Genomic DNA, 144,179 nt, shown 5'->3' with positions numbered 1-144,179 from the left:
TAATGTTGTGTCTGATAAGTACTTTCCGATTTTTGAGAAAATACCGCCGAAGTTTACCAATAAATCCGTGAGACAAGGTGCCGCTGTTCGTTCATTTTGTTCACTCAGCAGGACTCGATGTCGTTGAAATGCGCTACCTGTTTTTCAGAATAGGCCTTCCGTCAGAAAACTGCCCTCATTGTTGAAATTCATCAGGCAGGCTATCACCATCGGAGACGGCGAGTGCGCTATCAACATTGTCGTGTTGAGCAAGGTGGTGACAAATAGCTTGCAAATAATGTGAGACCTTAACTTTTCACGGCGAATTGAGTGTTCAAATAATTTACGGGTTTGCTGCCGGGTGATGTCGTCGACCACCGCTGTACCACCTAGATTATATGGCCTCCCTGAGGTCCATAAAGAGGCTGTTCCGTTGAGGCCTATTATTTCTAATATTGGTGCTCCGACATATCGTGTAGCTAAACATCTTGCTAGTAGGTAGGTGTGAACATCACATTACGAGCTCTGCAGATATCTTACGTCGATTGCAGGGATTGCGTTTGAGACTCTGATATTTTAGTCAGTTTTGATGTGGTTTCTCTTTTCTCTAGCGTTCCTCTCTCTGATTCGTTGCAGCTAACTGAGGCGAAGTTTGGTGTCGAAGTTAACAAATTTGTTTCGGCATTTGCTGACTTCCACTTACTTTTTATTCAATGGTCAGTGCTACGAACAGACTGATGGAGTTGCAATGGGAAGCCCGTTGTCACCTATTGTGGCCAATTTGTTTATGGAGGACTTTGAGGAACGTGCATTGGTGTCAGTGACCTTGAAACCTGCGTGTTTTTTCAGATATGTAGGCGATACATTCGTTGTTTGGCCTCATGGTAGTGAGAATTTAAACCGGTTTTTGAAACACCTGAATTCAATCCACCCGAATAATCAGTTCACTATGGGGGTGGAAAAGAATGAATGCCTTCCTTCCCTGCGAGCTGATAGTTGTCACCATCCAGTTCAGCGTGAAGGAGTACTTCGTACCTTGGTTCACAGGGCCCACGTTATCTCAGAACCTGAAAGTTTGGCAGCTGAGCTATCACATCTCGAAGGCACCTTTCGTCAGAATGGTTATAGTGAGAGGCAGATCAAACGTGCGTTGCGCTATCAGCCTTCTGTGCAACGGGTGAGTGACGATAGAAACGAAGTGGCACCTAAGTCTACGGCCTTTTTGCCTTACGCAGGAAGCTTTCCAACAGGAGTGGCCGTATTTTGCGGAAATATGACGTGAAATGTGTTTTTCGACCACCTTCTAAGATTAAAAGTCTCTGTTGGCGTGCGTAAAAGATGATATAGCTTTGCATAGGGCTGGTGTCTATCGTATTCCTTGCAGTTGTGGCATGTCATATATTAGTCAGACAATCAGGACTGTGGAAGACCGGTGTATTGAACATAAGCGTCATATACGCTTACAACAGCCGAGCAAATCCGCTATTGCAGAACATTGCCTTGACACCGCTCATCCTATAGAATACAACAACACGGAGATTCTGGCTTGCACGTCCAGCTATTTGGATAGTGTCATTAAGGAAGCTGTTGAAATCAAATTATCGAGCAACCTTATAAACAGAAATGGTGGAATTTGTCTAAATGTTGCTTGGAATCCAGCTCTGTCTCTCATCAAAAAACAGAGGGACAGAATTATGGCTACCCCACCTGTTGATTAATAGTTACTATTGATATTTCTGATGTTGGTTATCTTTGGTTGTATGTTGACTTATCGGTTACTTGTTCTGTGTGTGGTATCTTCCTTGTTTCTCCTCTGTGAACCGGGGTATTAAATCCCCTTGCACATTGCTTCCTCCTTGCAGTTGCGCCTTGAGAATGGCAGGGTGTGCTCCTGTTGAAATATCGGCGGTGGTCGACGACGTCATCCGGCAGCAAACCCGTAAATTATCTGAACAGCCTGCAAACAGACTCTAGGGGAAAACATGTCCAAAAAATAAGAAAAATGTAATAAAAATAAAAATTGCAATTATTATTCAAGAGAAAGTACTTAACAAATTGAGCAAGTCAGTAACTCGTTGGTCTATCTTTCGCCCTTATGGAAGCAGTTATTTGGCTTGACATTGATTGAAGAGTCATCGGATGACCTCCTGGAGATACCGTGCCACGTTCTGACCAATTAGAGTGTAACATTGCCAGAATACCGAGTTGGTTGGAGAGACTTGCTCGTAACGCTCACAAATGTTATTAATTGGGGAGAGATCCGGTGACGCCGATGGCCAAGATAAGGTTTGGCAAGCACGAAGACGACCAGTAGAAACTCTCGCCGTTTGTGGACAGGCATTATATTGCTAAAATGTAAACTCAGGACAGCTTGCCATCAAGGGCAGCAAATCGGGGCGTAGAATATTGTCAACATACCGATCTACTGACGCGGATGAAACCGAAGGAGTCCTGCTCTGAAATGAAATGGCACCCCTGACTGTCGCCCATGTTTGTCGGACAGCGCGGCGGGCGACAGTCAGGTTGGTATCCCACCACTGTCCGTGCGCGTCTGCATACACGTCTTCGGCCTGGAATCTCCCTGACTGGAGCAAAATTGTCTTCAGTGACGAGTCCACTCCGCAATGACCGGCGAAGACTTGCCTGTAGACTAACAGGACGGCGGTGGGATGCCAACCTCACTATTGTTCGCCATACTGCCCGACAAACCGAGTGATGGTTTGATGTGCCATTTCTGTTTTTCTTTCCGCAAAGGAACCCCTTAGGTTGTCATCTGCAGCAGCCTCACAGCACAGCGGTATGGCGACGATATTCTACACCAGATTTTGTCGCCTTCAGGGCAAGCCATCCTGAACGTACATTTCAGCAAGATAACAGCCGCCCTCACACGCTGAGGATTTCGGCTACTCGACTCCGTGCTTGCCAAAGCCTACCTTGGCCAGCAAGGTCGCCAGATCTGTCGCCAGAACGTTTGGAGCATTATGGGCAGGGCACTACAACCAACTTAGGATTTTGACGATCCAAAGCGCCAACTGGGCAGAATTTGGTTCGATATCCCTTAGGAGGACGTCCAACAACTATATCAATCAATGTCGAGCCGAATAACTGCTTGCAAATGACCAGAGGGGGACCAGCGCCTTGTTGACTGTCTGAATTTGTATTCTTTTTCTCTTGAAAAAATAAAGTCATTTTTCTTAAACTGTAATAATTTGTTTCTTTCTACATGTAAATCGTATCTACCGATTTCCGTCCCTCTGAATAATTCCTTAGTGGTGGATTGATTTTTTTTTCCTTAGAGTGCATGTACAGACATTGAAGAGCCAAAGAAATTGGTACACCTGCCTAATATCGTGTAGGGTCCCCGAGAGCACGGAGAGGTGGCACAACACCACGTGGCGTGGACTCAACTGATGTCTGAAGTAGTACTGGAGGGTATTCAAACCATGAATCCTGTAGAGCTGTCCATAAATCCGTAAGACTACGAGGGAGGTCGAGATCTCTTCTGAACAGCGCGTTGCAAGGCATACCATATGTGCTCAATCATGTTCATTGCTGCGGAGTTTGGTGGCCTTAGGACTTGTTTAATCTCAGAAGAGTGTTCCTGGAGCCACTCTGCAGCGATTCTGGAGGTGTGGCGTGTCGCATTGTCCTGCTGGAATTGCCCAAGTCCCTCGGAATACATAATGAAGATGAATGGATGCAGGTGATCACACAGGACTCTTACGTACATGTCACCAATCAGAGTCGTATCTAGACGTGTCAGTGGTCCCATATTACTACAACTGCACACATCCCACACAATTACAGAGCCTCCACCAGCTTGAACAGTCCCCTGCTGACATACAGGGTCCATGAGGTTGTCTCCATAACCGTACATGTCCATCCGCTCGATACAATTTGAAACGAGATTCATTCGACCAGGCATCATGTTTCCAGTCATCAGCCGGCCGTTATGGCCGTGAGGTTCTAGGCGCTTCAGTCCGGAAACGCGCTGCTGCTACGGTCGCAGGTTCGAATCCTGCCTCTGGCATGGATGTGTGTGATGTCCTTAGGTTAGTTAGGTTTAACTAGTTTTAAGTCTACGGGACTGATGGCCTCAGATGTTAAGTACCATAGTGCTTAGAGCCATTTGAACCATTTCCAGTATCAACAGTCGAATATCGGTGTTGACTGGCCCAGGAGAGGGGAAAAACTTTGTGTCGCGCAGTCATCAAGGGTACACGAGTGGGACTTCAGCTCCGAAAGCCCATATCGATGATATCGATTGAATGTTTCACACGCTGACACTTTTTGACCCATCATTGAAATCTGCAGCAACTTGCAGAAGTGTTGCCCTTCTGTCACGCTGAACGATTCTCTTCAGTCGTCGTTGGTCCTCTTCTTGCAAGCGATGTCGGAGATCTGTTGTTTTACCGCCGGCCGCGGTGGTCTCGCGGCTCTAGGCGCGCAGTCCGGAACCGTGCGACTGCTACGGTCGCAGGTTCGAATCCTGCCTCGGGCATGGATGTGTGTAATGTCCTTAGGTTAGTTAGGTTTAAGTAGTTCTAAGTTCTAGGGGACTGATGACCACAGCTGTTAAGTCCCATAGTGCTCAGAGCCATTTGAACCATTTTGTTGTTTTACCGGTTTCCTGATATTCACAGTCCACTCGTTTAATGGGCGTACTGAAAATCCCCACTTCATCTCTACCTCGGAGATGCTGTGACCCATCGCTCGTGCGCCGACTATAACGTCACGTTCAGACGTTGCCAACGACATCGCCATATTCTGCCTGTTTACATATCTCTGTATTTGAATACGTATGCCTATACCATTTTCTTTGATGCTTCTGTGTATCTTACATGACCGCAGAAATCTAGTTTCTCTCTTTTCATGTAACGGCTGATCAGGGTGGAATTGGTGACGCTTTGACGCCTTTGAGGACGATAGAAAACGCTATTGCAGAGTCCGTGTTATTCCGCATAACCCTTTGTGGCGACTACAGAACTACACTTCATGTTTTCGCAGTAGCGAATATGGACAACCATTAGCTGTGGGAATGGATTGGCGACGACGATAATTTGTGCCGGACCAGGACTCGAACTCCGATTTCCCGCTTATCATTTGGGTGACGCTAATGTCCCATGTCGTCAGCCAAACGATTCCAAAGGAACTTTGCATCGTAATTTAGAATATCACAGGTCCAGCAATATCGTATTTATCCGCCGACACTGGGCAAGCGACTTTCGAGTAAAATGTCTCGCCTGTACGGGGGTACACACAATGGATGTGCGAGTACATGTTGTAGACGCATGGTTGATGACATACGGAAGTTTGGGCCTGGCCGTGGTTCGTGCACGGATAGCCAAATGGTAAGGCGACTGCTCGCGATAAGCGGCAAATACGAATTCCAGCCCCGGTCCGGCACAAATTTTCACTGTCGCCATTCCATTCTACAGCTCACAACTGCGAATACATTTAGTGCCTTTGAGGACGGGCCGCGTTGTCGAATACCTGACCACAAGACGCAAGGGGACGAAGGCCACCCGTTTCTCAGAAAACTGTCACATATTGTCCTTACCGTTTCTGCCTGTAACACTTTTATCGTGACTTCGTTTATGTTAATAGGATTTATATATGAAGATGATATCTGCTCTCTTGGACATGTCCGAAAGAACAGATACCATCTTCATATATATATATATATATATATATATATATATATATATATATATATATATATATATATATAGTTAAGGCTCACCGGCCATTTGACCATCTTCTTCTGTGCGAATGCCCAAACAGTGCCCGAACTCTTACGGGAATCGGCAGTAAAGCCGAGAGTAATGAGTATGATGGGCAGAGGCACTATGAATATAGTGCGAGACAATAAGTTCCGAATATGGGTCTTACGGGAGACGTGCCAGAGATAATTCCCTGCAGTCGCACTATCCTCTGCGTCCTCGGTGGATCAGATGGATGCCGGCACAGTAGCTCAGCGTGTTCGGTCAGAGAGGCGGTGGTCCTCTGTAATAAAAAATAAAACTAAAACTGAGTAAAGGAATCAAGGATGGACTTGAACGGATGTCATGTGACGTCCGCCAAAACCAAACGCAACGACCAACACCGAAAAAAAAAAGAAAAAGGTATAGCATCTGCCATGTAAGCAGGAGATCCTGATATCGAGTCCCGGTCGGGGCACACATTTTCAACTGTCTCCGTTGACTTATATCAACGCCTGTATGCAGATAAGAGTATTCATTTAATTGTAATTTAATAGCATTTGATTCAGTTTTTAATTTGCGTTTTTGTGATTTTGCCTGCTTTGATAGGAGGAGAATAAATGTTTAAGTTTAGTGAAAGTAGGTGTATTAGTAGAAATTCAAGTACTTACTCATTTACTGAGATAAAATTTTTATGAAGTTATAATTTTTTAAAGTCATACATTTTTCTTTACGAGCTGCAAAATTAGAGGAAGGCTTTACAAAACAATTTTGAACAGAAAGTGATGGTTTTTGGACTGTGAGTGTACTTCACGTGACGGGAGGATTTTATTTTCTTCGACTTTCGAACCGTATAAAGGAGTTTGACACCACTCCATGTAAATTTAATGAATGACGTTGAAGACAGTGTATTAGAATTTTATCACAGTCGAATCCTTGCTCGACATATCCTGTTAACTCTTCCTTCTCACTTTGTATAAAACCAAATCTACAGATCTACACTGGAAATCAATATTTTCAGCCAGTGAAGAATTTGTTACACAGCAGAGAACAAAGAAGTTTGTTTAATACTTCTTTCGGTCCAAATACTTATGTCGTGTTCAAAAAACTTGGAGGGGATGAAAAGTGTAGTAACTAAAAGAGCTACGGCGTGACATACCACAAGGGGTCAGTTACTTTGCTGGTTCAGTTTCCCACTGGTGTACCAGGAGCCGTGTTGAAAAGCAGTGTATTATGCTCCTTTGCTATGAAGTGGCAGTAGGCGCTACGGAAATGCTTGCAGAAAGAAAATGGCTTGCCTATGGTCGGGCGGCAGTGAAAGTGAGTTCACGCAACGGGTCGCAGAGGTCGAGGCGGCGGAAAGCTGCTCTCGCCCGGCTGCAGGCGGGGGCGTCTCTCGCTCAGCGCCGAGTCGTCTGGAGTGGCTCAGCCCTTCACGTGTGTAGCCCAGACAAGTCACGCTAAACCTGCCCCGAAGTGAGTTGTAGAGTACAACTCCTTACATCAACTTGTTCAGGTTACAAGCAACCATCACAGCCGGTACTGCAATGTTCTTCAATATTACAGGTCGATGAGGAACTCTTTCCGTCACTTTTACTTGAAAGTCTCTACGGACATCACGTACTTACCTGGGTTCACCGAAGATACTCGGAACGCAAAACCATATTTAAGACTATAAGAAAATGAAACGCAAAGAGTCCTCCTTCTCAACTTATTTATTGTGTAGCTACCAGTTTCGGCGCTTCAACACATCATCTTCAGTTTGTTGTTGATGCTGAACGGGTTTCATGATATATATACACTGAAGCACACAAAGAAAATGGTATTGGCATGCATATTGAACTACACAGATATGTAAACAGGCAGAATACGGTGCTGCGGTCGGCAACGCCTATGTAAGACAACAAGTGTCTGGCGTAGTTGTTAGATCGGTTACAGCTGCTACAATGGCAGGGTGTCAAGATTTAAGTGACTTTGAACGTGGTGTTATAGTCGGTGCATGAGCGATGGGACGTAGCATCTCCGAGGTAGTGATGAGGTGGGGATTTTCTCATACATTTTACGACTGTACTCTATCAGGAATCCGATTTCAAGAGTTTACCATGAATTTCGGGAAACCGGTAAAACAAGAAATCTCCGATATCGCTGCGGTTGGAAAAGGGTCCTGCAAGAACATGACCAACGACTACTGAAGAGAATCGATCTACGTAACAGAAGTGAAATCCTTCCGAAAAATGCAGCAGATACCATCAACAAGTGTCAGCGTGCGAACTCTTCAACGAAACAGCCATATGGGCTTTCCGAGACGAAGGCCCACTCGTGTACCCTTGATGACTGCACGAGAAAAAGCTTTACGCCTCGCCTAGGTCCGTCAATACCGACATTCGATTGTTGATGACTGGAAACATGTTGCTAGGTCGGACGGGACTCGTTTCAAATTGAATCGAGCGGATGCATGTGTACGGGTATAGAGACAAACTCGTGAATCCATGGAGCCTGCATGTCAGCAGGAGACTATTCAAGCTGGTGGAGGCTCTGTGTGGGCCGTGTGCAGTTCGAGTGATATGGGACCTCTGCTATGTCTAGATACGACACTGACATTTACATAAGCATCGTATCTGGTCACCTGCATCCATTCACGTCCATTGCGCATTCCAACGGACTTGGGCAGTTCCATCAGTACAATGCGACACCCAACACGTCCAGAACTGCTACAGATTGGCTCCACTTATCTGAATCGAAGCACTTCTGCTGGCCACCAAAGTCCCCAAACATGAACTTTGTTGAGCATATCTGGGATGCCTTGCAGCGTGCTTTTCAGAAGAGATTTCCAATCCCTCGCACACTCATGGATTTATCGACAGCCCTGCAGGATTCATGGTGTCAATTCCCTCCAGCACCAGACATTAGTCGAGTCCATGCCACGTCGTGCTGTGCACTTCTGCGTGCTCGTGGGACCTTGAACGATATTAGGCCGGTGGACCAGTTTCTTTGGCTCTTTAGTGTATACACTGTGTAAATGGTAGTTGATTTTTGGATTGCTGACACCACAGTTACCGATAGTATGCATAAACCAGTTATGCTGGACACTAATGCAGTATATATATATACACTCCTGGAAATTGAAATAAGAACACCGTGAATTCATTGTCACAGGAAGGGGAAACTTTATTGACACATTCCTGGGGTCAGATACATCACATGATCACACTGACAGAACCACAGGCACATAGACACAGGCAACAGAGCATGCACAATGTCGGCACTAGTACAGTGTATATCCACCTTTCGCAGCAATGCAGGCTGCTATTCTCCCATGGAGACGATCGTAGAGATGCTGGATGTAGTCCTGTGGAACGGCTTTCCATGCCATTTCCACCTGGCGCCTCAGTTGGACCAGCGTTCGTGCTGGACGTGCAGACCGCGTGAGACGACGCTTCATCCAGTCCCAAACATGCTCAATGGGGGACAGATCCGGAGATCTTGCTGGCCAGGGTAGTTGACTTACACCTTCTAGAGCACGTTGGGTGGCACGGGATACATGCGGACGTGCATTGTCCTGTTGGAACAGCAAGTTCCCTTGCCGGTCTAGAAATGGTAGAACGATGGGTTCGATGACGGTTTGGATGTACCGTGCACTATTCAGTGTCCCCTCGACGATCACCAGTGGTGTACGGCCAGTGTAGGAGATCGCTCCCCACACCACGATGCCGGGTGTTGGCCCTGTGTGCCTCGGTCGTATGCAGTCCTGATTGTGGCACTCACCTGCACGGCGCCAAACACGCATACGACCATCATTGGCACCAAGGCAGAAGCGACTCTCATCGCTGAAGACGACACGTCTCCATTCGTCCCTCCATTCACGCCTGTCGCGACACCACTGGAGGCGGGCTGCACGATGTTGGGGCGTGAGCGGAAGACGGCCTAACGGTGTGCGGGACCGTAGCCCAGCTTCATGGAGACGGTTGCGAATGGTCCTCGTCGATACCCCAGGAGCAACAGTGTCCCTAACTTGCTGGGAAATGGCGGTGCGGTCCCCTACGGCACTGCGTAGGATCCTACGGTCTTGGCGTGCATTCGTGCGTCGCTGCGGTCCGGCCCCAGGTCGACGGGCACGTGCACCTTCCGCCGACCACTGGCGACAACATCGATGTACTGTGGAGACCTCACGCCCCACGTGTTGAGCAACTCGGCGGTACGTCCACCCGGCCTCCCGCATGCCCACTACACGCCCTCGCTCAAAGTCCGTCAACTGCACATACGGTTCACGTCCACTCTGTCGCGGCATGCTACCAGTGTTAAAGACTGCGATGGAGCTCCGTATGCCACGGCAAACTGCTGACTGACACTGACGGCGGCGGTGCACAAATGCTGCGCAGCTAGCGCCATTCGACGGCCAACACCGCGGTTCCTGGTGTGTCCGCTGTGCCGTGCGTGTGATCATTGCTTGTACAGCCCTCTCGCAGTGTCCGGAGCAAGTATGGTGGGTCTGACACACCGGTGTCAATGTGTTCTTTTTTCCATTTCCAGGAGATTATTTACTGTAAGTTCAGGCTGGCATACACACCCCATACGTGGCCACAGCATAGCGGACCGAAGTCGCTCTCAGAACTGTTATACAAATTCGGACTCGCTTCCCCTAGGCACAAACGCATTACTATTTCTGGTCCAGACCTGCTTGCTTGCTTACTTGTCTACACCCATCTCCAGACTCTGGGATTACAAGAACACATGTACATGGTTATTACAAATGATTGAAGCGATTTCACAGCTCTACAATAACTTTATTATTTGAGATATTTTCACAATGCTTTGCACACACATACAAAAACTCAATAAGTTTTTTTAGGCATTCACAAGTGTTCGATATGCCCCTTTAGTGATTCGGCAGACATCAAGCCGATAATCAAGTTCCTCCCACACTCGGCGCAGCATGTCCCCATCAATGAGTTCGAAAGCATCGTTGATGCGAGCTCGCAGTTCTGTCACGTTTCTTGGTAGAGGAGGTTTAAACACAGAATCTTTCACATAACCCCACAGAAAGAAATCGCATGGGGTTAAGTCGGGAGAGCGTGGAGGCCATGACACGAATTGCTGATCATGATCTCCACCACGATCGATCCATCGGTTTTCCAATCTCCTGTTTAAGAAATGCCGAACATCATGATGGAAGTGCGTTGGAGCACCATCCTGTTGAAAGATGAAGTCGGCGCTGTCGGTCTCCAGTTGTGGCATGAGCCAATTTTCCAGCATGTCCAGGTACACGTGTTCAACTGTTTCTTCGCTCACTGCAGGCCGACCCGTTGATTTCCCCTTACAGAGGCATCCAGAAGCTTTAAACTGCGCATACCATCGCCGAATGGAGTTAGCAGTTGGTGGATCTTTGTTGAACTTCGTCCTGAAGTGTCGTTGCGCTGTTATGACTGACTGATGTGAGTGCATTTCAAGCACGACATACGCTTTCTCGGCTCCTGTCGCCATTTTGTCTCACTGCGCTCTCGAACGCTCTGGCGGCTGAAACCTGAAGTGCGGCTTCAGCCGAACAAAACTTTATGAGTTTTTCTACGTATCTGTAGTGTGTCGTGACCATATGTCAATGAATGGAGCTACAGTGAATTTATGAAATCGCTTCAATCATTTGTAATAGCACTGTATTTTCACATGATTTGCCATAATATTATGCCATTTTCACTGTAGTTTTCGATCTCAAGCACACAGCAGTAGCCCACCCATCACTCACGCTATGTAATTCTGAAGATATACACTGAAACTTATTTCGCTACGAACCTGAAACTGCAAAGACTATTTATTACGTGAGAACTCGAAACAAATAGAGGAAACTGATATTTCCACTCTCGAATACCAATGTCAGTGATGTAACAGATTCTAAATCATCCCTATAATTTACAAGGTCAACTATGGTGTTTCTCATGTCTAGAAAAGTGGCAAACGTGCCTTCCACATGCTAGATGCACACACCACAATCGATCTTCTCTGAACTAAATAAAGAAGCGAAATGTGCAGAAGCAGTCAACCAAACAATTTACATGGGAGGGAACAACGGTCCTAAAGTTAGTGGAGCTTTTATAGTTCATAATTTTTCTCTGTTGGATGGTACAGAATAACGATGAATGGATGTTGGGTTGATAAATGTGAATGGACACGGATCTACTTCAGACTGTAGTATCTGCATCTGGTTTGGAGACGCACGAAAATTAGCGCATTTCCACCGAATGGTCGAAACACAGTCCTGTTGCACTAACTCAGTACCTTTCGTTTCTGCATGGGTTGCAGAACGTGGTGGAGATGGTTTTCTCTGACTTCTGCTCAGTTCTGGCTTCAATTGGAACGATCACCTGCTCAAAGCTGTAGAAATGGGAGCAGTTGCAAGATGCGTAGGGGCTGACTAAAATAAGGTTGGAATTTTACTGTATCAGACAGGTTCGAGAAAGGTGGCTCGTTCGAGATATGAGAGTGCCAGAAATATGATTGAGTAGTGGTTGTAATCATTAAAAGACTTGTCAATAGGATCTAACACAGGTACATGCTTGAATCGAATGACTTGATTCCAAATCATGGACATCATTTCTAAGACATAGCGTAACACTAGAGATCTGAAAAGCTGGTGTACATTTTCTTGTGACCTCAATCAGCACATCATCTACTACTGCTGTTTGTGATCCTTTTCAATCAGTCATCGCCTATGACTCAGTGGATATATCGCAGAACCTCTGAGATGGTTTCGAGACAGAATACGTTACTAGCACTATAGAAATATCTAGCTGGAGAGGCGTGAGGGAGTCGCACATACCACCTACATACCACATTTCTTAGCCAAATCACTTTCGAAATTCAGCGATTTTATGACGATGTTGCATTGTGGGCTATGTGTAACCGGAGTGTTGGTCTGATAATACAAATTCCTACGATCACCGTCTCGGTAATATTCTGGAAAATCCACCTCATTCAGAGGTAATGTCGTACCTCGATTCATAAAGCCAGTATAGCTTTTAACATGGATACTTGTGTGCATCTGTAGAATCAAGACCGCATGTGATAGTAAAATACAGTAATTGTTGGGATTAGGTTTCTTAACATCTGGCCGATTACGTCTCTTTTTTCTAAGTCTCTTGCAAGAAAAACTTATGAGACATGTCCACCCACCACTGATTTTCTCACGGTATTATTTTGTATCGTAGGCATTCAGTTACTGACAAAGTATTATACTTAGTAGTAGGGGATGCATGATCGGTTCACCTTGAGCATCAGGCTTATAAAGTATGTGTTTGTACTCCGACATGTGCAAGGGAGATGACTGTGGAATACTGTGATAAAACAGGGAAGAGTATGTCAGATCATAAGAATGGTACAGATATTTCTATTTCCAGAGCCACAGCTGTCAGCAGGATGTAGTTCCGATACTTCATTGTCGAATGTCATTCACTTGTAAGTACAACGAAAAACATATATGTGATCGGTTTTCTTGGGTGATTCTGTGTATGTGTGGCCTGTGGTGGGAATGATTCACGTTTCCTGTTAACGGTTGAAGCTATCAGAATGGAGAGACGTGATAGATTGTAGGAATGTAGATGAAATAACCGTGTTGTCGTCTAGACAAGCGAATAGCGAAATAATACTTAGTATGTGTTGGACGGCTTTCGTAATCAAGTGGAAATTTGAGAAGATTTAATACGGATCTGTGTTTGCACTGGACTGTTGCTCCCTCCCATGTAAATTGTTTGGGTGACTGCTTCTGCATATTTCACCATTTTATTTAGTTCAGACGAGATCTATTGCAGTGTGTGCATCTAGCATGTGTAAGGCACGTTTGCGAGTTCTCTAGGCGTGAGAAACACCTTCGCTGACCTTATAAATTATAGGCATGATTTGGAATCAGCTACATCACCGACATCGGTATTCGAGAGTGGAAATATCAGTTTCCTCTATTTGTTTCGAGTTCTCATGCGAAGGACCTCGCAGTTGGGATAAGCACTAAAGTTTTGGGTATGTAGCGAAATAATTTCCAGTCTATATCTTTGGAAGTATATTGCGCAAGAGATCAGTAGGCAACTACTGTGTGCTTGAAATCGAAATGTAATGCGAAAATGGCATAATATTATGGCAAACCATGTGAAAATACATGTGTTCTTGTAATCCCAGAGTCTGGAGATGGGTGTAGGAAAGCAAGCAAGCAAGCGAGCAGGTCCGGACCAGTAACGTGTTTGCGCCGAGGGGAAGCGAGCCCGAATTTGTTGTTCAGTTCTGAGTGTGACTTCGGTCTGCTGAGAGTGCTGTGGCCATCCATTGGGCATGGCTGCCCGCCCGACCTCACCGTAAATATCTAGTGCCGTGAGTATACGTACTGGGTTATCAGTCTTCGTGGTATATGTATGAATGATGTAAAAAGGCTGACTTTTAATGGCACTGGATATAATTTGTATGTTTACTACAACGACATGGTACACGGTGATATATTGATGAGTCAGTATCGGTTTCACATTCTAATATTCAAGCTCCTGTCCTCAGTGGGAGAGCAGTATAATTGAGTAAGAGTCTTTCTGTATTTGACGATATGTAGGGTATTTTGTAAGATTTAATTGCTGGTGCAATATGGCGTTCTGTGTAAAATAACTGCAGAAAGTCTGGTCAGAAGAAAGAAAAAAAATCGGTGGATGATGCTTCCACACCTGCATCATCAGTAATTCACGGAGTAAATTCGATAAGAGCCAAGCATAATGCTTGATTCATTCACATATTTTGTGCTGGGATATAGCAGTCTCTACATAGCAGTGGGAACGTTTGTGTTTGTTGAAATAAGGAAGCGTAATACGTGATGAACGGGGTACCACGTTATTACCACACGGAAGACTGCATTCGATGTTATTCTGCCCATTTTCGTCAACAGGTTCTGTTAGGGGAAAAATTTCTCTGCATACAAGCTGAGACATCAAGAAATTGAATGTTAACCCTTTCTGGGGCACTACACAATTTCCGAGAGGTCGCCTCGGTTCTTATTTTTTGCATAGCCATGTGACATCAGCATAAGATTGAGAACCTTGTTAGATGCTTTTGCGATTGTTTGTAGCTACGTGCACACACTTCATGGAGTTTCATCAGACACGCTGGGCAGATAAGTGCTGTTGGACGCAACCTGTATGTTGTGCTAGGAACAGTGCACCCTGTGCTATTCAGTGATGTCAGTATCCTCAGGTATCCCATCAGCAATGGTAAAACACACATGCTGCCCAAAGGTGTCTCACATATGGGATTGGTGTGAGAGCACGTTGGAGTTCTGTGACGTTAACAAAACACTTGGAGAACTCTAACTGTATACTCGAAAATAGAAGCCTCTTTCACCCAGTCGCTGTATGCAGCAATGGTGTGAGAGTCATGACTTGTGTAGGCTTGTGTTGGACGATGGCCCAAAGGTGGCGTCGGCGCACTTTGCAAATAGGTCTTCACTCCCATCCGGTTGCATCAGCAATGGTGCCTAGGTGAAGACGTATTTCGAGAGGAATTTCTCAGTTACCAAGTATGAAAGTCATGTCACAACCTAATGCTTGTGGGACCTGAAAGGGCACCTGTGTGTGGTTTGACAGCTGACAGCTGTGTCACTTCTTGGTGGCTACCGGCAGCCTCCTGTGCAGTCTAGTGGATGGGGGGAGGCAGATGGTGCTTGCGTGCATTGATTGCATGTCTGTTGCATTATTTTGTGAGCAGGTCTGGAGGCTGTGCTGTGTGCTATTTGGACAGTTTGCGAGTTGATTTCGGGTCTCCACATCTGTGTACTGCATTATTTAGGGGGAGATTGCATGTCTGTACTGAAATTATTTCGGTAATTTGGGATTTCTTTGCGTGTCTGCAGAGCATTATTTGGGGGTAGTTTACAGGTCTGTGGCCTGTGTGGCGTATCCCCAAGCATCTCAGAGCGTGTGTTCTGTATCTGTGTGATAAATATACTCCATCCCTAAATAAATTGTTCCAAAATAAATAAAGTACACTCCTTCCTTACTCTCTCCAACAGCCCAGTGCAGGCTGAGTCACTTTCACACCATTTCCCTCCTGCAGACAACCATCTTGGATTAGGTCACAGGAGGGATGACAGTACCCTCTGGTGGCTGTAATATGTCAGTTGGACTCTAGGTCTTGTGATGGAGTCACTGTCTGCAAAATAAAGACGTTTCTAGCACAGGCAGATCACATTTCCTGCCATTTCCCCCACTCCAGACCATCATCTTGAATTATGTAATGGAACAGAGGACTGTGCTCTCTGGTGGTGGTACAGTGTACTAGATCCAGTCCTCATGGTGAACACACTGTTTCCTGCCCTCTTGTATAGCGGTACTTGCCTCATCAGCTGATATGATGGCAGGCATCTAGGATTACATCACTGCTGAGAGCGCCCTCTGGTGGTGGTACTGTGTATTAGGTCAATTGGAGTCTGGACCCTATAGCGACCACACTGTTTCCTGCCATTTCCCCCACCATCTAAGATTATGTCACAGGTGGGATGAGAGCGCTCTCTGGTGGTGGTACTGTGTACTAGGTCAGTTAGAGTTCAGATCCCATGGCGACCACGCTGTTTCCCGCCATTTCCCACCACCACCTTGGATATCTCACAGAAGGGATGACAGCACCGTCTGGTGGTGGTACTGTGTACTAGGTCAGTTGAATTCTCGATCCCTTGGCGACCACACTGGATGGTGGTAGTGCCTCTAATTGTTTAGATGAAGTAGTGCATGCAAAATAATAAAGACTTACATCCAGTGCAGGTGGAGTCCTATGCCCATAGCAGGAGTTGGTGGTCAGGTGACTTAGGTTAGTGGAGGTAGCCCAACTGCCCTTTCTTATCCGCCATTTTCTTAGATTAGTAGACAGAGCCCAAGTGACATTTCTTTACTTACAAAATTCAAACTTGGCTCCAGTTCCTAGGAGGAGATGGTGGTCAGGTGACTTATGTTAGTGGAGGTGACCCAACTGCCCTTTCTTTCCAGCCATTTTCTTTCGTTAATGGAGGATGCATTATCCTGATGGAATTTGGACTTCCCTCCAGTCCCTCGGATGAGGTGGCGGTAGGATGGCTTAGGTTAGTGTAGGTAGCCCAATTGACCTATCTTCCTGCCAAAATTCAAACTTCCCGCCAAAATCAGCGAATCTTGGATGATGTCAGCAGATGCCATCACCGCCGCCATCTTTGATGACGTCACATGCTCTTGCCAAGTCTACATGCCACCATCTTGAATGATGTCATCTGGTAACAATGTAAAGTGGGGTGGTACATAGGTTGTCCCAAAACACGGGTGACAGAAGTGGAAGAGGATGCACTACATCTGCTGGTTGTGCCCTCCTCATACAAAATCTCATGCATTTGTGACAAGGTTGTCAAGACAATGTATGTTATGTTGCTCTGTCTTGATGAAAATATTCATGCAATCGTTCGACATCTGTGAGTTGATCCACAAAGAGGATTAAACAGTTTCCTGACACATGGTTTAGGACTAAGAGTTTGGTGAAAGAATGCGGGCACCAGATACTGCATACTAAACCCCAATCCTGAGATTGTGCATTGGCACTTCAGAGTACTGTTCGGGATTTTCTAAATCGTAACAGTGCACATTCGGTGAGTTACTGACACGTTGAATCTGTCGTTACTTGAAGAAATAAAAAAGTGAGGATACTAAAGTCCTGATTCCTCTTTAGCCAGAAATCACCGGCAGCATATTACAGGCAAAAGTTCGTCTGGATGCTTTAACTAGTGCTCTACATTTGTGAGGATACAGACGCAAGCCGGCCGCGGTGGTCGTGCGGTTCTAGGCGCTCCAGTCCGGAGCCGCGCTGCTGCTACGGTCGCAGGTTCGAATCCTGCCTCGGGCATGGGTGTGTGTGATGTCCTTAGGTTAGTTAGGTTTAAGTAGTTTTAAGTTCTAGGGGACTGATGACCACAGCAGTTGAGTCCCATAGTGCTCAGAGCCATTTGAACCATACAGACGCAAGTCCGTTTACATGATGTTTCGATACTACGCTTAATTCCCACTTGCATGGATAAACGGTGTTGGCATTTGGTCGGATTTTGTTCCAGGCTTTCCTTGACACGAACAATGTTTTCTGGTGTTCGAACTCTTTTCGGATGTTTACGGTTCTTATTCTCTAGACAACCCATCCCGCTCTATTTTGGTGCTACGTTTTGGATGGCAGACTTTGCTGTACCCTTAAACTCTTGTCCAAACGATCACTCACATGTTTTCCACGAATTAGGCTTCGTCTGACACTCGACAACGAATACGTGTTGTTTCATCATGATTACCATTTTATGTTGCATTCTGCTGGTCACTAAACACGCCTGTTCGTCCCACTCTGTCAGACGTAACGACATACCGAAGTACTCATCACAGGGTATAGAGCAGACGTGCATGTGCAGACAAGTGACAGTAATGTATTAGTCCATTTTCTTTGATGGTATACACTAACTCTTTGTCTAGGTAACGTATTTAAATAATTAACATTGTGAAATAACAGGCTAATATAAGAACGGGATTAAGCCATTGCAAATGTTAAATGCTGGTACTTTAATAACCGATGTAATCGCCAGAATGTTGAATGCAAGTATGCAGACGTGCATTCATTGTGTTGTACAGGCGCTTGTTCGCCCGGTTATTGTGTACTGTTCATCTATCTGGGATCCCTATCCGGCAGGACTAATGGAGGTGATAGACAAAATCCAACGAAGAGCGGTTCGTTTCGTCACGAGATCGTTCAGCTGGCGAATGAGCGTTAGTGTGATGCTAAAGAAACTCCATTGACAGTCGCTACAAGAGAGGCGTTGTCCATCACGGGGAGATTTACTATTGAAATTTCGGGGCAGCACTTTCCAGGAGGAGTCAGATAACATATTACTTCCCCCCCACATACATTTCGGGTATTGACCACGAGGAGAAAATTCGAGAAATTAGAACTAATGCAGAGGCTTACCAATAATTATTCTCCCCACGCACTATTCGCGAGTGGAACAAGGTTGGAGGGATCAGATAGTGGTACCCAAAGTACCCTCCGCCACACTCCATTAGGTGGCTTGCGGAGTATGATGTAGATTTCGTTCTCTGGAATGGAGTTCCATGCCTGCTGCACTTGTTCGGTCAGTAATGGGACAGTTATTGCTGTCTGTGAATGACGCTGGGGTTGTCGTCCGATGACGTCCCATTTGTGCTGAATTATAGACAGATCTGGTGATCGAGCAGACCAAGGCAACAGTCGACACCCTGTAGAGTATATTGGGTTACAACAGCGGTAAGTCGGCGAGTGTTATCCTGTTGAAGAACACCGCCTGGCAGGTTGTTCGTGAATGACAGCTAACAGGTCGAATACCCAGATTGACGTACAAATTTGCTCTCAGGGCGCATGGGATAACTATGACATTGCTCCAGCTGTCATACGAAATCGTGTCCCTGACCATTACTCCAGGAATAGGTCTAGCGTGTCTTAGCAAGCAGACAGCACAGCCAACACACAGCCAACAATGACACCGAAGCAGAAACAACTTTTATCAGATAACACAATAGACCTCCATCCTGCCCTCCAATGAGCTCTCGCTTGACACCTCTGAAGTTACAAATGGCGATGATTTGGGATCAGTGGAATGCACGCAACAGGCCGTCTGGTTACCGATTTATAACAGTGGATTTTGTCACGATGGTACCAATTTCTGCTCACATTTCTGCTGCAGATTCAGCACGATGCGCCAGAGCCATCTGCCGAACAAGATGGTCTTCCCTCTCGACAGTGCCACGTGGCCGTCCTCTTGCAAGCGTAAATACTCGTGAACACCGCTGCCAGCAGCTATAGTGGCTACATTCCTGTGTATTTTTGAATATCGCAGAAGAAACATCCAGATTTTCGTAATCCTATCGTACACAGCCTCATTCAAACTCAGTGAGGTGCTGATAATGCCGTCTTTGTCGCCTTAGTCATTCTTGACTAACATCAACCCACTACGTTCACTCTCAAAGGTAACCAACGCAGAAAGCTTATTTAAAGCAGACTTGATTTACATACTCATAGTGGCGCCACTCTTAATTGACTGGCGCAAAATCTGAATAGGAATCATCTTTCAGATGTACAAACACGCCTACCAACTTTTATTTATGTCGCACAACTCCTTCATGCCATTGTGAGTCTTTTACATCAATACATTTTCCGGACCAGTCTTATTTTGTCCACAGGAGAAGATGGAAATATTTTTACTTTAACAAGAGGTGCTAAGTGTAAGAAAAGAGAGGAGATTAGACCTTGAAGAGAGAAAAGTGCTCAAACGACATAGGGAACGTGTGTTCTGGGGTTCAGGAGAAATGAGGCTGTCACTAGAGCATCAGAGGGATAAGTAGTAGAAAACACAAATGTTAGGACACGACAAGCCGACTGTCGAGAATGGTGAGTGAAAGTTCTGACGTATTGATGAAGACGACAGCAAACCATTTCAAGAATTGAAGAGGGTAAACAAACAGTCACTTCAACAATATCTTGGCTTACTAGGCACAAAACAGATAGCAACCAGCATGGCCATTTTCGAAACAACAGAAGGTGCTTGGAATTGAGTTGAATATTCGAAACAAGTGACTTATGTTCAAGATTCCTTCCGCTTTCGGTATTACCTATCTCCGAAATTCTCCGGGTTCTTTAAAACATTGCAGGTGAATGGTGGAGGGTACAGCGTACCAGTGTTATCCATTTTCCTTCGTATTCCTTTAAGTATTCGCAAGGGAAATATTATTGCTTATGTCATTTTGTACGCACCTTGATCTCTCCTATCTTATTCTCTTAATTCCTATGCGAGATACACGATGGTGACACTGTAATGGTCGTATAGTCTTTCTGGAATACAAGTAGTGAACAGGATTTCGCGAGAACTTCGTCGCCTTTCGTCTTTCTTCTTCTGTCCTCCAAGCATTTCTGTTAGACTTTCTTATGTGCTGTATCGACCTGTTAAAATCCAGGTAGCGCGTCACTGAATTTGCGCCTGCTTCAAAAGGACTTCATACACTGGAAAAATACGCTAAACTCGGCTGGGACTCTATAAACTGGAACAGTATGCTAGACTCGGCTGCACTACCACTTTGTAAATGATTTTCTTTACTGTTATATTGCTTTTTCCGTGAATCCTTCCAGCAAATCTTCGTCTTCCATTTTGCTTTCCTTAAAAGTTATTGATTTTAACGTGATAGTCCAATTTAGTGTCTCGCATTAGTGTTACCACTAATTACTTACGCGATGTGACTTACTTAAATTGTTCATCACTAATCTAGTAACCGGATACTGTCTGATTCTTTCTCTTCAATATATTTGTACAACTTAATTTGAAGCTGTAATACGTTATACCAAGTGGAAATTTTGACTAGGTATTTTTGAAGTTTCTTACTACTGTCCAGCGACGATACTTTTTTGTATGCAACAACATCGTCAGTGAACAGTCCTGTATCTCTCTTGATCCCATCTGAGAAACTTTTAGGTGCGTGCTGAAAACACTACATGTTCCTAGGGGTACATCCGATGTCACTTTCCGCTATGTGAAAAATATGCGCTTGCTTCTGCAAACAAGATGTTCTGCATAAATACAATAGCCTGTAAATTATGTTTTACTATAAAGATAAGATAACTTGCGTCGTTTGCAACTGAAATGTATTTTTGAGTACCAGACATGTTCGTCTATTCATAATAGGCAGCTCGGCATCTTCAGTGGTTTGTAATACATAAAAAATTATTTTATATATATTTCGATGTGAGATTTCTAGTGATTGTTTAGCAGTTTTTTTAGATCTGGCTATTTCTATTTACAATTATATGTTCGTGATTTTTATTTACATTCATTTGGTGGTCTGTTAATCCAGCCGTCTGATGTTCTATATGTGCTAAATTCTCATCGTGTGCCATAACAACAAAAGATAGGGAAGGCTCACTACACAGGTAGAATATTTCATGTGGAAAACAATAAATAAAAAATGAAAACACTCCTAGTATCCAAAAGAGCTACAACAGTAGACCAATACTGACACTAATTCACAATCTACCAACAAAATATACACACATTAAAAAAGGTTTTGCATCACCCCGTGCCAAGAACTCCTGCAGATTGACCTTGACTGTTGATATTGTATCACAGACACAGTCCCTTTGACTGTTTAGAGATGTCACTGAACCAACCCAAAGATGTAAAGAACCATGCATGAGCAGCGCCTAATAGACGGAGGGGGTCCAACCGCCGATCAGTTCCAGTCATTCTATCAGGATGGAGGTACACGGCTCGTGTTGTCTGTAGTTCACCCACGCCTAGATGGTCGATACCGCGGTTTGATCGCGTCCGTATTGTTAGGAAGGGCTTGTAATGTTATGTGTGCCTCACTGCTTTTTTTTCTTTAATTAATTTGTGCCTGATTCTGAGATGCTCAGTAATGTATGTAAATACCGTACATGTAAATGTGATTAAAAAAGTACTTGAAGTGAAGTAAAGCGCAGCCGGACAGCAAAAACTCTTTAGCGCGCAATTCCCGCGACGATAGTATTCTGTATCTTGTGGAAAGAGGACGTGTAGCTAGGCCGTCGCTCAGAACGTATTGTTACATTTAATGAAAATTGATATTTTAGTGATAAAACCGAGTAAAGTATGTGTAAGAGTTGCCAAACATTTATGTATACTAATTTTCTGGAAGTGAAGAATAGAAATATCTTGTTTTTGTAAAAGGAGGTGAACATCGTCGTTGCCGTCTATCAATCGACAGAATTGTAAGTGTACAAAGTTAACTAAAATACAGGAAAAGAAATGCATTCTCTATAGTTTTTATTCAATAAGTAACAACATGTCATAATTTCTTAATTACTGTGATTGGATTATGGCCTTGTACAATAGTATGGTTCTGAACTCCACTGACCAATTTTGATGTAGCAAGACGTATAGTTTGAAGGAAGTTTGTGTACTAAGCAATCACCTTTTCTCACGAAAAGCAGATTGCTGTCTGATCTTACTTACTTACAACAGTGGTCCCTTAGGTATGAAAAACTACGAAAACTTGGGCTCAAAGCTAAACGCAATACGGCCAAGTAACTAACAGAGTCGTATTTTAAACCTTAAGGACAATAACTTCCTCCAAATTGTAATACGTCACGTAATGGTTCAGAAGCTGATCATTCAACGAGGCAGCAACCGAAATTCAGTTACCAGTTACGACTTAAGGTAAAAGTTTCAATCAAAAATCAATCTCTCTCTCTCCAAACACATATATAAATATTGATAGTATTTTAAAAAAGTCATTTTATAGGCTCTCAACAAGGGAAGTGTCCAGGCGTCTCGGAGTGAACCAAAGCGATGTTGTCCGGACATGGAAGAGATACAGAGAGACAGGAACTGTGGATGACGTGCCGCTCTCAGGCCGCCCAAGGGCTACTACTGTAGTGCATGACCGCTACCTACGGATTATAGCTCGGAGGAGCCCTGATAGCAACGTCATCATGTTGAATAGTGCTTTTCGTGCAGCCACACGACGTGGGGTTGCGACTGAAACTGTGCGCAATAGGCTGCATGATGCGCAACTTAACTCCAGACGTCCATGGCTAGGTCCATCTTTTGCAACCACGACACCATGCAGCACGGTACAGATGGGGCCAACAACGTGGTGAATGGACCGCTCAGGATTGGCATCACTTTCTCTTCACCGATGAGTGTTGCATATGCCTTCAACCAGACAATCCTCGGAGACGTGTTTGGAGGCAACCCCGTCAGGTTGAACGCCTTAGACGCACTGTCCAGCGAGTGCAGCAAGGTGGAGGTTCCCTGGTGTTTTGGGGTGGCATTATGTGGGGTCGACGTACTCCGCTGGTGGTCAGGGAAGGCGCCGTAACGGCTGTATAATACGTGAATGCCATTCTCCGACCGTTAGTGCATCCATATCGGCAGCATATTGGCGAGGCATTCGTCTTCATGGATGACAATTCACGCCCCCATCGTGCACATTTTGTGAATGACTTCCTTCAGGATAACAACATCGCTCGAACACAGTGGCCAGCGTGTTCTCCAGACATGAACCCTATCGTTCATGCTATTCATTGAAAATGGCTGTTTGTGGACGACGTGACCCACCAATCGCCATTGAGGAGTGAGACAAATTCAAATGGCACTAAGCACTATGTGACTTTACATCTGAGGTCATCAGTCCCCTAGATTTAGAACCACTTAAACCCAACCAACCTAAGGACATCACACGCATCCATGCCCGAGGCAGGATTCGAACCTGCAACCGTAGCAGCAGCGTGGATCCGGACTGAAGCGCCTAGAACCACTCGGTCACAGTGGTCGGCTAGGAGTGAGACAATCTGGACCAACAGTGCCTTGATGAAATTGTGGACAGTATGCCACGACGAATACAGGCATGCATCATATTGTGTTGGCAGAAGAGCCAACAGCGTGCTACTATTGGAGGCCGAAATGCACGCGTTTTAGCTCGCGCAGGCTGGCGTGAGGAGGGAAGAACTATACTGACGTAATCAGTTTGATACTCAACTTTAATCCATTAATGATGAACGTCGATCTTGACAGTACATGACTCACAATTTTATCTGTGCAGAATACATTCTCATACATAGTAACTGAATTTGGCGCCTTGCTAGGTCGTAGCAAATGACGTGGCTGAAGGCTATGGTAAACTGTCGTCTCTGCAAATGAGAGCGTATGTCGTCAGTGAAACATCGCTAGCAAAGTCGGCTGTACAACTGGGGCAAGTGCCAGTGAGTCTCTAGACTAGACCTACCGTGTGGCGGCACTCGGTCTGTAATCACTGATAGCGGACCGCGGCCGATTTAAAGGCTACCACCTAGCAAGTGTGGTGTCTGCCGGTGACACCACACATCAGTGCAAGAGTACGTGCTACTGGGTATTAGAGGTACCGGTGAGTACAGCAATCTGGACCATCACCTCTGAAGGTTTCACTGTATGATGGTAAACATGCAATGTGTGGTTTTCATGAGCAATAAAAAGGGATGAAACGACGTTAATGTTGATCTCTATTCGAATTTTCTGTACAGCTTCCAGAACTCTCACAACCGAGGTGATGCAAAAATTTTTTCATGTGTTTATTTAAAAAATAAAAAAAATAATATAAACAAAGTAAAATAAATAATGAATTAATAATAAATAAATAAATAGAAATGTACACCCAAGGCCCCACCACCCGCACACACACACACTCACACACACACACACACACACACACACACACACATACACACACGCACACACACACTGTGCCCCACCACCCAGACTTCCTGCATCCCTACCCCACCATCCCACCATACTCTTCCAAGACTCCTCAGAGTTCTCACGTTCTTTCAGTCACCTTTACAGCATGTGACCAAGAGGAGTGCACACATGGGAAGTTTTCTGCAGTATAGGTTATGTGCAGAGAAGTATTTACTGGAACAAACCTATAGCATGTGCATTCGGAACAGCAAACGGCTGGATGACAGTTCACAGAATGATGTAAGTAAAAAAAATTAAAAAAATTAAAAAAAAATTGTAAATAGAAATAGCTCGATTTAAAAAAATTGCCAAAGAATCACTAGAAACCTCACATCAAAATGTGTATATTGAAATAATTTTGTTTGTATTATAGAATACTGAAGACGTCTGACACGAGAAGGTGAAATACATGTGGTACATGAGAATAAATTTGAGTTGCAAGAAGACAGAAGTTTGACTGATGACCACAGCTGTTAAGTCCCATAGTGCTCAGAGCCAAGACAGAAGTTTGTTTATCTTTATCATAAAACATAATTTAAGTTATTATTAGCAATTGAGGAAAGTAGTGGTAATTATTAAGAAAATAGGCAGTGTTTCACACGAGAGTTTTTTCCATAATCAGAGTTGATTATCTGAGAGATAATCCTGTAAGAAAGTCATAATGTTTGAGATAAGAAACGCTACAGAATTCTGCAACGTACGTCGTCGATACAGGTCTGTAATTATTCGTCAACGTCTACATCTATATTCCGCAAACCGCTCTATGGCATGTAGCGGACGGTATACTGGTAACACTATCTTTTCTCCTTTCGTGTTCCATTCGTGAATAGCGCGTGGAAAAAGCATCTGCAAATCTGAGCATTAACCGTAATTTCTCTCGCGAGGGATATGTGGAAGGAAATAATGTTATTCGACCTCCCACGTAACGCATTCTCTTGGAATTTCAATAGATGTCTAAAGCTCTCCGTGAAACTCAACACCTCTCTTGGAACGCTTACCATTAGGGTTTGTTGAGCATCTCTGTGAAGCTTTCGCGGCGACAAAACGATCATGTGCCAAACGGGCCACTTAGATCTTCTCAGTCTCTTTTCTACTATCCCAACCTGGTAAGAGTCTGAGATCGATGAATGATAGCCAACAATCGGTCGAACAAGTCTACTACACTGAGGTGACAAAGGTCACGATAAACATCCTAATATTGTGTCAGTTCTCCTGTTGCCCGGAGTAGCTCAGCCTAGCATGCACTCAACAAGCCGTTGGAAGTCTTCTGCAGAAATACTGTGCCATACTGCCTCTATAGCCGTCAATAGCGAAAGTGTTGCCGGTGCTGTATTTTGTGTATGACACGACCTCTCGATTATGTCCCATTAATATTCTATGAGATTCAGGTAGGATGGGACAATCTGGGTAGCCAAACCATTCGTCCTAGTTGGGCAAAATGTTCTTCAGACCAATCGCGAACAGTTGTTGCCCGGCGACATGGCGCATTTTTATCCACTAAAATTCCATCGTTGTTTGGGAATATGAAGCCCATATTTGGCTGGAAATAGTCTCCAAGTAGCCGAACATCCAGAGGACCCAGTTCGTTTCTTGTCAACACAGTCCACGTAATTATGAAGCCGCTACAAGCTTGTACAGTGTCTCGTTGACAACTTGGGTTCAGGGCTCTGAGGGGTCTGCGCCTAGTTCGAACACTATCATCAGCTTTTACCGACTGAAATCTGGACTCATCCGACCAGGCCACGGTTTTTCATTGGCCCAGAGTCAAAATAATATAGTCACGAGCCCAGGAGACACGCTGCAAGAGATGTCGTCCATCGTCTGCTCCCATAGCACATGACCGCCAAATTTCGCTGGACTGTCCTAACGGATAAGTTCGTCTTACGTTCCATATTGATTTCTGCGGTTATTTCACTCATTGTTACTTGTCTCTTAGCACCGGAAACTTTTTGCGAACGCAGCTGCTCTCGGTCGTTATGTGGAGGCCGGTGGCCACAGCTTTATCCTTGTTGGGAGGTAATGCCTGAAATCTGGCATTGTTGGCACACTCCTGACCTTTTGGATCTCGGAATACTGAATTCCCTCATGATTTCCGAGATGGAAAGTCCCATGGGTCTAGCTCCAACTACCATTCCACGTTCAAAGTCTGCTAATTCCTGTCGTGCGGCCATAATCACGTCGGAACCCTTTTCGCGTGTATCCCTGAGTACAAATGACAGCTCCTGCGATGCACTGCCCTTTTATACCTTGCGTACATGATACTACCACCGTCTGTATATGTACCTATCTTTGTCGCATAACTTTTATCATCACTTTGTTGGTAAATCATATTTCCTGAAGATACTTCTAATAAATCTCAGCCTTGCATCAGCTTCTCCTACAATTTGTTTTCTGGGTGATTCCACTTTGGGTCGGACTAGATTGTTACTAGTAAGTAATCGTTGTTGCCTCCTGAGATCTGTTGCCAATACTGTGCATCTGACCTTTTCCTTTTTCGTAAAGAGCAGATGGCCGACGGGGCTTTAACCTACGAAACGACTACTTTGGCTGCCCACCGTTTGTGCTGCAGCAATGATAGATCGATACGGATCTCTGATCCGGAAGAAAGTGGCTGAACGTGTTCCTCACGACTGGTAACACCTGGCGCGTCAGGTGGGATTTCGTTGAGCAACCGGTATGACGGTTCTGATAGGAAGTGATCTCCTGGAATTGGGGAAAAAAGACATTTGGAGTGCAATAAAGACTCGGAATAAATATAAATGATCGTAGTTTGAGCACTCAATAGAAATGGAATGAACCAGTCACATATTCTCTCCAGTACAGTATTTGTTTCAGTTTTGGACTTATATCTTGTATTTTATTAATTTATTAGGTTTCGTGGAACAGTGATAGAGTAACCTACTTGCTCATTTAACGAGGTATCATATACACTCCTGGAAATGGAAAAAAGAACACATTGACACCGGTGTGTCAGACACACCATACTTGCTCCGGACACTGCGAGAGGGCTGTACAAGCAATGATCACACGCACGGCACAGCGGACACACCAGGAACCGCGATGTTGGCCGTCGAATGGCGCTAGCTGCGCAGCATTTGTGCACCGCCGCCGTCAGTGTCAGCCAGTTTGCCGTGGCATACGGAGCTCCATCGCAGTCTTTAACACTGGTAGCATGCCGCGACAGCGTGGACGTGAACCGTATGTGCAGTTGACGGACTTTGAGCGAGGGCGTATAGTGGGCATGCGGGAGGCCGGGTGGACGTACCGCCGAATTGCTCAACACGTGGGACGTGAGGTCTCCACAGTACATCGATGTTGTCGCCAGTGGTCGGCGGAAGGTGCACGTGCCCGTCGACCTGGGACCGGACCGCAGCGACGCACGGATGCACGCCAAGACTGTAGGATCCTACGCAGTGCCGTAGGGGACCGCACCGCCACTTCCCAGCAAGTTAGGGACACTGTTGCTCCTAAGGTATCGGCGAGGACCATTCGCAACCGTCTCCATGAAGCTGGGCTACGGTCCCGCACACCGTTAGGCCGTCTTCCGCTCACGCCCCAACATCGTGCAGCCCGCCTCCAGTGGTGTCGCGACAGGCGTGAATGGAGGGACGAATGGAGACGTGTCGTCTTCAGCGATGAGAGTCGCTTCTGCCTTGGTGCCAATGATGGTCGTATGCGTGTTTGGCGCCGTGCAGGTGAGCGCCACAATCAGGACTGCATACGACCGAGGCACACAGGGCCAACACCCGGCATCATGGTGTGGGGAGCGATCTCCTACACTGGCCGTACACCACTGGTGATCGTCGAGGGGACACTGAATAGCGCACGGTACATCCAAACCGTCATCGAACCCACCGTTCTACCATTCCTAGACCGGCAAGGGAACTTGCTGTTCCAACAGGACAATGCACGTCCGCATGTATCCCGTGCCACCCAACGTGCTCTAGAAGGTGTAAGTCAACTACCCTGGCCAGCAAGATCTCCGGATCTGTCCCCCATTGAGCATGTTTGGGACTGGATGAAGCGTCGTCTCACGCGGTCTGCACGTTCAGCACGAACGCTGGTCCAACTGAGGCGCCAGGTGGAAATGGCATGGCAAGCCGTTCCACAGGACTACATCCAGCATCTCTACGATCGTCTCCATGGGAGAATAGCAGCCTGCATTGCTGCGAAAGGTGGATATACACTGTACTAGTGCCGACATTGTGCATGCTCTGTTGCCTGTGTCTATGTGCCTGTGGTTCTGTCAGTGTGATCATGTGATGTATCTGACCCCAGGAATGTGTCAATAAAGTTTCCCCTTCCTGGGACAATGAATTCACGGTGTTCTTTTTTCAATTTCCAGGAGTGTAGTTTACAGAATGCTAATTAGATAATTTATAAACAAAGGAGCTAAAAAAAATTAAAACACAGAAATAGTTTTGGGAGAGTACACGAGGGACGTTCATTAATTAATGCAACAAATTTTTCTGGGATAATTTCTGTTGAAACAATGCAGATTTTGTTGTGGGTTGGAATATTCCTGCTTCAGCCCGTATAGTTTTATGAAGTTTCGACAGGTTGCTGCGTTATACGTAACCTTCAAAATGGCGTCTAGAACTAAGGTGCGTTGCAAGCAGAGAGCATGACTGATTTTTTTTTGTTTTTTTTTTTTTTTTTTTTTTTTTTTTTTGGTGGAAAACCAGTATATTCGAAGATATTCATAGCCGCTTACACAGTCTTTACAGAGACCTGTCAGTGAACAAAAGCACGCTGAGACTTTATTAGAGGCGCCTGTCATCATCGCCATAATGTTGCGCATACCTGTCCAATCTCCCGCTTGATGACCGGCCGCACACTTCAGTGGCGCCTGTTACGCTGGAACGTGCGGACACTCTCATTCAAGGTGATTGACAGGTTGCACTCAAACACATCACTGCACATTTGGACGTCCCTGTTGCTAGTGCTGATACACTCATCCACCTGCTCACAAAACTTGAATGGATTGTTCTTCCTCATCCACCCTACAGCGCAGATCTCCTCCCTTCCATCTGCTTGGTCCAATGAAGGATGCACTCCTTGGGAAGCGGAACGTGGATGATGGGATGGTTACTGTTGCAACAAGACTTTGGCTCCGACGTCAACCAGTAGAGTGGTACCATGCGGGCCCTCCCAGTAACATGGCGTAAGGTCGTCACATTGAACAGAGATTATGTTGAAAAGTAGGGTTTTGTAGCAAGAGAGTGTGGGATAGTATGGTGTATTAGCGTCCTGACCTGCTTTTAGTGAAAAAAAAAGAATGTTGTATTACTTATTGAACATCCCTCGTACATAAGAAGGTTCTGAACAACTACAAGGTATTCCTGCACAAAGGAGTGCGCTATAAGGAAACATATGAAGTAAAATTGAAGGCATGTGATTTATGAGCGGAAGAATATTGAAAAATGTAACCTGATGAATAAAGCTCACATTTCTTTGAAATGCTTAAGGAATGGTTATCCAATTGCAGATCATTTTTCTGTCAAGTGTAGCAGCTTTTTTCCCATTGTATCAATATTCTCCACAACAAATCCCATGATAAAGTAAATGTACTGGACATGTACAATTCTGACGCACCTCAACAAAACCGATGTTTGCGAACTGATACCGTAAATCTGCCTGGCAGCCTTTTTCTGGGCAGAGAATATTCTTGGCAAGGCAGAGATCAGAATATGATTCTGTATGAGAAAGTAGACTAAAAGTAAAAGAAATAAACTTCGCATTCCAGAGTCAGACAGTAGAGATTGAGTTTCTACACGAGACGTTGAATGTGGTATTTCAGGAATGTATTTTATTTAACCTAATCCCCAAGAATTTAAGATAGACACCATTAGTTATCGTTGGGCTACCTTGGGAAAATAAAATGTGTCTGTTACAAGAGTTTCGTGCTAGAAAGTGTATGCACTGAATTTTGCTGCAATTAAACATTTATCCTGTCTCTGTAAGAATGATCTTTCCGCCAACATTATAAGTTGGGTTATTTATAATAAATTCAGCGTTTTTCACAATAGCCCATATGTCATTCGCAACGAGAAAAAATTTCATCCATCTGTCATGATGGCTGGTCATTGAAATATATCAAGAAAGGCAATGGACTCAGTACAGCACTCTGTGGCACCCCTTCTATGTGACTCAAATCTATGTAATGTTTGAAAGCAATGTTAAGTCATCGTAATATTATTTTTTTCGGGGAAGAACAATTTTTAGTTGTTTTGTGCAATCTTTTGTAATTGTGTGTATATGTAAATCTGGTGTATTGAACGTAATTTTGGCTTTACTCAATCTAGGCGCAGAAACATAGTGCTAATTATCGCCTTTCTTAATTGCATGTAAAGTTGTTAATATTATTTAAAATACTCTCATGATTAGTTGATTCCTGTTTCTTTTCGGTGGTTTCTTCAGATTTTGTTACTTCATTTCTGTTAGAAATCACAGCATCCAATACGTAGTGACAAATTTTGATTCTGAGAAGGTCGACAAAATTAGTAAAAAATGTTATTGAGTTGACTTTGTATAAAATCAAGCTTTATTTAGTTATTTTAATGTAATATTGAGCTTTACGTACCATACATGCTTGTAGTAGTTTCATTTCCAGAATATTTCACTTTTAACACATTTCGTAGATACGAGTAATCACCAAGAGCGAAGATCAGAGACGGAAAGTTCTTCAATATCACCTTTCCTATGGGCTTACTGCAACACTAATACAGTTTAAATGTTTCAATTTGGAAGATCCTTCGGAGAAGATACCATTTAACGTTAGTGAGAGCGCAAGCGTAACTAATGGTTGTAACAGGTGTTCACTGAATACGAATGAGAGGGGTTTAGCAAAGTGTACATCTGTAACTGAGACTCAATGGGGTGTACGTAAAATTCGTAAACATTGTTGAAGGTTTCTTTCTACCAGATAGTTATGTAGCGTGCTAGAGACATTGTCTCCAATTTTTAGTGTTTGATTCGTGCTACAAATGATGTAAAAGCCACCTAATTTCAACAACGTGCAATGCGACGCACCGTTTCCTACACGACTGTGTGCTTATTTGCGATATTTCATTATTTCCTGCCATTAGAGAAGATATCTGTGGAGTATAGAACGCTGTGAGCCCATTTGCAATGCGATTGATTACGATTTATCGAAGAAATACACCCATGGGGCAACATAAAACCCGAACAAAAGCTGTAATAACCTACTTTAGAAGAGGCGCCGAAAGAGAACATTTTGTTAATGTACTATTGTTAAAATTTTCTCATAAGATGCTTGCCTGTGTTAAACGATTGGAATAATCAGGACCATTTGGAGACTACCGTTTGATGCATGTTGCTTCGCTGAAAACCTATCGAAGATTTATGATTTATGTATTGCTAGTCCTGAAATGTCAGTAAAGGATATTCCCGAAAGAGCACGTCAGAAGGATCAGACTAGAAGAAAAGAGTATCTGAAAAATGATAATTGAAGCCAACAGCTGCACTGTAATCGAACGTCGTTTATTCAAAACATTCTCCCAGTTTTGACGCCAAGAATCGTCATCTTCAGGCTCCAAGCGTGATCTGCCATCAGCGTACAAACCACAATGACTAAGATGGAGTTTTGAAATGGAAACAGTACAACTTTTTAAGCATGTTACGTCATAACGTGCACTCGAGTGCGGCAGGACCAAAATCAATTGGTTTCCGTATCTTCGTTTCAGTAATAACTCCACCAATGGTCCAAAGAGAGCTACTTGGAACACCAAATGTATGGTTATGGCTAACATTAAGGCACTTGTTTCTGGCATGAACGCGAATAATATCTTTCTTCTACATTTCCAGTAACTTCCATTTTTCGGTGTAAAAGGAAGATTTCCTGCTGAACCACTGCAGATAAAAAGCTGAAATTTAACCAACTTTGTTTCCATCAGTAACCGTTGTGCGCGGCGACCGTAGACTATAAGGAAGGAGAGACACACAGCAGCCAGTCGCAATCACATTAGCTTCTTTTATTCTTGTAAATCTAGATTGTTTGATAACCGCTTCGTGTCCTCCTGTCTACACTCCTATAAGAACATTTGGTAACATGAACTGCCGCGAGTCTGTTCAAATATAACGAAAATGCACTGAAGCCTGAAGATGGCTGTTTATAGCCGAAATCTAGATTGGCAAGAAGACTGCAACTGACTGCTGTGTTTTTTGGACAACATGGTTGTGGAGATGAAGCAGCGATTACTATGACGGCGTCCTCGCTACACAGAGGGCTCCTGATATACGCTTTATAATCCATGACAACGGCGTCCTCACCACAAGGAGTAGAGGTCGTTGTAGTCCTTCCATATTAGCCGTTTTAGTAAATTGACTCTAATGTTTTCTACGTAAATGTACGAGTAGATATATTATAATACAAGACGACACCAGTTTTTGTGTGCCACAAATTGTTTTTCTTTATATTATGGCACATAATGTAATATGCGTTTACGGATTTTTCGAGTTGACTATGGAACATTTGTTATTATTTATAATTAACACTATAATTGTAACTCTTTTTAAATGGAATGGTTCCATTTTATGTCACTTAAATTTATGTTAAACCAAGGTGACTAGTAATTACATACAATAAACTGTATTAAATACCTTTGATCGCCGCTGGGGGGTGTTGCCGTCTATTCACGTGATCTCAGCACGCTATTTAAGCCCATACGAAGGGTTAGTCTCGCATAGTTTCCTGCCGTTATGTAGACAGGAGTGACACCACCAGCAGTCGACCAATGGGTAACATATTTTAAATTTACGTAATTTCAGCTGTTGTAAAATGGAGTCTTTCTGACGGATATCTTTAATTTCACAGTGTAAACGCCCAGAAGATGATCCCTACGTCAGGTTGAAACCTGTTGGCGGTATAATAATAATAAATGCGATTAACACAGTTTTTGAATAATTGACTGCTGTGTGCCTCTCCTTCCTTAAAGCTGAAATTTGCTACAGACTTTGTACATAGTGGAATACAATCTCTTTCGGTTTATAGTTTTTGAAAAAAGGTTAATGGCAAATTTATTTAAAGTTTTTGAAACGAAAATTGCTTTGTGTCATAGACATAAATAAAAAATTGTTTTGAGAGTTCTAACAAGGGAACCTCCCCATCGCACAGTGGATAGGCCTTGAAAAACTGAACGCAGATCAATCGAGAAAACAGGAAGAAGCTGTGTGGAATTATTACATGAGTAGTTGTAACGTAACTGAAATGAGGGTGGGCTGACAGTAATTTGGAGCCCGCGCGTCGGAAACGGGCGCGCTTGTGTGAGACTGCCAGGGAGTGCACCCTGATGCCATCTATTGGCGAAACTGGGAATTAGCGCTGTCAGACAAAGCACTAAGCTCTCACAGTCAAATGTATTCTTTTTCTTGGTAATTATAAGTTATTACTGTATAATTTAATGTTGTAAAGCGCTAGTAGTAAATCATTATGACTGGTATGAACTCCAGGGTAATAAATATAAATATTCTTAAATACTAAATGATTTCGGTAAAAAGGTGGTAGGGGAACGCCCCTACTCTTGGTGATACGAGCGTAGCTAGGGGTAGCTGGAGACACAGGGACTGAACAAGGGAATGGCCTGGGGAGTGTTGACGTGATCGGACGTGCGTAACTGTGCTCACGCAAAAGTGATTGTGCAACAGCGAAGAGGCGAATATCGTCGCCGTTTGTGGAGTAGAACGCGACGAATGGTTGTCGAAGCCGCCTCTATGCCACTGGGGCTGATTGTAAGAGTTCCTGCGCCCAGAATTTATGGCGGACGTGCAGTAGCTTATACGAGTGCTACAGCTCGTAGTTCCAGCCGCCATTAAGGGCATGAGGCGTGAAGAGCAGCGTTAGCCACATGCATCTCACCACCAGCACCGACACATCTACCCAAGGCAAGACTGCTTGCAATTGTTAAGTCGAACTTTGTATACATGCAAAAGGAGAATACCAGTTTTCTTTTATGCAAGTGCAGAGGACAGAATATAGTAATGAGTAAAATTACGACGCATGTTGTTCATTGTAAAGTGTAGTAACCTCAAACATAGTATAGTGAAATCAGACTGAGGCCACCATCGCCTTTTTCATTTACAATTCTTTTGGTTGTAGAATACTTTAGCGTATAAGAATGTTGAAAAGAGCAATGGTCACACCAGAATGAGTCGCCTATTTATAGTTACTTAAATTTTTCTGAGCAACCTTTCAAGTAAAGTCACTTAACTAATTCTGTATCAATGGTCCAAAGAGTAATATCCAAAATCATTAAATAAGTTGAAGGATAGAATTTTGTTAACTGACGTTGCATAAACTGTCTTGGTAGTAATTACCAAGCCAACTCACAGAAATTGAGAGAGTATTTGCTTTGTAGAATCATCTAGAATGATCAGAAATAGTAATATTCAGAATTAAGTTTAAATTCAACTCAAGCCATTTCACTTTGAAACGAGCCAAAAATTGATTTATACTTTTGCTCCTTCAGAGCTGGCGACCGTAGTTATAAGTATTTTCAGGAGGATTCGATGGTAAGTCTGCTGCTCTCGTCGTGCTGATAGGATTATCCACTGCTGCTAGCAGTGGTGATTGGATACATAAGCTCACTACCAAGTTAAGTGGGTCAGGTAGGCAGTGTTACCGTGTGAACTGTAGGGCACTGTAGGCCGTGGATCAAACCCGTTCAATCATCACAGCTCTTAGGGAAATAGTCCGGTTAGGAGTGTACTAATCATTAGGTAAATACTGGCGAGTAACGGTCAAAAATGTATACGCAAGTGAATTTAGCAAGGTCCACGTAGCGCCTAGTTAATGTGGTGCAAGGGCAAGGGTAGGAGTGTAGTAAAAGTGAGCTGAGCTTGTGGCAGCTGTGCTGGATTCAAATATTAACTACGTGAATTCACTACTGCCTCTTACCATTGGGACTGAGCTATTTACAGTTAAAATACGTAGCAGTAAGCGCAAAGGCGTGACAGCTACAAGTCCGTATTGGTTTTATACATATGGAATTGGGAAGTGGGTCATTCTGTCAGTGGAGGGGGTTAAAACAACTGAGTCAGTTGAGAACATACCCCATTTACTGATGGAAAGATTCAGCGGTTCGGTCGCATGTGGCGACCGTGACAGGACTAACCAAGTTTGTAGAATAATGGCTGCAATAAAAGTGTTTCATATAAACTTGTAGTTTCAAGAAAATTTTAAATTTAAAATTCTGTTGTAGACAAATATACCACAATTGGTAAGTTCAAGACGACAACCTGCAAAGCAGCAAAAGAAAGTCCAATAGTAGGAGTTAAACAAGTAATACTTGGTTTAATAAACATTTCTATTAGGCACGAAATACAGCAGCATAAGATGGAGTCGAATAGTAACAAGCAAGACGAAAACATTACAAGGTCAGACCCAGAATTAGGGACCATAGGTACTGTTGTAGGGTTGGAAAATCTTATAGATGAATCCACACCCATAAGACAGGAGGAACGGGAAGTGAAACCAAAGGTAGTGAAAAGTGAACCCAATGTATCTGTGGATGCAAGTCACAAGGGAGAGGATATGGAATTAACAAGTTTGTTAAATAGGATGATGGCGCAAATTCAAAAAGGGAATGCTAGTTTGAAAGCAGAAATGGCTAGTCATATGTCCCAATTGGATGAAAACCTATCTGGTAAAATAAAAGCCTATTTAGATATTTTGAATACGCAAAGCCAACGTATCACAGAGGTAGACAAATCAGTAAATAGCATTAGGGCTGAAATAACAAATGTTCAGAGAAAAGTCACAGAAATAGAGAAAAGATTTGATACTGAAATTCAGAGAATAGAGAAATCAGTGGAACCTTTAGTTAGTGAAAAATTAGAACCGATAATTGAAAGTAAATTACAGGTGATAGTACCAGTTCTAAAGAAAGAGATTGTTAAAGAAACGGCAGCTGATGTTGAAACACTGCGCAATACCACGTTGAGTTTTGATGCATGTGTGCAGGAGCAGGAAAATACACTATGTAATGAGATAAAATTATTAAGTCAGCAAGTTCAGAATCAGACGTTTCTTAACTGTAGTGGTATCCCATTGGTAATGCAAAAATCGGAAATACTGAGTAGGGAGGAAAAATACGATCCTCAAAAGAAACAAGGTGGATGGCATCCAATGGATTTTATAAAAAATTGTGAACGTGTCTTACCAACAGACATGTCAGATAAAGAAAAAATTAATTTAGTAATAGACGCTTTAGCAGGTCATTCTAAACGTTGGGGATTGAATTTGGATATCGACAATTTGAAGTTTACAGACTTCAAAGAAAAGTTCCTTGAGGAATTCTGGAGCACACAACAGAGAGATAGGTTGTGGAGAGAATTCGTTGTCGCCAGAAAGCCAGAACATGGGCGTGGGCTCATGAAAGAATACTGTGAAGGATGGTTCAAGCGTTTGGAGTATCTTAAAGATCGTAGATCAGAATCGGAGATAGTGTGGGAGTTGTGGAAAAAGCTACCTGACGATTCAAAGCGTTATGTAGGAGGCACTCATCGAACATTCGATGAATTTTTAGAAAAAATCGAGAATGAAGATAGGTGGCGTGAAACTAGAGAGTTTCGAGGTTTCAGAAACCAGAATGGAATAGTAAAAGGTGGTAGGAATGAACCGCAAATTAACATGATGAGAGGAAGAGGTCAAGAAGGTAACTCTCAGCGAGGCAGAGGACACTATCAGGGAAACAGGATGCATTATCAATACCAGGAAAACTAAATACCGCGCAGGTCAAGGGCCTAACGCGCGCGGAAAGAAAGAAATGGCCCAAATATAGGGAAGATCGGAGTAGGCAGTACTATAGTAGGATAGTGCGTCGTTCGCCTGAAGAGCAGTTACATAAACGAAACTTTGCGAAGTATAATGCAGGGATACAAACAGAGGAGAGAGAGCAGGGAGGAATTATTAAGGGAAATGAAGTAGGAAAAGAATATCGGTCGGATGTGAAGGCTCACGTGAATGAAATAAGTACAATTCGCGGTCAGAGTGACGAATTGATGAAGGAAGAGTCAGAGGAGGCGTTGTTTGTCGGTAGGGGTGGCAACTGTGCAGAGAGGCAGGGGCAGGGGAGGAGTGATGTGACTTATGGTAAAAGGTTCGTACGAATAGTCGACGAATCGCATCGAGAAGTAATTAAAGAGGAAAGGGTGGATAAGAAAAAGGGGCATAGTGCAGAGACGCATGCCGATTCAGAAATTACCTCGTATGCAGAATATATACATCAGCTCAAAAGCCAGCCAGCACAATTAGAAAGATCTTCCACTCAAGTGATTAATTTGGACCCGAATATGACAGTGTTAGAGAGCCATACCGATTATGATGTGTACCTAGTGACAGCAAGAGTACATGACTGTGATGAAGATTCTTTTAAAGAAATTAGAGAAGGTGTATCTAACCAAGAGAAAGAGTGTTGTGATCCCTGTAGTACTGAAGCAAATGAGTTGAGTGAGACTGGAATTCCATTAGTAGGGGAAAATAATGAAAGTAAGAGTGGCGAATGCACTATCCAACAAAGGGAAAGTATTGAAATGGATTATAATTTGCGAGAATTATTTGAACCCGAAGAAGGTCATATTTCTAAGGAGGAGGAATTATCGTCAGAATCATCAGAAAGCATCCAGGGAGAAAAAGAAATAGAGGAAGTTTCCGATTCCGCAACCGAGAGTTCAGGCATGACAGATTCGAATGAGAACGCGATGGCATTAAAGAGCCTAGACGAAGGACTATTGGAAAAAGTGGTGAAAGAATTTAGGATGAAAAGGAGAAAGAAACCTCCGGATGGAATGGTCAGTATAAAAACCGGAAAAATAATATGGCAAGACTTGGCGGTGGAAAAGGATTTATTATGGGAAGATAAAGAAAGTATGAAAGAGGACAATAGGATGCAAACAATCCTACCTATTAATGTATGTGGGTACGATTTATATGTATTGTTGGATACGGGTGCTCAAATAAGTCCTATTTCGCACGCATTTTTTGAGATGATCAAAGAGCAACGAGGAGTAGTCATGATGCCAGTAACAGGTGTTAAAGTGATAGGGGCGACAGGGAAATGTAGTAAACCTGTTAAACATCAAGTGATGATGGAATTTAAGATAAAAAACAAGTTATTTTCTAATGCATTTTTAGTAGTTCCAGAGCTCAGTGCCGAGATCATTTTAGGCATTGACTGGTTAATAAAACAAAAAGTGATTATAGATTGTGACAAAGGGATAATAGTTTGTAAAGTTGATAGTGCGGTATTAGAAATACCATTTGAATCATCTAGAGTAATGGAAGAGAACCAGCTGAGATGGGTAGAATTTAGAGATGATCATGATTCAGGAATAGGTCAAAAATTCGATTGGTTTCGGGAGAGGCAGATAGTTGAAGATGGAAATAAGGAGACACTCCTTCGAAATGTAGTGGATAAAACGGAAGGACTATCTGATGCCCAAAGGGAGGATCTATGGCAAATTCTGAAAGAAAATCAGGAGGTATTTTCGGACAAACCGGGACGAGTGATAAATTATGAGTACTGCATGGAGGTAGAGGAGCATGAACCTTTCTTTAAACCGCCATATAATGTACCCTTGTCTAAGAAAGAAGCAGTTCAAAAAGAAATAGATAAAATGGTTTCATGTGGGGTCATTGAACGGAGTTCTAGCCCATATAATAACCCATTGGTGATAGTAGGTAAGAAGGATGGAAGTGTACGAATAGTGATAGATGCTCGTACTCTGAATAAAGTAGTGAAGAGGGAGTTGGATCGTCCAGAGAACATAGATAATTTATTGCAGAAGTTTAATGGTGTAAAGTACATGACTAGTTTAGACCTAAAGGCAGGATACTGGCAAATCCCATTAAGTGAGGAGTCTAGGAAGTACACGGCATTTTTATTCAATGGCAAATGCTACCATTACACAGTGGTACCATTTGGCCTAAATACTTCCGTTTCAGTGTTCATTCGGGCTTTAGACAAAATTTTAGGTAGTGAACTTAGTTCGCTAATCACGGTTTATGTAGATGATCTGTTAATTGCTACAAGGACATGGGAAGAGCACATGGAGTTATGCGACAGGGTGTTCAAAGCTTTAATTAAAGGAGGAATGACCCTGAACCTGAAAAAATGCGAGTTTGTGAAGAAAGAAATAAAGTTTTTAGGTCACATAGTAACACCAGAGGGAATTGAAAAGGATCCCAATAAAGTCAAAGCAATAAGAAATTGTCCGGCTCCCAAGAATAAAAAACAACTAAAGTCGTTTATAGGACTTTGTTCCTTTTATCGTAAGTATGTGGATGATCAGGTGTTCAATAGCCCACATCTGAACAACTTACTTAAGAAGAACAGTGTGTATATATGGACTGAGGAATGTGAAACAGCATTCAACCGGCTAAAAGACAATTTGGCTAAAAACATAAAGTTATGGCTCTCTGACCTGTGTGAACCATTCCACATGGCAACAGATAGTTCAGATTATGGATTGGGAGTATCCATATTTCAGGAGGTAATGATAGATGGGGAAAAAACTCATAGACAAATAGCATTTGCGAGTAGAACCATGTCTAAGTACGAAAGAAACTATACAGTTTCAGAGAAGGAGGCTTTAGCTATAGTATGGGGTTTTAGGAAATTTCAACTTTTCTTATGGGGACATAAGACTGTGGTCCATACAGACCACAAAGCTTTAATATTTTTGAAGGACTGCAGATTGTTACATAACAGGTTGACCAGATGGGCGCTGTTTTTACAACAATTTGACATAGAGATCAAGTATGTTAAAGGCAAAGAACATGCAGTACCAGATGCTTTGTCGAGATTACCGGAAGGATGTGAGACACTAGAAAGTGTAAAGAATAGGGAAGATGTTTTTTAGGTGAATTACTTCAAAAAAGCGGAAGGAAGAGAAAAAATTAGGGAAATATGTCGGAATATGCGAAGATATCAAAGTGATGATGATGCGCTCAAGTCAGTAAAGGTCAAGTTTGACAATCCAGACGCAACTAACATAAGGGCTTCATATAAAATACATAAAGGTGTACTGTATCTTCAAAGATTAAATAATCCAGGGAAGTGGAGAGTATGTTGGCCGGAACAACACACTGAAGTGCTGATAGATTATGTTCACTTGGCATATGGCCATTGTGGTGCACAGAAGTGTACCGATAAGTTAGATGAATGCATTACCTTTAACAACATGGCACGAAGGGTAGCACAGAGGATAAGATCTTGTGATCTATGCCAAAAGGCGAAAGTAACAAATGCAACTAATCAAGGGCCCATGCAATCAATAAAACCTGATGAAGTATTAGAAATAGTAGCAGTAGATATCTTTGGACCATTACCGAAAACCATGGGGGGTTTTGTGTACATATTTGTAGCAGTTGAACTTTTCTCAAAGTATATAAAGCTATATCCCTTGAGAAAAGCTACTGCCAGAGCTGTGTATGATAAAATGGTGTGTGATTATTTTGTGAAAGTAGGGAAGCCAAAGAGAATACTATCAGATAATGGTGTTCAGTTTTGCTCAAAAATGTGGAAGGATGGGATAACTGAGAAACAGGTAGAAGTGGTACATATCTCAGCTTATCACCCATCAAGCAATCCAGCAGAAAGATATATGCGTGAGATAGCTCGGTTATTTAGGACGTACTGCCATAGTAACCACAAGAAGTGGGGCATGTATGTGAGTGAATTCGAAGAAATCATGAATTCATTAACAAACGAGAGCACTGGATTTACTCCAGAAGAAATCCTGAAAAAGACAAGAAGTAAAAGTCTAGTAGAAGACCTACTAGAATTTCCAAATAGAGTTGAATTAGATTATGATAGTAAAAAGAACTTAGTAAAAGACAAGATGAGAAAACAAGCAGATGCGAGAATTCGTCGTCACGACGAAAAAGTAAGGCATCCCAAATTCAAAATAGGTGATTTTGTTCTTGTAAAAACACATGAAAAGTCAAGTGAAATTAATAACGAGATCAGCAAATTTAAATATATATATAATGGACCATTTAAAATAGTGTCCATACCCAATGTGAATGCTTATTACTAAGAGTACCCATTAACAGGCAAACGCCTGGGAGTAAGAAACATAGTGGATCTCAAAAGGTATGAACCACGAATTCTACCAGATTGAAAATAAATATATAAATAAATATTAAAGTAAACCAATATGTAAATAGTTTTGTTTCTTTTGTTCTATGTGAAAGGTAAATGCTCACTAAAATATATTGCAGTATTCTAATGAAACTTAGCCTTAATAGCCTTAATAGATGTGTAAATAAGTGTTGTGGAAGAGGTAGAAAAGTGAGGAGGTAATAGGCGGATAACGTGTGTTTTACTTGCCTGAAATAAAAGAAGTGTATTTAAAAGTTTGTAAAAAAAAAAAAAAAAAAGATGTTTAAAGTGTACTCTGTTTAGAAGTAAGAAACTTGGAAAGAATATATGTAAATCATTTATGTAATGTTTAGCAGGAAAGAGAGAAAGAATTGGTGTTTTATTTTAAATATGTAATATAAGTATCGAGGTGTATCAGTAAGAAAGGGGAAACCCTTGGTAAAAAGCTTATCGAACATTTCAGATTCATTATAGGAGAGACTTCTTATTGAATTATCACTGTAAGATACTTCAATAAGAAGTGGGGCATGTGTAACGGAATTGAAATGAGGGTTGGCTGACAGTAATTTGGAGGCCGCGCGTTGGAAATGGGCGCGCTTGTGTGAGACTGCCAGGGATTGCACCCTGATGCCATCTATTGGCGAAACTGGGAATTAGCGCTGTCAGACAAAGCACTAAGCTCTCAGAGTCAAATGTATTCTTTTTCTTGGTAATTATAAGTTATTACTGTATAATTTAATGTTGTAAAGCGCTAGTAGTAAATCATTATGACTGGTATGAACTCCAGGGTAATAAATATAAATATTCTTAAATACTAAATGATTTCGGTAAAAAGGTGGTAGGGGAACGCCCCTACTCTTGGTGATACGAGCGTAGCTAGGGGTAGCTGGAGACACAGGGACTGAACAAGGGAATGGCCTGGGGAGTGTTGACGTGATCGGACGTGCGTAACTGTGCTCACGCAAAAGTGATTGTGCAACAGCGAAGAGGCGAATATCGTCGCCGTTTGTGGAGTAGAACGCGACGAATGGTTGTCGAAGCCGCCTCTATGCCACTGGGGCTGATTGTAAGAGTTCCTGCGCCCAGAATTTATGGCGGACGTGCAGTAGCTTATACGAGTGCTACAGCTCGTAGTTCCAGCCGCCATTAAGGGCATGAGGCGTGAAGAGCAGCGTTAGCCACATGCATCTCACCACCAGCACCGACACATCTACCCAAGGCAAGACTGCTTGCAATTGTTAAGTCGAACTTTGTATACATGCAAAAGGAGAATACCAGTTTTCTTTTATGCAAGTGCAGAGGACAGAATATAGTAATGAGTAAAATTACGACGCATGTTGTTCATTGTAAAGTGTAGTAACCTCAAACATAGTATAGTGAAATCAGACTGAGGCCACCATCGCCTTTTTCATTTACAATTCTTTTGGTTGTAGAATACTTTAGCGTATAAGAATGTTGAAAAGAGCAATGGTCACACCAGAATGAGTCGCCTATTTATAGTTACTTAAATTTTTCTGAGCAACCTTTCAAGTAAAGTCACTTAACTAATTCTGTATCAATGGTCCAAAGAGTAATATCCAAAATCATTAAATAAGTTGAAGGATAGAATTTTGTTAACTGACGTTGCATAAACTGTCTTGGTAGTAATTACCAAGCCAACTCACAGAAATTGAGAGAGTATTTGCTTTGTAGAATCATCTAGAATGATCAGAAATAGTAATATTCAGAATTAAGTTTAAATTCAACTCAAGCCATTTCACTTTGAAACGAGCCAAAAATTGATTTATTCTTTTGCTCCTTCAGAGCTGGCGACCGTAGTTATAAGTATTTTCAGGAGGATTCGACGGTAAGTCTGCTGCTCTCGTCGTGCTGATAGGATTATCCACTGCTGCTAGCAGTGGTGATTGGATACATAAGCTCACTACCAAGTTAAGTGGGTCAGGTAGGCAGTGTTGCCGTGTGAACTGTAGGGCACTGTAGGCCGTGGATCGAACCCGTTCAATCATCACTGCTCTAGGGAAATAGTCCGGTTAGGAGTGTACTAATCATTAGGTAAATACTGGCGAGTAACGGTCAAAAATGTATACGCAAGTGAATTTAGCAAGGTCCACGTAGCACCTAGTTAATGTGGTGCAAGGGCGAGGGTAGGAGTGGAGTAAAAGTGAGCTGAGCTTGTGGCAGCTGTGCTGGATTCAAATATTAACTACGTGAATTCACTACTGCCTCTTACCATTGGGACTGAGCTATTTACAGTAAAAATACGTAGCAGTAAGCGCAAAGGCGTGACAGCTACAAGTCCGTATTGGTTTTATACATACGGAATTGGGAAGTGGGTCATTCCGTCAGTGGAGGGGGTTAAAACAACTGAGTCAGTTGAGAACATACCCCATTTACTGATGGAAAGATTCAGCGGCTCGGTCGCATAGTCCATGTGCAAGATAGGCAACATCAAGGATGGTGAGAGCTCAGGAGCGCCGTGGTCCCGCGGTTGGCGTGAGCAGCTGCGGAACGAGAGGTCCTTGGTTAAAGTCTTCCCTCGAGTGAAAAGTTTATTTTCTCAATGTTATGATCTGTCCGTTCGTTCATTGACATCTCTGTTCACTGTAATAAGTCCAGTGACTGTGTTCTGCGACCGCACCGCAAAACCGTGCGATTAGTAGACGAAAGCACGTACCTCTCCAATGGGTACCAAAAACACTTGATCGCAAGGTCATAGGTCAACCGATTCCTCCACAGGAAAACACACCGGTGACGGCACATGACAGGAATATGTTGTCGACCCACCTAACTTGCACACTTGGCAAATGGGTAAAAAGATTCTTCTACCTTGCCCGATTTAGGTTTTCTTGTGGATGTGATAATCACTCCCAAAAAAGTGATGAAAACATAAGAGTTTGTCACACAAACTGCAACAAATGAACGCAACAGTTTCACAGTCGCACAGTTTTTAACGTTTTCAAATTTTTCCATGCGTAGACCGTCAAATCCTGCAAATCCTGCAACTCTGAACATGTCCTGGAATTTTGGAGAGCGAAGTTGATTATGTGTGAGCGCCTGAACTTTGATAATTGTCTGAAAATAAAAAATTAAACATTCCACTCGAGGGTAGACTTGAACCAAGGACTTCTCGTTCCGCAGCTGCTCACGCTAACCACGAGACCACGGCGGTACTGAGTTCAGACGACCCTTGATGTTGCCTATCTTGTGCATGGACTACTCAGTTTGTATATTTTGCTTACTTTTTTCATAGTTCCACACAACTTCTTCATGTTTTCTCGATTGATCTGTGTTCAGTTTTTCAAGGCCTGTCCACTGTGCCAACTTATAACTAAATTTGACGGGGGTGCGATGGGGAGGTTCCCTTGTAAGACTGATATTAAAAAACCGGTACACAGACTTATTTATTTAATTTCTAAGAATAAACTTCCACATTTTGAAAGCGTTCGTAAAGCAAAAAATAATTCATTTTATAGTCAATAACAGAATTACAACATGCTCGAAAGTTGTTTCAGTTATTTCTCAAACGATAAGTTACATTAGTTAACATGTAGCTGTGTATTTACTCATAAATCCTCGTTGAAAGTGTCACATTTTACGAGCTACATGAGACGTTGTGGTTAAATGCTAGGTCGTGGCGTGAGCAGTAGTCTCCACGGCGCCTCGGTCTATGGCTGACCGCTCGCAGTGGTGCTGGTGTCTGAGTCCTCCGTGGTGGAGGAGTCGCAGTCGGCGCCGCAGCAGAGGGGCGGCACGGCGTCCGCAAGCAGCTGCCCCTGCAGCTCCGGCGGCGCGTCGCAGTAGCCGCTGGGCACGCCGGCCCACAGCTGGGACGACAGCCACTGCACGGCCGGCTGCAGCGAACAGTTGCACAGCCACGGGTTGCCATAGAGTTGCATCCCCAGGAGGCGCGGCCACCCGGACACCAGCGCCACGTCCAGCGCCTGCAGCGCGTTGTTCTCCACGAACACGTACTCCATCACGGAGCTCCTGCACACAACGCCGCACACAGCTTCAGTCCAACTGTCGTGTTTCCGTAGTGAGAAAATTATAGTGATGTGGCAAAGGTCATGGCATATCTTCTACATCACTGTGGCCGGAAAAAGATCCTGCTAATTGCTGCGCCTTTCAATGCTGGGCCATCAACATGTGTCAGCATGCGAACCATTCAACGAAACATCGTTGATGTGGGCTTTCGGAGTCGAAGACCCACACGTATACCCTTCATACCCTTGATGGGTGGCCGGCCGCGCTGGTCTCGCGGTTCTCGGCGTTCAGTCTGGAACTGCGCGACTGCTACGGTCGCAGGTTCGAATCCTGCCTCAGTCATGGATGTGTGTGATGTCCTTAGGTTAGTTAGGTTTAAGTAGTTGTAAGTTCTAGGGGACTGATGACCACAGATGTTTAGTCCCATAGTGCTCAGAGCCATTTGAACCCTTTGAACCTTGATGGGTGATCAAGACAAAGCTTTACGTCTCGCCTGCACCCGACGACATCATTGGACTATTGATGACTGGAAACATGTTGCTTGGTCGGACGAGTCTCATTTCAAATTGTATCAAGTGGATGGAAGTGTACCGGTATGGAGACAACCTCGTGAATCCGTGGACCCTGTGTGCCAGCAGGGACTGTTCAAGTTGGTGGAGGCTCTGTAATGGTGTAGGGCTTGTGTAGTCTGACTGATATTGGGCCCCTGATACGTCTAGATAAAACTCTGACAGGTGACACGTACGTAAGCATCCTGTTCAATCACCTTCATGCGTCTATTTCCATTGTGCATTCCGAAGAACTTCGGCAATTCCAACAAGACAATGCGAGACGCCACACGTTCGAAATTGCCACAGAGGGACCCCAGCAACACTCTTCAGAGTTTGAACACTTCCGCTGGCCACCAAACTCCACAGATATGAACTATATTGAGCATATTAGGGATGCGTGACAGCTTGCTGTTCACAAGAGATCTCGTCACGCTCGTACTCTTACCGATTTATGGATAGTCCTACAGGATTCATGATGTCCCTGCAGCATTACTTCTGCGTGCTCGTTGGGGGTCTTACACGATATTAGGGAGGTGCCCAATTTCTTTGGCTCTTCAGTAGAACAAAGTGTCGGATCACATAGTACCGCAACTCGCCGTGGCCTGGAATCAACAAGTCGTTGGGAGTCCTAAATATTCAGCCATGCTGCCACTATATCCGTCCATAAATGCGAAAGGGTTGATGGTCCAGGATTACGTGTACGAACTGACGTCTCGATTACGTGCCATAAGTGGACCTCGACAAAGGGATGAAGTAGTGAAGGCAGCAGAGGATCAAGTATGTAAAAATACGAGGGCTAGTAGAAACCCTTGGGTTACAAAAGAAATAATCAATTTAATTGATAAAAGGAGAAAATATAAAAATGCAATAAATGAAGCAGGCAAAAAGGAATACAAATGTCTCAAAAATGAGATCGACAGAAAGTGCAAAATGGCTAAGCAGGGATGGCTAGAGGATAAATGTAAGGATGTAGAGGCTTATCTCACTAGGGGTAAGATAGATACTGCCTACAGGAAAATTAAAGAGACCTTTGGAGAAAAGAGAACCACTTGTATGAATATCAAGAGCTCAGATGAAAAACCAAGTTCTAAACAAAGAAGGGAAAGCAGAAAGGTGGAAGGAGTATATAGAGGGTCTATACAAGGGCGACGTACTTGAGGACAATATTCTGGAAATGGAAGAGGATGTAGATGAAGATGGAATGGGAATACAGGGAAAGATGGAATGGGAGATATCATACTGCGTGAAGAGTTTGACAGAGCACTGAAAGACCTGAGTCGAACCAAGGCCCCTGGAATAGACAACATTCCATTAGAACTACTGACGGCCTTGGGAGAGCCAGTCCTGACAAAACTGTACCATTTTGTGAGCAAGATGTATGAGACAGGCGAAATACCCTCAGACTTCAAGAAGAATATAATAATTCCAATCCCAAAAGATGTGAAAATTACCGACCAATCAGTTTAATAAGCCACAGCTGCAAAATACTAACGCGAATTCTTTACAGACGAATGGAAAAACTAGTAGAAGCCAACCTTGGGGAAGATCAGTTTGGATTCCGTAGAAATGTTGGAACACATGAGACAATATTGATCTTACGACTTATCTTAGAAGAAAGATTTAGGAAAGGCAAACCTACGTTTCTAGCATTTGTAGACTTAGAGAAAGCTTTTGACAATATTGACTCGAATACCCTATTTCAAATTCTAAAGGTGGCAGGGGTAAAGTACAGAGAACGAAAGGCTATTTACAATTATTTGTACAGAAACCAAATGGCAGTTATAAGAGTCGAGGGACATGAAAGGGAAGCAGTGGTTGGGAAGGGAGCGAGGCAGTGTTGTAGCCTGTCCCCGATGTTATTCAAACTGTATATTGAGCAAGCAGTAAAGGAAACAAATGAAAAATTCGGAGTAGGCATTAAAATCGATGGAGAAGAAATATAAACTTTGTGGGTTCGCCGATGACATTGTAATTCTGTCAGAGACAGCAAAGGATTTGAAAGAGCAGTTGAACGGAATGGATAGTGTCTTGAAAGTAGGATATAAGATGAACATCAACAAAAGCAAAACGAGGATAATGGAACGTGGTCGAACTAACTCGGGTGATGCTGAGGGAATTAGACTGGGAAATGAGACACTTAAAGTAGTAAAGGAGTTTTGCTATTTGGGGAGCAAAATAACTGATGATGGTCGAAGTAGAGAGGATATAAAATGTAGACTGGCAATGGCAAGGAAAGCGTTTCTGAAGAAGAGAAATTTGTTAACATCGAGTATAGATTTAAGTGTCAGGAAGTCGTTTCTGAAAGTATTTGTATGGAGTGTAGCCATGTATGGAAGTGAAACATGGACGATAAATAGTGTGGACAAGAAGAGAATAGAAGCTATCGAAATGTGGTGCTACAGAAGAATGCTGAAGATTAGATGGGTAGATCACATAACTAATGAGGAAGTATTGAATAGAATTGGGGAGAAGAGGAGTTTATGGCACAATCTGACAAGAAGAAGGGACCGGTTAGTAGGACATGTTCTGAGGCATCAAGGGATCACAAATTTAGCATTGGAGGGCAGCGTGGAGGGTAAAAATCGTAGAGGGAGACCAAGAGATGAATACGCTAAGCAGATTCAGAAGGATGTAGGTTGCAGGAGGTACTGGGAGATGAAGAAGCTTGCACAGGATAGAGTAGCATGGAGAGCTGCATCAAACCCGTCTCAGGACTGATGACCACAATAAGAACAACAAAGTGCTCGATGGAATTCATGTCGGGTGGTCTGGGGAACCAAATCTTTCGTTCGAACTGTCCAGAACGTTTTTCGTGCAAATCGCGAACAATTGTGGCCCAATGACAAGGCTCATTGTCATCCACAAAATATTGTATATTTGTTTGCGAACATGAGATCTGTGAGTGGCTACAAATGTTGGACCAGAGAATCCAGTCCATTCCATACCATTTTGGAACCACCACCAGTTTTCACAGTGATTTGTTGACAATTTGGGTTCATGGCTTCGTGGGGTTTGCACTACAATCGAACCCTACCATCAGCTGTTACCATCTGAAATCGGACTCATCTGACTAGGCAACGGTTTTCCAGTCGTCTATTGTCCAACCGGTATGGTCACGAGCCCGGAAGAGGTTGTGCTATTAAGAAAGGTACTCGCGTCTGTGGTCTGCTACCATCACCCATTAACGCCAAATTTCGTCGTGCTATTCTAACTGATATGTACATCGTACTTCCCACATTTATTTTTGACCTTATTTCTAACATTTCTGCTTGCCTCTAGGAACCGACTACTAAACACAAAAGCCGCTGCTCTCGGTCGTTGTCCGTTGTGGGAGTTAATGCCTGAAATTTTGTATTCTCAGCCGACCGTTGTGACCCAGTGGTTTTAGGCGCTTCAGTCCGGTACCGCGCTGGTGCTACGGCCGCCGGTTCGAATCCTGACTCTGGCATGGATGTGTGTGATGTCGTTACGTTAGTTAGGTTTACGTAGTTCTAAGTCTAGGGGACTGATGACCTCAGATGTTAAGTCCCGTAGTGCTTAGAGCCATTTGAACCATAGTGTGTGCTTATAAGATTTCTCATTATGTTAGAGGGAGGTGCAAATCTCTGCCACTTTCACTGATCATATCAATGCCATCATCAAATCTCATAAAAGTGAATCTTCATAGCACATATGACATTTGCTTTATTTCTATCTCTCACCCTTTATATATATAGTGACGGTGTGGGTGAAAATCTACATCCCTGTCTGGCCTTCCAAAATCCGAAGTTGTGCTCCTCCCTTAACGACCTTGTCGTCGACGGGACGTTAAAACATGATGATACTTCTCTCAGCTGTTCCTGAGTTTATTTTCATAAGCTCAGTAGAAAAGATGTTTGTCAATTACTTAAGAGAGCACATCGGTCGAGTTGGAGTGCTGTAGATGGCGAATAAGCTGTACCAAATGATCATGTTATCCGCCACTGTTGGCGAAAGTCGTGACAGTTAAGTGTAATTTCTAGTCAGTTGTTTGGAAACGTCCCATTAAGATGGCGCAACCTGAAGACGTGACGGAATGGTCGAAAGAACCTATCATGTTTGGTCGTGCCCAAGACTAGACGGTAAATGAAGTACGGACTGTTGAATGTGTCTACAAGGAATATTTCGTCACTTGGAGCCATGTAACACGGCTTAAGAACATCGGTTGTAAAACGACCTTAACTGGCAGGCACCAGAGAAGACTTGTCATTGACAGTGTTTCGAATATTATAGAAATTCATGCTGTCAGTGAATACAAGTGAATTTCAACCAGTTTCTGAGTGAATATTGTGAAGGAAAACGTATGCAGTGGACATCTGGAGTCGGATACCTCGTGAAAAATCATTGAATCATTGCTGGCATGGGCACATATGCCTGCGGGTCTTCGAATAGTCTACACAACCCACAACGTGACAGTAGCTGACTGGAAGCACATTGTACGGTCCGAACATTCACAATTTTGCAATTTCACAAATGATTCAATGCTTCAAGAGCACCAACGACGGAGTGAGGCGATTGACCAGCAGTGTGTGGAGGGTGTAGTTCAGGCCACATGTGATTTTGTTATGTTTTTTGTGCTTTAATTAGGCCCATTTATTCAGCTTATCTTCAAGATTAATCAGGATTTTTATTTCAAAATTTTCGGAGACCAAGTGTTGCCCTTCTTTCTACATATCACGATGAATACGATTTAGACACGTCCAGCTTCCATGACAACAGCCGCGTTCATAGGGCTGCAAGTACACGTTACTAGTTTGACGCACACTGAGATACACTACCGCACTGCAACTGTCGCGATAAATCGCATGATCTTAGGCCCGTTTCACGCTGGGACACTGGTGACGGTCGCCAGTGATGGTCACCGGTAATTGTGGTGAACACTCCTGGATCACTGGTGTCCGACACCGCAGGTATTGCCAATTGATTAGTTAATGAAATGCGGCCGCTGTGTCCTAGCGGTTCTAGGCGCTTCAGTCTGGAACGGCGCCCGGTATAGTCGCAGGTTCGAATCCTGCCTCGGGCATGGATGTGTATGATGTCCTTAGGTTAGTTAGGTTTACGTAGTTCTAAGTTCTAGCGGACTTATGACCTCAGGTTGTGCTCAGAGCCAGTTAGTGAAATGGACTAGAGCGAGGAGGAATTTTTGTTGGTACCTCTAAGGAGAAGGAGGAGGAGCACGAGAATGAAGAGAAAACGGTTATTACACGTACATACACTGCTAAATGATCGGCTGGAGAAAGGATTGTTTTATACTCTTTATGTCGTTTGAGGGTACGTTAACTATTCAGGGATTGCAGGACATGTCATCTCGTTTAGTCCGTGGAGGAAATATTCCGAACAGTATCAGAGATGACTTTGCAAACTGCTTCGTTAGCCCTGAATGTGAAGTATCTTGGCCGCAGCAAAAAATGTCATTGCTAGAAATGTTACGTGAACATTAATGTGGTTAGGCCACATTGTTCATCTGGCATTGTATTTGTGATGTGCATTGTGCAGTTATTAGTATGTTAACTGTAAGAAGTCACATTATTGTAGTCACCGAACTGATTGGAACTTTCAATTAAAATTATAGTGTGTCAGGAACTTGTACCTCAATAATATTACAATAAATTAATGAAATTTATTATTGTAGCAGCCACATATGCGTAAATAATTGTAATTAAGAATAATATTTTAAATCTGTTTTTAGGACCATAAGGCCGATCGCCTTAAGACGCAGAAGAAAAGGGTGCCAGGGATGCAAATGTGCTTGAAGGTTACTACCCTCCTAGCCACCACTTTCTTGCTATAGTCATCGCTTTTGACGTCCCAAATAGCGGGACGACTTTCTACTTCACTTATAAAATCATCCATGTCAATGAAATCTAAACTCATGGGTACAATGTGTACAGTATAATATACAGGGTGGTCCATTGATACTGACCAGGCCAAATATCTCTTGAAATAAGCTTCAAACGAAAAAACTACAAACAACGAAACTCGTTTAGCTTGAAGGGGAAAACGAGATGGCGCTATGGTTGGCCCGCCAGATGGCGCTGCCATAGGTGAAACGGATATCAACTGCGTTTTGTTAAATAGGAACCCCCATTTTTTATTACATATTCGTGGAGTACGTACCCATTTTTTATTACATATTCGTGGAGTACGTAAAGAAATATGAATGTTTTAGTTGGACCACTTTTTTCCGTTCGTGATAGATGGCGCTGTAATAGTCACAAAGGTATAAGTACGTGGTGTCACGTAACATTCCGCCAGTGCGGACGGTATTTGCTTCGTGATACATTACCCTTGCTAAAATGGAATCCAAGTGTCCGGACCGTTGGCCGGATAGTTACGTTATTGAAGGAAACAGGAAGTGTTCAGCCACATGAGAAACGTCAACCACTACGTGCAACAAATGATGACGCCCCGGTAGGTGTTTTAGCTGCTGTCGCGGCTAATCCACAGATCAGTAGCAGACAAATTGTGCGAGAATCGGAATCTCAAAAACGTCGGTGATGAGAATGCTACATCAACATCGATTGCACCCGTACCATATTTCTATGCACCAGTAATTGCATGGCGACGACTTTGAACGTCGTGTACAGTTCTACCACTGGGCACAAGATAAATTAAGGGACGATGACAGATTTTTTGCACGCGTTCTATTTAGCGACGAAGCGTCATTCACCAACAGCGGTAACGTAAACCGGCATAATATAGACTATTGGGCAACGGAAAATCCAGCATGGCTGCGACAAGTGGAACATCAGCGACCTTGGCGGGTTAATGTATGGTGCAGCATTATGGGAGGAAGGATAATTGGCCCCCATTTTATCGATGGCGATCTAAATGGCGCAATGTATGCTGATTTCCTACGTAATGTTCTACCGATGTTACTACGTGACAGAATGGCGATGTACTTCCAACATGATCGATGTCCGGCACATAGCTCTCGTGCGGTTGAAGCGGTACTGAATAGCATATTTCATGACAGGTGGATTGGTCGTCGAAGCACCATACCATGGCCCGCACGTTCACCTGATCTGACGTCTCCGGATTTCTTTCTGTGGGGAAAGTTGAGGGATATTTGCTATCGTGATCCACCGAGAACGCCTGACAACATGCGTCAGCGCATTGTCAATGCATGTGCTAACATTACAGAAGGCGAACTACTCGCTGTTGAGAGGAATGTCGCTACATGTATTGCCAAATGCATTGACGTTTATGGTCATCATTTTGAGCATTTACTGCATTAATGTGGCATTTACAGGTAATCACGCTGTAACAGCATGCGTTCTCAGAAACGATAAGTTCACAAAGGTACATGTATCACATTGGAACAAGCGAAATAAAATGTTCAATTTTAATTTAAAATTTAAAAAACCTACCTATTACCAACTGTTTGTCTAAAATTGCCATCTATTTGTGGCTATTACAGCGCCATCTATCGCAATGCGAAAAAAGTGGTCCAACTAAAACAATCATATTTCTTTACGTACTCCACGAATATGTAATAAAAAATGGGGGTTCCTATTTAACAAAACGCAGTTGATATCCGTTTGACCTATGGCAGTGCCATATAGCGGGCCAACCATAGCGCCATCTGGTTTTCCCCTTCATGCTAGACAAGTTTTGTTCTCTGTAGTTTTTTTAGTTTGACGCTTATTTCGAGAGATATTTGGCCCGGTATAATGAATGTTTCGCGGCACTGTCTCAGAAATGACTGCCTGTCTGTTGGCAAATCTGCAGCGCTGTGCCTGTGGTCTGTGGTCTGTGGTCTGTGTTCCAGTGCTAACACTCCAATCCAAAGTGATGTACGTCCGGCGGTGACTGCTGTGGACACAGTGACCTGGTCCGTCACATGTGGCGAAGCTGAGTCACTGCTGCCTCACAGTGGCTCGGTGAGGCGGTGTAGTGTCCCGGTGTGAATGCTCCAGTTCAAACGAATGTGTCTCTGTCGGTGACGGTCGTCGGTGACCGTCACTAGTGTCCCAGTGTGAAACGGCCTTAATGCCGTGGTGAGCCCTTTCCTCTTACAAATTGCCCGCCTCCTCCGTATGAGTTCGCAGCGGGTTCGAATCCTGATTCGGGCATGGATGTGTGTGTTGTCCTTAGGTTAGTTAGGTTTAAGTAGTTCTAAGTTCTAGGGGACTGATGACCTCAGAAGTTAAGTCCCATAGTGCTCAGAGCCATTTGAACCATCCATACAAATACTTTCAGAAACGACTTCCTCACATCTAAATCTATACTCGATGTTAACAAATTTCTCTTCGTCAGAAACGGTTTCCTCGCCATTGCCAGTCTACATTTCATATCCTCTCTATATCGACCATCATCAGTTATTTTGCTCCCAAAATAGCAAAACTCCTTTAGTACTTTAAGTGTCTCATTTTCTAACCTAATTCCCTCAGCATCACTCGACTTAATTCGACTACATTCCATTGTCCTCCTTTTGCTTTTGTTGATATTCATCTTATATCATCCTTTCAAGACGCTATCCATTCCATTCAACTGCTCTTCCAAGTCCTTTGCTGTCTCTGACAGAATTACAATGTCATCAGCGAACCTCATTTTTATTTCTTCTCCATGGACTTTATTACCTACTCCGAATTTTTCTTTTGTTTCCTTTACTACTTGCTCAATATACAGATTGAATAACATCGGGGACAGGCTACAACCCTGTCTCACTCCCTTCCCAACCGCTGCTTCCCTTTCATTCCCCTCGACTCTTATAACTGCCATCTGGTTTCTGTAGAAATTGTAAATAGCCTTTCCCTCCCTGTATTTTACCCCTGCCACCTTTAGAATTTGAAAGAGCGTATTCCAGTCAACATTGTCAAAATCTTTCTCTAAGTCAACAAATGCTAGAAATGTATGTTTGCCTTTCCTTAATCTATTTTCTAAACTAAGTCGTAGGGTAAGTATTGCCTCACGTGTTCCAACATTTCTACGGAATCCAGACTGATCTTCCCCGAGGTCGGCATCTACCAGTTTTTCCATTCGTCAGTAAAGAATTCGCTTTAGTATTTTTGCAGCTGTGACTTATTAAACTGATTGTTCGATAATTTTCGCATCTGTCAACACCTGCTTTCTTTGAGATTGGAATTATTATATTCTTCTTCAAGTCTGAGGGTATTTCGCCTGTCTCATACATCTTGCTCACCAGATGGTAGAGTTTTCTCAGGGCTGGCTCTCCCAAGGCCGTCAGTAGTTCCAGTCGAATGTTGTTTACTCCCGGGACCTTGTTTCGAATCAGGTCTTTCAGTGCTCTGTCAAACTCTTCACGCAGTATCGTAGCTTCCATTTCTTCTTCATCTGCATCCTCTTCCATTTTCATAATATTGTCCTCAAGTACATCGCCCTTGTATAGACCCTCTATATACTCCTTCCACCTTTCTGCTTTCCCTTCTTTGCTTAGAACTTGGTTTTTCATCTGAGCTCTTGATATTCATACAAGTGGTTCTCTTTTCTCCAAAGGTCTCTAATTTTCCTGTAGGCAGTATCTATCTTACCCTTAGTGAGATAAGCCTCTACAACCTTACATTTGTCCTCTAGCCATCCCTGGTAAATTTTGCGCTTCTTGTCGATCTCATTTTTGAAACGTTTGTATTCCTTTTTGCCTGCTTCATTTACTGTATTTTTGTATTTTCTTCTTTCATCTATTAAATTCAATATTTCTTCCGTTACCCAAGAATTTCTACTAGCCCACGTCTTTTTACCTAATTGATCCTCTGCTGCCTTCACTATTTCATCCCTCAAAGCTATCCATTCTTCTTTTACTATATTCCTTTCTTTCATTCCTGTCAATTTTTCCCTTATGCTCTCCCTGAAACTCTGTACAACCTCTGGTTTAGTTAGTTTATCAAGGTCCCATCTCCTTAAATTATCACTTTTTTGCAGTTTCTTTAGTTTTAATCTACAGGTCATAACCAATAGATTGTGGTCAGAGTCCACATCTGCCCCTGGAAATGTCTTACAATTTAAAACCTGGTTCCTAAATTTCTATCTTACCATTGTAGAATCTATCTGATACCTTCTAGTATCTCCAGGCTTCTTCCATGTATACAACTTTCTTTCACGATTCTTGAACCAAGTGTTAGCTATGATTAAGTTATGCTCCGTGCAAAATTCTACCAGGCGGCTTCCTCTTTCATTTCTTACCCCCAATCCATATTCCCCTACTAAGTTTTCTTCTCTTCCTTTTCCTACTATCGAACTCCAGTCACCCATGACTATTAAATTTTCGTCTCCCTTCACTATCTGAATAATTTTTTTATCTGATCATACATTTCTTCAATTTCTTCTCATCTGCAGAGCTAGTTGGCATATAAACTTGTACTACTGTAGTAGGCACGGGCTTCGTGTCTATCTTGCCCACAATAAGGCGTTCACTATGCTGTTTGTAGTAGCTTACCCGCATTGCTAGTTTTTTATTCATTATTAAACCTACTCCTTCATTACCCCTATTTGATTTTGTATTTATAACCTGTATTCACCTGAGCAGAAGTCTTGTTCCTCCAGTCCGCAGCTCGTGGTCGTGCGGTAGCGTTCTCGCTTCCCGCGCCCGGGTTCCCGGGTTCGATTCCCGGCGGGATCAGGGATTTTCCCTGCCTCGTGATGACTGGGTGTTGTGTGATGTCCTTAGGTTAGTTAGGTTTAAGTAGATCTAAGTTCTAGGGGACTGATGACCATAGATGTTAAGTCCCATAGTGCTCAGAGCCATTTGAACCAATCTTGTTCCTCCTGCCACCGAACGTCACTAATTCCTACTATATCTAACTTTAACCTATCCATTTCCCTTTTTAAATTTTATAACGTGCTGCCCGATTAAGCGATCTGACATTCCACGCTCCGATCCGCAGAACGCCAGTTTTTTTTTTTCTCCGGATAACGAAGTCCTCCTGAATATTTCCCTCCCGGACATCCGAGTGGGGGACTATTTTACCTCCGGAATATTTTACCCAAGAGGACACCATCATCATTTAACCATACAGTAAAGCTGCATGTGCTCGGGAAAAATTACAGCTGTAGTTTCCCCTTGTTTTCAGCCGTTCGCAGTACCATCACAGCAAGGTCGTTTTGGTTAGTGTTACAAGGCCAGATCAATCATCCAGAATGTTGCCCTGCAACTACTGAAAAGGCTGCTGCCCCTCTTCAGGAACCACACGTTTGTCTGGCCTCTCAACAGATACCCCTCCGTTGTGGTTGCGCCTACGGTACGTCTATCTGTGTCGTTGAGGCACTCAAGCCTCCCCACAAACGGCAAGGTCTATGGTTCATGGGGAGGGGGGGGGGGGGCTAGAACTTAGAACTACTTAAACCTAACTAACCTCCTAAGGACATCACAAACATCCATGCCCGAGGCAGGATTCGAAGCGGCGACCGTAGGGGTCGCGCTTCTGCAGACTGATGCGCATAGCACCGCTCGGCCACAGTGGCCGGCCACTCTTGTAAGAGGAAGAACATATAAACATATAATCTGCATTGCATGGCTTAAACCTCTTGCTTAAAGTAGTTACCGTTCTGGCCGTATGTTGGTAAATGTTACCGATCTTGGACGGGGTAGAATTCTTTAATACTGAACGACTTTTTTTTTTTCAAACCAAGGAAAAAAGAGAGCAAAGGCCGCATCACCAAGCATGAAATTGGTTTCTTCACTCATTGAATTCCAAGGTTAGATACGGCGCCGAAATTTTTTTCTCGCTATAGATATAGAGACAGTTTATTTTTTTTTTCTAATTATCAATTCAGGCCGTTGATCCTTAGTTTCGTGGTTGTTTACATATTGAGTCCACCCAAATGGGGCTAGTTTGTAGCGTTCTTGTCAAAAGTAATGGAAAAATTTATTTAACTTATTTAAGCCGGTGAACGTTTTCGCAATCTGTGCCCTTTGTTAAAATATATACAGTCTGAAGTTTAAACGATTATAACATTTGGTCGTGGTTTGACATTAAAGATTTCCAGTTTATGAACTTGTATGTAAGAAATTATAATTTGATAAAAAGGCCCTGTTTTATTTTAGAACTGTTGTTGGTATCCAAACTGTTGTTCGCTTTATAACTTCTGTTAAAGTGAATGTTGCTGATATCAGAAATTGTCTCTCTTAGTATATATACAGTGCTTCTTTAATGGTAATAAATTTTGGCAAATGGTGAATGATATGTTCTTAAAACCCCGGCTCAGTCCTTTCGCGTATTTTATTTTAAGTCGCAATCTGCATAGTAGCATTTCACACAGAATCTGTCTGGCACTCTTTGCAACAGCGAGTGAAACGTAGCAGTCTATATCCCCGCAGTTTGGTAACGCTACGGTTTCGAATCGTCAACGGATTTCAGCTGAATATAGCATATCAGAAGAAAATTGGTGACTATCTTTCACGCAGAATCGAAGGAAGGAAGGAAATAATATTGGATTCAACGTCCCGTCGACGTCGAGGTCATTAAGCGACGGAGCACGAGCTCGGATTGTGTCAAGGATGGGGAAAGACATTGAAGAAAGGAGATAAGGAAAGGACAGGAACTTTATTAATTTCTATTATAGTGAGTCAAATCACCTACAATTTGAACATCGCTACAATTGCCAGACCCTATGCCCACACTCATACAGACTCATATTCACCAACTTTAGTGCCCATATCTCTGTTAAACACTTCAGCAATATGGTATGTACGATAGTCAATGATGTCTCTATCGTAAAATGCCTCAAGTCCTTCAACTTTAGACACTTTGTCTCCTGGGTACCGTACAATTGCTAAAGGAATCATCCGGGCATTTGCGTGGAACAATTCCGGGAAATGACAGAAAACTTAAATCTGGATGGCCGGACGCGGGTTTGAAGCGTCGTCCTCCAGAATACGAGTCCAGTGTGCTAACCACTGCGCCATCTCGGAAGGTACGCAGCGTCGAGAGTATTACCAAGGCTCGAGACGGTATTACACGACATGAGCGTGATGTCTTACGCCGTGATTATGTTTTGCGCAGTGTGCTTACGTACGAACGAAAGCATGTTATCTTGCTTCCCAGTGAGGGAAGCTATCGGAATTTCAAAACAATGTGTTGGTTCTTTCTCGCGCTACACCTACGAAGAGCACGAATAGGACGCTCATCGTTATTGTGGCTTACCCGTTTACAAAGGCGTCTAGCGGCAAGTCGACGAGACTGTTGGATCCCAGCCAGAGGATGGTGAGCTGCGGCAGGGGTGAGAACAGCCCCGGCTCCAGCTGCACCAGGCTGTTCTCGCAGAGGTGCAGCTCCCGGAGGAGCGGCAGGTCCGCGAATGCGTCGCCCGCCACGTACTCCAGCCTGTTGCCGCACAACAGCAGGTACCGCAGAGAGGGCACTTCCGCGAAAGAGCTGCGCTCCAGGCTCGTCAGCAGGTTGTACTCCACACTCAGGTACGCCTGTCGACGAACGAGGCTTGTTTATCTTTTTATTTTACACGTGTGGTTCCGTAGGACCAAAGTGGGGACCAAACTCCAAGGTCATGGAACGCGTCATTCCATGAAATAAGAACAGAAAAGTAATAACAGATAAAATAAAATGTTTTTGAATCGAGGAAAAGTCGGACCATAAGTTTATGTAAACGAAACTAACAATATACACTACTGGCCATTAAAATTGCTACACCAAGAAGAAATGCAGATGTTAAACGGGTATTCATTGGACAAATATATTATACTAGAACTGACATGTGATTACATTTTCAGGCAGTTTTGGTGCATAGATCCTGAGACATCAGAACGCAGAAAACCACCTCTGGCCGTAATAACGGCCTTGATACGCCTGGGCATTGAGTCAAACAGAGCTTGGATGGCGTGTACAGGTACAGCTGCCCATGCAGCTTCAACACGATACCACAGTTCATCCAGAGTACTGACTGGCGTATTGTCACGAGCCAGTTGTTCGGCCACCATTGACCAGACTTTTTCAGTTGATGAAAGATCTCGAAAATGTGCTGGCCAGGGCAGCAGTCGAACATTTTCTATATCCAGAAAGGCCCGTGCAGGACCTGCAACATGCGATCGTGCATTATCCTGCTAAAATGAAGGGTTTAGTAGGGATCGAATGAAGGGGTAGAGCCACGGGTCGTAACAAATCTGAAATGTAACGTCCACTGTTCAAAGTGCCGTCACTGCGAACAAGAGGTGACAGAGACGTGTAACCAGCGGCACCCCATACCATCACACCGGGTGATGGCGATGACGAATACACGCTTCCAATGTGCTTTCAACGTGATGTCGCCAGACACGGATGCGACCATCATGATGCTGTAAACAGAACCTGGATTCATCCGAAAAAATGACATTTTGCCATTCGTGCACCCCTGTTCGTCGTTGAGTACACCATTGCAAGCGCTCCTGTCTGTGATGCAGCGTCAAGTGTAACCACAGCCGTGGTCTCCGAGCTGATAGTCCATGCTGCTCCAAACGTCGTCGAACTGTTCGTGCAGATGGTTGTTGTCTTGCAAACGTCCCCATCTGTTGACTCAGGGATCGAGACGTGGGTGTTCGATCGGTTACAGCTATGCGGATAAGATGCCTGTCATCTCGACTGCTAGTCATACGAGGCTGTTGGGATCCAGCACGGCGTTCCGTATTACCCTCCTGCACCCACCGATTCCATATCCTGCTAACAGTCATTGGATCTCGACCAACGCGACCAGAAATGTCACGATACGATAAACCGCAATGGCGATAGGCTACAATCCGACCTTTATCAACGTCAGAAACGTGATGGTACGCATTTCTCCTCCTTACACGAGGCATCACAACAACGTTTCACCAGGAAACGCCGGTCAACTGCTGTTTGTATATGAGAAACCGGTTGGAAACTTTCCGCATGTCAGCACGTTGTAGGTGTCGCCACCGGTGCCAACCTTGTGTGAATGCTCTGAAAAGCTAATTATTTGCATATCGTAGCATCTTCTTCCTGTCGGTTAAATTTCGCGTCTGCAGCACGTCATGTTCGTGGTGTAGCAATTTTAATGGTGAGTAGTGTAATAACAGACAGAATAAAATGTTTTAGAATCCAAGAAAAGTCGGACCCTTAGTTTAAGTAAACGAAATCAACAATATAACACAGGACTCAGCTAAATTTTTCAAGGAACTCCCATGAGGATACTCCTCAGTTTGGATTTGAAACCGCGTGGATTACTGCTATGATTTTTTAATTCTTGTGGTAGATATTGAAAATGGATGCTGCAGTGTACTGCACGTCTTTCTGCACATCAGTCATGGAAGTGCGGTCCAAATGCAGACTCGACTTCTGCCTGGTATTAACTGAGTAAAAGCTGTTACGGGAATAAACTGATATTGTTAACAAGAAAGGACGGTAAATAGGTCAGTGACAGAATATCAAGAAAACGACAGGGTTCGAACAAGAGGTCGCGAACTTACACCACTTATTGCCAGAACCGCCCATTTCTGTGCCAAAAATGTCCTTTGAGAATGGGAAGAGTTACCTCAAAATATAATATCATACGGCAAGCAAAGCGTTTCTGAGGAAGAGAAATTTGATAACATCGAGTACAGATTTAAGTGTCAGTAAGTCGTTTCTGAAAGTATTTATATGGAGTGTAACCATGCATGGAAGTGAAATGTGGACGATAAATAGTTTAGACAAGAAGAAAATGGAAGCTTTCGCAATGTGATGCTACAGAAGAATGCTGAAGATTAGATGGGTAGATCACATAACTAATGAGGAGGTATTGAATAGAATTGGAGAGAAGAGAAATTTGTGGCACAACTTGACTAGAAGAAGGGACCGGTTGGTAGGACATGTTCTGAGGCATCAAGGGATCTCCAATTTAGTATTGGAGGGCAGCGTGGAGGGTAAAAATCATAGAGGGAGACGAAGAGATGAATACGCTAAACAGATTCGGGAAGGATGTATGTTGCAGTAGGTACTGGGAGATGAAGAAGATTGCACAGGATAGAGTAGCAAGGAGAGCTGCATCAAACCAGTCTCTGGACCGAAGACCACAACAACAACAACAACGTCATAAGCGGATGAAAATAAGCAAAGTAGACTACTTTTCGTGTCGAACCATAACTTCTTCAGATACCGTTCTAACAGTAAAAATGTCAGCACTAAGTGTTTGAACAAGATCCTGAACATGAGCCTTCCACGACAGTTTACTGTCTAATACCTAGAAATTTAAACTGTTCGGTTTCACTATCCATATGTCCATTCAGTGAAATTAAAATGTCAAGTTTTGTTGAATTGTGTGTTAGAAACTGTAAAAACTGGGTCTTGCTGTGATTTAGATTTAGTTTATTCTCGACAAGCCATGAACGTGTCTTGAACTGCACTATTTGACACAATGCCAAATTGGACACAACATCCTTTAGTACAAAGCAAACAGTAAAAATGTCAGCACTAAGTGTTTGAACAAGATCCTGAACATGAGCTTTCCACGACAGTTTACTGTCTAATACCTAGAAATTTAAACTGTTCGGTTTCACTATCCATATGTCCATTCAGTGAAATTAAAATGTCAAGTTTTGTTGAATTGTGTGTTAGAAACTGTAAAAACTGGGTCTTGCTGTGATTTAGATTTAGTTTATTCTTGACAAGCCATGAACGTGTCTTGAACTGCACTATTTGACAGAATGCCAAATTGGACACAACATCCTTTAGTACCAAGCAAACAGAAGTATGTTAGTCACCTGTAATAGTACAGAGCATATCATTACTTTATGGACACGTCGGGGGTGGGTTCTCTGGCTAGTATAGTGCCACATTATTCGCTTTCTCTTTCACAGAACAAGTGAGCCTAAGGAAAAAACCGCAAAATATCTCGGAAGACTTAGAGTGGGCCTGAGGGTACCTCATTTCGGAATATTTATGGGGGATTCCTAGTTCTAGTATCGGCCTGATAACCAAAGAACACCTCTCGAAAACATTTATCGAAAGTTCGGAGTTATTTTTGTTTCATTCTGTGATGGTTTTCACTATCGCAACTTTCTTAACGGAGAGAGGAAGTACATGAAGAAGAGACCGATGATACTGCCAGAATAAATTGAGAGAGCACGAAACACCTAAGTCTAAACAAGGCACCTCGATTAGACGAAATTCACTTGGAATTGTGGATATCTTTGGGAGAACATACAATGACAAGACTATTCCGCTTGCTATGCAAGACATATGAAACAAGTGAAAAACCTTCAGACTTCAAGAATAATGTGATAATTCCAATTCCAAAGAAGGCAGAAGCTGACAGTTGTGAATATGATGGAAAAGTGAGTTTCATAAGTTATGTGTGCAAAATATTGATGCGAATTTTTTACAGTAGAGTGATATAAGTGATACAAGTCGACCTCGGAGAAGATCAGTTTGAGTTCCGGAGAAATCTAATGAACACGTAGAGCAATGCTGACCTTGCAACGTGGCAAGGAAGATAGACTAAAGAAAGGGAGAAATATGTTTATAGCACTCGTAGATTTAGAGAAACCTTTGACATTGTTAACCGGAGTACACTTTCTGAAAGTGGCAGCAATGCAGTGCAGAGGGCGAAAAGTTTTTTACAACGTGTATAGAATTCTGGCTGCTGTTGTTAGTCGGAGAGCATAGAAGGGAGCAATAGCTGAATATGGAGTTAGACTAGATTGTAACCTGTACATTGAGCAAGCAATAAAGGAATCCAAGGATAGCGCTGTAAATGGAATTAAAATCCTTAGAGAAGAAATGTAATATTTAAGGTGTGCCGAGGACATTGCAGCTTGCAAGAGACAACAAAGGACATGGAAGAGAACTTGAACAAAATGGTTAGTGTCTTGAAAAGAGGTTATAAGACGAATATCAATAAAAGTGAAGAAAAAGTAATGGATTGCAGTCAAACTGAATAAGGTGAGGCTGAGGGAATTGGATTAGGAAATGATACGCTGAAAGTAGTAGACTAGTTTTTATTTGGTTAGCAAAATACGTTGAACGAAGTAGAGAGGACGTAAAAATAACCGGCAATAGCAAGAAAAGCCTTTCAAACAAAGAGGAATTTGCTATGATCGTTTATGAGTTTAAGTGTTAGGAAGCCTGTTCTAATGGTAAGCGTCTGGAACGTCGCCAGGTACAGAACTAAAACATGGATATTAAACAGTTCAGACAGGAAAAGAAGAAAAGTTTTGAAGAGTGGTGCTACAGTAGAATGCTGAAGATTATGTGAGTATATCGATTAACTAATAAAGTGGTACTGAATCGAATTGGAGGTAAAACATGTAAAAGCAGGGAGGACATATACAGAATCATCAATAAATCTTCAATTACAAAACAGCTGAATTTGGAAAAACCACTACATAATTTTGTGGTGATTGAGCGAAGTAAACTTTATTGTGATAGTAAACGTTCAAATGTAAACAGGCTGGAGTAGCTTTCCAGGGTAGACTAGCGTAGACAGCTGCGTCAAAGCAGTCTTCAGACTTAACTCGACAACAACGTTCCTGAATCCAGGGCTCATATCCATATTCAGCCACCCCACCTTCCCCTTAACAAAGAGCATAGAAGTGGCAGAATCGGCTATAAAAACAAGGGGAGGAAGGTTTTCAAATTAAAAAGACTTCTGGCATGCGATATCGAACGGAGGGCATGGCGTTTCTGAAAAAAACATAACAAAACTTACAGGAAAATTATTAGAAGTCATCAGAATATCATAATGTACGTAGTTTCCACAAAAAATAAGTTTGTCCAGCAACTTAGTCTACTCGTTTGTTAGTAAACAGCTTATAGTTTGCAAAGAAAGCGTTCCAAACAAGTTTAATAGAATTTATGGATGCCCATCCTATTGCATGGTCGAAAGACTTCAGTTGATGATGTATGTGAACACACTGAGTATACTGCAGTTACTAGAATAAGGGGCTGGAAAACCTGTCAAGTTGTTTGAGTCTGCTTAGGCCGGAGATTTTTATTATGGGTTAGTTTTCCCATGTTCTACCTGCTACGGCGTAATACTCCGTGGTTTGGTATTATGGAGGTCAAGGTCCAAATTGCATTTCTTATTTTCCCTTTGACCCCAGATACATTATATCGGTAAGTCAATGCACGTGACGTTTCAGATATTGTGGTATACAGTTTTCGAAATAAGTAATGGGTGGTTTAGAAGGGATTATACCACATTTTTTATTGTTGTTACACCTTATCTGACGATGTACTAGCCTCCATATTTATGTACGCTATGTGATCAAAAGTATCCGGACACCTCCAAAAACATACGTTGTTCATATTAGGTGCATTGTGATGCCATCTGCTGCCAAGTACTCCATATCAGCGACCTCAGTAGTCATTAGACATCGTGAGAGAGCAGAATGGGGCGCTTCGCAGAACTCACGGACTTCGAACGTGGTCAGTTGATTGGGTGTCATTTATGTCATACGTCTGAACGTGAGGTTTCCACACTCTTAAACATCCCTAGGTCCACTGTTTCCGATGTGATAGTGAAGTGGAAACGTGAAGGGATACGTAGAGCACAAAAGCGTACAGGCCTAACTCAACTCTTGACTGACAGAAACTGCCGACAGTTACAGAGGGTAGTAATGTGTAATACATCTACATCTACATGATTACTCTGCAATTCACATTTAAGTGCTTGGCAGAGGGTTCATCGAACCACAATCATACTATCTCCCTACCATTCCACTCCCGAACAGCGCGCGGGAAAAACGAACACCTAAACCTTTTTGTTCGAGCTCTGATTTCTCTTATTTTATCTTGATGATCATTTCTACCTATGTAGGTTGGGCTCAACAAAATATTTTCGCATTCGGAAGAGAAAGTTGGTGACTGAAATTTCTTAAATAGATCTCGCCGTGACGAAAAACGTCTTTGCTTTAATTACTTCCATCCCAACTCGCGTATCATATTTGCCACACTCTCTCCCCTATTACGTGATAATACAAATCGAGCTGCCCTTTTTTGCACCCTTTCGATGTCCTCCGTCAATCTCACCTGGTAAGGATCCCACACCGCGCAGCAATATTGTAACAGAGGACGAACGAGTGTAGTGTAAGCTGACTCCTTAGTGGACTTGTTGCATCTTCTGAGTGTCCTGCCAATGAAACGCAACCTTTGGCTCGCCTTCCCCACAATATTATCTATGTGGTCTTTCCAACTGAAGTTGTTCGTAATTTTTACACCCAGGTACTTAGTTGAATTGACAGCCTTGAGAATTGTACTATTTATCGAGTAATCGAATTCCAATGGATTTCTTTTGGAACTCATGTGGATCACCTCACACTTTTCGTTATTTAGTGTCAACTGCCACCTGCCACACTATAAAGAAATCTTTTCTAAATCGCTTTGCAACTGATACCGGTCTTCGGATGACCTTACTAGACGGTAAATTACAGCATCATCTGCGATCAACCTAAGAGAGCTGCTCAGATTGTCACCCAGGTCATTTATATAGATCAGGACCAGCAGAGGTCCCAGGACGCTTCCCTGGGGAACACCTGATATCACTTCAGTTTTACTCGACATATAGGCAGAAATCTACCCAGAACATCACACAGGAATTCCAAACTGCATCAGGATCAACTGCAAGTACTATAACACTTAGGCGGGAGATGAGAAAACTTGGATTTCATGGTAGCGGTCGCGCGGTTCCAGACTGTAGCGCCTAGAACCGCTCAGCCACCCCGGCCGGCTTAAAGAGCGTAAACACTGGACGATTGAACAGTGGAAAAACGTTGTGTGGAGTGACGAATCAAGCTACGCAATGTGGCGATCCGATGGAAGGGTGCGGATATGCTGAATGTTCGGTGAACGTCATCTGCCAGCGTGTGTAGTGCCAACAGTAAAATTCGGAGGCGGTGGTGTTATGGTGTGGTCTTGTTTTTCGTGGAGGGAGCTTGCACCCCTTGTTGTTTTGCGTGGCACTATCACACCGCAGGCCTACATTGATGCTTTAAGCACCTTCTTACTTCCCATTTTTGAAGAGCAATTCGGGGATGGCGACTGCATCTTTCAACACGATCGAGCACCTGTTCAAAATGCACGGCCTGTGGCAGAGTAGTTACACGAAAGTAACATCCCTGTAAAGGAACAGCCTGCACAGAGTCCTGATCTGAATACTATAGAACACGTTTGGGATGTTTTAGAACGCCGACTTCGTGCCAGGCCTCACCGACCGACATCGATACCTCTCCTCAGTGCAGCACTCCGTGAAGAATGGGCTGCCATTCCCCAAGAAACCTTCCAGCACATGACTGAACGTATGCTTGCGAGATTGGAAGCTGTCATCAAGGCTAAGGGAGGGCCAACATCATATTGAATTTTAGCATTACCGATGGAGGGCGCCACGAACTTGTAAGTTATTTCCAGCCAGGTATCGGGATATTTTTGATGACATAGTGTATTTTGTATGATTAGAGGTCAGAGGGTATCAGATTGTCTTAGGTACCCGTACCCGACCCTGAGCCAATGAAGTTGTAGTAGTTAGCTTGTAGATATTTAAATGTGTTTCCGGGTTCCTAGGTTTTATTTCTAGGATGATTTTAGTATTGAGGAATATAGTGCTTGGTGTGGCTATTATAGTTTTGTTTCTTGCGGTTAGATGTTTGTGTCTATCAAACGGAGGTGTAACTGCGAAGATAATATTTGAGGCCTGGCGTATATGATTATTTAAGGGTGCATAGCTACAGTTTTGAGAGGAGCGCTTTTTCTAGTTCTTGGAGATAGGTTGTCGCAAAATTATGTGGTTCATGTACAGTTGCAATGGATCTGTGGTTAGTCTGTACCGTGTTGGTTTCACTTTTAGCGTTAGGTTCTCACATCACGTATACACCTTTGTATCACGTCTTTAAACATTAATGAACATTTGTTGTTGGATCATGCCTGATATTTGAGACTTCTCGTTAAATTTATAGCGTGGTACATTGTGTTGTTTTAAAGATTTGGTTTGGAAAGATAGAAAGTTAGTATGTCCATTGTTTTTACATATGATGACAGCCACGTCTTTTGTGACTGTGTCGGCCGTGGTGGCCAAGCGGTTCAAGGCGCTACAATCTGGAACCGCGCGGCCGCTACGGTCGCAGGTTCGAATCCTGCCTCGGGCATGGATGTGTGTGATGTCCTTAGGTTAGTTAGGTTTAAGTAGTTCTAAGTTCTAGGGGACTGATGACCTTAGAGGTTAAGTCCCATAGTGCTCAGAGCCATTTGAACCATTTGTGATTCAGGTCTGTTCTATGTTTACGTATGTGTTACACGCTTATTCATTTCAGGACTAGATCAGCTCTATCGGTACTTCGTAGAATGTTATCTTAAGGATACTTCAACTAATACATTCGAGTACTTTATGTGCTCTATATTTTGTAGTTGTTTAGATTTCAAATAATGGCATAGTGACATTGTTCTTTAGTATACAAGGCCCGAGGCTGGCGGTAATGTGCCGCCGAAGCTAGTTGTGTGATATAATAATGACATTCTCAAGATACAGCTGTGGTGATACCTTTTCTCAAAAATGGCTCTGAGCACCATGGGACTTAACTGCTGTGGTCATCAGTCCCCTAGAACATAGAACTACTTAAACCTAGCTAACATAAGGACATCACACACATCCATGCCCGAGGCAGGATTCGAACCTGCGACCGTAGCGGTCGCGCGGTTCCAGACTGTAGCGCCTAGAACCGCTCAGCCACTTCGGCCGGCTACCTTTTCTCATGTATGTTTAATACAGAATGAGATTTTCACTCTGCAGTGCAGTGTGCGCTGATATGAAACTTCCTGGCAGATTAAAACTGTGTGCCGGACCGAGATTCAAACTCGGGACCTTTGCCTTTCGTGGGCAAGTGCTCTGCCAACTGAGCTACCCAAGCGCGACGCAGGACCCGTCCCCACAGTTTCAATTCTGCCAGTACCTCGTCTCCTACCTTCCAAACTTAACAGAATCTCTTCTGCAGTAGAGCACTTGCCCGCGAAAGGCAAAGGTCCCGAGTTCGAGACTCGGTCCGGCACACGGTTTTAATCTGTCAGGAAGTTTCAAGTTTAATACTGTTCATATAAGCTGTAGTCTCTAAAACAAACTTTGAACGTTGTCAACTCTTTTAAAAATAAATGATCATGTTGTTACGATGAAATCAATAGTAAAGTAATCAGTTGTCATTAGCTTCCGAAACATATTAAGTTAGTTCTTCTTTTCGAAGTGACTTTTTCCCCAGTTGGACAATGACATGCTGTTGTTAAGACTCTTCATTAAAGAGGAGAGAAGATATTAATAAAGAATTACAGCTCCGTTTCATTATTGCCCATATTAAAAAAAAAAAGAAATCGATGAGATCGCGTACAACAGATTTATTAAAACCCAAGTGAGCAGTGCCGGTTCGAGTCGAATCTTTGGTTCGTTTACTTGTCTGATTTACTGGCATCTCGACAGGTGGTGTAGTTGCATTGTAGTGTCTCTGGACTTATCGTTGCCGTCACAGCGCGACAAAACAATCCCTGATCGCGCGCCGGGCGTTACTGAGAACCGAGTCCTGGAGTACGACGCTGCCTGGCGATGGTTAGCTCTTTGGAAGACAAGCCCTGCGCGCCGAGAGAGCCAGTGTGTGACCTGGAGGAATCGTCGTCTTTATTGGTGTTGTGAGCTTTCTCCGTCTGTATTGGACTGCCATAATTTCGGATTTGGCCGTCCGTTCTTGATCGAAATTTTAAGTGTTTGGACTGGACAGCACTTCTTATGTAGCGCCCGTTATTATTTATTTACCTACTGTATCTGCTCAGGCGGTTCCTGCCTTGCATGGCTCTCTGAGATTTGTTGGAATTTAATTTGGTAAAACAGTTAACATACGCTTTATTCAGACTGCATTGGCGTATATCTAGTTTACTTTATGTGATTTTGGGAATTATGAGGTTTTAGGGATCAAGCTGTGGCGTAAACTGGGAAGAAAAATTAATTAGTAGTTAGCTTTAGTTTTAAAGTTTGTTGCATCCCATTTATTATTTTATATAGATATGTGTTCTTCTTAAAATGAAATTTTGTGATTTTAGAAGCCATTGTTAATAAGTATTTGAAATGTTTTAGATCCTATTGTGCAAGCTTAAGACTTTGAGGCATTTCTTGGTGTCTAAGAGGTTTTGCTAAATACACTCCTGGAAATTGAAATAAGAACACCGTGAATTCATTGTCCCAGGAAGGGGAAACTTTATTGACACATTCCTGGGGTCAGATACATCACATGATCACACTGACAGAACCACAGGCACATAGACACAGGCAACAGAGCATGCACAATGTCGGCACTAGTACAGTGTATATCCACCTTTCGCAGCAATGCAGGCTGCTATTCTCCCATGGAGACGATCGTAGAGATGCTGGATGTAGTCCTGTGGAACGGCTTGCCATGCCATTTCCACCTGGCGCCTCAGTTGGACCAGCGTTCGTGCTGGACGTGCAGACCGCGTGAGACGACGCTTCATCCAGTCCCAAACATGCTCAATGGGGGACAGATCCGGAGATCTTGCTGGCCAGGGTAGTTGACTTACACCTTCTAGAGCACGTTGGGTGGCACGGGATACATGCGGACGTGCATTGTCCTGTTGGAACAGCAAGTTCCCTTGCCGGTCTAGGAATGGTAGAACGATGGGTTCGATGACGGTTTGGATGTACTGTGCACTATTCAGTGTCCCCTCGACGATCACCAGTGGTGTACGGCCAGTGTAGGAGATCGCTCCCCACACCATGATGCCGGGTGTTGGCCCTGTGTGCCTCGGTCGTATGCAGTCCTGATTGTGGCGCTCACCTGCACGGCACCAAACACGCATACGACCATCATTGGCACCAAGGCAGAAGCGACTCTCATCGCTGAAGACGACACGTCTCCATTCGTCCCTCCATTCACGCCTGTCGCGACACCACTGGAGGCGGGCTGCACGATGTTGGGGCGTGAGCGGAAGACGGCCTGACGGTGTGCGGGACCGTAGCCCAGCTTGATGGAGACGGTTGCGAATGGTCATCGCCGATACCCCAGGAGCAACAGTGTCCCTAATTTGCTGGGAAGTGGCGGTGCGGTCCCCTACGGCACTGCGTAGGATCCTACGGTCTTGGCGTGCATCCGTGCGTCGCTGCGGTCCGGTCCCAGGTCGACGGGCACGTGCACCTTCCGCCGACCACTGGCGACAACATCGATGTACTGTGGAGACCTCACGCCCCACGTGTTGAGCAATTCGGCGGTACGTCCACCCGGCCTCCCGCATGCCCACTATACGCCCTCGCTCAAAGTCCGTCAACTGCACATACGGTTCACGTCCACGCTGTCGCGGCATGCTACCAGTGTTAAAGACTGCGATGGAGCTCCGTATTCCACGGCAAACTGGCTGACACTGACGGCGGCGGTGCACAAATGCTGCGCAGCTAGCGCCATTCGACGGCCAACACCGCGGTTCCTGGTGTGTCCGCTGTGCCGTGCGTGTGATCATTGCTTGTACAGCCCTCTCTCAGTGTCCGGAGCAAGTATGGTGGGTCTGACACACCGGTGTCAATGTGTTCTTTTTTCCATTTCCAGGAGTGTATTATTTTATATAGATATGTGTTCTTCTTAAAATGAAATTTTGTGATTTTAGAAGCCATTGTTAATACGTATTTGAAATGTTTTAGATCCTACTGTGCAAGCTTAAGACTTTGATGCATATCTTGGTGGCTAAGAGGTTTTTCTAAATACAATCAATTATAGAGGTGAGGCTTATGCAACCTTTGGGCTCCTGCGGATTGTAGCGTATTTGTCGCGAGCGGGACTCCTGTTGGTGTGACAGCGCGGTGTTTGCTGTGACGGCCGTTGTCTGGGGCAGCGCCGCACAGTGGTGCACAAGTTAGCTTATGTCGGCTGTGTAGAGATTGAGTTGAATCTTATCAGCCTTTCTCTTTTTCGCCTAAAGGTTATTGTTTTAGTGCCAGCCTCTATATGTAGGCGTCATGTTGCCAGGTTGTTGTGAGCTTTAAATTCAGTCAGTTATACTTATTTCACTCTGATTGCTAGTGAGCCTTATTGTATAAGTTTCCTACGGCAGTGTCTCACTTGCAAAATTTTCCCTTAATATGAAGGTTCTTTTTAAAGTCCGGATTTTTAGTAATTAATGTTTTAACATAATATCACTTTGTGTCATGCAAATAATATTTCATTTTTGAAGAAAATGTTTCTGTTGTTCCACTTGTCCAGATTTAAATCGTTTATTGAGGCTATTTGTATCTACCTACCTTAATGCTAAGACTGTCTGTTGATGGCTTGAGGAATAAGTTTTACAGAAATATTTTATTTAACTGTCATTAAATATTAACTGTAAACTTACAACCCTAAGGGCTGAGATAGTTTATTATAGTTTTTAAAATTATCAAAAAATTGTTTAAATTCCATTATGGTGCCATTGATTTATATATTCCTCAGTACATCTACAGCTGCATGGATACTCCGCAAATCACAATTAAGTGCCTAGCAGAGGGTTCATCGAACCACTTTCACAATTCTCTTCTATTCCAATCTCGCATAGCGCGCGGAAAGAATAAATACCTATATCTTTCCGTACGAGCTGTGATTTCCCTTATTTTATCGTGGTGATCGTTCCTCCCTATGCAGGACGGTGTCAAAATACTATTTTCGCATTCAAAGGAGAAAGTTGGTGATTGGAATTTCGTGAGAAGATTCCGTCGCAACGAAGACCGCCATTCTTTTAATGATGTCTGTGGTGTCACCGCCAGACACCACACTTGCTAGGTGGTAGCCTTTAGATCGGCCGCGGTCCGTTAGTATACGTCGGACCCGCGTGTCGCCACTATCAGTGATTGCAGACCGAGCGCCGCCACACGGCAGGTCTAGAGAGACTTCCTAGCACTCGCCCAGTTGTACAGCCGACTTTGCTAGCGAGGGTTCACTGACAAAATACGCTCTCATTTGCCGAGACGATAGTTAGCATAGCCTTCAGCTACGTCATTTGCTACGACCTAGCAAGGCGCCATTACCAGTTACTATTGATACTGAGTCATGTACAGTCAAGAGCGACGCTCATCATTAATGGATTAAAGTTAAGTATTCCACCTGCTACGTCCGTTTTTCTAAAGTCTAATTTCCTTGACCTGTTCCAGACCTCACGCCAGCCTGCGTGAGCTAAAACGCGTGCCTTTCGGCTTCCTCTAGTACCCGGTGTTGGCTCTCCTGCCAACCTACAACAATGTCCAGCCGAAATCCAGGATCATTTCTGTGACACACCCATATTTCGCGATAATACAAAACGTGCTGCTTTTCTTTGAAATTTTTCGATGTACTCCGTCAGTCCTATGTGGTAAAGATCCCACACCGCGCAATAGTATTCCAAAAGAGGACGGGCAAGCGTAGTGTAGTCAGTCTCCTTAGTAGGTCCGTTACATTTTCTAAGTGTCCTGCCAATAAAACGCAGTCTTTGGTTAGCCTTCCCCAACAACATTTTCTATTTGTTCCTTCCAATTTAAGTTGTTCGTAATCGTAATACCTAGGTAGTTAGTTGAATTTGCGGCCTTTAGATTAGACTGATTTATCCTGTAACCGAGTTTAACGAGTTCCTTTCAGCACTCGTGTGGATGTCCTCACACTTTTCGTTATTAGGGTCAACTGCAACTTTTCGCACCATGCAGATATCTTTTCTAAATCGTTTTGCAGTTTGTTTTGATCTTCTGATTACTTTACTAGTCGATAAACGACAGCGTCATCTGCAAACAACCAAAGACGGCTGCTTAGATTGTCTGCCAAATCCTTTATATAGATAAGGAACATCAAAGGGCCTATAACACTACCTTGGGGAACGCCAGAAATCACTTCTGCTTTACTCGATGACTTTCCGTCAGTTACTACGAACTGTGACCTCTCTGACGGGAAATCACAAATCCAGTCACATAACTGAGACGATATTCCATAAGCACGCCATTTCACTACGAGTCGCTTGTGTGGTACAGTGTCAAATGCCTTCCGGAAATCCAGGAATACGGAATCGATCTGAAATCCCTTGTCTATAGCACTCAACACTTCATGTGAATAAAGAGCTAGTAGTGTTTCACAGGAACGATGTTTTCTAAACCCATGTTGACTGTGTGTCAATAGCCGGCGAGAGTGGCCGAGCGGTTCTAGGCGCTACAGTCTGGAACCGCGCGACCGCCTCGGTCGCAGATTCGAATCTGCCTCGGGCATGGATGCGTGTGATGTCCTTAGGTTAGTTTGGTTTAAGTAGTTCTAAGTTCTAGAGGACTGACGACCTCAGAAGTTAAGTCCCATAGTGCGTTAATAGACAATTGACACAGTGTGTCAATAGACAATTTCCTTCGAGGTAATTCATAATGTCCTAAAATCCTGCTGCGTATCGACGTAAACGATATGGGCCTGTAATTTAGTGGCTTACTCCTACTATCTTTCTTGAATATTGGTGTGACCTGTGCAACTTTCCTGTCTTCGGGTACGGATCTTTCGTCGAGCGAACGGTTGTGTATGATTGTTAAGTACAGAGCTAATGCATCAGCATACTCCGAAAGGAACCTAATTGGTATACATTTTGTACCAGAAGACTTGCTTTTATTAAGTGATTTAAGTTGCTTCACTACTCCGAGGATATTTACTTCTACGTTACTCATGTTGGCAGCTGTTCTCCTTTCGACTTCTGGAATATTTACTTCGTAACAAAAACCTAAGCTAAAAAACTACACTCATCATTCACATTAAGGCGACCACCTGTCACAGCGCAAGGCATGCAGAAAGAGAGTCACTGAGGCTGTGGAAGGTCTGACAGCAGTCTGAGCCGTACCGACTCTGGCACTGTAGTCAGCTGTGCTACGTCACTTGACTGAGGATCCTTGGCGCTAACAGTCTGATCGAAGTGGTCCCACAAGTTCTCGATTGGGTTTGAATCCAGTGAGTTTGGTGGACAGGGGAGTATAGTAACATCAGCCTGCTTCTTTTCGAACCACACAAGTACACTGTATGGTGTGTGACGCGCTGCATTTTCCCACGGGCAGATACCATCGTGCCGAGGGAAAGCAAATTGAGTGCTGCAACGCTGAGTGTTTGACCGGTCACGGCTCGCCTGTTGACGGGGGGACCGAGCCACTCGTGTCCGGCCCCACACGACTCGGCTCGGTCACGTACTCGCCCCATGCCTGTTGTCCGGATTCCGGACACGCGGATAACCGAGCATGACCGGTCACCGCTGACATCTCACCTCGCTTCGCCCCGGCTCGCTGCTCTGTACCGTACAAATCCAGCGCCTCTCTCTCTCTCTCTCTCTCTCCCTCTCTCTCTCTCTCTCTCTCTTTTAATACGAAAGTAACATTTCCAAGAACGGGTACGTGACACAGCTAAATTCATAAAGCACCTGGAAAGTAAAATGATATTTCAATACAATCGCGGACAGAAGACGAGTCTCATTTCCAAACAAGAGATATTTTTCGTTTCATTTATAGGAAACATTAAATAAGTGCTTTTCCTGTTATCTAGAAGACAACCATCTTCATAAAGAAAGCATACAAAGAACATTAAACATTTACAGACGTAACTTGTCATACGTTTCAATTGTTTGCAACATAAACAAAATTATAGTTATTGTTGATCGGCAGGAAATCACTAACGCGTTCCGGATTTAATTGGCTGCGGCAATTTGTTAGTAACATACCGGCTTTACTAAAGCACCTTTCACTAGGTGCGCTTGTTGCTGGGATACATAAAATACGTCTTGCAACTGCAGCCAAACCTGGCAGATCTGTTTCATGTCTGCTTCACCACTTTAAGATGTCATCATCAGCTCCGGGGTGCATTAAAATGTACAGATCTACTTCATCTGCTGCGGATGATCTGTTGTTCCTCCATTCCTTGAAACGAGCTCTCTTTCTGGGTGGTGATGACACAGTACTTGAAGGATCTATGATAATAAACAAAAGAGACAAGTAATACAGAACTGATATGGAAATCATCGAAACATTCCCGTAAGAGACCGATGACCTCGCTGTTTGGTCTCTCCCCCCAAACAACCCGACCCCCGTTCCCATAAAAACGAGATGTTTTACGTTAATGAAATATTATACGAGTCACAACATTCCCGTTTCTCTATAGTACACTTTCCACTAACTATGCAAAAACGATTATGTTAATGATTGAATGTTGTACCTACGTACGTAGCACACATTTGTCGCACATTGTTAAGAATTTCCTGCTTTTCACTTATTTCAAGCATATTAAGATAACGGAAGGACGGCCAAAGAAACGATGTTTGTGAGGTTTCTTGCAACTGTGTTTCTTTAAATGAGTGGTTCCAGACTGGAAAAACAATACAGTGGAGCAATTTATGCACGATACGTACCCAGTAGACGCAATGTTTTCATCTGCAACCAACAGAAATGTACTCCATACTTGGCTTTTTAGACCTTCCCGTTTCTTTAATGTGTAAACATTGGTTTCAATCTTACGTCTTACTACACTGGCTTCCTCGCGCTGCATGATTACAGAGAGAGACACACCACAAATTAGAAGCCCGTATTGGCTGCAGTGTCACACGGATAATAACACGTGTAATGTGTTTGAAGTTATGTGCTACGTATTCGGTCACGGCTTCTATGCTCGGTCACAAGAACTAGTGCGGGTAGCCTATCCAGTTAGGGTGTGCTCGCCCCACCTCGTATTTTGTGTTCGCTTACTCGGTCATGCAGGACTCTAAAAGCAAACTGCATACTGCGTGCAAGGGAGGACATGGTTGTCAAGGATAGATGCATACTTGTGTTGATTTACTGTGCCTTCCAGAGTGACGAGATCACTCAGGGAAGGCCACGAAAACATTTCCCAGACCATAACACTCCCTCCTCCGTTCCGGAGTCTATCGCAGATTATTTCACGTCCCAACCCACAACGGCTCTCTGTCCAATAGAGCATAAAACGTGACTCATCTAAAAGGGCCACCTCTCAGCACTCAGTGGACGCCGTTGCTGTACTGGCGTGCCGGCTCCAGAGTCATCGCCAATGAACAGCTGTCAGCGTGGGCGCAAGAATCAGGTTCAAGTGGTTCAAATGGCTCTGAGCACTATGGGGCTTAACTTCTGAGGTCATCAGCCCCCTAGAACTTACAACTACTTAAACCGAACTAACCTAAGGACATCACACACATCCATACCCGAGGCAGGATTCGAACGTGCGACCGGAGCAGTCGCGCGGTTCCAGACTGTAGCGCCTAGAACCGCTTGGCCACCCCGGCCGGGAACCGGCAAAAGATGCATCGTTTTCCCATCTCTCAGTTTTTGAATACGTAAACTCTATTTTATACTTGAGAAGAGAGCAATACCTTGGAATTTACAGTACGACGAAGTGAAAAATAATGCATGACGCTATAAATTGTTTTAATTCTACTAGGTATTAATAACCTGTAAGCCTATACTTTAATTAATGTACACACATGGCCCCATTCTTAGTTGCGGAATGATTGCAACTTAGCAGTGTCTATCTAGCATCGCCACAATAACCAAGATACACCACAGCAAGTAAACTGGAATGATCTCACCAGAATTTTTTTATTGATTGTAGAATAAGACAAAGTAGTCTTCTCTCCGAATGCGGCGCCATCAACAGGAACAGAACACAGACTCAAATGTAAAAGTCCTAATGGCGAATACTTTCTCCAAACAGCATGGCCACATAGCCTGCTACCCGCGAACAGCTGCCTTCGGCCGAAAGCAAACTCTATCGCCAAACACGTAAAACAGCATCAGTTCCCAAGCAAAGAGGAAACTGCCGAGTTTCATCGATTAATCGAAAGTGACTATAGCAGACTCGCCTAAAGTATAACAAAAATAAGTATCGCGTTTTGTTATAAACAAAATATAATGGGAATGGGAACAAAATCTAATGGGAATAAATGAAGGTGCCGAGGAACCTGACACCTTTCATAGTCAAAAATGAAAGAGCATATTATACGGTGAGTTATAAATTTGATCCTTTGTTTCTTTTGTTGTGCATAAGTAAAAGCCCATTTACATTCTCAAAAGATGTATATTTTGTCCTTTTTGCAGATCATTCAAATGTAGGAATACCAAGTAGTACCAAGGCAGATGACGCCGTGTTTGAAAGCACAACAGATAGTTCTAGGCAAATGGACTATAATTGAATTGTGACACGACTCAGTACATACAGTTCAATACGTCTCACAGAACTCAGTGAACTGTAGAAATAATAGCCTGAGCAGTGAAACACGACAAATAAAGAGCCTTAAATTTCTGTTGTTGCAGATAGATCACAGTCTTGTTTGGATAATCATCTACCTACAGTTAATGAAGTGCTCTAGTTCATATAAGTTTGGTGTAAGCGCGATTACTACCATAACTATTAAAAAATGAAGAAATTGATTTTTACCGTGTCTTTCCATTTACTAATAAGTTGCGGGAACACATTTTGGAAATTTCAGCTTGCAGCGACAATATATTCATAATACAGAAGTGTGTACTTTGATAATAATAAATGGTGACATTATGAGAACGGCCGGCAGAGACCTCTGCAAAAACGTTGAACAGCAAGTATCTCATGTCTTAAAAACTCATTAAAAGCATGAAAATAACACTGGGACCGAAAACAACCACTATAGAGATCAAGGACTTAAAACTATAGCAGAACGGAATTCTAAACACGGGAATTATATGTCTTGAATAACTGTCCAGCGCATGTTAGAAGCATTCTACATCGAATACCAAGCTAAATCAAGGAACAGTTTGCTTGACAGCGCCTTCTACACATCAAGACGTATCTCATGGAAACTAGTAAAAGCAATGTTTTAGATTGTACTGCAATTAACATTAGTACTTAGGAAAATTTTATTTCAAACTCTTAGCTGATTACATTATATTAAACTTAAATAAAAAGTACATACTTGACTTTTTTCGGCATCCGAAGCACCCTTCACATATCTGTAAAAATGAAGTACTAACAAAATGTCAGTTTGGTTTCCAGAAAGGTTTTTCAACAGAAAATGCCATATATGCTTTCACCAATCAAATTTTGAATGATCTGAATAACCGAACACCACCCATTGGGATTTTTTGTGATCTCTGAAACGCTTTTGATTGTGTAAATCATGAAATTCTGCTAGACAAGCTCAAGTATTGTGGCATGAGTGGGACAGTGCACAAATGGATTAATTCGTACCTAACTGGAAGAGTGCAGAAAGTTGAAATAAGCAGTTCTCATAATATGCAAAGATCAGCACATTCCTCAAACTGGGGAACTATCAAGATTGGGGTTCCACAAGGGTTGGTCATGGGTCCTTTGTTGTTCTTAATATATATTAATGACTTGCCATTCTATATTCATGAAGAGGCAAAGTTAGTTCTCTTTGCTGATGATACAAGTATAGTAATCACACCTGACAAACAAGAATTAACTGATGAAATTGTCAATAATGTCTTTCAGAAAATTACTAAGTGGTTCCTTGTAAACGGACTCTCACTGAATTTTGATAAGACACATTACATACAGTTCCGTACAGTAAATGGTATGACGCCATTAATAGATATAGACCTTAATCAGAAGCATATAGCTAAGGTAGAATATTCAAAATTTTTAGGTGTGTCCATTGATGAGCGATTAAATTGGAAGAAACACATTGATGATCTGCTGAAACGTTTGAGTTCAGCTACTTATGCAATAAGGGTCATTGCAAATTTTGGTGATAAACATCTTAGTAAATTAGCTTACTACGCCTATTTTCACTCATTGCTTGCATATGGCATTATATTTTGGGGTAATTCATCACTGAGGAATAAAGTATTTATTGCACAAAAGCGTGTAATCAGAATAGTAGCTGGATCCACCCAAGATCATCCTGCAGACATTTATTTAAGGATCTAGGGATATTCACAGTAGCATCTCAGTATATATACTCTCTTATGAAATTTGTTATTAATTCAAAAGTAATAGCAGTGTGCATAACTACAATACTAGGAGAAAGGATGATCTTTACTATTCAAGATTATATCTAACTTTGGCACAGAAAGGGGTGAATTATACTGCCACTAAAGTCTTTGGTCACTTACCAAATAGTATCAAAAGTCTGACAGATAACCAACAAGTATTTAAGAAGAAATTAAAAGAATTTCTGAATGACAACTCCTTATACTCCATAGAGGAATTTTTAGATATAAATTAAGAAAAAAAAGAAAAAAAAAACAAAAAAAATTATTAAAAAAATTAAAAAACAAAAAAATTAAAAAGTTGTTACATTTTAATTATGTTGATAAATTAACTATATTATGTCATGTATTGGAAAATTTGACTCGTTCCACATCATTACGAAATATCATACTCATGATCCATGGAACTAGTATTAATCTAATCTAATCTTGTGGAATACGAATAATGTGATGTAATAATGTTTCTCATAATAAATTTTCCATGTGAAATTTACTATAGAGATTATTATGATTTGACTGTGGCGTAACGAGCTTAATACTCATTCAGAGCACTTTCTTGATGTTTCTGTCAGTTGTTGGATCTTTCGGCCGACCCTGACATCAATAATCCCCGGGAGCATTACCGCTACGTAGGAATTAAGTATCAAATGTTAAAAGGAAAGGAATTTTGAATTTTTGTTACCGATAAGCCGCCCAGCAAAGAATTGTTCCTTCAGCTTGTTTCAGTGTATATGTGGTAACGAAACACACGCACTATGACAACTCGAAAAGAAAAATATATAGAAGACACTAATCCACAGGTCTATTTGACACTTTGACATGTGTTATTACCAAACATGTACCTCTTTCACTAGGAGCTCTACATCTCCCGTTGCTCTTATCGCCTTTACATTTTAATGTTAATTAAATGTGCAGACTGGTTTGGTATTCAGGTAACATGCCACTCTGAAATTAGCCACTAAATAACAAAAATATTCCTAGAAGTAGTTAGCGAGAGCTACCAGAGAACCACTAGAATTACACAACTAGATAACTAAAAAATCTAGCAGGTGACAGAGTTTTGTTGCTTTGAAGCACAATTTCTCAAGATAGCCGATACAGTTCAGAAATTCAGAGAAACTAGCGAAAGGTTTCTGTTAACAAGTAAACACTTTAACAAGAAGAAAACGAAAGTTTACGTCGAGGGATGCGTCTGGAAGATACTCGAATGGAGAGAGTTCGCTCATTGACAAGAAACTGGAATCGTTTTCTGGAGGGCGGCGGTTCAAACCCTAATCCCGCCATATAGCTTTAGGTTTTTTGTAGTTTGCCTTAATCGCTCAAGAAGAATATCTGAGTGGTGTGTTTGAAATGACGCGGTCGATCTACTTGCCCATTCAGAGCTTGCGCTCCGCCTGTAATGACCTTATCGTGGACGGAATGTAAACCCTTAGCTTCCATTTCTTGCTTTTTCGTAGGGAAGTCGTATATCGAAATGGAAGATGGAAAATACGCAAAAAAGGCGAATCCCATTAGGAAGAAATAGAAGTCTGACCACGGAGAAATGTAGTGTCACAAACTTATCTGTGACACTCATTTTTCCCAGCAGCCGAACTAATGCATATTCGACACCGTTTATAGAAGTTTTTATTGAGTTTATAATTATTTTTATGGATCTTATATGACTACAGAAATTTTCTTTTTCTTTTTCGTGTAACGGCTGATCACGGAGAGATTGTGTGACACCTTTTAAAGACGGGCCGCGCAGTCGAATATCTAGTCACAAGCCGTAACGGGCCATATGCCTCCGTCTCTCTGAGTAACTATCACAAATTGACGCGTTTTTTTTCTATTTTTCGTGCGACTCGTATTGGAATTCTTAAATTTGTGTTACTAGAATAAGTCTGAGTAGACTTAATTTTATCTGATGGGCTAGTGCATTCAAATATACAAAGTTTATGGTGCCAGTAAATGTTTACTGGTGCTGGGTAGATAATGAAGTATTTTCTCTGAATGTGCATTTATTGAATATTGTGGAGCGCACGGAAATTAATTTTATTGGAATAACACATCATAATTTTTATTATACTCTGATGCCTGGAGAGGTGTTTCTCCGTCGTACGAAAAAAGGTTAGTAAATTATTTAAGAATTTGGATATAGATTTAGGAGAGGAAAATTTGATTTATGATTTTCGGACCTAATGTAGAAGTTCTGTGCCGCTCAACGACGATTTAATAAATGCTACTGACGACAGATATATTAGAAAATTACAACAGTCGCCATCGCTGCTCGACGTAGCCTATTATTCTTTCAGCCTCACTTTGTACAAAACGGAACCAGCAAATATACAATTCGATACCAATATTAATTTCGTTACACTGCAGAGAAGACGGATTGAAATTGTTTGCTATCTGAATTCTTATGTCGAGTTAGCAAAGATGGAGGTAATAAAGTGTAATAGTTAATAACTACGATAATCGTGTTACTACAGTCCACAGCAGAAAATAACAAAACGTGTTTGTCACAAAATAAATAGAATGATTTTCTCCAATGCAGAGGTGGAAGGAGACATCTTAGCCCTTTCGTGGTTAAAATTTATTTAGCATATATTTCAAAAATAAAAGGTAAAAATCTGTCTTCCTTTGTGATAAATAATACACTTCCGCTATCAAAAAACTTTTAAGCTGGCCGATTTTGAAAACCGGCGAAGTGGGACACACATGACCCTAAACCTTATTATATTCACGCTTACATGTGCACCTAGGACATTCAGAGTTAAATATTTAATTTCGGTTTGATTTTATCGGACTGGCGATTACGGAAACATGTATAACGAATCAGTACCAAAACACATTTATTCTTCTGACAATAAAAAACATGAAATACTACACACAAGTTTTCAACATAACATTTGAAGATGGCTTTGACATTTCACACACCAATGTTTTCTACATTCTGTGAAGTTTTCTGGAGTATATATGACCCACTACATATAAATCATGTACAGAACAACAGAATTATAGAGGTGCGTGGTGATGTTTCAAAACAACGTCTAACATGTATAAGAAAACGTTAAAGTAACTTCTGGCATGCGACAGGGGAGTGTTATGCGACCATTGCTTTTCACAATATACATAAATGAGCTAGTAGATAGTGTCGGAAGTTCCATGCGGCTTTTCGCGGATGCTGCTGTAGTATACAGAGAAGTTGCAGCATTAGAAAAGTGCAGCAAAATGCAGGAAGATCTGCAACGGATAGGCACTTGGTGCAGGGAGTGGCAACTGACCCTTAACATAGACAAATGTTATATATTGCGAATACATAGAAAGAATGATCATTTATTGTATGATTATATGATAGCAGAACAAACACTAGTAGCAGTTACTTCTGTAAAATATCTGGGAGTATGCGTACGGAACGATCTGACGTGGAATGCTCATATAAAATTAATTGTTGGTAAGGCTGGTGCCAGGTTGAGATTCATTGGGAGAGTCCTTAGAAAATGTAGTCGATCAACAAAGGAGGTAGCTTACAAAACACTCGTTCGACCTATACTTGAGTATTGCTCAATGTGGGATCCGTACCACGTCGGGTTGACAGAGGAGATAGACAAGATCCAAAGAAGAGCGGCGCGTTTCGTCACAGGGTTATTTGATAAGCGTGATAGCGTTACGGAGATGTTTAGCAAACTCAAGTGGCAGACTCTGCAAGAGAGGCGCTCTGCATTGCGGTGTAGCTTGCTGTCCAGGTTTCGAGAGGGTGCGTTTCTGGATGAAGTTTCGAATATATTGCTTCCCCTTACTTATACCTCCCGAGGAGATCACAAATGTAAAATTAGAGACATTCGAGCGCGGACGGAGGCTTTCCGGCAGTCGTTCTTCCCGCGAACGATACGCGACTGGAACAGGAAAGGGAGGTAATGACAGTGGCAGTGCCCTCTGCCACACACCGTTGGGTGGCTTGCGGAGTATAAATGTAGATGTAGATGTAAAACGCAATTAGTTGCTTCAGACAATCTTGAAACGAGAAGACGGTGATTTGATCTGCTTTTCGTGACAAAGACAAACTATATGCACACACTGCTCCATCTGATCGCTCATAGTCGTCTATATATTCACCCCAATTTCCGAAAGCATGTTAGCACTAAACAGATATAAGATACAGACGTCCCAATTTTCAAAACTTCGTATTACTTTAGAGGGACACATGAGTTCCATCAAGCGGTAATGGATTAAGGAAATAGAGTGAAGGAAATAAAAAAGTGGTAAGCTATGGTGTTAGACACAAAACTTTTAATTTAGTCATCTGGAGAGGAAAATTACTGGTGGCAAGACCAAGGATCTAGTATTAGAGTGACTCCCTGGCACAGATTTTCAGTCATTACATATTCATTACGTTGCAGGTTCAGAACTCCTGCGCAGTTTGTATTGGTATCATTTTACGTCATTCCATGTCCACTGATTTCATATCCATCCATCCAGCCATTCATTTCAATTCAGTGTATTTAACTCATTTGAAAAGCCGAATATATGCTATATTAAATATTTAAAGAGAACGGTGGGATGCATGAAGTAAGACGAAGTATGACGGGAAAACACCTGTCTACGGTTACACAGACAGGCTATGGGATTCAGAACACAATATGATATGACACGAAGTAAAATTTGAAAACAGGGTCAGAGCGTATGTTCGTAGAGAACCTTTGTATCCAGTGGAGGGTATCATTCAGCGTGTCTCGGTGTATAAAGCAGCGTTATCAAGCTACGGGAACAGCGGTGTCAAACCCCGGGAAGCACGAGGTGCTTCGGCTGACGATTACGAATCGCTAACCCGCGCCGCGCGCCCATCTGTCAGCGTTATGCGCTGCCTGCGAGGCAGTAATGCGACGCGTAAATCTGGCTGAGGTACGGTGCCAGGGTCCGGCGCTGCAGCGAGAACAGCACAGCAGACCACAGCGCAGTACAGGTCTTGTTACAGCGTTATGAATTACTGACGTGGGCACGCCCGGCCGGCACCAAATTCTGGAAGAGCTGCCTTGTCACCAACGTGGTATACAGTGATGGGGTTTAATAGCGTGCATAATTGAAATATTGCGCTCAACGGCTTCCGTTCTGGTGGTGAAGAGCACTGCAGGGGTATCACCAACGGTTTAGTGTGTACGGATATCATGTGGAAATCCTACGATGCACTTAATAGCTCTCATTGTTAACCTCCAATCTCAGTGATAAGTAAAGAGAACTGTTTGACTTTTGGACTTTTTCCTTGTGTATTTTCTGTTATCTTTGCGGTATCAGAAACACAATAAATACCTGTAAAACGTTGTTATAAGTGATATCAGCAGTAGAGGTGTCATGGTTAAAGGAACCCCCAGCTGCCCCGCAGCTCGCTCGTCCCAACAATACTTAGAATTAAACATGATAGTTTCCGATTACGACTGTCAAAACTAGATATTTATTTTATTTATTGCGATCGCAGTCTTGGAAACCACGACACCAGTCTTCATAGTGTTTGTCTGTCACATTATTTCTCCAAATATCAAACTGGACAGAACGAACATGGAAAATACGAAGGTGTAATGGAAGGTAATGCCTCGAATCTTGTATGTGAAAACGCTGAAAGCTTTCTAAACAAAACAAACGTTATTAAGATTCTACGTCTTTGTTCTTCACATCTACGTATTTTCAGCCGTCTGCAGCTAGAGAGTTCCGAATTGTTGCTTAAACATGGTACTTGTAATGCAGCTGTGTAGGTGAATGAGAAACAGTTTGCTGTAATCGAGTTTCGAAGTCAAAGAGTTTGTCCATACATGGAGCTTCCTTCAGCATGACAATGCCATACGACACACGAGCACTGCTACATCTGCAACAATCCGACGCCTTGGGTTCAGTGTCATCAGTCACCATCCATATAGTCCCGACTTGATCACATCCGATTTTCAGCTGTTCTCAAAACCTGAAGAACTCCTTCGAGGACTTCATTTTCATAGTGATGGGGGTGGGCAAGCAGAGATGAGGTTGTAACCCGCCAACAAAGCCATACGTTGTACAGTGATGGTATCAAAGAACTGGTCTCTCGTTGATAGAATTTTGTTCGACGCCAGAGTGATATGTTAAGGAATAAATATACAGACATGAAGAATAAAGATGTAAAATGTTAATAACATTTGTTTCATCTAGAAAGCCTTAATAGTTTTCCAATAAAAATTTCGGAGGCATTACTTCTCAGCGCGCACTCATACGTTATGTCGTGGCGAACACCTGGTTTTGGATTTATTCTATTCGTGTACTTGGACGTCGTTCTTACTCACTTGATATTTGGATTAGCAGCTGTATCTATGGGTATGTGTATAATTGAATTTGACATTGCTTCCTGGAAACGGGTGATACTATAAACTGCAATCTCAGTAAATAAAAAGTAATGCTTCTTTCACAATAACATTCCTGAAATTGACTGACCTGTCCATTGTCCCGACCTAAAACCAATGGATTACATTTGGTATGAGTTAGGATGTCAACTTCGCTCCGGACCCAGCCTCCAGCATTACTTCCTCTCCTGGTTTCGGCTCTTGAGGAAGAATGGGCTACCATTCCTCTACAGACATTTAGATACTTCATTGAAAGTGTCTCCAGCAGAGTTCAAACTGTTACAAAAAGGAGTGGACGTATTAATACCCAGTAATTGGTATTTGGATACTTTTGATCAGATACTATATATCTACATACAGATGATGCAATTCCCGTAAATTACTGACCGGTAATTTGTAGTGCTGAAGTAACGACCGATAGTATCACAAATTTGTTTAATTGGGTTCACATCAAACAAATCTGGTCAGAACACCAACGTGAGTTCACTATCTTGCTGCTCGAGTCACTGCAGCACCATCCTGGGTTTGTCACATGAACAGTTATTCTGCTGGAAGATGACATTGCCGTCGCGGTAGGAAACAGACATGAAGACATGAAGAAATGCAGGTGGTCCTAAGGAAATTTCACATTGTACAAACGTTTCATGGTGCTTTCGGTTGCTACGATAGGTTACATGGTAGTCCATGTGAATGTCCTCCATTGCACAATACTGTCCACACTAACCTATGCATGCTTCGATTAGCGTTCCGCCGGGATTATATGGACACAGCTATCGACCTGGTTTAGCAAGAAACGTGATCCATCTGATCAGGGGTCAAATTGGTATAGATCCGTGCCCATCACAGTCGTAGCTAATGAAGTCGTTGGTTCAATATGGGAAAACATGGAGATCGTATGCTGCAGAGCTCCATGTTCCACGAGGTGCACTGAACGGTGTGTTCCACAACACTTCTTTCCGAACCACTGTTGTTCTCCATCACCATATCTGCAGTAAATCCCGTCCTATTTTACTTCACACTGTGGTGGCAAAAGTCGTGGTATAGCGATATGTACATATCACGTACACAAGCTATAAAAGATCAGTGCATTGACGGAACTGTCTCTTGTACTCCGATGATTCATATGGAAAGGTTTCCTATGTGATTATTGTTTGTTGGTTTGGGGAGTAAAGAAATCAAACTACGGGGTCATCAGTCCCTCGTTCCTCATTCAAACAGGTCTAGAGTTGAAAACAGACCAAAAGAAAGTCGGGGAAAGTGAAAGGAGGTGATTACGGTTGCACAAGGGGAATTAACAGACTTTGAACGCAGAGTGGTGCTTGGAGCTGAAGCATGACACATTCCACTTCGGAAATCGTTAATGAATTCAATATTCGGAGACCAATAGTGTCAAGAGTGTGGCGAGAACATTTCAGGCATTTGCTCTCACCAAGGACAACGCAGTGACCAACGGTCTTCGCTTAACGACCGAGAGGAGCGACGTTTGCCGGTCGATGTGGCCGTGCGGTTCTACGCGCTTCAGTGTGGAACCGCGTGACCGCTACGGTAGCAGGTTCGAATCCTGCCTCGGGCATGGATGTGTGTGATGTCCTTAGGTTAGTTAGGTTTAAGTAGTTCTAAGTTCTAGGGGACTGATGACCACAGATGTTAAGTCCCATAGTGCTCAGAGCCATTTGAACCATTTTGAGCGACGTTCTCGTAGAGTTGTCAGTGCTGAAAGACAAGCAACAATGTGTGAAATAACCACAGAAATTAACGTGGGACGTACGACGAACGTATACGTTAGGACAGTGCGGTGAAATATGGATTTAATGGGCTATGCCAGCAGACGCCGGATGCCAGTGCCTTTGTTAACAGCACGGCATCGCCTACAACGCCTACTCTGGCCTCGTGGCCATGTCCGTTTGACCCTAGACGACTGGAAACTTGTGGCCTGGTCAGGTGAGCTCCGATTTCAGTTGGTTAGAGCTGCTGATAGTGTTCGAGTACGGTGCAGACCCCACGAAGCCATGGACCCAAGTTGTCAACAAGGCACTGTGCAAGCTGATGGGGCTGCATAGTGGTGTGTGCTGTGTTTACATCGAACGAACTGGCTCCTTTGGCCCAGCTGAACCAATCATTGGCTGGAAATGGTTATGTTCGGCTTCTTGGAGACCATTTTCAGCTATTCATGGACTTCCCAAACAACGATGGAGTTTTCGCAATTATGGGCGGCTATAGTGGCAGCACGGTCAACATTTCTGCAGGGGATGTACACTCCTGGAAATGGAAAAAAGAACACATTGACACCGGTGTGTCAGACCCACCATACTTGCTCCGGACACTGCGAGAGGGCTGTACAAGCAATGATCACACGCACGGCACAGCGGACACACCAGGAACCGCGGTGTTGGCCGTCGAATGGCGCTAGCTGCGCAGCATTTGTGCACCGCCGCCGACAGTGTCAGCCAGTTTGCCGTGGCATACGGAGCTCCATCGCAGTCTTTAACACTGGTAGCATGCCCCGACAGCATGGACGTGAACCGTATGTGCAGTTGACGGACTTTGAGCGAGGGCATATAGTGGGCATGCGGGAGGCCGGGTGGACGTACCGCCGAATTGCTCAACACGTGGGGCGTGAGGTCTCCACAGTACATCGATGTTGTCAACAGTGGTCGGCGGAAGGTGCACGTGCCCGTCGACCTGGGACCGGACCGCAGCGACGCACGGATGCACGCCAAGACCGTAGGATCCTATGCAGTGCCGTAGGGGACCGCACCGCCACTTCCCAGCAAATTAGGGACACTGTTGCTCCTGGGGTATCGGCGAGGACCATTCGCAACCGTCTCCATGAAGCTGGGCTACGGTCCCGCACACCGTTAGGCCATCTTCCGCTCACGCCCCAACATCGTGCAGCCCGCCTCCAGTGGTGTCGCGACAGGCGTGAATGGAGGGACGAATGGAGACGTGTCGTCTTCAGCGATGAGAGTCGCTTCTGCCTTGGTGCCAATGATGGTCGTATGCGTGTTTGGCGCCATGCAGGTGAGCGCCACAATCAGGACTGCATACGACCGAGGCACACAGGGCCAACACCCGGCACCATGGTGTGGGGAACGATCTCCTACACTGGCCGTACACCACTGGTGATCGTCGAGGGGACACTGAATAGTGCACGGTGCATCCAAACCGTCATCGAACCCATCATTCTACCATTCCTAGACCGGCAAGGGAACTTGCTGTTCCAACAGGACAATGCACGTCCGCATGTATCCCGTGCCACCCAACGTGCTCTAGAAGGTGTAAGTCAACTACCCTGGCCAGCAAGATCTCTGGATCTGTCCCCCATTGAGCATGTTTGGGACTGGATGAAGCGTCGTCTCACACGGTCTGCACGTCCAGCACGAATGCCGGTCCAACTGAGGCGCCAGGTGGAAATGGCATGGCAAGCCGTTCCACAGGACTACATCCAGCATCTCTACGATCGTCTCCATGGGAGAATAGCAGTCTGCATTGCTGCGAAAGGTGGATATACACTGTACTAGTGCCGACATTGTGCATGCTCTGTTGCCTGTGTCTATGTGCCTGTGGTTCTGTCAGTGTGATCATGTGATGTATCTGACCCCAGGAATGTGTCAATAAAGTTTCCCCTTCCTGGGACAATGAATTCACGGTGTTCTTATTTCAATTTCCAGGAGTGTATAAAGCCCGGTGGAGTCCATGCCACGTCGAGTTGCAGCACGGGCGAAAGAAGGTCCGACACGATATTAGGAGGTGTCCGACGACTTTTGTAAGCTCGTGATACAGAGCGAGCAATCGTTCGACCTCCACATTGTGTAATGAGGCGTAGACGTCAAACCTACTCATGGTTTCAGCCATTTTGGAAAGATGCTCTCGACAGTGGCTCAGGAACGGCCTATTAGTTTAGCCGTTTCCGAGGTGCTTTGTCCTATGCGCCTCGCCATAACAACGTGCTCTTTGTCAAAGTCGCTTATCAGTGGATATCCCCATCTGTGCCCCATATCGTCGATAAAGTGATTGCCCATTGGTCTTTGCTCCATTTATACACCTTCCATAGCACACCACGTGCCCGTAACGCCACCAGGCGGTATCCAGTCTCGTGCTGGGCAGTGGCCATAATGGTTTTGGTGCTTCATTGTATTTTAAGAAGCAAATACTTGTTGGGATTTGGGAGGGTCTGTCCCATAATTCCCATACGCTGACAATACAAGAGGTGCTCGTTAAGGTTACTGCTCAATATTAGTGATCCATCATCTGCTCCTTGTCAATCACTCGTGCCAACACTACCGGTAGTCCCCAGAATCCAATACATGCATGGGAGGCTCACTCCCGTATTGGTTGTACGTTGTAGATATGAGTCGTTGCACCAATGTTTTAAATGTCTCTATAGTCATAAACCTAAGGCGCTAATGTCAGGCGACGAGACAAGTAATGGTACAGGACCTCTTCGAGCAGTTCATCACGTTTATATTCGATCTTTCTTTCTTTTCAGCGTGTCGATGACAACCACTAGGGTAACAATTACATGACGTGTAGCGTCTCACCGAGGATACAGTGCTGCAGTGGCTGCTGATGCCGTATCCTCTTGAACCATGATGCCTGAGGAGGTGGTGTATACGGGACAGTATTACATGTATAGGACATTCGTGGTTTTAGCAGAGCCCGAATTTTAACATGAAAATTTTACTTTGCCAAATTCCCAAACAAAAAGGATTAAATAATCTATATGTCGGCCAAAACAGGCTACCTATTGCCTGGAACTTCTCGTTTGGTTGTGTCGGTTGAGCATTTAATTCACTCGCATTTCCAAATATGGACAACCGTCAGCTGCAGAATGGAATGACGAAAATGAAATTTTGTACCGGACCGCTACTCGAACCCGGATTTCCTGTCTGTCGCTAGCGATCGCCTTACCTCTTGGTTATACGTGCGTGACTCACGGCCAGCCATTAACTTCCATATGTCGTCAACCACTCGTCTACAGCCTGTTCTGGTATGTCCATTATGCATATTCACACACAGGTAAGACATTTGCTTGAAAGTCGCTTGCCTGGTGTCGGCGGATATGTGCGATATTGCAGTGCCTGTGTTATTCTGAATTACGATGCGAAGTATAGATTCACACAGGCACTGCAATATAGTACAATCCCGTTTAGCTCTGACCTCTCAGCGTTGAAGTATCTGTCCTGGCCGGCCGGAGTGACTGAGCGGTTCTAGGCGCTTCAGTCTGGAACCGCGCGACCGCTACGGAATGACGAAAATGAAATTTTGTACCGGACCGCTACTCGAACCCGGATTTCCTGTCTGTCGCTAGCGATCGCCTTACCTCTTGGTTATACGTGCGTGACTCACGGCCAGCCATTAACTTCCATATGTCGTCAACCACTCGTCTACAGCCTGTTCTGGTATGTCCATTATGCATATTCACACACAGGTAAGACATTTGCTTGAAAGTCGCTTGCCTGGTGTCGGCGGATATGTGCGATATTGCAGTGCCTGTGTTATTCTGAATTACGATGCGAAGTATAGATTCACACAGGCACTGCAATATAGTACAATCCCGTTTAGCTCTGACCTCTCAGCGTTGAAGTATCTGTCCTGGCCGGCCGGAGTGACTGAGCGGTTCTAGGCGCTTCAGTCTGGAACCGCGCGACCGCTACGTTCGCAGGTTCGAATCCTGGCATGGATGTGTGTGATGTCCTTAGGTTAGTCAGGTTTAAGTAATTGTAAGTTCTAGGGGACTGATGACCTCAGAAGGTAAGTCCCATAGTTATCAGAGCCATTTGAACCATTTATCTGTCCTGCTGCCGAGACACTGAGCAACAGGCTCGTGCCAATGAAGTGGGTGTCTGTCATCAGTGTTCACTTTACTCCTATAGATTTTGGATGTTTCTATCCGTCTGATGGATTTCACCCAGAACTTGAATCTTCTCGAATTCCTTTGGTAGCAAGCATCTTGGTCTGTGGCAGCAAACTCTGGCGAAGAGCAACATTCACCTGTTTCAAGTGGCGAAAAATTGGTACCACACGGGTGAAGCATGTTCTCTTTCCGACCATGCGAGAAGTGTAAGATGGAGCAAGTAAAAATAGACCGGACAAGTGGATATGATTGGACGTGAATGTACGCATATAACGCACACCGTGACGCCCACACCACGTGTACGCCTGGCACGTGATCCACACGGGTTCAGAGCGTAGTGCAGACTGTGTCAGCGCGAGTGGAACAGTGTAAAGAGGACAATGGCACTCACAATGGAGCAGCAGGTGTCTGCTGCGGAGAGTTACGTGACAACAAAGTCGTGGAAACGGTGTGGTCAGTCGTTTGCTTGTGTCTAAGTGCCAGGAAAGAGTACCATGCAACGCTTAGACTGAAAATTGCGTTACACAGGACCTGCTTTGAACAAGTCAAAAAACATTCCGAAACGTACTCCTGAATATGGGGCTGCATTTCACTTCAGAGTTCTATGTAATCAACCCGGGCCTGACGCAAGAGATCGGCACGTAACGTCGATCATGCGGACGAACACTCCACATGGACCTGCACATCTATCCCTGCCGAATATCAGTTGTTCGTGCATTAAAACCAGCAGATGCATCTCAGCGCCTCTAGTTTTTTTAAGAGGCTGTTCACTGAGCTGACAACGAATGCTTGGGCATTCTTTTTGTCTGGTGAAGCCTGATTTCACTGGAGTGGTTACGTCAACTCATAATCACAGGTTCTGAGCAGCAGAGAAACCGCATATCTTCTACGAAGCACCATTGCATTATCAGAAGGTTGGGGGTTTGGTGTGCAATGTCTGCACGCCGCATTATTGGTCCCACCTTCTTCCATGAGATGCTGACTTCGGCGCGTGACATTGCTAACATTTTGAAACCATTTGTGGCAGCATTAACGGAGGAGGAAAAGACCTACAGTTACGTCCAAAAGGATGAAACAACTGCCCATACAGGCACATTTACACAATCTTCAGGCCTGACGAGAGTTGTTAGCAGGGATCAGTCTGGTCGCGGCCCTAGCTGGCCACTCGGGTCACCTGATCTGTCAGTGTGCGATTACTGTTTTTGGGGAGCTCTCAAGTCTAAGGTGTATTCACAACAACCCTCACAGTCTTCAAGAACTGCAGCAGAACATTTCGGTGAGACTACAGGAAGTCCAGCAGTCCAGCTTCGATCCACCTTCACCAACGTGCTGACCAGGGCCAAAAAGTGCCAAGAAATGAACTGTGGTGACTTTCAATATATACTATAGTCAGGTTAGTATTGTATTTGCTTTCCTCTGCTATGTTTCCTTGTACCCTGGAAATCGGTTCTCCGGGCCACGTGGTTACTGTCGTCGCTGGCGGCGCAGTGTACCTGTGTATCGCAGTTTGAAGGCTATTGATATTCACTTGGCTGGGCAGTTTAATAAACAGCAATTGATTGGAGGTCCAAATGTTTTTCGTGGACTCCATCTGAACTTTACCTGTGATGTACAAGCAGTGTTTGGAGGTAGTACCTGGCTGACACTTGCTGTTGTATGGGGCAATCATGCAGATTATGGTGGCCTTGAAGCATTTCCAGATGCTAACATTTTGGCTTGGAAGACGTGGAGTATAACTGAGACTACAGGACTCTTGGCTAAACAGCCTTATGGTACTCTTGTTCCAAGCATGGCATTTGTTTTGACTACGAGAAGGAAGAAGTTAAATGCTGATGAGTATCTCTTTATATGGGCGAAAGTCGGCAATGGCAATTGTAAAATAAAGATCAACGGTGATTGTATGATTTATTATAGGCAATAAAGTTTGTTCTCTCCTTTCCTTATCTCTTTTCCTTATCTCCTTCCCTTATTTTATTAAAAAAAAATCTATTCAATTTTTGTTTTGGTGGCCGTGCCGCTCTTGGTTGCACGCTAGGCGGGTGACCTTGAACGGGACTTAGCCGCTGGACGAGGCTGCCGGGCAACACGGGCCCTAGTATTACTAGGCCCGTGTTGCAGAAAAATTGATTTCCCGTCGCGGCAGTCGGGACTGATAGGGCGCGCTGGCGCTGTGCGAGCGCGTGGCGACCGGAAGTCGTGGTTGCGAGAAGCGCTACTTTGGTCCAGCACTGTAATGACAATGAAACGTCGTGTGACTAGGGCCTCCCGTCGAGTAGACCGTTCGCCTGGTGCAGGTCTTTCGATTTGTCGCCACTTCGGCGACCTGCGCGTCGATGGGGATGAAATGATGATGATTAGAACAACACAACATCCAGTCCCTGAGCGGAGAAAATTTCCGACCCGGGCCCTTTGGATTGACAGTCTGTCACGCTGACCACTCAGCTACCGGGGACGTACCCAGCACTGTAGAAAATTAGATGTTGCTCTGTCGTGCGTATCCAACATCCGTTGTCTTTATGCTAGGGCAAATTGCTCCAGCAACATGGGTGCAAGTTCCGGTAAGTATTTGTGATAGAGCAAGTGTTATTTTAACCACTAAAGTAGTTTAACCTACGAGACTCTCTATCATAATTCCTACCCACACATTGATACTAAAGCGAGCTTGATACCTCGTTTCAATGATCGAAAATTTGCATCAACCCATACTAGTTTGCTGCAGTAATTTATTATCAAGCTCTTTGTGAATCCTGTATTATCCGTAAATACAAGGCAAGATGTGGTGGGCTGATATTCAGGTTCCTTCTCAGAATCCATTGGCACAACTGTATTTTTGCATCATAACGTTGTGGCGCCGTAGCTAGCACACGCTGTAAGCGATATGCAGAAAGTTTTAGCACCTCCGATTCTCCGTACACTTCTTTCAGGATCGGTTTCTTGTCATTACAACACTCGCTCCGCCATCCGGCGTGGGATATGTGCGAGGTATACGGCGACATCTAGGCCATGACGCGAGTACAGTCCGTCCTTGACGTAATATGTATATCCCATAACAAGTTTTTGTTTCTAGTTTTGGCCTGAACTACAGCTTGAAAGACTTGAGGGACACACCTTAAGCACCCTGTATGTAATTTCATTTTTTTTTTTCGAAACAAACTGCTACTCGGTATACGCTTCCTTACCTCATTCGTCTAGATATCAGATAAGCCATCAAAGGTTGGTTTCAGGGCTGTATTATCACATATGTACTATGTTGTTGTTGTGGTCTTCAGTCCTGAGACTGGTTTGATGCAGCTCTCCATGCTACTCTATCCTGTGCAAACTTCTTCATCTCCCAGTACCTACTGCAACTTACATCCTTCTGAATCTGCTTAGTGTATTCATCTCTTGGTCTCCCTCTACGATTTTTACCCTCCACGCTGCCCTCCAATACTAAATTGGTGGTCCGTCGATGTCTCAGAACATGTCCTACCAACCGATCCCTTTTTCTGGCCAAGTTGTGCACAAGCTCCTCTTCTCCACAATTCTATTCAATACCTCCTCATTAGTTATGTGATCTACCCATCTAATTTTCAGCATTCTTCTGTAGCACCACATTTCAAAAGCTTCTATTCTCTTTTTGTCTAAACTATTTATCGTCCACGTTTCACGTCCATACATGGCTACACTCCATACAAATACTTTCAGAAATGACTTCCTGGCATTTAAATCTATACTCGATGTTAACAAATTTTTCTTCTTCAGAAACGCTTTCCTTGCCATTGCCAGTCTACATTTTATATCCTCTCTACTTCGACCATCATCAGTTATTTTGCTCCCCAAATAGCAAAACTCCTTTACTACTTTAAGTGTTTCATTTCCTAATCTAATTCCCTCAGCGTCACTCGACTTAATTCGACTACATTCCATTATCCTCGTTTCGCTTTTGTTGATGTTCATCTTATACCCTCCTTTCAAGACACTGTCCATTCCGTTCAACTGCTCTTCCAAGTCCTTTGCTGTCTCTGCCAGAATTACGATGTCATCGGCGAACCTCAAAGATTTTATTTCTTCTCCATGGATTTTAACACCTACACCGAATTTTTCTTTTGTTTCCTTCACTGCTTGCTCAATATACAGATTGAATAACATCGGGGAGAGGCTACAACCCTGCCTCACTCCCTTCCCAACCACTGCTTCCCTTTCATGCCCCTCAACACTTATAACTGCCATTTGGTTTCTATACAAATTGTAAATAGCCTTTCGCTCCCTGTATTTTACCCCTGCCACCTTGAGAATTTGAAAGAGAGTATTCCAGTCAACATTGTCAAAAGCTTTCTCTAAGTCTACAAATGCTAGAAACGTAGGTTTGCCTTTCCTTAACCTAGCTTCTAAGATAAGCTGTAGGGTCAGTATTGCCTCACGTGTTCCAATATTTCTACGGAATCCAAACTGATCTTCCCCAAGGTCGGCTTCTACTAGTTTTTCCATTCGTCTGTAAAGAATTCGCGTTAGTATTTTGCAGCCGTGACTTATTAAACTGATAGTTTGGTTATTTTTACATCTGTCAACACCTGCTTTCTTTGGGATTGGGATTATTATATTTTTCGTGAAGACTGAGGGTATTTCGCCTGTCTCATACATCTTGTTCACCAGATGGTAGAGTTCTGTCAGGACTGGCTCTCCAAAGGTCGTAGTAGTTCTAATGGAATGTTGTCTACTCCGGGGACCTTGTTTCGACTCAGGTATTTCAGTGCTCTGTCGAACTCTTCACGCAGTATCATATCTCCCATTTCATCTTCATCTACATCCTCTTCCATTTCCACAATATTGTCCTCAAGTACATCGCCCCTGTATAGACCCTCTATATACTCCTTCCACCTTTCTACTTTCCATTCTTTGCTTAGAACTGGGTTTCTATCTGAGTTCTTGATATTCATAAAAGTGGTTGTCTTATCTCCAAAGGTCTCCTTAATTTTCCTGTAGGCAGTATCTATCTTACCCCTAGTGAGATAAGCCTCTACATCCTTACATTTGTCCTCTTGCCATCCCTGCTTAGCCATTTTGCACTTCCTGTCGATCTCATTTTTGAGACGTTTGTATTCCTTTTTGCCTGCTTCATTTACTGCATTTTATATTTCTCCTTTCATCCATTAAATTCAATATTTCTTCGGTTACCCAAGGATTTCTACTAGCCCTCGTCTTTTTACCTACTTGATTCTCTGCTGCCTTCACTATTTCATCCCTTAAAGCTACCCATTCTTCTTCTACTGTATTTCTTTCCCCCATTCCTGCCATTTGTTCCCTTACGCTCTCCCTGAAACTTTGTACAACCTCTGGTTTACTCAGTTTATCCAGGTCCCATCTCCTTAAATTCCCACCTTTTTGCAGTTTCTTCAGTTTTAATCTACAGTTCACAGATTGTGGTCAGAGTCCACATCTGCCCCTGAAAATGTCTTATAATTTAAAACGTGGTTCCTAAATCTCTGTCTTACCATTATATAATCTAGCTGATACCTTTTGGTATCTCCAGGGTTCTTCCATGTATACTACCTTCCTTCATGATTCATGAACCAAGTGTTAGCTATGATTAAGTTATGCTCTGCACAAAATTCTACCAGGCGGCTTCCTCTTTCATTTCTTACCCCCAATCCATATTCACCTACTACGTTTCCTTCTCTTCCTTTTCCTACTACCGAACTCCAGTCACCAATGACTATTACATTTTCGTCTCCCTTCACTATCTGAATAATTTCTTTTATTTCATCATACATTTCTTCAATTTCTTCGTCATCTGCAGAGCTAGTTGGCATATAAACTTGTACTACTGTAGAAGGCGTGGGCTTCGTGTCTATCTTGGCCACAATAATGCGTTCCTGTTTGTAGTAGCTAACCCGCATTGCTATTTTTTTAAATTAATTATTAAACCTACTCCTGCATTACCCCTATTTGACTTTGTATTTATAACCCTGTATTCGCCTGACCAAAAGTCTTGTTCCTTCTGCCACCGAACTTCACTAATTCCCACTATATCTAACTTTAACCTATCCATTTCCCTTTTTATATTTTCTAACCTGCCTGCCCGATTAAGGGACCTGACATTCCACGCTCCGATCCGTAGAACGCCAGTTTTTTTTTCTCCGGATAACGACGTCCGCTTGAGTAGTCCCCTCTCGGAGATCTGAATGGGGGACTATTTTACCTCCGGAATATTATACCCAAGAGGACGCCATCATCATTTAACCATACAGTAAAGCTGCATGCCCTCGGGAAAAATTACGGCTGTAGTTTCCCCTTGCTTTCAGCTGTTCGCAGTACCAGCACAGCAATGCCGTTTTGGTTAGTGTTACAAGGCCAGATCAGTCAATCATCCAGACTGTTGCCCCTGCAACTACTGAAAAGGCTGCTGCCCCTCTTCAGGAACCACGTGTTTGTCTGGCTTCTCAACAGATACCCCTCCCTTGTGGTTGCACCTACGGTACGGCTATCTGTACCGCTGAGGCACGCAAGCCTGCCCACCAACGGCAAGGTCCATGGTTCATGGGGGAGGGGGGGGAGGGGTACTATGTACTATATTATACTATACTATGTACTATACTATACTATGTATATACTATACTATGTACTATACTAAACGACTAAAACGGTTACCCAGTCACGTAGTTGCAGTTGCAGTTTGTCTATCTAAACGCTTCTACAGACAACAAAATTCTTATTTCCAGCATTCCAGCATTATATTGACCGAATTAAAAAATTTTTAAATACTGTGTCAATCTATTCGTTATGAACCAGAATCTGGTGTTAAAGACAGCAAGTCAAGCATTACAGTTAGAAAGAGTTCTTCATGAAACGTTTTTTCTCTAATACCCTCCTAAAATGATAAAAGGAGAAACGTTTATCGCTTACCACATCTTCGCTGTTCCTGCTGGAAAACATCAGCATTGGACATGATGTTTTATTACTTCTATATTACTTTATTTGCAACAAATTTTGCAGACATTATCCACATACCACGGAAAATATCTGCATAATTATATCATATGAAGTCGGAAATATTGAGATGCGAGGAAAAAATACGATTATTAAAATGCAGCGCAAATAACCCACCCTATGCTATTCCAGGGTTTGTTTTTGAGAGCACTTCCAACAAGCTTTAAACATAATCTGAAGCTGTTTTAGACATGGTAGATCGAGTTTTACTGTAATGAGGGATGGTTGCTTTCTGATTTCCTTTGCAGCTGAGAAGACCGCGCATGAATGGGGGGAACCTTTGTACACGAGACACGGTGTGTTTGACATGCTACCGTTTCGTCTGTGATGCCACGTGTCGAACAGCCCTTTCGCGCTGCTATTTCTAGTTCGTTAACTGTGCTGTGTACGACTTACAGACACAACAGGATCGCTGGTATTTCTGCTTTGAGAAACAATATCTCTGTTGATTAAATTTTCTCCCAGTTCAATCTCCACTGATTCTCTTGTAATACAATCCCATCAGTGGAAAGGTGACTGGAATCCTAGTTTAAAGCGTTTTACAATCATCGGTACGTCGTCCTCGTGTGAAGTGTTATACTGATCCGTTTTATCATTAAATTGCACAGGTTCACTTCTCGGATTATTTGACGTCGAACCAGCTCATAGGATGGCATGTATGAACCAGCAATTATACAAGCTCAAATTTTTAGCGAAGACTGCTCTAATTAACTGGATGCTCAGATTCTCAAAAGAGTTGTCGCTGCATTTGACATTACATGTGATATCTTCACAGCTTAGATCAATGATTAAAATTATAACAGGATAATAATTAAGTGAGGACTAACGTAGAGGTTCATTAAAACTAAGATTTGTGCGGATTTGTATGATTTAATACATTTATTACGGCGTATGGAAGATGTTATTTATTTTATAGCACATAAAAATCTTACTGCGACTCACTTCCGAGGTCATAGGAACTTCCAACAAAACAAAAACATAGTAATTGCTGTTCTGATGCGAATTGTTAATGAAATTTTAGAGGAATAGTTTCTACATATTTTCTTCTTAATTGCTATCACGAAAGGCACTAGAAAGATATAGCAACTTCCCCTATTACAATCCAAAAACTGAAGCCAGTTGTTGGTAACCTACAGCACGCGATGCTACTTCCAGCGACCTGTATAGTTAACAGCCTTAGTCATTATAAGACGCAAAGGAATTAAAGCCACTATTTGCCCCATTGGGGGCAATTTGAAAATTTGTGCCGGACGGGGATCGGAAATTTACCGATAATATAAATTAATGGGCACTGGCTGTAAATGTCTTTAATTCATTTCCATCTTGATTTATAGTGGCTGCAGTATCAAAATGTCCGAAAGTACGAGTATACCACATATAACATTTGGAATATCAAATCAAAAATTGTTATTTTACTGAGGAAACAGTTTCGGCGATATATTACACCATCTTCAGGTCACCTGACTGACGTGCAGGAAGATTCCCACCTCTGGTCCAGTCAAAATAGGAACTAGCATTTCACGACTGGAATCTGTAGAGATATCTACGGACACCAGTCATTGAATGCTGGCCCCTATTTTGACTGGACCAGATATATCGCCGAAACTGATTGCTTAATAAAATAACTATTTTGGAACTCAGGTAGCTGAAAGGTGTCTCGATTTGACATTCCGTACCGAACAGCCGAGGTCACGCTGCCATCTATATAAAGATGGATACACAAAGAGATAAATAATTAGTCATTGTAATGGAACAAAGCTATCAAAGTTTTATGTGGTATTCCTTCAGTAAGATGCGTTAGAAAACTATCTAGCTGAAACACATAGCTCCAATTATGTTAGCCGGCCGGAGTGGCCGAGCAGTTCTAGGCGCTGCAGTCTGGAACCGCGCGACCGCTACGGTCGCAGGTTCGAATCCTGCCTCGGGCATGGTTGTGTGTGATGTCCTTAGGTTAGTTAGGTTTAAGTAGTTCTAAGTCCTAGGGGACTGATGACCTCAGCAGTTAAGTCCCATAGTGCTCAGAGCCATTTGAACCACTTTTTCCAATTATGTTAACGTGTTTTAAAGGTAAGAACTGAGCCACGATCAAACAGTCGATTACTGCGCTGTGCGAGAACAACTTGTTTGTTGTTCAAGGTGATACGATTACAGCTGCTGATGCTGCTCTAAAGTAACATTTTTGGCAATGTGAAACACTATTAGAATGAAAGTTTCAGTCTGCAGCGGAGTGTGCACTGATAGGAAACTTCCTGGTAGATTAAAACGTGTGCCCGTCCGAGACTTTAACTGGCGACCTTCACCTTTCGCGGGCAAGTGCCGTACCAACTGAGCTACCCATGTTCTCCAGGAGTGCTACTTCTGCAAGACTCGCAGGAGAGCTTCTGTGAAGTTTCGAAGGTAGGTGACGACGTACTGGCGGAATTAAAGCTGTGGGGATAGGTCGTGAGTCATGCTTGGGTAAATCAGTTGGTAGAGCACTTTTCCGAGACAGGCAAAGGTTCTGAGTTCGAGTCTCGGTCCAGCACATAGTTCTAATCTGCCGTGAAGTTTCATGAAACACTATCGTTTCATTATGTAAACAAAATTCAACATGTATGGATTTTGTTCTGTGTTTTCATCCAGATTGAAGAGTCATAAAGTTTCCTTGACTGCACTTTGCTTAGATGACGCCGGCTTCATACAGTATTCCGAGAACTGTGCGATCGTAAATCTGTCTACTAATTAATACGGAAAAACTTCGTCTTCAATGCTTTATGTTGCGTCAGCCCTTTTTTCTTTAAATTAGAGAAGTAGTGCCTAGTTGATATAAATAACCCCTTCTGCATATCAGTAGAAGCTAGTCTAAATTCTTATTAAAAAGCTGTGCTTCAAAACATTAAACATGTTCCTTTCACTAAATTATTAAGCATGTTTCACTTGAAGGTATGTTTCAACTATTTTATAAACAAAATAGAAAAAAAGTATTGAGTATTTACGTGTTCTTTATTCAATACCATTATAGTGGTGAAAAGGAAAATGTGTAACCAACAATGTATTCACGTTGTGACAATGCGGCCCGCGCGAACTAAAACCTTTAGATCCCCTGTCTTGATGAACGAGGCGGGATGAGAATAAAACTGGACACTTGATGTAATGTTTATCTTTGCCTTTCAGTTATCTGTCCTCACTGCGCATTGCGGGAGCAACTGTTTTGTTATGCACAGTAATACGACTACAGAAGCAGACGTCTCTCTAATATCACATTTTTGGGAACGCTTTTGTTCCTCACTGCCCTCACTAAATATTTTTCTACATTATTATTATCATCACTGGTGGATATAGTGTGGTATGATTCCTGTAGTTGATAGTATAATTGGTATAATGTTAACTTTATCCTGATGCCACATGTCCTTGACTTCCTCAGCCAGTTGGATGTATTTTTCAATTTTTTCTCCTGTTTTCTTCTGTATATTTGTTGTATTGGGTATGGATATTTCGATTAGTTGTGTTAATTTCTTCTTTTTATTGGTGAGTATGATGTCAGGTTTCTTATGTGGTGTTGTTTTATCTGTTATAATGGTTCTGTTCCAGTATAATCTGTTTTCCTCAATCTCCAGTAGTTTTTGTGATGCATACTTGTATGTGGGAAGGTGCTGTTTTATTAGTTTATGTTTTATGGCAAGTTGTTGATGTATTATTTTTGCTACATTGTCTTGTCTGCTCGTGTATTCTGTATTTGTTAGTATTGTACATCTACTTGTGATGTGATCTACTGTTTCTATTTGTTGTTTGCAAAGTCTGCATTTATCTGTTGTGGTATTGGGATTTTTAATAATATGCTTGCTGTAATATCTGGTGTTTATGTTTGATCCTGTATTGCAATCATGAATCCTTCCGTCTCACTGTATATATTGCCTTTTCTTAGCCATGTGTTGGATGCGTCTTGATCGATGTGTGGCTGTGTTAGATGATACGGGTGCTTGCCAAGTAGTGTTTTCTTTTTCCAATTTACTTTCTTTGTATCTGTTGATGTTATGTGATCTAAAGAGTTGTAGATGTGGTTATGAAATTGCAGTGGTGTAGCCGATGTATTTATATGAGTGATTGCTTTGTGTATTTTGCTAGTTTCTGCTCGTTCTATAAAGAATTTTCTTAAATTGTCTACCTGTCCATAATGTAGGTTTTTTATGTCGATAAATCCCCTTCCTCCTTCCTTTCTGCTTAATGTGAATCTTTCTGTTGCTGAATGTATGTGATGTATTCTATATTTGTGGCATTGTGATCGTGTAAGTGTATTGAGTGCTTCTAGTTCTGTGTTACTCCATTTCACTACTCTAAATGAATAGGTCAATATTGGTATAGCATAAGTTTTTATAGCTTTTGTCTTGTTTCTTGCTGTCAATTCTGTTTTCAGTATTTTTGTGAGTCTTTGTCTATATTTTTCGTTTAGTTCTTCTTTAATATTTGTATTATCTATTCCTATTTTTTGCCTGTATCCTAGATATTTATAGGCATCTGATTTTTCCATCACTTCTATGCAGTCGCTGTGGTTATCCAATAAGTAATTTTCTTGTTTAGTGTGTTTTCCCTTGACTATGTTATTTTTCTTACATTTGTCTGTTTGGAAAGCCATTATTATTATTATTATTATTATTATTGTTATTGTTATAAGTTCTTTGTTCTAATTCTGTCACAGTTGCGATTTATCACGGTGGCTGCTAGTTACGAACTACGAAGATCATTTTCTAGTTGGTTTAGTTCAATTTGAACTTCATCTACACTGTGAAATTGGTCTGACATTCCATGTAAATATGTATCTTGCGTATGTTACATATGTGGGGATTGATTGTCGCGTAACCATGCACTGTTGGTCCTACTTCAATAGGCCTGGCTTGGAAATGATCTTGGTGGTACGTTACTAGCCGCCAGCATAATAAAACGCAACTGTGACGGAAATACAATAAAGAACTGATGTTATCAAAGTTTCTGGCCTTGTACTGACATCGTGCTGGAAATACATCCATATACAGGATGTCTCAAAAAAAAAAAAATAAATAAAAAAACATATACAGGGTGTCTCAAAAAAAAAAAAACACTGCCAAACCTTGGGGACAGGTTCTTCATACGGAAGTAAGTAAAAAATATCTAGTAAACATGGTCTCTAAACTGCTTGCTTGAAGAGGTATGAGCACTTGTTCAAATTGGATACTATGAAACAGATCTCTTCTACTGTGAGGTCTTTCCTTTCCATGTATTGTGAGGAAAAAGTATTGACCAAAACAAGAAAAAAACGTATATTAAACATGAGGTCTATAATTCATACTTTAAGAGCTATGAGCATTTGTTTATCTTCTCTAGTGTGTGACTTATGTCTTCTACAGGGAAGAAAAGTGCTCATAGCTCTTAAGGTATGGATTTTAGAGCAAATTTTTACTACTTTTTCTATTTTTTTCTACTTTTGGCCCCTACCACCTCTTCCCAAAGTATGAAAAACAAAGAACATACAGTAGAAGAGAGGTGTTTCATAGTATTCAAGATGAATTGTAGTATCGATGATGAACAAGTTTCCGTATCTCTTAAGGTATGCACTCTTGTGCCCTTGTTTATTAGATTTTTTCTTGTTTTCGTGCAGGGAACCTTTCTCTATAGTTTGTCGATGTTTCCTTGGGACACCCTGAATATTAATGTCGTTGTTATTATATAATTATTTAAACCAGTAAACTCAGCAAATGATTTCACTGTCCTACAGTCCGTATTTTATCACTAGTCGACACTTCCCAAGCATCTTGGACTGCGTGATGTATCGGTTGATAATCTGTGCATATTCTTTGAAGTGGCTTTCTGCGACTGGCTGATGGATATTTTATCAAAGCCAATTGTTTTCAAGTTCCAACTGAGACCTTTTGGCACTACTCCCAGTATGTCGAGAACTACTGGATCCACTTTCATTGGTTTACGGTAGAGTCGCTGTAGTTCGATTGACAGGTCCTCGTATCTGGAAAGACTTTCCTGTTGTCTCTGTTCAATTCTGATATCACCTGGGATGGCAATGTCAGAGATCCACATTGCCTTTTTCTCCACAATTGCCATGTGTCAAGTATTATATTCCAGCAGTAGATCTTTCTAACATCGGAAGTCCCACAATAATCTGACGTGTTCGTTGTCGACAATTTTTTCTGACTTGTTGCCCCACCAGCTTATTGCCACCGGCGGTCGATAATTTTCGAATAGGTTCCAGTAGATATTGCGTGCCACATCATTTCAGCGTCCCTGCAAAGTCAGCACTGAGTGTTTTCCTGATTTCTCGGTTCTGGCTGTGATGGTGTTAGTTCTGATAGCTCGTCCCCGATCAGTTTCCTTTTTTAAGGTTCCATCGGTCACCCAAGAAATGTTCAAACTGCGCGAAATCTTATAGGACTTAACTGCTAAGGTCATCTGTCCCTAAACTTACATACTACTTAACCTAAATTATCCTAAGGACAAACACACACACCCATGGCCGAAGGAGGACTCGAACCTCCGCCGGGAACAACCAAGCCACACAGTCCGTGAGTCACCCAAGACCAGGTCTTTTCTTTGTGTGTTTTGTTTTCAGTCTTCTCCAAAAGCTACCCGTTCAATGCTTAACTGCGCAAGCTGTCAGTGTGGCACTGGAGTACAGCTTTCCGGTAATGATTCGTGGTTTACCGTACCTGGAGAATCTTCCTGTTGCCTATTTCAAGCGTAGCTGATCGTTTGCTATCTTACGCATAGTCTGCCAATGCATGCTTCTCTTCCTCCACTGTCTCCCTCATTCCCAAGAATCCTCTCTGCCTATTTTCCTAGGAAAATACAGCCGTCGAGGTCACTGCGAGGGTGTAGTGCGTGGTGAATTGTCACAAGTATTGTTGTTTGCTATATAGGTTATACGGCTCTAGAGTTCACAATGCCTGCGGGGTATCTCATGACGGGTATGGCCAAGGTATTGAGTACCATGATATTGCCGCCATTTAGTTTGTTCTTCTGAAATTTTCCTGACTCTTTTTTACATGCCAGTGCCTGAAACTGTCCAGCTGCAAAATGCCTAGGCGGTGATGAAAAGCAGTGGGAATAACGAGTCTCCCTGGGAAATGCCTCGCCTGATATTGAATGGCCCATAACTTTCTTTTTCCGGCAAATAGTTCGTTCCACCGAGTCTTTTGTGATTTTCCTGTTGTCTTTTCTGACCCCGATGGCTTTCAGGCACTTCGTGATTCACCTGTGTGGCCTTGTGTCAAAGGCTTTTTGTAGCCAATACGAGTCGTATATAGATACTGAAGCTTTTGCAGTTCCAACAATCATTTGTTGGTAAGGGACTGATCCATTGTGCCTCTGCTGTTGCTAAGCTAGTTGCCTTTTTATTCTGCTGTAATGAGGTATTCCCCGGAATGTCCTAGATTATGAAGGCTGCGAAGCCTGTCGGAAATTTGAAGATGGCTGGAAAACACGTTATCAGCCCGTAATCTCCAGCTATTGCCTCTTTTGCTGGGTCCCTCCATAGTAAACACTTTTTTCCAGATGTTAGCCATTCAGTGATGTTCCCTTTTAGTAAAATTGCTTCAAACTGTTCGACCAGTTTCGCATGCGTGCTGGTCAGGCATTTGAGCTACATGCCATGCAGTTGATCGCCGTCAGGGGTGTCCAATTCTTGAATTTCTTCACTCTTTTTTCACTCAGTTCAGGTGTGATGTCCAGCTGTTGCGTTCTGGTCTTAGAAAATTTATTTTCAGAGGCCATTACTTACCCAGGAGTTTTGTTGCCTTTTTCAGTTTGTAAGGCATCTTTCCAGCACTGGATTATTACCTCTACCTCTGGTTTTTTGTGTCGACTTTCTGATTCGCGCTCTGGTAGAACTGCCTCTGATTACATTTTGCCTACGTTGGATTATCCTGGCCTCGTTTCTTTCGATTTTCCTGGAGCAGTTTTTTATTGCTTTATAATTTCTAAAATTTTCTTCAATTTTTCTCGTTATCACCCTATACATCTTTTTCAGATAGTGAGAATGCTGTATAAGTTAATTAATTTACCTAGAAACACATGAATTGTTATTGTCGGTGTTTCAGTATACAACTGATTTCACAATCACCTGTGGGTATGAGCACCAGAGGCCGCCATACGTAATTTCCGGCAGTTTCTACAGATCTCTTTGTTGTTAAACATAAAGTTGTGTTTTACGCAGCGTTTCTAAATATTTCACTTTCTACACAATTAACTGCTCTGCAATATATTAATATATTGTTAATTTGTGGCTAGTAAAATCCACTTATTTTTACAACCACCTACATAAGAAGTGTACAGTTAAGCCATATTTCGTCGGTCGCGCACCTCGTTGTACTTTGAAGCGAAAGAAGGTCTTCTACCTTAGAAGATCTGAAACTTGCATATGAACCTAGTTTCTTAATATCTTAACAATTTTCTCTGAACTGAAAATGAAAATTTTTGTTAGTAACCAACAGCTCCTATTCAAAAGTTTTGTAACTGGTATCTGGTTTTTGAAAACATTTCTCCATAATTTTATTTCACTTATTTATTAATGATACCTATGTAACTGATAGACTAAAAAATGCAGTAACGACAGACCTTATCGATTGCAAAAGTTCAAAATTTCAACAGAATTTGTTCCTAGGTATATGGTCATGTTGTGCCTAGTAACATTTTCACAACTGGAAAGAGTTTATTTTTCCGGAGTAATTTTTGTAATTTCAGAAAAAGATTGCAGTACACAAAAAGTGGAACAAGAAAGTATAATAAACTTCTATTACAGGGCTAGCTAAGAGAGTCTTTGGTCCTCTGGTTCTTAAATTTATGCTCTTTCATGCTTAAATCAAGTCTCAAGATTTTGTTACAGTTCCTGTTGAACTTCCAACTTGGGTTACCCAGTCGATTATTATTATCATTATTATTGTTATTATTATACATACATACATACCAATAATCAGTTACAACAATGATAATAATGATAATAATAACAATAATAACTGTCATTATTATTATTATTTTCTTTTCTCAGACGTTATGTCTGGTCAAAAATGGAAAGTGACGTTGACCTTGATCAAGCGTGACTTCCTTTTAACTGTACGATATATGTTATATTGCATTTAGGAACGTTCGGGTAATTGAACATGTATCAATAATTACGGATTTCTGTAGTTGTATACATAAGTTTGGATGTAGCTGTTTTGCGTTGATGTACTGATGGATATTGTGTGGTATGACTCCTGTAGTTGATAGTATAATTGGTATAATGTCAACTTTATCCTGATGCCACATGTCCTTGACTTCCTCAGCCAGTTGGATGTATTTTTCAATTTTTTCTCCTGTTTACTTCTGTATATTTGTTGTAATGGGTAGGGATATTTCGAATAGTTGTGTTAATTTCTTCTCCTTACTGGTGAGTATGGTGTCAGGTTTCTTATGTGGTGTTGTTTTATCTGTTATAATGGTTCTGTTCCAGTATAATTTGTAGTCATCATTCTCCCGTAGATTTTGTGGTGCATACTTGTATGTGGGAACGTGTTGTTTTATAAGTTTATGTTGTAAGGCAAGCTGTTGATGTATTATTTTTGCTACATTGTCATGTCTTCTGGTGTATTCTGTATTTGCTAGTATTGTACATCCGCTTGTGAGGTGATCTACTGTTTCTATTTGTTGTTTGCAAAGTCTGCATTTATCTGTTGTGGTATTGGGATCTTTAATAATATGCTTGCAGTAATATCTGGTGTTTATTGTTTGATCCTGTATTGCAATCACGAATCCTTCCGTCTCACTGTATATATTGCCTTTTCTTAGCCATGTGTTGGATGCGTCTTGATCGATGTGTGGCTGTGTTAGATGATACAGGTGCTTGCCATGTAGTGTTCTCTTTTTCCAATTTACTTTCTTCGTATCTGTTGATGTTATGTGATCTAAAGGGTTGTAGAAGTGGTTATGAAATTGCAGTGGTGTAGCCGATGTATTTATATGAGTGTTTGCTTTGTGTATTTTGTTAGTTTCTGCTCGTTCTATAAAGAATTTTCTTAAATTGTCTACCTGTCCATAATATAGCTTTTTATGTCGATAAATCCCCTTCCTCCCTCCTTTCTGCTTAATGTGAATCTTTCTGTTGCTGAATGTATGTGATGTATTCTATATTTGTGGCATTGTGATCATGTAAGTGTATTGAGTGCTTCTAGGTCTGTGTTACTCCATTTCACTACTCCAAATGAATAGGTCAATATTGCAATATTGGTATAGCATAAGTATTTATAGCTTTTGTCTTGTTTCTTGCTGTCAATTCTGTTTTCAGTATTTTTGTTAGTCTTTGTCTATATTTTTCTTTTAATTCTTCTTTAATATTTGTATTGTCTATTCCTATGTTTTGTCAGTATCCTAGATATATATAGACATCTGTTTTTTCCATCGCTTCTATGCAGTCGCTGCGGTTATCCAATATGTAATCTTCTTGTTTAGTGTGTTTTCCCTTGACTATGCTATTTTTCTTACATTTGTCTGTTCCAAAAGCCATATTTATATCATTACTGAATACTTCTGATATCTTTAGTAATTGGTTGAGTTGTTGATTTGTTGCTGCCAGTAGTTTTAAATCATCCATGTATAGCAAATGCGTGATTTCGTGTGGGTATGTTCCAGTAATATTGTATCCAAAATTTGTGTTATTTAGCATGTTGGATAGTGGATTCAGAGCAGGGCAGAACCAGAAAGGGCTTAATGAGTCTCCTTGGTATATTCCACGCTTAATCTGTATTGGCTTTGATGTGATATTAATTGAATTTGTTTGGATATGAAGTGTGGTTTTCCAATTTTTCATTACTATATTTAGGAACTGTATCAACTTAGGGTCTACTTTGTATATTTCCAATATTTGTAGTAACCATGAGTGGGGTACACTATCAAAAGTTTTTTTGGTAATCAATGTATGCATAGTGTAGCGACCTTTGTTTAGTTTTAGTTTGATATGTCACCTCTGCATCTATTATCAGTTGCTCTTTACATCCTCGTGCTCCTTTGCAACAGCCTTTTTGTTCTTCATTTATAATTTTGTTCTGTGTTGTATGTGTCATTAATTTCTGTGTAATGACTGAAGTTAATATTTTGTATATTGTTGGTAGGCATGTTATGGGGCGATATTTAGCTGGGTTTGCTGTGTCTGCTTGATCTTTAGGTTTCAGATAAGTTATTCAATGTGTAAGTGTATCAGGGAATGTGTATGGGTCTGCAATGTAACTGTTAAATAATTTAGTTAGATGTGAATGTGTTGAGGTGAGCTTCTTTAGCCAGAAATTTGCTATTTTATCTTTTCCAGTGGCTTTCCAATTGTGGGTAGAATTAATTGCTTGGGTGACTTCATGTTGCAAAATTATCATTTCAGGCATTTGTGGTATCATCTTGTATGTGTCTATTTCTGCTTGTATCCACCATGCATGTCTGCTATGTTGTACCGGGTTTGACCATATGTTGCTCCAGAAGTGTTCCATTTCTGTTATGTTTAGCGGATTGTCTATTTTAATGTGTGTGTTATCTATTGTATGGTAAAATTTCTTTTGGTTTGTGTTGAATGTTTGGTTTTGTTTCCTTCTATTTTCACTTTGTTTGTATCTTCTATGTCGTTTGGCCAATGCTTGTAATTTCTGCTTCATTTCATCTAATTGCTCTATCGCTTCTTGTTGTGAGATTTTACCTAACCTTTTTCGTTTTTTTCTGACATTTCATTTCTTATAAATTGTGTTAGCTGTCCGATGTATTTTCTCAGTTTTTCTATTCTGACCTGTAGCCTGTGTTGCCATGCTGGTTTTGTGGGTTTCTTCTGTGTGTTGGTTGGTTCTGATCTCTGCCTAGTGTGTATATTTAGTGTAGTGAGTGCTCCTATATAAACCAGTAGTTGTAACTCTTCCATAGTTGTGTTTTCATTTATTTTGTTGTGTATGATTGTGTTGATAGTTTTTATTGTTGTTTCGAATTGTGGGTTATTTGTTGGTCTATGCAAGAATGGTCTAATGTCTGTATTTGTGTCTTTGTATTCTATATATGTCAGCTGCAATTTTTCTTCTATATCCAACATGTGTGTCACTTCGTGTTCTATTTGTGCTTGTTCTGGTGGCTGTCTTAAGATTTTGTTTTCCTCTCATTGTTTAATTGATCCGTGTCGTTCTTTGTTTGTTTGCTCTGGGATGTTTGAGTCCATTACTGTATTTTCTTCTTCTTCTGATTGCACATTATTTTGTTCCAGTATTTGTTGTAATTGTTGTTTGATGTTTTCTAATTCTGACTGGGGTATCCTGTTATTTTTGATTACTACACGGATCTGATCAGCTAGTCGTTGTTCTGTTAATATTTTTAATTCTGGGTATCTGGTAATAAATGTTGTGTATACTTGTGATCTGTATCCAATTGTGTTAGTTCCTAGGTTTGTTGCTTGGTAATAACAGAACATGAGGTGCCAATTAACTTCATCTGACCATCTCATCCTCTGTCTCTGTTTTCCTTCTAGTGTGGTTGCAGGAAGCATATCCTGCAAAACACCTCTATTTGGATTTAAATCATTTTCCAGTTTGCTAGCAATGTCGTTACCATTGTGGGCGGGCATAGGGTTCAAGCGTCATCCCCGACCATGACGGCGCTTGTCCGAGGCTTCTTTAGTTCTGTCCTGAACCAACTAATCACACTAAAAGGGGGGTGGGTTAGCCCTATTAGTGGTTTGTTCTTTTCGTCGCCTTTTACGACTGGCAGAACATACCGGAGGCCTATTCTTTTCCCGGGCCTCCACGGGGTTTATTATTATTATTATTATTATTATTGTTCCTCCTTAGGACTTATAGTATGTGACCGTTCTAATGAGAACGTTACTGACTGTCGGAAGATCATGGTTACCTCACAAATAACAGTATATATTTTTAAAAGTGAGATACTCGTATCTTCATAAACAAACTTCACACTGGAACAAAGAATAATGAGGTAATGCTGAATCACCTTAAAATTTAGTAGTTGAACTGATATTTCATAAACCAGAATCATACAAAACTCATACGCAAATAACTCACCAGTTCGGTGTTGTTGTGGAAGATGCTGCCATCCAGCTGTGTCAGGTTGTTATAGTCCAGGTAGAGCGAGTTGAGAAGTGGTGTGTACGAGAACGTGCCGGGTAATAGCTCCGTGAGGTTGTTGATGTTGAGGAAAACCTGTTCAGGAACCATTTATGTCAGCCATTAGCCCAATAAAAAAATCTCTCCAGAATGAGATTTTCACTCTGCAGCGGAGTGTGCGCTGATATGAAACTTCCTGGCAGATTAAAACTGTGTGCCCGACCGAGACTCGAACTCGGGACCTTTGCCTTTCGCGGGCAAGTGCTCTACCAACTGAGCTACCGAAGCACGACTCACGCCCGGTACTCACAGCTTTACTTCTGCCAGTACCTCGTCTCCTACCTTCCAAACTTTACAGAAGCTCTCCTGCGAACCTTGCAGAACTAGCACTCCTGAAAGAAAGGATATTGCGGAGACATGGCTTAGCCACAGCCTGGGGGATGTTTCCAGAATGAGATTTTCACTCTGCAGCGGAGTGTGCGCTGATATGAAACTTCCTGGCAGATTAAAACTGTGTGCCCGACCGAGACTCGAACTCGGGACCTTTGCCTTTCCCGAGTTCGAGTCTCGGTCGGGCACACAGTTTTAATCTGCCAGGAAGTTTCAAAAAAATCTTTCTTAATATTCTACGAAATTTTACAGGGAGATTTAATTTTGAAACTAATACTGATGTTTTACATCCAGGTATGGGTTGGCACATGTCTAATACTCTGGTTACAGATAACGTTACGGTAATGCAGACTAAGATCCATGAATATTGAAACTTGTAGGAGAATAAACATGTCTGCAAGAACTTCATACCGTGGATTAAGTACGTTACAATATAAACGATTATGATTATAACTGGAATAAAATAATTTGATGTTTGTCAGTGCTCTACAGACAGAATTACGATCGTATTGCTACTGGCCTCTACCTCTCGACTCGCGAAAGATCAATGAAAAAGGTATTTTAATGAAAATGTAGCAATACATAATTGGAAATGGTTTCAGGTCTCAAAAATTCAGTGTGCCGTCAAGTCCTGCATGTAATAAACAGTTTTAGCGAGTCGTAGCATAGAATCAGAGGAAGCATGCATACGTTTCCTTTCAAATGATTGGTGTAGAAGTTCACAAACCATCAACAGTGGTTGCTGGATTAGGGTGAAAATATAGTTCCAGAGCAATCATACCACGACATGTCCATTGGAGGAAATGTAAGGTAAAAACGTGGCATACAGGGAAGCAGCCTCTCATTCTTCGAATGAGGCGTGTAGCTCTCTCGTCCTATGTGCTAGTCCTTTTGCTGAAGGATGGCACGTGGCCTTTCTTGAAAAAGTCAGTGCCTTGGGCTCTAAGGCTTCCCTGATTTATTTGTTGCTACTCAGGCACTCCTCAATGCGTTAGAGGTTGCGTATTATATCCAGTTGCACCCATGGCTACAAATTTCGTTGAATGCGGGAATAACTTTCGTATAAAAATCTCTCCCACGGGTGCAAATTAGATAAGAAGACAGTTGAAGAGTCTGAGATGTGGCGTTACAGAAGGATACTGAAAAATTGTTAGTCCCCAAAATCATCATTAAATCATGCAATCTTCAAACAAAAACTTCATTATATTTTGTTTGGCGTTTTTTTGCTTTTCCAATCCCGATAAAAGTAAGTTGCATCACATGCGTGGTTGGAAACGAAAATCTTATTATTAGGTAGACTAATGAAATACTAGTTCTGCTTACCTTTTACAAATATAAATCTTCTTTAATGCTTCAAAGGTTTCCCCTACTATTATTAACACCTTCTTGATTTCCCATTCTTGGTCTATGCCATAACATAATGCCAACCATTAGAATAATAGAGACCATACAGATTGACACATACTGGTATTGTATGCAAGACAATATTGAGAATACTGGCAGTGGAGAGATGTCGTCCCTGCCGCAATTAGTCACATAAACTCCCAGTTTTTTATTGTGTTAGAAATTCATTTACTATTTGTTTTATATAAACTAACATTTTTATATGACACTTCTTGCGATGAATAATTCAACGTTTATTTTTAATTTTTGATCTTATAATCTTTTATATACCTGACCCTTCTGATATACATATATTTGTGATTTTTCGTATGGGTTAGATATATTTATTTTATAAAATTTGTTACACACACACACACACACACACACACACACACACACACACATATATATAATGTGTGTGTGTGTGTATCAGTAATAATTCATTATGTATAACTGCACACAGTTTAAGCTATTATTACAAACATTTTTTATGAGAAACAATCCCCTCTTTCCCTCTCTCTCTTTTGCATATTTTTATGTGACATTTACTTTTCCAGTTAATAAATGCAGTTATCAAGTGAAGAAAATCCGCTGATCAGAAACTATTTCAGATTTACAACACAAATCAAACGTTATTTCTTACAAATTATAATTATATTAACTTCCGCATATATAATACAATCACAATCATTATATTTTACTTTCGTCAAAGTATGCTCTTTTGGTATTAATGACTGCCTCATAAACTCCAGGCATGTGGTCAATCAGTTTTTGTAGGTATCGTAAATCTATATGATTCCACACATCCTCAGCAATATTCCAGAGATGTTCCTTGCTGGATGTGTTAACTTCCTTGATACGTCTGTCCACTTCATCCCACACCATTTCAACGGGATTACAATCGGGGCTTTGGGACGGCCATGCCATAGCATTCAGTACTTTCTGTTTTTCCTTTGATGCAATGCAGTTCGTACAGTATGCCGACCAATGTTTTGGGTCATTATCCTGTTATGAGGTGAGCCGTTTCCCTATTAAGGGCAGTCCACTTCGTATTGCATGATACTGAAGTATGCGGTGGTACTGCTTCTCATCCATACATCCTTCTATTTTCACAATATCGCCAACTCTATCTCCGGCAAAACATCCCCAAACCATAAGAGAACCTCCATCCTGTAGGTAGAATACACTGCTGGACTATCCTTTCCTCTGCAAATCATCGAACAAACATTCTCCTTCTGGTTCCAAAAATCTGTAACTTCGATTCATTGGTCAATAACACCTTCGCTTACTCTTCCGATGTCCAATTACGACGTTTTGTAGCTCATTCAAGTCTCTTCTGTTTATTTATGGGCATTAGAAGGGGTTTTGTTGCTGTGACATCCTTTCAAGCCAGCTTCAGGCAGCCTTCTTTTTATTGTTGCAACAGATATTGTTGTCGTGTTAATTTCTACCAATTCTGTACTACTTTTGGGCGCTGTTTTGAATCTATTTCTCTTTCTGGTAATTCCGATATATTTGTCATCACTTTTAGTTGTTTTACCAGGTCGTCCTAATCGTGGTATGTCCTTATTGCTACCTGTTGTCTCTTGGCGGTGGAGGGTGTATTGCATTCCCTCTACAGACACACTACACCGTTTCGCAGTTTGGCGAATAGATAAACCTGCTTGGCTAGATGCTACAATTGCAGCACGTTTTTCTATGGCTACCTCCACTCGTGGAGCCATACTAGCGATGTGCACACTTCAATGTCACGAAGGATCTGACGGGCATGAACCATATGTTATGTATCGTAGCAATGCTTACCGTTCGTTGCGGACATAACATCACTACAGGGAACAACACAGGTGCACCAAATGTTGCGTTGTTGGCAAATAGGTAATCAAACGTATCAGATAGGTACATAAGATTTTTGTACACAACACATATTATTGTATTTCGATGACCACAAACAAAAATCACATGTCACTGTCGTACTCCTTTGCTTCCTCAACCGTACCCACGATATTAGACGTTACCTATAGAGAGCTAGGCGTCGTTTATTGGGTCTATTGAAATTAACGAGCGGTAGTGTAAGAATGTAAAAATCGCTAAAATTCAAGCTATAAATTGGAAAAATACGCATGTATCGGTTTCTGCACTAATCTGTGGTATCGATCTGTACACTAAATCCTGGTGAGAAAACTACATTGAGAAGTGAGGAGCTTCTCTGGCTAGAAGAAAGAACAGGATAATAGGGCATTTGTTAAGAGATATGGGACTTTCATTGTAACAGGTGGAGCCGTAGATGGCTACAACTGATGAAATAGACAGGAACAGGGATATATACAACATATAAGTGTAAGTTGTGAAAGTCTCTGGCTCTACTCTACAGTAACACGTTGGTATAAATTGTCCATCAAATCATGAGAACACTGTTGGAAAAATAAAAGGATTCTATCACAGTCCAACCGTTAAATATTTCTAATAAACACATTATCTGATCAAAAATATCCCGACACCTATTAGTATACATAAAAATGGGAAGTACAACAGTTCGCCTTTGTGCAGGCATGGCAGTCCATGTTCCTCAAGAACCGATACCAGAGATGGTAGTGATGTTGAACTCTTGACTCTGGAACGAAGAAGACCTTCTAACTCATTCCAAAGATGTTGCATTTTGTATATGTGAGGCCTCTGTACAGATTCAGATGTATGTTCATATCTTTCGACATTTAGGGATTACGTAAGCGCAGTAATGGAACTACGACATAACCACGAAGATGTTCCACACACCGGTACGGCATCTCCTCCATACTACAATGTACATGCTGTAAACGATGAAAAGCAACGTTCTCCGGGTATTCGCCAAACCCAAACACTTCCATCGACGGATATAGCGTGAGACATCACTATAAATCAGTCGTTTCCAGTCATTAACTATCCAGCGTCGTTTATGTTTACACTAACTCAAGCGTTGTGTAGCATTGAGTATAGATACACCTAGCTTCTGAGGAGATGCTAGGTCACTACACCGTTCGCACTAGGGCCTTACGCGCAGCCATTCTGCTAACTGGACTGCTGGTAGCATTGTGAAAGTCACATGCGACTTCTTACGCTGATTTCTACAATCTCCGTCCACAGTGATAGACGGTCTGGCGGCAAGTGCATGAGGTCTAGCTGTGGTTGTTTCTTCGCGTTTCCAGTTCAGACACATCGCCGACAGTCCAGCATTAGAAGTGTTGAAATGTTTCTGGTGGATTTGTTACTCAGATGACACTCAGTGATTAGTACACGTTCAAAATCACTGGGCTCTCCTGACCGAACCATTCCGCTGTTACCATTTCTCTGCTGACAAAGCGAGCGAGATAGTGCAGTGGTTAGCGCACTGTCCTCGAATTTAGGAGGACGACTGTTCGAAACCCAGGTCCGGCCATCCTGATTTTCCCTGGCTAACGTCATGGCCCACGCTTCCCTTATCCGATGGGACGTATGACTTCGCTGTTTGGTGCCTTCCCTCGAAACAGCCAACCAACCAGTGTGCTGACAACACCATACTCCCTTCCTTCCTTTTATACTGACGGGTCCGCCTCTCGTGGGCAATAATTAGTTACATACACTCCTGCAAATTGAAATAAGAACACCGTGAATTCATTGTCCCAGGAGGGGGAAACTTTATTGACACATTCCTGGGGTCAGATACATCACATGATCACACTGACAGAACCACAGGCACATAGACACAGGCAACAGAGCATGCACAATGTCGGCACTAGTACAGTGTATATCCACCTTTCGCAGCAATGCAGGCTGCTATTCTCCCATGGAGACGATCGTAGAGATGCTGGATGTAGTCCTGTGGAACGGCTTGCCATGCCATTTCCACCTGGCGCCTCAGTTGGACCAGCGTTCGTGCTGGACGTGCAGACCGCGTGAGACGACGCTTCATCCAGTCCCAAACATGCTCAATGGGGGACAGATCCAGAGATCTTGCTGGCCAGGGTAGTTGACTTACACCTTCTAGAGCACGTTGGGTGGCACGGGATACATGCGGACGTGCATTGTCCTGTTGAAACAGCAAGTTCCCTTGCCGGTCTAGGAATGGTAGAACGATGGGTTCGACGACGGTTTGGATGTACCGTGCACTATTCAGTGTCCCCTCGACGATCACCAGTGGTGTACGGCCAGTGTAGGAGATCGCTCCCCACACCATGATGCCGGGTGTTGGCCCTGTGTGCCTCGGTCGTATGCAGTCCTGATTGTGGCGCTCACCTGCACGGCGCCAAACACGCATACGACCATCATTGGCACCAAGGCAGAAGCGACTCTCATCGCTGAAGACGACACGTCTCCATACGTCCCTCCATTCACGCCTGTCGCGACACCACTGGAGGCGGGCTGCACGATGTTGGGGCGTGAGCGGAAGACGGCCTAACGGTGTGCGGGATCATAGCCCAGCTTCATGGAGACGGTTGCGAATGGTCCTCGCCGATACCCCAGGAGCAACAGTGTCCCTAATTTGCTGGGAAGTGGCGGTGCGGTCCCCTACGGCACTGCGTAGGATCCTACGGTCTTGGCGTGCATCCGTGCGTCGCTGCGGTCCGGTCACAGGTCGACGGGCACGTGCACCTTCCGCCGACCACTGGCGACAACATCGATGTACTGTGGAGACCTCACGCCCCACGTGTTGAGCAATTCAGCGGTACGTCCACCCGGCCTCCCGCATGCCCACTATACGCCCTCGCTCAAAGTCTGTCAACTGCACATACGGTTCACTTCCACGCTGTCGCGGCATGCTACCAGTGTTAAAGACTGCGATGGAGCTCCGTGTGCCACGGCAAACTGGCTGACACTGACGGCGGCGGTGCACAAATGCTGCGCAGCTAGCGCCATTCGACGGCCAACACCGCGGTTCCTGGTGTGTCCGCTGTGCCGTGCGTGTGATCATTGCTTGTACAGCCCTCTCGCAGTGTCCGGAGCAAGTATGGTGGGTCTGACACACCGGTGTCAATGTGTTCTTTTTTCCATTTCCAGGAGTGTATAATTGTCCGATTACTTTGCATCATATAGTGTATTTGGTTAACCTGCGTGAGTGTAAAAGGGCTGATCAGTCACAGCAGCATATGAGGGTGTATATACCTGTATAACAGCCGGGTTGTTGACGAAAGTGTCGACGGCAACAGTGGCGATTTGGTTCATGTAGAGCTCGACGCGCACCAGGTCCGGCAGCGCGGCGAACGTCGTGTTGTCGAGCTGCGTGATGAGGTTCCCAGACAGCCGGAGGATGGTGACGTTGGCGGGCAGGCAGTCCGGCAGCTGGTCGCCGATCTGCTGGTCGTCGCAGTCCGCCACCTCGTCCCTGCCAGAGGGGCCCAAGGAGCAGGGGCACTCGTCCGACTGCGCCACGGCAGGCGTGGCCAGCGCCAGGGCGCAGCACAGCAGCAGCGTCACCTGCAGTGGCGTGTGTACTGAGGCGTCACTGCGAGGCTTACACGTAAACTAAGGGCTATTATTTGTATGTACAGGATTGCACTGGAGAAAAAACTTGCATGGATGCAGATCCAACTGTTGATTGTTTACAAAAGCCATAGAAGACACTGTATTGATCCAACAGTCGTTTGATTATGTAACGTCAAAACAAGGAAACCACGAATGAGGAAATTCTGCTTCCTTGGTAGCGAATTGACACACTATGGAGTGAAATGAGACTACCTTCACATTCCGAATCGGAAATTCCTATCTAATGCCAACATTCTCTGAAGAGGTCATTTTAACTTAACTTTCAGGACTTTATACCGTTATGTTTATACATAGTTCCAGTAGTAAACTGCCGTTTCAAAAATTAGTACAAATGAGTTTACTACACTACTGGCCATTAAAATTGCTACCCCTAGAAGAAATACAGATGATAAACGGGTATTCATTGGAGAAATATGTTATACTAGAACTGACATGTGATTACATTTTCACGCAGTTTGGGTGCATAGATCTTGCGAAATCAGTACCCAGAACAACCACCTCTGGCCGAGTCAATCAAAGCTTGGATGGCGTGTACAGGTACAGCTGCCCACGCAGCTTCAACACGATACTGCAGTTCATCAAGAGTAGTGACTGGCGTATTGTGACGAGCCACTTAGTGGGCCACCATTGACCAGACGTTTTCAGTTGGTGATAGATCTGCAGAATGTGCTGGCCAGGGCAGCAGTCGAACATTTTCTGTATCCAGAAAGGCCAGCACAGGACCTGCAACATGCGGTCGTGCATTATCCTGCTGAAATGTAGGGTGTCGCAGGGATCGAATGAAGGGTAGAGCCACGGGTCGTAACACATCTGAAATCTAACGTCCACTGTTCCGTCACTGCGAACAAGAGATGACCGAGACGTGTCACTAATGGCACCCGATACCATCACGGCGGGTGATAGGCCAGTATGGCGATGACGAATACACGCTTCCAATGTCCGTTCACCGCGATGTCACCAAACACGGATGCGACCATCATGATGGTGTAAATAGAACCCGGATTCATCCGAAAAAATGACGTTTTGCCATTCGTGCACCCAGGTTCGTCGTTGAGTACACCATCGCAGGCGCTCCTGTCTGTGATGCAGCGTCAAGGGTAACCGCAGCCATGGTCTCCGAGCTGATAGTGCATGCTGCTGCAAACGTTGTCGAACTGTTCGTGGAGATGATTGTTGTCTTGCAAAGGCCCCCATCTGTTGACTCAGGGATCGAGACGTGGCTGCACGATCCGTTAGAGACATGCGGATAAGATGCCTGTCATCTCGACTGCTAGCGATACGAGGCCGTTGGGATCCAGCACGGCGTTCCGTATTACCCTCCTGAACCCAACGATTTCGTATTCTGCTAAGAGTCATTGGACCTCGACCAACGCGAGCACAAATGTCGCGATACGATAAGCTGCAATGGCGATAGGCTACAATCCGACCTTTGTCATAGTCGGAAACGTGATGGTACGCATTTCTCCTCCTTACACGAGCCATCACAACAACGTTTCACCAGGCAACGCCGGTCAACTGCTGTTTGTGTTGGAGAAATCGGTTGGAAACTTTCCTCATGTCAGCACGTTGTAGGTGTCGCCACCGGCGCCAACCGTGTGTGAATGCTCTGAAAAGCTAATCATCTGCATATCACAGAATCTTCTTCCTGTCGGTTAAATTTCGCGTCTGTAGCACGTCATCTTCGTGGAGTAGCAATTTTAATGGCCAGCAGTGTATTTCAGACTAAATTTTACATTAATATGTTACCCGATGCGTATTAATAGCTAAGGGGAGTAAGCCGTTCCTTAATAATCCAACTTTGAAATGTCTTGATGTAAACTGTGCAGTCATGTTGCATCACAAATGCTTCAAAATTTATTTCTCCTCGTTTCCGAAAAGGTACTATATTTATTCGTTATCACTATTTAAAATGATAACTCTACTTGAGAGATATCCTTGATACAAATTACAATATCTTATTCAGAGTAATTAGTTCATAATTAACTAAGTAATTTAAAATGTTGTACTGTAAAACTTACTGAAATTGAACACGAAATTAAGCAGAATCTTCCAAATTGCGCATCAGAACATGTAGGGCAAATTGTGGCACATTTCTTGGTGTAGGTAACTGAAATAATTTAATGACTATTAACTGTTCTTTTGTAAATCTTACATTGAACAATGTATGCAACTGTTTTGTTTTGTATGACAGAAAGTGGCGTATGAGCCACTCGAGCAGAGGCAGAGTCAGTACGGATAAAGTAGTCGAAGTAAGGGACAGTCACTGGGAGACCCTGTAAGTGCGTCTGCATTATTGCCCTTCGGAAGCTGTGTGTGACTCTTTCGGAGACTGTCAGACTTGATAAAATGTATCTACAATCAATGTATATAGCATTAAGTTGTAATACAAAACAAGAAAAGTGGTACACACTGTGTTTTATTTAAAAAGTAGCACATCAGCAACGACGGACTCTGGACTTTCTGAAGCAACAACCCCCGAGGATATGAAAGTTTAGTATCTCATCATATGGAGCAACTAAGTTATTACATGAACATGTATTAATTGTACTTTAAATTTTCTAGTTTTCACTCGTCTTCATAGTTGTGAATTCACGCTCAGCGTCAGTGGTAATTAAAATGCTTCCCTCAACTCACACATCAAGGGTGACATTTTAGGAGAAAGCAATGAGGATATAAAATCGGACCAGCAAATGCAAAGAGGCTTTTTTGGCCAAAATAAGTCTACTGGTGTCGAACATTGGCGTTAATCCGAGAAAGAAAAATCTGACAATGTGCTTTTCGCGCACAGAATTATATGGAAGAAGATCACGGGCTATGGTAAAACAGGAAAACTAGAAAATCGAATAATTTTGGATGTGATGCTGTAGAGTGAAAATTAGCGTGAATGATAAGAAATTACGAAGTTCTCCGTAGAATCGGCAACCAGAGGAACAAGTGTGGTGAAGATTGAGTGGAAGACGCAGTTATGAGCGCTACGATTACCAGGGTTTCTATCAGGTCTTTGTTCAATTTGTTGCATGATTTAGTCGAAAATTTTGCAACAAATGGAACAAAGATCTGATAGTCACCGAAAATTGGTGCTCTGGTTATTGTGCAACATGTGGCCCAAAAAGTGCGGTCAGTCTGAAGATACAAATCTCATGCTCTGGCTCTTGAATTTTCTCATGTTGGACATTATGCTGAGACGAAACATGCAGATTTCAAAACTCGGGAAACCATCGTGAAGTATAGTCCTCCTCCACTCCAAATCTCGTCCACTTACTTCAGTCTGTACCAACGATAAGGTTGTCATTTCAGTTGGAAAATTTTCGACCAAACACTCTATAATCCTGACCTTGCAGCCAGCGTCTGCTATCTTTTGTTGCACCTGTCAGAACCAGTTTGGTCGACATCTGAAATTTTCGATGAACTCAAAATCGCCGTCGTGAAGTCACTCAATTTCTAGGTGAAGAATTTCTGTCTCGGGTAGTGGATTTCTATGAAATATACCACCACTAAAGGATTTATAATGAAAACTTTATTATGAACAAACGTACATTATGTTTCGATTTTGCTTTGTACATTTATGCAAGCAGATCAGTAAGCAATAGAAGTAGATCCTTAATTAAATATGAATTCATCAACCAGTGCGCAGTTGTGAGAATTCCATTTCGAATAACTGTTCGCTTGTAGCGGTGATAAATATGAGCAGCTGATGGAAGAAAGTGAAACATATCTGAAGACTAGCTTCAAAATCGCTTATAGTAAGAATATAATAACGCATATAATGTATTTAAAGGATAAGGTAGTATAAATCACGGTATGATAACTGTTATTACCTGATTTGGATTTAACACTAAAACAGAGCAATGTTTCTACTATTGGCATCATTACAACTTATGTAATACTCTCAAGCTGAAGAAACAGTAAAATGTGATCTATATTGTTTAGTTCTCTAAATAACAAGTCAGATCACCGAATATTTTTGCGGCAAAATGCCTCCCATCCACACATCCAAAGAAAATTAACGAGTTCTCATAGAACAAGCTCATGCGTTTCCGTGTTAAGAAAAGTTGAAGATGACGACTGGGTTACCAGTAAAAGAAGTAAATTCTAAAGTTAAAATGTCCTGGAAGGGTTTTGATAATTTATGTAGTGTTGTTATTGATGAGCTCTCGGTACGTCTGAAGAGTGTCAGTTTACTATAAGCGTTTATTATCGGTTTGAAGGTATAGCTGTAAGAAAAGAAATTTTAATTCAAAAGCCATTCAAAAACTGACGATTACACAGCAAGCAATTAAGAGGTGCATGGGAGAGGATAGGTGCGAGTACGGCCGAGAAGCTATTAAATAAATGGACCAGGCAAGAAGCGATCGTAACACATATTATAACGTGAATTTTCGATACGGTATCAGTGAACAGTAAGGATGTTAACTGATTTCACTTTAGATTTGATATCTTCAATTCTATTTGTACTAATAATTCTAAAAAATTTAACGTCATCGGTAGCATACAGTCTTCACGAGTATTAAGTAAATATATCGAATTAAATAAATAGTAATTTCGTTTTAATTACCTTTTGGACGTGTTGAAGATGCAGAGCATTTGCTTTTACATACAACATTAACCAGAAAGGCATCATGTTATAATCGTTGAGATATTCCGTATGCACAAAGCTGGAAGCATTAATTTTGTAAAATGTTTAATATTCTAGAATTGCAGTTCGTGATGAAACAGAACTATTTGGCAGATGCAATCTTCAGTTAAGGAGTAAAAGTGCGTTTAAAATTGGGATATTGTGGTAGAATCAGTAGTGGAGTACTCGAAAAGTAGTCCGGCTACCAACTGAATGGTCTTCTTAAAAACACTTACGTAGTGAAATCGCCGTATATTAATAAAGAATTGCGGCACAGTAAGCTGCTTAGTGTGATGGTTAATCAGTTACAACACACGATGTGTACAATATTCTGACTGAAGAGGCTCAACGGGTAAGATAGTCGATACGAATTCAGGAAAACGGAGTACTAAATCCTCATCTGCCAGTCCATAGATTTTCCCGTGAACTTCCGCAAACACCTTAAAGCAAAAGCCTGGATTGTAACTTCGAACACAGCTGTGTCAATTTACTTCCGTACTCCTCCCCCCTTCGAGCTTGCACTTCATTTGCCCCATCTGTTCAGAAACACGGTGTTGAAGTCCCAATCTTATTTCCCTCTTTCATTCAACGCACTTCACCGATAATTACGCAACGCATAATATGTTATCAAATCCACAGGGAACATAAGGTTATCAATAGCACAGTATAAGTTGTATATAAACGAAAGAAAACGAGCTCCTGACGAGATGTTGAAAATCAGTCAGCGTACTCGCACCACAACTCAACTACATGATCGTTGTCTAAGTGAGAGTAACGAACAGCATCTGGAGGCAAATCGAATAAGAATTTCTCAAGCGCGATACAGTCGAGTTCGACTCACTCAGTTAGAGCTTGCGCACAAAATGATTTGGAACACCGACAAAACAGATGGCCAAACACAACAATTCGAACTGAACATTTGGCGTTCAGACACGATCCAAAAGTCGATTGCGCTGCGAATGTGTTGGTCGACTTTGGAAGAATGAACAACATTGCAATGGTCTGAGGTCTCGATACGAACGCCAGGGTTACGTTGTGTAAGCGGAAATGTCAAATTACCACAGTTGAAACCGCCACCGGATCCACTGCCGTCATTGTTTTCTGAGTAAGTACCTCGACCGAAGTATTTCTTTGAGAATATACAGATGTACAACAGTTCCTTCTAAATGATATCATTTGTGGCGAACTTTATCGAAGAACGAGGCTGTAACCCAACTTTTAAGGAAAATTCTTATTCGACTGCATCACACATGAAATATGCAAGCGCATCGCACAAACAAACATCAAAAATTCTCGGATTTTCACCTCATAAATCAACAATTTGCCTTCAGGTTTACAGATACAATGACAAATTACTAGGATAAATTCACCACCTAGCCGGAGCATTGTTGCCACCAGTGAAAGCTGAATACAAATGTCTTGAGATCTTTTTCCTCGGAAATTCTGATGATGAAATCAGTAAGTGTTGTGCCATCAGACGTACGGTTAAACGAGACCGTCTTGGACAACTACAATAACTCTTACGTGAACACAGTCGGTTGGTCAAATTGTTCCACACTCGAAGAGAAATGATTCCGTCGGATGATTACAAAATAATGATCAGAGAAGACTAAAATACCGTTCGTCACTGAGTTGCGGTGAACGTATGAAAAACACCAATAAATTATTCTCAAAACAATAAGTTCCAGTTTATTTCGTTTCAATAAATTCATGTTCTTAATGAAATTGTTTTATTTCAGTTGATACAAATTCAAGGAAAGATTCGGTTGGATGAATCCTTTCTCGACCAACTGACTGACTGACAGACAACGCGCAGCATAAAACACTGGATGTATAGACTTGTTACACAATAAACACATTCTCTGAAATCGGCTGCGGAGAAGAACATGCAAAGCTATGCTGTGAAAACGTACCGTTTTGTTTTCCTTTTCGCACTTATTTTTAACAGAAAACAGGAAAGCTGCGTTTATGGCTAACTTTATAATTCAACCTCTTCGTAAATGAAAGCCATGCACCGTGTACTAATGACTCCAACCGATTTACGTATTCATTTTGACTTCTATTCCCAATCAAGGTTCCGTTTTCAGTAACAGTAAATAAGGACAGAGAGAGGAGGAAACGGACAGAAAAGAGCAAGGAAACGGATATAAAGAACGGGGAAGAAGATATGGACAGAGAGATGTAGAAGAAGGAGATGGATGGAGAAAGCATACGACAGGACATGGACAGAGAGTGGGGGGAAGGTGATGGGCAGAGACAGGGGGAAGACTAGGAGATGGCCAAAGGGAGGGGGGAGGAGGAGAGGGATGGAGAGGGAAGAGAAGAAGAATAGGACGTATATCAATTCTCACAAATATTTAGCAATTGCGAAGCATTGCCGGGCTTGCTGTTATGTGATACATCTGACAGATGGTTCAAATGGCTCTGAGCACTATGGGACTTAACATCTGAGGTCATCAGCCCCCTAGAACTTAGAACTACTTAAACCTAACTAACCTAAGGACATCACACACATCCATGCCCGAGGCAGGATTCGAACCTGCGACCGTAGCGGTCGCGCGGTTCCAGACTGTAGCGCCTAGAACCGCTCGGCCACGCAGGCCGGCGGGACTGATGACCTCAGATGTTAAGTCCCATAGTGCTTCGAGCCATTTGAACCAAGCACTGTTAGCTCGAATAATGTTGTGTTAACCTTCTGTCGTGTGTCTCCACTACTCATCATACATTTCTTTTTGCCCTCACAAGCTTAAAATTGGTATGGCAATGGATATCATTCCTTTTTTTCACAATATCTGAAAACTACGTTGAGTATAAGAATGTTGCATTTGAACATCTATGTCAAGGGAAATACCATGGGCGTTCAGTAACTAAAGCAATACATGTTTTCTGATAGTAGGTTAGTTTTATTTAGGACTCCAATACACCATATTATTCCTAAGCCTTCTGGCTACAAAGTCTTATTTTTCAATATAATCTCCGTTGAATGCGACGGCCTTACACCACCTTACCAGGAGGGCCTATGTCCCTACATGGTATCATCCTATTGGTCGACGTCAGAGGCAACGTCTTGCTGCATCAATGAACTCCTCATCACCATCGTTCTGCTTCCCGCAGAATGCATCATTCAGTGGGTCAAGCAGATGGAAAGGGTGAAACCCGTGCTGGAAGGTGGATTAGGAAGAACATTCCATTGTAGTTTTGTGAGCTACTCTCTGGTGCAGAGACTAGCGTGAGGCCTTGCATTGTCATGAGGAAGGAGAAATTCGTCTGCATTTTTGTGGCGACAAAAATCTGTCAATACTACCAACAGAGGCGTGGAGTTGAGTAGCTAGATGTTTGACTCTGGTACATCGATCACTTCAAGTGAGAGTGTCTACACGTTCCAGCATCGTAGGAGTCACAGCTGTGTGCAGCCGGCAGACGCGCGGGAGATCTAACAAGTTTGCGCTACTTTGTTGCAACGATGACGGGCGTTTCGCCCATCGACTCGCCATGCCTTTGTTCACTGCCACGTCTCAGTAGACATTCTAGAAGCACCCGTGAATACTTGAGATGCTCTGATTTCCCGCCAAATGAAACTCAATGACAGCTCCCTGCTTGGAACGCACCTCAGTTGCAGACGTCATTTTGAAAGCTGCGTATAGTGCCGCCACATATCGAGCTTCTTGAACTTAAGGGCTGCAGCGGAAATATTTCGCTATTCCGCCGCGTTTCTCAACAAATTCCGCATGTTTTCATCCGAAACTGCCAGAGAGAAAAAAATGTGTTGAATTACGTATTGAATGCCTCTTGCATAATTGCGTATCACATGTGTAAGACACTACACTGAAAGCAGATCTGTGTCCCGATTGTTCAGATCTGTAGAATGCGAGATGTTCCGAGTAAGACGTTCTTTCCTCATACTTCAGAGGGATATTGCCTTAAGGAAACTCATAACACTGCTGCAAGTAATTTACACTACTGGCCATTAAAATTGCTACACCAAGAAGAATTGCAGATGATAAACGGGTATTCATTGGACAAATATATTAAACTAGAACTGATATGTGATTACATTTTCACGAAATTTGGGTGCATAGATCCTGAGAAATCAGTACCCAGAACAACCACCTGTGGCCGTCATAATGGCCTTGATACGCTTGGGCATTGAGTCAAACAGAGCTTGGATGGCGTGTACAGGTACAGCTGCCCGTTCAGCTTCAACACGATGCCACAGTTCATCAAGAGTAGTGACGAACGTATTGTGAAGAGCTAGTTGGTCGGCCACCATTGACCAGACGTTTCCAATTGGTGAGAGACCTGGAGAATGTGCTGGCCAGGGCAGCAGTCGAACATTTTGTGTATCCAGAAAGGCCCGTACAGGACCTGCAACATCTGGTCGTGCATTATCCGTCAATGCGAACAATAGATGATCGAGGCGTGTAACCAATGGCACTACATACCATAACGCCGGGTGATACGCCAGTATGGCGATGATGAATACACGCTTCCAATGTACGTTCACCTCGATGTCGCCAAACACGGATGCGACCATCATGATCCTGTAAACAAAACCTGGATTCATCCGAAAAAATGACGTTTTGCCATTCGTGCACCCAGGTTAATCGTTGAGTACACCATCGCAGGTGCTCCTGTCTGTGGTGCAGCGTCAAGGGTAACCGCAGCCATGGTCTCCGAGCTAATAATCCATGCTGCTGCAAACGTCGCCGAACTGTTCGCACAGATGGTTGTTGTCTTGCAAACGTCCCCATCTGTTGACTGAGGGATCGAGACGTGGCTGCACGATCCATTACAACCATGCAGATGAGATGCCTGTCATCTTGACTGCTAGTGATATGAGGCCGTTGGGATCCAGATTCCATATTCTGGTAACAGTCATTGGATCTCGACCAACGCGAGCAGCAATGTCGCGATACGATAAACCGCAATCGCGATAGGCTACAATCCGACCTTTATCAAACTCGGAAACGTGATGGTACGCATTTCTCCTCCTTACACGAGCCATCACAACAACGTTTCACCATGCAATGCCGGTCAACTGCTGCTTGTGTATGAGAAATCGGTTGGAAACTTTCCTCATGTCAGCACGTTGTAGGTGTCGCCACCGGCGCGAGCCTTGTGTGAATGCTCTGAAAAGCTAATCATTTGCATATCACAGCATCATCTTCCTGTCGGTTAAATTTCGCGTCTGTAGCACGTCATCTTCGTGGTGTAGCAATTTTAATGGTCAGTAGAGTATAATTTACTTGAACGTTAAGTGTAATATTTTACATTTCGGAATGTTTTATAGCATTTTTTTTTATCTCAATGAATGACAGTAGCGAGACAACATTCAACAATCTTGTGCAGTTTACAGCAGAAAGGAGGTTTGTATTCCGTTAGTAAACTAAAATAACGTAGTATTTAACTAAGATTACTATCAACGTGTCATTTTGCTTCTTAGTAATCTGATAAGTCATGTATACTAATTGACCTGCACCAACGTGTCGGATACAGTGGACATGTAGATCCTAAAGGTGCCACGCATCAGAGGTTGTTTTCTTCAATTTATTCTATAAATTTAGCTCCTTTAGGTGTCAGGTCTCTGTACGATGTAATAGGCTGGCAAAATCACTTTTGAAACCAAGTTTTCATTTTTAAATTTCAGTGGGAAGCTAAAAACGCTCTACATATATTGTAAACAGATATTTTCTACGCAAGCAGACAGTGTTTATGCGCCTCCCGATTGAGGTCTTGTGAAAGGCGACACACAGCTTTTGCCTAACTTTTTACCTCAGTGATGTATAATTTCTCTGAAATTAGTGTCATATTTTCGTTTATTGCGTCACGTAAAAACAGTTTTGTGTCAATTATTACTACATTTTTATACCACAACTTATTCTTGGGTCTACTTACGTTTTTGAACTCGTCTCATCATGCTTCACTCTTCTCTTGTTAAAGCTGTATGGCTACATTACAATGAGAGACAAAGGCGATGCCTTTTTCTCGGCATTTAATTTGGCTTTGAGAACACTTTCTTCAATATATGTAAATTCGTTACCAACGTTCATCGTCGACTGTAAGTCAAAGTCGAGCCAAGTCAAGCTGAAAGCTGTAGGACATGTTACGCAATTAAATTTAGCAGTGTGAAAGCGACGCAAACAACACATCCAAGTATCTCGCGTCTGGTACCGAAGGGGCACCGTGCCTACACGTAGCAGAGTAGCGCAGTGGAAGCATCCTGGGCCCGTAACCGAGATGTCCGTGCATCGAAACCACAAACTTTTGTCTTACTTTCTTCTTTGAACGTTGTAACTATTCCTATATTTATTCTAAATTATATCAATACTTTTGGCGTATCGTAAAATATTTGAAATTAAACGGAATGTTGGTTTCTAGTAGCCCGACAAAAAATGTTAATTGTTTTCTTAACTAAATTCTTGCACTTAACACAAAACGATACCTATACTAACTGTCTCTTCTAAAGAGAAGAGTTCGAGGCGTCCATACTAACTTTTCCAGCAATTAAAACATGGATCAAATAGAAGCTTCCTTGAGCACAGTTCCAGTTCTTCATGAGTTTCCCGTTACCCACGCATGTTGACAGATATATTTACAATTTACTTCAAACATAAACCTAAGAAACTCCAGACGCTCTCGCCTATTTAATCGTGGATTGCATATGTAGTTTAGGAAAGTAATTAAATTGTTTAATAAGCATGGAGCGAACGAAATACAAGTTATTAGCGCCAGAACTAGATTTATAACAGTTATTTTACACTGCGCAGCAAGAGATTTTGCGCTGGAACGTTGATATTTTGTTCTGCTCACTAACCTGCATGTGAGAGGAGGTCGTGCTACGCAGATTCGAAGAAAGCGTATTGTGAATCGATACCCGTACCATAGTCGCCTTGTCCCCAGGTACTCTGATCCTTGTGCGCGTTCTCACTAGCGAATGTTTTATCTCGGTCACCCGCTCACTCAGAACACAAATGATAATCCCTGTCAGATACTGTTGCTATCTCGTTTCAATCTCAGAAGTACAGATCTTGTGTAATTAGCACCAACTGCTCACACTGAGAGGCAATACGTTCTGTTAGGTCGTGTTATCTTGCTTGCCTGTGATATCACACAAAATAATCTCTTTGATGGGAAACTTATCTACTTTGATGTCGCCACACATTCCTAATTCTAGATTAATTAAGGCTGTAGAAGTGCGCAAAGGCAAATCATACCATTGCTATCTGTTAAAATAAAAAGAGGAACATCCATGTCTTATTACACAGAAATATATTTACATATCTAGAACATAGGATTCTGTCTTTAGGTTGTGTATGCTACCCGTTTTTGCCACATACAGACAGAAAAGTTATCGACACTGGTCTGCGATGCGACTGAATATTGGACGTATTTAATACACTCCATAAAATAAATGGTGAAAGGAACTCGAAAGATAAGAGAGTCTTTACCTAAGTGCTAAGAACGAATGTGCGCTCATACGAACAGAAATGACAATGGACAACAGCAGATTTACTGCAAGAAAAGAAAAAAATATCCAAGCTGTAAATACTATAGTATCTGTAATACTGGAGGCAGAGAGATAAAATACATAGATAAGAAAAATTATTTAGCTTGTAATATGAACTACATTGATGTGATAGGTTACCCAAGATAAAGACATTCATTCCGAAAGACAGAAAGAGAGCTGTGTATTTCTCCGACTGTAACGTGGAGGTCAGCTACGTATATGGTGCTGATGGTACATCAAAGGCCAACCCTACATACTTGCGATGTAGTTAACAAAATTCACAATCTCAATAAAATGTTATTATTTTGTAGTTGGTGCAGTGACCTCATGCGAGTGTTTTCTCTCTTTAGTCGACGGTGTAGATGTAGACGCGAATGACGCTGGTGAGAATACAGCGAACGGAACCAATATAGCCGGCCGTTGGGACCGAGCGGTTCTAAGCTCTTTAGTCCAGAACCGCGCTGCTGATACAGTCGCAGGTTCGAATCCAGCCTCGGGCATGGATGTGTGTGATGTACTTAGGTAAGTTACTTTTAAGTAATTGTAAGTCTAGGGGAATGATGACCTCAGATGTTAAGTCCCATGGAGCACAGAGCCATTTGAACTACACTCCTGGAAATGGAAAAAAGAACACATTGACACCGGTGTGTCAGACCCACCATACTTGCTCCGGACACTGCGAGAGGGCTGTACAAGCAATGATCACACGCACGGCACAGCGGACACACCAGGAACCGCGGTGTTGGCCGTCGAATGGCGCTAGCTGCGCAGCATTTGTGCACCGCCGCCGTCAGTGTCAGCCAGTTTGCCGTGGCATACGGAGCTCCATCGCAGTCTTTAACACTGGTAGCATGCCGCGACAGCGTGGACGTGAACCGTATGTGCAGTTGACGGACTTTGAGCGAGGGCGTATAGTGGGCATGCGGGAGGCCGGGTGGACGTACCGCCGAATTGCTCAACACGTGGGGCGTGAGGTCTCCACAGTACATTGATGTTGTCGCCAGTGGTCGGCGGAAGGTGCACGTGCCCGTCGACCTGGGACCGGACCGCAGCGACGCACGGATGCACGCCAAGACCGTAGGATCCTACGCAGTGCCGTAGGGGACCGCACCGCCACTTCCCAGCAAATTAGGGACACTGTTGCTCCTGGGGTATCGGCGAGGACCATTCGCAACCGTCTCCATGAAGCTGGGCTACGGTCCCGCACACCGTTAGGCCGTCTTCCGCTCACGCCCCAACATCGTGCAGCCCGCCTCCAGTGGTGTCGCGACAGGCGTGAATGGAGGGACGAATGGAGACGTGTCGTCTTCAGCGATGAGAGTCGCTTCTGCCTTGGTGCCAATGATGGTCGTATGCGTGTTTGGCGCCGTGCAGGTGAGCGCCACAATCAGGACTGCATACGACCGAGGCACACAGGGCCAACACCCGGCATCATGGTGTGGGGAGCGATCTCCTACACTGGCCGTACACCACTGGTGATCGTCGAGGGGACACTGAATAGTGCACGGTACATCCAAACCGTCATCGAACCCATCGTTCTACCATTCCTAGACCGGCAAGGGAACTTGCTGTTCCAACAGGACAATGCACGTCCGCATGTATCCCGTGCCACCCAACGTGCTCTAGAAGGTGTAAGTCAACTACGCTGGCCAGCAAGATCTCCGGATCTGTTCCCCATTGAGCATGTTTGGGACTGGATGAAGCGTCGTCTCACGCGGTCTGCACGTCCAGCACGAACGCTGGTCCAACTGAGGCGCCAGGTGGAAATGGCATGGCAAGCCGTTCCACAGGACTACATCCAGCATCTCTACGATCGTCTCCATGGGAGAATAGCAGCCTGCATTGCTGCGAAAGGTGGATATACACTGTACTAGTGCCGACATTGTGCATGCTCTGTTGCCTGTGTCTATGTGCCTGTGGTTCTGTCAGTGTGATCATGTGATGTATCTGACCCCAGGAATGTGTCAATAAAGTTTCCCCTTCCTGGGACAATGAATTCACGGTGTTATTATTTCAATTTCCAGGAGTGTATTTTTGAACCAACATAACAACTGCGAAATCGAAGAATGATGGTGTCAACGATGGAGGAGATGACCGTCCAATAGAGCAGTAGAAAGACTGCTATAGAGAAAGGTTAACCGTAGGTTAAAAGCCAAATAACGGCGGATATGCTGCGTCTCCTCTCGTGAATTGTTGACTGTGTTAGTTCAAAATGGTTCAAATGGCTCTGAGCGCTATGGGACTTAACATCTGAGGTCATCAGTCCCCTAGAATTTAGGAGTACTTCAATCTAACTAACCTAAGGACATCACACACAGCTATACCCGAGGCAGGATTCGAACCTGCGAGCGTAGCAGTCGCGTGGTTCCGGACTAAAACGCCTAGAACCGCTGGGCCACAGCGGCCGGCTGACTGTGGTAGTGTTTGAGCTCCATGTCGCTGCAAACGTATTCCAGATTTCTCTAGCGAATGGGAGTATCAATTCACAATTAATATATTTAGAGAAAATAAACTAAGGTTTTATCAGATGTTGGGAGTCGAATGAGACCATTTATCTATGTAGCCTCGGGGATCTGCGTTTTGAATTTATTTATTACTAAACACTTGCACTTTTCAATTTGCGGCTGATTGTTATTCCTTGAGAATGTAAGAAGTAGATTGACTGGGAGAGCATTATAGTAAAGTACTGGGTAATTTCTTCTTTGTGCAAAGAAAATGATGTAGATATGGATTCAATGTCCGTCTGTGGCGTGGTCACTAGCATTCCGGATTTTTCTCCGTAAGCGACTTAGGAAATGTATATGGACACAAAAATGGTTCAAATGGCTCTCAGCACTATGGGACTTAACTTCTGAGGTCATCAGTCCCCTAGAACTTAGAACTACTTAAACCTAACTAACCTAAGGACAGCACACATATCCATGCCAGAGGCAGGATTCCGACCTGTGGCCGTAGCGGTCGCGCGGTTCCAGACGGTAGCGCCTAGAACCGCTCGGCCACTCCGGCCGGCGGATGGACACAGGGAACTTAATCGTCGACCAGCCGAATGCGCGTCGAACTCGTTACCACTGCGCCATTGTTCAAGATCCAGGCAAAAATTTCTCGTCCAGCCACAGAGATGGCGTGCAAAAAAATTGTCGAGTAATAAGCAAGTCTTCTTGAACGGATGGATAATAATCTACTCGAAAGAAAAGCCTGGGCTCCAATAGAAACAAAATATATACCTTTATACATGTTCCAGCTCACAGATATGTTTTTGGATCATTCATCCAGTTTGGGCATCAGCTGACTGCCACGTATTCCAACATACAAAATCAGTTTCGGCTGTAGGTGCGTATTTTGCATTTATTCCAAATTTGAACGTCAGGTATGGAATCTGTCCAGTTATAAAGCGCAGGCAATTTGCATTAAATTAAAGGGTAACTATGTTGAAAAGTCACAGAAACTGTGACCTAAGAATACCAGAACAGAAACACTGACAGACTGAAAGCTGGTCACTAAGAATGCCAGAGATATTCATTTATGCATAACATGCAGCCATGATTGATAGAAATACGTAGGACTTCCTCTGGGCCGGCAGCGGTGGCCGAGCGGTTCTAGGCGCTACAGTCGGGAACCGCGTGACAGCTACGGTCGCAGGTTCGAATCCTGCCTCGGGCATGGATGTGTGTGCTGTCCTTAGGTTAGTTAGGTTTAAGTAGTTCTAGGGGACTGATGACCTCAGAAGTTAAGTCCCATAGTGCTCAGAGCCATTTGAAACATTTGAACTTCCTCTGGGCGTACTACGCCGTCGTCTTGTAAAATATTTAAAATGCTAAAATCCTAAGACAACCGATTTTTCGGCGGTATTGCAGTTCCTTAGTGACGTAGACTGTAATAACGTGGGAAGCAAGAAAAATCGAGCTATAACATTCGCTTCTGTTTCAGTTTCTTGTATGTTACGGTACCAGTTACTTCGGACAAATGAAGGACACGACGTAGTTACTTTCGTCTTAGAAAGACAAAGTTATCGCTCCTTATATCAGTTAAAGATCGATTACTAGACCTATACCGACATGTGTTCGATTGAATCCAACTGAAAGTCTGTGTTCCTAGTCAAAAACGTAAATGGAACGGTGTTTTAAAATCAGGCTTGGTCGGATTAGTTCACCGAAAATAAAAAGGTTCTTGTGGCATCCACTAAATATTAGTTATGTTAGGCATAGTTTCCAAACGTATTTGAATCACACTCCAAAAACGAGGTCAAAAATCTCGTTCACACAACTAGTTTTACACAAAATGTGTTTTAATTATGATTAATTGTTTTACCAAAAACAGTAATTAGAAAAGTGGAAAAATCCATTGTGTTGACAAAATCTGATTCGACGTCCAAATTCCCCAAATTTAATTCCATCGCTAAACATCCATGTCAGTAATAACATTCCATGCAGTTTTTTGGTGAAATCTCACAGTGAATTTTGTTTCTAGCCCGTCTATACCAGTGTCAGCCCTGTTCAATAAGAATATTAGAAACGGGATTGACATTCGAACAGAAACGGTGTCTCTGTTGAGTATGATGAAACATTGAGAAAAGTGGCTTTCAGTCAAAAGTGTAAACTGAAGCGTGATATATGGCTGGGTTGGCACCGTATCAAGATGTCGGGTCTGGTAGTCTAGAGGATCGATTTACAACGAAATAATGAATACAGATTTTACAATTTCCAAAGAATTCAGATAAGGGATGGTCATTTTTATTCCGTAAAGCTCAGATAATACGTCAGTTGAAAAGTTGGGACCTACACCACACCAAGTAGCGACTACAAAATCTTAGAGGACATCCTAACACGAGGAATTGATAACGTAAATAAGATTGCCATTCACCTAAGCACATTATACATAGCGTCCTCGGAGGAATGGTTAGTATTCAGGGATATGTCAAGAACGATCAGTCGAAGCAAAAATGCTAGTAAATATGGGATCTACAATGCATATCTTAAGAGCTACGAGCATTTCTTCAACTTCGATACTGTGAAACTTATCTCTTGTACGGAAAGATACTCGTAGCTTTCCAGATTTTGAAAGGTGGTAATATGAAGCAAAACAACGAAAAATACAGGGCTATTACAAATGATTGAAGCGATTTCATAAATTCACTGTAGGTCCATTCATTGACATATGGTCACATATGGTCACGACACACTACAGATACGTAGAAAGCCGCACTTCAGGTTTCTGCCGCCAGAGCGCTCGAGAGCGCAGTGAGACAAAATGGCGACAGGAGCCGAGAAAGCGTATGTCGTGCTTGAAATGCACTCACATCAGTCAGTCATAACAGTGCAACGACACTTCAGGACGAAGTTCAACAAAGATCCACAACTGCTAACTCCATTCGGCGATGGTATGCGCAGTTTAAAGCTTCTGGATGCCTCTGTAAGGGGAAATCAACGGGTCGGCCTGCAGTGAGCGAAGAAACGGTTGAGCACGAGTATCTGGACATGCTGGAAAATTGGCTCATGCCACAACTGGAGACCGACAGCACCGACTTCATGTTTCAACAGGATGGTGCTCCACCGCACTTCCATCATGATGTTCCGATGGATCGGTCGTGGTGGAGATCACGATCAGCAATTCATGTCATGGCCTCCACGCTCTCCGGACTTAACCCCATGCGATTTCTTTCTGTGGGGTTATGTGAAAGATTCAGTGTTTAAACCTCCTCTACCAAGAAACGTGCCAGAACTGCGAGCTCGCATCAACGATGCTTTCGAACTCATTGATGGGGACATGCTGCGCCGAGTGTGGGAGGAACTTGATTATCGGCTTGATGTCTGCCGAATCACTAAAGGGGTACATATCGAACATTTCTGAATGCCTAAAAAAACTTTTTGAGTTTTTGTATGTGTGTGCAAAGCATTGTGAAAATATCTCAAATAATAAAGTTATTGTAGAGCTGTGAAATCGCTTCAATCATTTGTAATAACCCTGTATATAGTATACAGGAGCTCTAAAGTGCTTGTCTTAAGAGCTATAAGCACTTGTTCATCGTCGATACAGTGAAACGCATCTCTTCCACTGAAAAGATACTCGTAGCTCTTAACGTATGCATTTCAGATCCCAGATTTACTAAACTTCTTTGCTTCGAATGATCGTTCCTGTCATAGCCGTGTATGTTAACCATTCTTCTTAGAACACCTTGTAGACACGCCAAAAAAAAAAAAAAAAAAAAGAAAAGAAAAAAAAGGGTTGAAATGGCTCTAAGCACTATGATGGGACTTAATATCTGAGGTGATCAGTCCCCTAGGCTCTTAGAACTACTTAAACCTAACTAACCTAAGGACATCACACACATCCATACCCGAGGCAGGCTTCGAACCTGCAACCGTAGGAGCAGCACGGTTCCGGACTGAAGCGCCTAGAACCGCTCGGCTACATCGACCGGCTCGATACGTTTCAGCCATAACCACCGATGTTTATAAGGTAAGATACGACATTGTCGCTAAAGATGTAGACAAAGTGTTTGAAAGGGTCAATCACTGTTTTCTGTTCCAGACACTGCAAGAGATGGGTTTCTCCCATCGGAATAATAGAGAGTTTGTTACAGGGCAGCATGTCACGAAATGCGATAATCGGTCAACTTGGCAGCGTCACCCAAATCAACATCTCAGTTAAGCAAGGGTGCCCAGTGTCGATGGCATTATTCTCAACACTATTGAGACCTCCCCCACATGAACCATAGACCTTGCCGTTGGTGGGCAGGCTTGCGTGCCTCAGCGATACAGATAGCCGTACCGTAGGTACAACCACAACGGAGGGGTATCTGTTGAGAGGCCAGTCAAACGTGTGGTTCCTGAAGAGGGGTAGCAACCTTTTCAGTAGTTGCAAGGGCAACAGTCTGGATGATTGACTGATCTGGCCTCGTAACAATAACCAAAACGGCCTTGCTGTGCTGGTACTGCGAACGGCTGAAAGCAAGGGGAAACTACGGCCGTAATTTTTCCCGAGGGCATGCAGCTTTACTGTATGATTAAATGATGATGGCGTCCTCTTGGGTAAAATATTCCGGAGGTAAAATAGTCCCCCATTCGGAACTCCGGGCGGGGACTACTCAAGAGGATGTCGTTATCAGGAGAAAGAAAACTGGCGTTCTACGGATCGGAGCGTGGAATGTCAGATCCCTTAATCGGGCAGGTAAGTTAGAAAATTTAAAAAGGGAAATGGATAGGTTAAAGTTAGATATAGTGGGAATTAGTGAAGTTCGGTGGCAGGAGGAACAAGACTTATGGTCAGGTGACTACAGGTTTATAAACACAAAGTCAAATAGGGGTAATGCAGGAGTAGGTTTAATAATGAATAGGAAAATAGGAATGCGGGTAAGCTACTACAAACAGCATAGTGAACGCATTCTTGTGGCCAAGATAGATACGAAGCCCACACCTACTACAGTAGTACAAGTTTACATGCCAACTAGCTCCGCAGATGACGAAGAAATTGAAGAAATGTATGATGAAATAAAAGAAAATATTCAGATAGTGAAGGGAGACGAAAATTTAATAGTCATGGGTGACTGGAATTCGAGTGTAGGAAAAGGGAGAGAAGGAAACGTAGTAGGTGAATATGGATTGGGGCTAAGAAATGAAAGAGGAAGCCTCCTGGTAGAATTTTGCACAGAGCACAACTTAATCATAGCTAACACTTGGTTTAAGAATCATGATAGAAGGTTGTATACCTGGAAGAACCCTGGAGATACTAAAAGGTATCAGATAGATTATATAATGGTAAGACAGAGATTTAGGAACCAGGTTTTAAATTGTAAGACATTTCCAGGGGCAGATGTGGACTCTGACCACAATCTATTGGTTATGAGCTGTAGATTAAAACTGAAGAAACTGCAAAAAGGTGGGAATTTAAGGAGATGGGACCTGGATAAACTGAAAGAACCAGAGGTTGTACAGAGTTTCAGGGAGAGCATAAGGGAACAATTGACAGGAATGAGGGAAAGAAATACAGTAGAAGAAGAATGGGTAGCTTTGAGGGATGAAGTAGTGAAGGCAGCAGAGGATCAAGTAGGTAAAACGACGAGGGCTAGCAGAAATCCTTGGGTAACAGAAGAAATATTGAATTTAATTGATGAAAGGAGAAAACATAAAAATGCAGTAAATGAAGCAGGCAAAAAGGAATACAAACGTCTCAAAAATGAGATCGACAGGAAGTGCAAAATGGCTAAGCAGGGATGGCTAGAGGACAAATGTAAGGATGTAGAGGCTTATCTCACTAAGGGTAAGATAGATACTGCCTACAGGAAAATTAAAGAGACCTTTGGAGATAAGAGAACCACTTGTATGAATATCAAGAGCTCAGATGGAAACCCAGTTCTAAGCAAAGAAGGGAAAGCAGAAAGGTGGAAGGAGTATATAGAGGGTCTACACAAGGGCGATGTACTTGAGCACAATATTATGGAAATGGAAGAGGATGTAGATGAAGATGAAATGGGAGATACGATACTGCGTGAAGAGTTTGACAGAGCACTGAAAGACCTGAGCCGAAACGAGGCCCCCGGAGTAGACAACATTCCATTGGAACTACTGACGGCCTTGGGAGAGCCAGTCCTGACAAAACTCTACCATCTGGTGAGCAAGATGTATGAAACAGGCGAAATACCCTCAGACTTGAAGAAGAATATAATAATTCCAATCCCAAAGAAAGCAGGTGTCGACAGATGTGAAAATTACCGAACAATCAGTTTAATAAGCCACAGCTGCAAAATACTAACACGTATTCTTTACAGACGAATGGAAAAACTAGTAGAAGCCGACCTCGGGGAAGATCAGTTTGGATTCTGTAGAAATACTGGAACACGTGAGGCAATACTGACCTTACGATTTATCTTAGAAGAAAGATTAAGGAAAGGCAAACCTACGTTTCTAGCATTTGTAGGCTTAGAGAAAGCTTTTGACAATGTTGACTGGAATACTCTCTTTCAAATTCTAAAGGTGGCAGGGGTAAAATACAGGGAGCGAAAGGCTATTTACAATTTGTACAGAAACCAGATGGCAGTTATAAGAGTCGAGGGACATGAAAGGGAAGCAGTGGTTGGGAAGGGAGTGAGACAGGGTTGTAGCCTCTCCCCGATGTTATTCAATCTGTATATTGAGCAAGCAGTAAAGGAAACAAAAGAAAAATTCGGAGTAGGTATTAAAATCCATGGAGAAGCAGTTGAATGGAATGGATAGTGTCTTGAAAGGAGGATATAAGATGAACATCAACAAAAGCAAAACGAGGATAATGGAATGTAGTCGAATTAAGTTGGGTGATGCTGAGGGAATTAGATTAGGAAATGAGACACTTAAAGTAATAAAGGAGTTTTGCTATTTGGGGAGCAAAATAACTGATGATGGTCGAAGTAGAGAGGATGTAAAATGTAGACTGGCAATGGCAAGGAAAGCGTTTCTGAAGAAGAGAAATTTGTTAACATCGAGTATAGATTTAAGTGTCAGGAAGTCATTTCTGAAAGTATTTGTATGGAGTGTAGCCATGTATGGAAGTGAAACATGGACGGTAAATAGTTTGGACAAGAAGAGAATAGAAGCTTTCGAAATGTGGTGCTACAGAAGAATGCTGAAGATTAGATGGGTAGATCACATAACTAATGAGGAAGTATTGAATAGGATTGGGGAGAAGAGAAGTTTGTGGCCCAACTTGACCAGAAGAAGGGATCGGCTGGTAGGACATGTTCTGAGGCATCAAGGGATCACCAATTTAGTATTGGAGGGCAGTGTGGAGGGTAAAAATCGTAGGGGGAGACCAAGAGATGAATACACAAAGCAGATTCAGAAGGATGTAGGTTGCAGTAGGTACTGGGAGATGAAGAAGCTTGCACAGGATAGAGTAGCATGGAGAGCTGCATCAAACCAGTCTCAGGACTGAAGACCACAACAACAACAACAACATTGAGTTATTCTTCGTCACACTAATGAAACAGCTGAAAGGTTTACAAATAAACGGAAGAAACACTACGTAAAGGGTATGTGCTGACTATGTAGGTTTCCTAGTAATCAGTTTCGAATGAAGTTGAGACTGCAGTGCGGATAATAAAGAAACTGAAGCGGCATCCAGAGCTAAGTTAGCTACCAGAAGTCTTAACTTACGAATCTGAACTTTTGAACATCGGACTTGGTATTTGTTTGCACCACCACGATCAAATCAAAGAAACTAAAAACATGAAGGTTCCAAGAACAGTGTTCACATCCTAACTAAAGCACGCCGTCGCTGCCAGTTATTAACGTATACTGAGGCGTCTGCCGTATGACATATGACAAATAGACGACCTGAAAAAATCCAGTTGGTTAACATCTATATACTATCGAAGGCAAATTACATAGCACACACTCCACCTACGCCTTGTGACACAGCAAAAAGTATTCTAGCGGCCCTTGGCCACTTTGCAAGTCGTGGTCGCGTCTCTAAGGTAAGATATGATAAACTCAGGCTTCCAACACGATACGGCGGTGTGAACTTAACAGGTGTGTTCGATGAGGCACAAGATATGTGTTTTCGTACCACATATAAACAGTGGCGATCACCTCCAAACAGTCTTACTTGCCGCGTACTCTACGAGATCGCTTCTATGAGTGTCATTCCGTCGATCAATGCGAGATATAGTCCACGTAAGTTGCATCGTTCAAAATACAGATTACTGGAGTAAAATTATGTTTACTTGAAAATACATGGAACACAAATTATGTAAATCACTAAAAATTGTAGGATACCTTTAGAACTTAAGTCAAGGAACGTGGTAGAACAGGAACGCGAACACAAAAATTGGTCATCCACGTGGGAAAACATACACGGCTCACATCTGATATCTTACGTGAGGACGCAATGGTACTTCGCAGTTAACAGGAAAATCACAAAGATTTTTAAATTCCATACAATTCGCCTAGCTGCCTCACCCATGTGCATCGCATGTGGTCTAATAGGCAGGTTCGTGTGTATAAATTAGAAAGAAATGGGATATCGTAAAATAAAACATTGCGATTTCACTCAGAATTGTGCCAGTACATCTGCTAATATACTGTATCCAGATAACAAGACGTATCCTGCAACCAAAAGAAAGGCGACAAATTGGTTAAAATGACACATAAATATTCTAGGAAATCGTGATTACTATTTTTAATTTTTTGTTAAAACGAAGAACGTTAACAGCATGACTTCATTTGCTCAGACTGCAGAAAAGGTATAAACAAACCTTGCAAATTTGGGGACGATACAATATGGTTCTAATTAAGCAGGTGCGGAACAACGAAACTGTAAATTTGATGACAGCATAGAAGCTCTACTTTTAATTTCAGTTGTATTTACCATATATTTTAACATTACATTCCTCTGGCTTAATTATAAATAATTCTTTTGATCAAGAAGAAGACTTACATTTAATGCATTTCAGAGCACCTCTGGTGTCAACGAAGAAGACGCAGAAGAAAACATAAGAAGTCTTCGTTAAGTTCACGTTACAAAGAACCTTTAACAGCTAATTATGATTTAGTTCATAGATGCCACCATTTTCACATCCGCACCAAGAGTAGGCACTACCAATTATTTTAGTCGCACTATTTAAACCATTTTATTTGACGGGAGATAAATATTATGTTTCCAGAATGAGATTTTCACTCTGCAGCCGAGTGTGCGCTGATATGAAACTACCTGGCAGATTACAACTGTGTGCCGAACCGAGATTTGAACTCGGGACCTTTGCCTTTCGCTGGCAAGTGCTTTACCATAGTGCTCTCCCATCTGTTACCCAAGCACGATTCACGCACCGTCCTTACAGCTTTACTTCTGCAGTACCTCGTCTCCAACCTGGAAACATCCCCCAGGCTGTGGGTAAGCCATGTCTCCGCAATATCCTTTCTTCCAGGACTAGTTCTGCAAGGTTCGCAGGAGAGCTTCTGTGAAGTTTGGAAGGTAGGAGACGAGGTACTGGCAGAAGTGAAGCTGTGAGGACGGGGCGTGAGTCGTGCTTGGGTAGCTCAGATGGTATGCCGGCACGGTAGCTCAGCGTGTTTGGTGAGTTAGCTTCCC

The 144,179-nt window shown here is 42.8% G+C and overlaps 1 protein-coding gene across 1 annotated transcript; it reads right to left on the bottom strand.

Moving 5' to 3' along the window:
- Positions 1–45,745: 45,745 nt before the first annotated feature.
- On the bottom strand, positions 45,746–125,710 carry LOC126176560 (carboxypeptidase N subunit 2-like). Its single transcript, XM_049923719.1, has 5 exons — positions 125,675–125,710; positions 119,620–119,931; positions 112,690–112,827; positions 59,737–60,014; positions 45,746–46,067 (listed from the first exon to the last, which is right to left on the bottom strand). Exons 1-5 carry the CDS (start codon positions 125,708–125,710, stop codon positions 45,746–45,748), a joined length of 1,086 nt encoding a protein of 361 aa, XP_049779676.1.
- Positions 125,711–144,179: the final 18,469 nt, after the last annotated feature.

The sequence above is a fragment of the Schistocerca cancellata genome, chromosome 3 (assembly GCF_023864275.1).
Source record: "Schistocerca cancellata isolate TAMUIC-IGC-003103 chromosome 3, iqSchCanc2.1, whole genome shotgun sequence".
Classification (NCBI taxonomy): Eukaryota; Metazoa; Arthropoda; class Insecta; order Orthoptera; family Acrididae; genus Schistocerca; species Schistocerca cancellata.
Note: the sequence above shows the minus strand (reverse complement) of the source record. Positions and strands in the feature narration are given on the sequence as shown.

Excerpts from the sequence above, each read along its gene's own strand:
- LOC126176560 (XM_049923719.1), bottom strand. The coding sequence starts at position 125,710 with ATGACGGCAGTGGATCCGGTGGCGGTTTCAACTGTG. Across the intron at positions 112,828-119,619 it reads ACAACCCGGCTGTTATACAG|GTTTTCCTCAACATCAACAA; the intron begins GTATATACACCC and ends GTTCCTGAACAG. Across the intron at positions 46,068-59,736 it reads CTAGACGCCTTTGTAAACGG|GAGCTCCGTGATGGAGTACG; the intron begins GTAAGCCACAAT and ends CGTTGTGTGCAG.